At 36.7% G+C, this 123,786-nt stretch overlaps 13 protein-coding genes, 3 long non-coding RNA genes and 2 pseudogenes across 24 annotated transcripts; 10 read left to right on the top strand and 8 right to left on the bottom strand.

The window, feature by feature from the left end:
- Window positions 1-4,937: 4,937 nt before the first annotated feature.
- LOC147490831 (uncharacterized) lies at window positions 4,938-8,654 on the bottom strand. Its single transcript, XR_015200282.1, has 3 exons — window positions 8,401-8,654; window positions 7,372-7,545; window positions 4,938-5,741 (listed from the first exon to the last, which is right to left on the bottom strand). It is a non-coding gene; the product is annotated as an uncharacterized LOC147490831 (long non-coding RNA).
- A 2,029-nt stretch (window positions 8,655-10,683) lies between these two features.
- On the top strand, window positions 10,684-16,138 carry LOC147490830 (multiple organellar RNA editing factor 5, chloroplastic/mitochondrial-like). Of its 4 annotated transcripts, none has more exons than XM_086569381.1 (6): window positions 10,684-10,998; window positions 11,898-11,954; window positions 12,176-12,377; window positions 14,918-15,015; window positions 15,103-15,173; window positions 15,670-16,138. In XM_086569381.1, the coding sequence occupies exons 1-6, from the start codon at window positions 10,971-10,973 to the stop codon at window positions 15,694-15,696; spliced, it is 483 nt and encodes a 160-aa protein (XP_086425507.1). In that variant the 5' UTR covers window positions 10,684-10,970; the 3' UTR covers window positions 15,697-16,138. The 4 variants fall into 4 exon arrangements, with proteins under 4 accessions (XP_086425507.1, XP_086425508.1, XP_086425510.1 ...); XM_086569382.1 differs by having other exon boundaries at window positions 10,684-11,813; XM_086569384.1 differs by lacking the exon at window positions 10,684-10,998 and adding an exon at window positions 11,776-11,828 and having other exon boundaries at window positions 11,869-11,954.
- A 5,108-nt stretch (window positions 16,139-21,246) lies between these two features.
- On the top strand, window positions 21,247-22,499 carry LOC147490829 (subtilisin-like protease SBT1.3 pseudogene; annotated as a pseudogene).
- Window positions 22,500-23,853: 1,354 nt separating this feature from the next.
- LOC147490828 (agamous-like MADS-box protein AGL82) lies at window positions 23,854-24,540 on the top strand. Its single transcript, XM_086567119.1, has one exon. It carries the CDS (start codon window positions 23,854-23,856, stop codon window positions 24,538-24,540), a length of 687 nt encoding a protein of 228 aa, XP_086423245.1.
- Window positions 24,541-24,930: 390 nt separating this feature from the next.
- Window positions 24,931-33,111, bottom strand: LOC147490827 (disease resistance protein RGA2-like). Of its 4 annotated transcripts, none has more exons than XM_086564886.1 (5): window positions 29,608-33,111; window positions 28,834-29,011; window positions 28,584-28,748; window positions 27,850-28,024; window positions 24,931-25,965 (listed from the first exon to the last, which is right to left on the bottom strand). In XM_086564886.1, exon 1 carries the CDS (start codon window positions 32,997-32,999, stop codon window positions 29,631-29,633), a length of 3,369 nt encoding a protein of 1,122 aa, XP_086421012.1. In that variant the 5' UTR covers window positions 33,000-33,111; the 3' UTR covers window positions 24,931-25,965; window positions 27,850-28,024; window positions 28,584-28,748; window positions 28,834-29,011; window positions 29,608-29,630. The 4 variants fall into 4 exon arrangements, with proteins under 4 accessions (XP_086421012.1, XP_086421011.1, XP_086421014.1 ...); XM_086564885.1 differs by having other exon boundaries at window positions 28,834-28,973; XM_086564888.1 differs by having other exon boundaries at window positions 27,850-27,988; window positions 28,834-28,973.
- A 5,245-nt stretch (window positions 33,112-38,356) lies between these two features.
- On the top strand, window positions 38,357-46,392 carry NADK2 (NAD kinase 2). The gene is made up of 8 exons (XM_086569543.1): window positions 38,357-38,734; window positions 39,181-41,088; window positions 44,024-44,145; window positions 44,224-44,365; window positions 44,462-44,686; window positions 44,819-44,893; window positions 45,644-45,745; window positions 45,957-46,392. Exons 1-8 carry the CDS (start codon window positions 38,543-38,545, stop codon window positions 46,158-46,160), a joined length of 2,970 nt encoding a protein of 989 aa, XP_086425669.1. The 5' UTR covers window positions 38,357-38,542; the 3' UTR covers window positions 46,161-46,392.
- A 44-nt stretch (window positions 46,393-46,436) lies between these two features.
- LOC147490825 (uncharacterized) lies at window positions 46,437-46,888 on the top strand. Its single transcript, XR_015200408.1, has 2 exons — window positions 46,437-46,573; window positions 46,674-46,888. It is a non-coding gene; the product is annotated as an uncharacterized LOC147490825 (long non-coding RNA).
- Window positions 46,889-47,033: 145 nt separating this feature from the next.
- Window positions 47,034-49,843, bottom strand: LOC147490824 (Mitochondrial substrate carrier family protein). The gene is made up of 7 exons (XM_086569547.1): window positions 49,540-49,843; window positions 48,874-48,959; window positions 48,543-48,750; window positions 48,290-48,416; window positions 47,881-48,065; window positions 47,655-47,777; window positions 47,034-47,538 (listed from the first exon to the last, which is right to left on the bottom strand). The coding sequence occupies exons 1-7, from the start codon at window positions 49,693-49,695 to the stop codon at window positions 47,401-47,403; spliced, it is 1,023 nt and encodes a 340-aa protein (XP_086425673.1). The 5' UTR covers window positions 49,696-49,843; the 3' UTR covers window positions 47,034-47,400.
- Window positions 49,844-55,633: 5,790 nt separating this feature from the next.
- Window positions 55,634-60,933, top strand: EMB1968 (ATPase family associated with various cellular activities (AAA)). The gene is made up of 12 exons (XM_086569546.1): window positions 55,634-55,783; window positions 55,877-55,955; window positions 56,038-56,117; window positions 58,048-58,170; window positions 58,281-58,350; window positions 58,458-58,531; window positions 58,670-58,790; window positions 58,898-58,960; window positions 59,113-59,172; window positions 59,548-59,673; window positions 59,752-59,835; window positions 60,315-60,933. Exons 1-12 carry the CDS (start codon window positions 55,740-55,742, stop codon window positions 60,414-60,416), a joined length of 1,026 nt encoding a protein of 341 aa, XP_086425672.1. The 5' UTR covers window positions 55,634-55,739; the 3' UTR covers window positions 60,417-60,933.
- A 3,865-nt stretch (window positions 60,934-64,798) lies between these two features.
- Window positions 64,799-67,361, top strand: LOC147490822 (L-type lectin-domain containing receptor kinase IX.1 pseudogene; annotated as a pseudogene). Its single transcript, XR_015200407.1, has one exon. The product of XR_015200407.1 is annotated as an L-type lectin-domain containing receptor kinase IX.1 pseudogene (transcript).
- Window positions 67,362-67,808: 447 nt separating this feature from the next.
- On the top strand, window positions 67,809-68,417 carry LOC147490821 (uncharacterized). The gene has a single exon (XM_086569549.1). It carries the CDS (start codon window positions 67,815-67,817, stop codon window positions 68,301-68,303), a length of 489 nt encoding a protein of 162 aa, XP_086425675.1. The 5' UTR covers window positions 67,809-67,814; the 3' UTR covers window positions 68,304-68,417.
- Window positions 68,418-70,248: 1,831 nt separating this feature from the next.
- ELF8 (binding protein) lies at window positions 70,249-81,863 on the top strand. Its single transcript, XM_086569542.1, has 24 exons — window positions 70,249-70,467; window positions 70,584-70,650; window positions 70,727-70,921; window positions 71,339-71,439; window positions 71,820-71,873; window positions 71,966-72,082; window positions 72,192-72,255; window positions 72,339-72,553; window positions 73,280-73,364; window positions 73,965-74,065; window positions 74,159-74,251; window positions 74,804-74,872; window positions 75,039-75,131; window positions 75,399-75,653; window positions 76,279-76,359; window positions 76,471-76,629; window positions 76,770-76,865; window positions 77,470-77,571; window positions 77,675-77,782; window positions 77,887-78,111; window positions 79,438-79,704; window positions 79,885-79,956; window positions 80,769-81,095; window positions 81,408-81,863. Exons 1-24 carry the CDS (start codon window positions 70,327-70,329, stop codon window positions 81,591-81,593), a joined length of 3,273 nt encoding a protein of 1,090 aa, XP_086425668.1. The 5' UTR covers window positions 70,249-70,326; the 3' UTR covers window positions 81,594-81,863.
- An 864-nt stretch (window positions 81,864-82,727) lies between these two features.
- On the bottom strand, window positions 82,728-87,711 carry LOC147490818 (putative receptor-like protein kinase At1g11050). 2 transcript variants are annotated; one of them, XM_086569544.1, is made up of 2 exons: window positions 85,645-87,711; window positions 82,728-82,942 (listed from the first exon to the last, which is right to left on the bottom strand). In XM_086569544.1, the coding sequence occupies exons 1-2, from the start codon at window positions 87,564-87,566 to the stop codon at window positions 82,882-82,884; spliced, it is 1,983 nt and encodes a 660-aa protein (XP_086425670.1). In that variant the 5' UTR covers window positions 87,567-87,711; the 3' UTR covers window positions 82,728-82,881. The 2 variants fall into 2 exon arrangements, with proteins under 2 accessions (XP_086425670.1, XP_086425671.1); XM_086569545.1 differs by lacking the exon at window positions 82,728-82,942 and adding an exon at window positions 84,729-84,852.
- On the top strand, window positions 82,949-84,865 carry LOC147490819 (RNA polymerase II transcriptional coactivator KIWI-like). The gene is made up of 4 exons (XM_086569548.1): window positions 82,949-83,111; window positions 83,206-83,311; window positions 84,617-84,639; window positions 84,729-84,865. Exons 1-4 carry the CDS (start codon window positions 82,956-82,958, stop codon window positions 84,786-84,788), a joined length of 345 nt encoding a protein of 114 aa, XP_086425674.1. The 5' UTR covers window positions 82,949-82,955; the 3' UTR covers window positions 84,789-84,865.
- A 2,962-nt stretch (window positions 87,712-90,673) lies between the features above and the next one.
- LOC147490817 (F-box protein At4g35733-like) lies at window positions 90,674-92,439 on the bottom strand. Its single transcript, XM_086569005.1, has one exon. The coding sequence runs from the start codon at window positions 92,112-92,114 to the stop codon at window positions 90,855-90,857; it is 1,260 nt and encodes a 419-aa protein (XP_086425131.1). The 5' UTR covers window positions 92,115-92,439; the 3' UTR covers window positions 90,674-90,854.
- Window positions 92,440-93,654: 1,215 nt separating this feature from the next.
- LOC147490816 (uncharacterized) lies at window positions 93,655-95,188 on the bottom strand. Its single transcript, XR_015199985.1, has 2 exons — window positions 94,734-95,188; window positions 93,655-94,115 (listed from the first exon to the last, which is right to left on the bottom strand). It is a non-coding gene; the product is annotated as an uncharacterized LOC147490816 (long non-coding RNA).
- Window positions 95,189-99,602: 4,414 nt separating this feature from the next.
- LOC147490815 (F-box protein SKIP23-like) lies at window positions 99,603-100,847 on the bottom strand. Its single transcript, XM_086567118.1, has one exon. It carries the CDS (start codon window positions 100,845-100,847, stop codon window positions 99,603-99,605), a length of 1,245 nt encoding a protein of 414 aa, XP_086423244.1.
- A 5,462-nt stretch (window positions 100,848-106,309) lies between these two features.
- LOC147490814 (auxilin-related protein 2-like) lies at window positions 106,310-113,999 on the bottom strand. The gene is given in 11 exon segments (XM_086569550.1): window positions 106,310-106,870; window positions 107,794-107,970; window positions 109,038-109,127; window positions 109,340-109,405; window positions 109,588-109,685; window positions 109,800-109,899; window positions 109,901-109,939; window positions 110,032-110,306; window positions 110,309-111,101; window positions 111,236-111,632; window positions 113,288-113,999. Coding segments are annotated over 11 exon segments (2,643 nt in total). The 5' UTR covers window positions 113,857-113,999; the 3' UTR covers window positions 106,310-106,831.
- Window positions 114,000-123,786: the final 9,787 nt, after the last annotated feature.

Here is a 123,786-nt window from a genome sequence, read left to right as displayed (position 1 = left end):
TTACCCAACCTTACATTCCTGTACACTCAAGGAATACAACTAACCCGCAAGGTGAATACCTTAGTTCCTCTCTAGGGTAGTCCAAACAATCTAGTCATTCATGGCACATTCAATGAATACCCGGGTCATTCATGGCACATTCAATGAATACCCATATATAACGCTAACGGGCCATTTATGGCACATTCAATAAATGCACACCTAACCTATGACATCAACAGTCATAAAACTCAATTCCAAAACTTGAGGCGTGGAGAGTTCTAAAAGAGTGCGGTAAATTTATTTACGCATTATTGAACTTTATTTTATATATCATTTTAGAGAACGAATGAGTATCTTGATTCCTGTATTTTTTTATTTACGCGTTATTAATTTCAGGGATGTCTTAGTGTCATAACGTTGCATATCATAAAATACTGCAAAATCACATAGTAGTTAATACACATACACACGTATATATAGAAATCTTAGCCTAAAGTCAAGTTTGCTAATAGCCCTAGACCTATCTTAATAACCCAAATCATAATCCGAGTTAAAAGGTCAAATTGGGTCAACTGGTCAAAGTCAACCCTGGTCAACAGTCAACTCTGGTCAAAATCAACACGTCATGATCAAAGTCAAACTATCGTTTCCATGTTCAACAGGTTCAGGGTTATAGCCCTGGTTCATGGCTAAGGTCAATGTGTATGGCTCATGGCTTAAGGTAACACGGTGCTCGTAATCTAACCGCCAAGCCCAAACCTTAAAACCCGAAAGTCTAAAAGTTGAAAGACCCATGTAGATCTATTTTAAATTATATGGACTGGCCTCAAACAATATTAGAAACTAGCCCAAAAAAACAAGTAAGTGATTCAGCCCAAGAATTGAACCGAAACCGGCCCAAAAACTTTAAATTAAACTGGTCCACAAATAACTTAAAATCGGGCCCAACAAGAAATAGAAATTGGCCCAAAGAATTTAAACATTTCGGCCTAGCTAACAATAAGGGTTCGGCCTAACCGATTAGGGCCCAAGCCCAAAATCGGTTCTTCATCATCTTCTCCACTCCACCAATGACCACCAAAACCGACCACCACCAAGCTCTAATCGACCACCCAATACAACCCCGCGGTTTTGATCCCCATAACAACCCAAACAACATTAACAAAAGCGAAAGCTTCTATTAATTACAACAATTCCTTTCTTCAAAAGTAGATCTACAATTTCGGCCTCCATTAAAGCTTGTTCCAAGCTCCAATCGACAGCCCCCACACCCACGCTACACTACCCTATCATCATCAAACCCAAACAACAACAATATCAACAAAAAAACGTTCAAACTGTGTTACTGCAGTGTTTGGTTTGGGCAAGCCGCCATTAATGGAGCTTCGAGCTTCAACAGCACACTCTAATCTCCATCTCGACGTCCTCACACACTCAACCATAAACCCAATCATCCACAATCAATACCACGAGAGAAATTTAAAACACCCCAAAAGTATAAACGGCACAGGACGATTTCTAAGAGGCTGGCGCCTCCATTGACGACCCCTCCAAGCTTCTACAGAACCCACAAACATCAATTCTCATACCCACACTTTTACAATCACAACCAAACCTTATTCAATCACACCACAACCATCAAAGTTCAACTACAACAGAATAGTTCAACCAAAACAAAAACAGGACGCACCGCCATTATTGTGCCCAATAAGCTTCGACAGTTAAATTCCACTTTCCGAGTTTAACCAGAGTTTAACCAGTTTTAATAACGACAGTTTAACAAGTTTTCACATCAACAAGACGAATAATAATGACAAAAAGAGCAGAAACCATGAGTGGAATCTTTGAACAGTAAAGTTAGACGTGAATAGAAAAACTAATCTACTCACCTGTAGTGCTCTCCGATTATCAACCAGCTACCAGGAAAAACCTTCCTTTCCTTCCTTTAGTAAAACTCTCATTTTTTTTCTAAAACCCTCGTTGTGTTTTTTTTTCCCAAAAACTCTACGTGAGAAAACTCCCTGAAAAACAAGGACAACACTTATCCATTTACCTACGGGCTTTTATCCGTCCGTAACTGCTGGATATTCTATATATGTTTTATCTATTATCTATTTTCATTATTATCTTTATTATTACTAGTAAACGGGCACGTGCCTTGCACGTGCTAGGAAAGAAAATTTAGGGCGGAAAAAATCAAAAGAATGAACGCATGTAAATTAGTAACATATTACATTTGTTTGAATGGATATAATATGTATTATGATTTAGATTAATACAGGTCAAAGTGTGACAGAAAACTTCAATAAGAAAAAACACTTCAATATGCTAGTTGTGTACCTGTGTTCTTTGTCTGCTTTGATTTTTGCTGAGCTGCCATATTGCAAATAAATATATTCGAAAAAGTATTTAATCTCCTGTAACTTAGTCAATATATAATTATTAGTGCATATACCACAAACTAATTTACCAAAAAAATAGGTATTATGTTGATGAAGTTAACATTTGTGCTGCTGGTTGTGTAATTATCTTGTCGAGCATCTATATGTGATTGAAGAACATCGTTGATTCATATCGATGTATTATTACCGTAAGATATAAGAATATTATATCACAGTGTGCAAAATAATTGTTATTCTACATTGGAGAATAAAATAGCTAAAAAAAATGCAAGAAAAATAATATTTTTTTCATCATTGCCTTCAAAATTATCTAGCGAATCCATCAGCTCTTTTTTTTGCCGTTCTAAATATTTTGGTTGGTTTAAATAAGTAGGAGCTTGGACAGAGAAAGAAATTGTAGCTAGCTAACAAAAGTCATTTTCTATTTATTTATTTAGAAACGATTACAATGAGAAACAATTAGAAAAAAGACATTGGACATTGTTAATATTTGTTCTATATATAGATCTATTAAGTCGGATATAATATGTGGAGTGAATTGAATGTGTAAATAAAAGCTTTCTGTAAGATGTCTATGTAGCAAGATTACCATTTAAAAACTTTCAATATAATGTAAATCTTATTTCATGTGTATGGAGATCGAATGATTCAAATGATGGAGTGATGATTTTTTCAAATCATCTGTATGGAGGCGACAAAAGGAAGAAATTATGGATGCTAGTCGCATTGCTGAATTACATCTGTTTAACCATGTCGTTAGTCGCACAATCCTTTGATCAATTTTTGCATTGGTTATTGGTCTCCATTATGAAAATGCTATTATCACCCAACTCCACATGCAGTTTGTTGGCACGTGTCGGGCTTCCACTTGATTAACATAATGCAATAAAATGTTGGTTCTTTGAGAGTCAAATTAAATGTAGTGAGTAGTGAGTAGTTAGCAATAAGTGCAGAGTGCATAGTGAAGAAGTTCAGAGGCATTAAAAGCGTTATCAATTGTGCACACTCACTATGCTATGTGTAGATGATTATAGAAACAATTTTTCAAGCAGCAACAACTTTGATTATAGAAACATCCATAATACAGATTGGTGTATTGGGAAAAAATTTAGTGTTATACAAATGCACTTCAATATAGCTTATTAGCAAAATACAAATGTACTGCTCTTTTGTTTTCAGCCCTGGATTCTGGATCCTTGCAGTGATTAATAGATGTTGACATCATATCCTTTCTAAACTGAAAGCGAATCAGAACAATACTAAACATCTGCTGAAGTTGACGTCATATCCTTATGGTGACCTTTTATTTTGCGTATTATAGTAGCTTTAATTAGCTTATTCCCATGGTGGTATTGCATAATACACGATGCAATTACCCCTTGTTTACCTCGAGATTTGATTAGTGTTGTATGTATTTCTTTGCATAGGAATACATTAACACTTTTTTGTTAGTAGTTAGCTCACTTAGAAAAAAAAGTACCAAATGTAATAATCCATTAATCTGCTAAAAGAATCTGGATTAAATAGAAAAACATTTAAGTTGTTGTGCACTATCACCACCACCCATGACGAACTTTGGCGATGCCATCATGAGGAACTTCGAACCGAAATTGGAAACTCTATCCTCGGTCGATCAGAAGCAACTTCGTCCCGATCATCACTATTGAATTCAGGTCGCATGGGCGAAAACAAAGGAAGTTGGCGAGGTAAACGGTGCATATCCTTTCAATTTCAATAAATACGGATTGCCAAGACATACAAACAGCACCAAACTGGATAAGGTCCTTAACATTGTAGAAAAGCTTCTCTGCTATGACAAATGTAAGATGACTTGGGAGTTCCAGCCACATGTAAACCCATTTAACTAATTTTGTAATCTTCACAACGAGAAAGGTAGGGGGAGAATTTTTGATTTTCCAGCGTAATATAGCTGCATAGTCTATTACTTGATACAATTTAACCCATGCTATAATGAATAATCATATCTTAATCAAGGCATCATGACAGGGGTACTCCTGTTTCTTAGACAATTTCAATTTTTTTTCTGCAGCGATTAAAACAAAATTCGGAGGATGTGCATTATATTAATCTTGGCAGTCCTTTAAATATTAGTTGCCATCCCTAGTTCAAGGATGATGAAATGAGGTTTCCCTCTATACTCCACATCCTGTTTCCATTTAATGGAGGATCGCTTGAGAACATAAGTAAACAAATAACTAAGCAATAACAAATGGAAGATCCAAAAGAAGTACAACAATGAGAGGAATTGAACGTATTCAATATTGACCTTGATGCTCTTGGCTGTAAGTCGTAACACTCGGGCTTCTTCCCTATCCTCTATTATATGTAATTGAGCAACATGCATTGTCGATTGAGATGAATGCAAAGCCTGAAAAATGTAGCCCATTATGTGCCAAGAACAAAAACTACATAATAAACAAACAAATTTATGATGAAACTGTAGAATACACCATATTAAAGTTACTGATGAAATTAAACTCAACATTATACGACAGTTAAATGCATATGAAGAAGTTGACAATCAATTAACACATTCTATGAAGGCTAAAATATATTGTATTAATCTGATTCGCTTTACGCATAACACAATCCTTGGTAAACTCAAATTTAGAATCCTTTCAAGCATTGATTCTACTGAGATACTTTTGTTCCGATCTCTATAATCACACGTTAATACTTCACTTATATTCACTATAGATAACTCATTGTGAGAAAAAATATATCAAATACCCCTATTCATTCATTAGGAAGCAAATGGAAACAAAACCATAAACATCATAGATGTTACACAATCATTGTAAACCCTCATCATCGAATGCGTAGGAAATGACATAATCATTTCATAAATTAGTACATGATAAATAATGAAAAGGGCAAAAAAAAAACCTTAGGAAGCAAGAATTACGAATCTCCATATTTTGATTAGGAAACATTATCAGCGTTCAACTGACAGCTGACTTATAAAAGTATCATTGTCGTTGGAGCAATAATTTCTTCATTACATATCATTTATGTGGGTCAATAAGAAATGCATTGGATAAAAATATCCCTAGATGATGATAATAGTTAAAAAGAAACTATATTATATAATCAATTAAAGGTTGGGAACCAAAACAAATACTATATGCCAGTTATTTGTTTTTTATAAGGGCATAGAAGACTGTACCTTCTAATCTTGAAAGGAAAATTGGGGACAAAAACAATCCTAAAGTACTTGTTCCCACCATAAACTGCATGTAACAAAACACCTAGCACATCTATGAAACCCAGTGCGTATCCTTGTTGGCCTTGTGGATCGAAGCGGTGTTCTTGCACGCGTTTTGAGATTGTTATTATCTAAAAATTGCACAATCAATCAATTAATGTAAAAATGTAACAATGCATTAAAAACCAAGCCTAAATGCTTGTGAGAACTTGTAACCTAAAATTATATGATTGCCAGGCACATCTAAAACTCGATTGCTTGTGTTTCTAGCCTAATGTAGAAATTTTGTAAAGTGCGTTTGTGTTTGATCTATGAGCAAGGGGATAATTTCCTCAAGGATGCTGATAATGTAATAGTAAATGACACATGACACCATTGGCTCCAAAATCTTGGTCCTGTTTTCCACATGACACATCCATGGATGCCCCCTCCCCTGCGCACTTAAAATGGAAAAAAAACGAACAAAAAGCTAAGCATGCATGTCTACTATTAATCCCTGTTTTAGGAAACGCCCATTCACATTATGTTGCAAACAAATACTGATAACTAAGTTTCTTAAAATTAAGTGTAAACAAAATGAATGTGCGACAAGAGTATATAATGAGTTCTTGCAAGAGAGTGCTAAAACACAACAAATTTTAGTCTTGAGGAAATCATATAGTAAGCCGGGTTCACCAACAAAACAATTATTATTGTCACTAAACAATTTGAGCCTCTAATGTGAGCCTATAATGTGCCTATATAATGGGAAAACTTTTATATATTTTCAGTTCTATATATAAGAAGATGAACAAATAAACCATGTTTTCATTGGCTGCCATTTTTGGATAAAAATAAATGACAACCTTATGTAAGGAAACGAAGCATGACAGAATACTATATACAATAAGTTAGAGAACAATTTAGTGTGGACAATATATAAATGTAAAAGTGAATGGGCATAAATGAAGAATAAGTTAAATATGCTACGTACTAAAAGTCAAAGAAGGGGAGAAGTTTTTGGCTATGTTGCATTTAACAATGGTAAAATGAGATAATGTCAAAAGCAATGCATCCAAAGTGCAAGAATAGTTCTTTAAAATGAATGAGATGTCTTATTACATTGTGAGCCAACACGTAAGATGCACAAAGAGCCACAAAAGATTGGTAGCAGACACCCAAGTGAAAATTAATAAAATAATAAACAAATAATCCAGAGACAAAATTTTTATAAAGCACTATGAAATCATTCCCAATAAAAAGAAGAAACTAAAGATGTAATTACTATGAAATCTTGAACTGTGTCACGCCTAGTGCAACTTTACAATGACTGCTATCACTCTAGTGTGTAATGGTGAAAGTTATTCTAAACCATTGGCATAATGATCGTGAAACATAAAATCGTATTGTGTAATCTTTTATGTGGAAATCATTGCCACTAACTTTCTCGTGCCCAACAATTCTACTAATCAACTAATATGTGAATTACATACAAAAGGCCACCTACTAACGACACATTTTATCCAATCCAAATTTCAAGTATATCCTTGGGTGCTCAAAGAGACCCAAGTGGAGAATCTACTAAAATGGTGCGTGTGAAACTCAAAAAGGTATTTACTTAGCATTCTATTGTTTCCAATAGGTGGTAGTGCCATATAGACACAGTTGTTAGAAAATTAAAAGTTCATATCATGATCAAACACGATAAGTATAATCAGTTGGCAAACAAACTATATGACAGAAAAGAATAGAATACATTGATGAGAATGAATATTCAATAACCTTAATAGTTTACTCGTTGGTTTTGAAATAGGTATAAAAACGTTGAAGCAGTGATCAATCCACTTCTTCTTATTGTAGGTTCAGAAGTATCTTCTCTTCAACTTAATTCTTCCCATAATTGATTGAGTTGTAAGGATTTGTTCAACCCATGAATCAGTTACTGGTAGAGGATGTCTTCAACAAAAGAAAACGGGTGAAGGTTCATTCACAAATAAGTTCATTAGCAATTAATAACACATTACGTTCAAGATCTACTCAATTTCCATCATAACAAAGGAAATATAATGAAACATAATGAACCAAGATTAATGAAAACATTATTTACACTTTCCACGGTTCATGAAAATAGATTGGAAGAGAGATGAATCTAAAATGGATAGTATGGTTAATAATATAATACAACATTCATAGTACCATCCTCAAAATGTATACCTAAGACAATGATTTTAGCAGGAAAGACTAAAAATGGAAAAAATAATAAGTAAAACAAATATAACCTGTTATTCAATAAGGTAAGTTATTCAAATGTTTTCTATTGCTTTAGCATCTAAGCAAATGGAGAAAAAAATCCATATCAATGGAAAAGTAGTAGTGGCTTTAAGCGACAAATAAAAGAGGCACTTCGTAGTAATATTATAAACTCCATATTTAATTACACATTGTTAAGTTTGTTCAATACTCATGGAAAAAGATATGTTTACGGAAAGCACAAATGCAAAGTACAGAAAGATCACTCTCTTTTGGTGCCTAGGAGAAACTGGTTCACACACAATCAATTAGAAATCCAGAGACAGCTATAAGCAAAAATACATAAACAATTTTTTTTTTGGATATGCAAAGCCACCAGTAGAATAAAACAATATATAATTGGAAGTCAGAAAATTAATATGAAAGTACCCAGTGAAGTCAAGTCAATGGCAACAACCCAAACAGTGCACTTTCTTACTAAGTAATAGATCAGAGTTGTATATTCGGACAAAACCGTGGTGTTTCCATGATGTATCTAGATATTTGAATACCTAAGCGTACCTTAAATTGGTCCATAATCCCATTTTGAGCGAAACTGTAATGAAGCATTCCTTCACCCACCCTGTGTTTGAAATTAACTCTAACAATACTAAAATGAATTAATAAAATGTTTAGAAAGAAATCCAAGAGTAATATGAATTAAGAAATACTAATGAAAAGAGATTTTAAATTTTTTTTATCTGTCAATCAATTCAACTTTTTTCTAAACTCTACTTGATAACAAACTAAACAGTGGAAAACAATAAAAGTGCAGTACACGCAATTCCACGTAATGAGAAAATTAGGAACATAGTGCTATTAGTATTATACTATCAAAATGCATTGGAAAGAATCGAAAGTGATTATAGAGTGAAGCATGTAATGGAAACAACAGAGCAACATGTAACAGAATTAACAATACCAACTATAAAATGAAGAACATAAGCAACAATAGTATGACAATCTATTAGTATAAAGAAACAAAGAATGCACATCCAATCTAGTTCACACATAGTACGTCTTAGTAACAAATAATGCATTAAACTCTCGGGATAATCACCAAGGACGAAAATTGAAATGAACACACCTGAAAAATGGGAGTTGCGAAACACACACCATTGGATTAACTGTTGATACTGCTATTGTAATCTGAAAGTACAATAAAATCACTCTAAATACAAATCTGATCTAAACAAAAGATAAATGCAAAAAATGAAATTGGGAAATAAATTATGGGCTAAAGAAGAAGAATATATGGGTGAGAGAAAACAAACATTTTTGGTGGTTGTTCCATTTTGATTTAGAAAATGAAAGACACGAAGTGAAAGAACCTTGATTGTTTGAGAGTCCATTCATTTTTCTTATACATAAAGAAATCAATTCCATCAAACTAATGCACATGAACGTGCCTCGATGCTATGCAAATGCATGAAAGGGAAATGGCAAAAGAAAAATACTATGTGGACTTTTATTAAACTACAAACTATGTAACAATTAAGAGAAGAAAAAAGAAGACAGAGACACTACTTACCACGAATTAGCAAAGACGAAGGCGAGGCAGAAGCAAAAGAGTAAGAGGATCACATCATTACTATAAATTTATGATCGATCCTTAATCCCATTTTGAACAACACTATTGTTAGTAGTCCTTCTAAGTTGTAACAGCGACCTGTGTTTGACAAAAATACGAAAGCCTCAAACAGATTTTGGGAAGCGCTAATTGATTAATATTAAACAATCCAATAGTAGCAAAATTCAAGTGAAGAAAAATGAGGAAGAAGAATAAGAGAACGAGACGGGAAGAAAATGCAATCAAACCTGTTTCTGAAGATCGCCATGGAACATTGTACGCATCATTTTTTAATCTGGAAACGAGGTCTAAATGGTGAGAACAAAAGAAGGAATTAATGAATTTGAGAAAGATAAGTGATGGAGTTTCGTTATTTTGCTGGAGAAAGAAGTTTTTTTTTTTCTTGATGTTAATTTTTATACCTGTAGATAAACTGGTAAAGTACTCGAAACGGTGCGTCTGTTTCGGTTTATTATTCGGCAAAAAGAGAGTGATTGCAAACCGGGGAACGGGAACTAATTGGAAAATCGGAAATACCCTTGCACTTAAAGCCTTCCGAGAATTTCGCGGGTGAAACTTTTGGGTACCCTTTAGATTAAAAAGTTTAGTCTAAAAAATAGAATACGGGAACTAATAAATGGCGGCTAGTTTTCCCATTATATATAAGATATAAGATTATTATTAGGAAAACAAAGAATAAAAACACGGGGTGTTATAAACTGAATACGCAATCTAGCAAACCACTTATTTATATCTGGGCCACCCCCATGAACGAGAATGGGACGAATACCAACGAGCGAGAGAGCAACAAGGTCTTGGACGATTGAATCTTGATGAGATTCCGATTTCATTGTGGCGGTGCCACTGTACTTAACAATGATGGTCTTCTCCTTAAACTCAGCGATGTATGGATTGGCTTCTGAGACGATTTTATCTCGGGTTTGATCTGGTGTTCTTGGTATCATTGCTAGTGATGGTCTAGGTTTTGTTGTTGTTATAGGTGGTGGTGGTGGTGGTTGTGGTGGTGCTGTTGTTTGTGGCGACGGCAGTGGTGGTAGTGGTTTACATGTGATCATCCTTTTAACTTTTTTCCGCCCTTTTTTTGTCCTGGTCATGCTGTGCGCTCCGGAGGAAATCAAATGGATGAATCTGAACTGAAGTGCAACTAGTACACATATTGCAATGAGGCACATACTGGCAAACAAAGGGGACAGATCCATAGCTATGCACTGTGGTACCTGATAGAAAATGGTAATAAAAAATCAAATGACCAAGTGTGTCCAACATCCTAATAATAATCCAATAGCAATATGATAGAAATCCAGCAAAGTTAAACTCACAGTTAACAAACAAACAAAATAACAACCATGAAGCACAATTAGTTATAAATTTGGTTTTGGACTCATCCAAGTAAATAATTCAACAAAGCAACCGATTTAACAAAAGCAACAGAGTAAACGCAAAAAAACAAGAAAGTTACCGGAATATAGAAGATGTCGGAGAGAGCAACTTTGAGAGTCAAATGGCTGGCTGGGTAAATGAAGATGCACGTACGTAGTGGTATCATCACCCAAAGGTTTTACCGACTTTGCTAGTCGGCACCTGCGACAACTTTCTTTTTGTTCACTGACTTTGCCAGTTTTTTTGATTTGGTGACTCTACTTTTTACTTTTTGCAATGGAATGATTCTTTCAAAGTTGTGTGGCTCTAGGTATTGAGTCATTAGGGTTATTCATTCTCCTGTCACAAACAATTTTTTGCTTGTTCATGTCACAATTCGTTACTTCCACTCACATTTTCTCACCAATATTCTCTTCACCCCTAGAAATAGTAGTCAATACCTCCCAATCATAAAGACTCCTCAAATCTGCCAAAGCTTCTGATACCATCCCATTTCCACACCCAAATCTGCCCGTCTTCCTCACCAAGCTTCTCTCCTTGATAAACAGTAGCCAACAAGTTGTTTGAGATGTGACAAGAACTTGTGTTGTACCTGTCATCAGCTTATGAAGGACAAACAAACGTCATTAGGATTTTTTGATGCTAGCGTATTGGTTGGTACTTGGTAGTCTGTTTTTTGAGTTATGATCATCAAAGAGATTTGTCCTTAATAGATTGATGGAGCTATGTCTACGTAGGTTTATATCATACTCGGAACAAAATACTCGGAAGCACTCAAAGCCCAAGTTTTTTAGTTTAAAAAATTGGTTTTCTTTCTTTTAATTTTATGTCGTTCATATTGTATCATGTATCAGAATTTTCTTTTTAAATTGTTGTATAGAAGAAGCAAAGAAGAAAATTTATAGGATTGTGTGTGAGAATCACTTTGTTGGTTTTGGTGCTGAAATTTCAAATAAGCTTAAAGGTTGGTGTGTTCTTTATTCAGTAATCAGTACTATAGGTTATTGGATGGGTTCTTTCTGTAGCTGTTTACCAAATTTCTCTACAGGAATGCCCGGGGTTCTAGCCGTTCTTCCAGATTGCTTAATAAATAATAGCCGACAAGGTAAATTTTTTGTGTTCTGCTGTAAGCGTATTTTGACAACCCAACCCTCTATATTGTCTTTTTTCTGAAATTGAGTGGGTTTGCTCTAAAGTTTTGATGTAATTTTATTATTTTAACTATTTCATCAATCTTATATCTTTTATCGATAAAAAAAAAAGGGGGATGGTTGCTTACTATGCAGACTTGACTTTCTTTTTTTCATTTTATTTCTTCTCATGCAGTCCAGTCAATTGCTCGCTTCAGTCCAACGAACCGGAACTACCACCTTAATGATGTATTCAGTTATTATCATCTGTCTGAACGTAATTTGGAGACAATATCAGATAATTGGTGTGTTGTTATAAGGAAGCCCGACGGTAAATTTGGTACTGAAGAACAAACATTTGATTTTTGTATTCAAATGTTAACTAAAGTTCTCGGAAGGTAAAACAAGTTTCTCAAAATTTTCGACTTTTCGTTTGTTTTATCAATTTTTTTATGCTGTTTTGGTGTATTTAATTCTTACTGTTTCTTTGATTTAGTTCTTTTTCTATAGTTATTTCTACTTCTTGTAGTTTTACTAAGTGCATCATAGTGTTTTACTGGATATTTGCTTTAAGGTCGAGGTTTTTTCTTGTATATGAGCACTTTGGTTTGACCTTATGCCAATATCCAAATCCTTGATGTAGTTTTCGACTCAGTAAGTCACATTAGGGATGTAATTGTTATGGACTGTTGGATTTAGCTTATTGAAGATTTGCAGTTTCTTGAGATGGTTATTTCAACACTCAAGTTAGGTATTTCCTTTTAAATTAGTTCTTGTTATTTATTGTTACTGACTGTTGCGGTTCTAGTTACATGGACGCTACAGATTTAGATAAGTTTGTACCGTTGCCAACTGTGATAGCCTGGATTGAATTTAATCCCAATTCCCACATCGTGTAGTAAGTCGTCTTGGATCGTAGATATATTATAATGCTCCAAACATACTAGCGTTGTGGCCTTTTGAGAAAACCCCACACATTTGATGGGCATGCTATAGACTTGGCTTTTGGGTGGCTAAGAGGGACAGTATTAACTGTTGGTATGTGGTGAGTCGTTACAAAGTGCTACTATTAATGTGGTGGGGATGTGATACCCTGGATTGGGTTTAATCCCACATTGGAATATTGGATACATAGCCGTCTTGGATCTAGAATATATTGTAGTGCTTCAAACTTACTAGTGTCACCTTTGGAGGAAAACCCACACCCATGATGGACAGACTTTGGACTTGTGCCTTTGGGTGTGCTGCATAAGTGGAGCCAATATCGACTGTTGGTAGTTGTTTTTTTTCCCTCAAAGATTGGCATATTATTATACTAAACGTGGCGTTGACATGCCAATACTGTCGGAATAGAGATCTTTACAGATGATATCAGGTGGCCTGGCATGCCAGCTCATGTAACGAGCTAAAGTAATTCCATTCTGTGCTAGAGTATCAGCTGTGGCGTTAGCCTCCCTGTAGATGTGAGTTAGGGATAGATTGGTGAAGGAGGAGAATAGTTGTCGGATATCCTCTATGATTCCAGCCGCCGCCCATGGACTGTCCCTGTCATTTCCTTTAATACAGCTGATCAACGCCTCTGAGTCGCTTTGGATGTGTAGCTGTGGGATGTTGTATGAGGCAGCCAGAGAGAGACCGAGTCTCATTGCCAAAGCTTCTGCAATGAAGGATGTGGAGATAGGGACAAAAACAACTGTTGGTAGTTGTTGGGTCGTTCACCATCGTTGACAAGGACAGGGATGTCTGGTACATTTATAATAACAGGGGGTGGGTACATTGACTTGAAATTTCTGATTTGTTGATCTATTGTCAAGATATTTTCTGACATCGGTTTATATTGAAAGAAGGTGACAATTTGGGGAGAGACCACAAGAAGATCAGACTTGGTATGGTGTTACCCTCATGTCTAAGAACCTAGAATAAAAAGACCAAGACATTTAAAATAGTGGGGAATGAGAACGAGATTTTGCCATCCCAGATAAATACTTCCATTGTGTAAACACGGGGATCGGCGCTAACCTAGTTGGAATCTAAGTTACATTGACGCGGATAGGTGTGTCCATTATCTGACACAGATATGAAGTGTCTGACACGGCGAAATACAAAAAATGGGGCTACACCTCATACCATATGTCTGATATGTGTCCGACACAAACACGTGGCTACGTATCTGACATGGAATATTTTTGAAATATGGCGTGTCCATGTTACATAGGTTGGAATGTGTTAGTACCAGCCTATCAGGTATTACACGACAATTAGAGGAACACTATACAGATTACCTAGAGGGCCCTAATTGGAACGAAAGACTTTGTGTGTGTGTGTCTCTTTGTGTCTGTCTTTGTCTGTGTGTGTATGTCTGTGTCTGCGTTTGTCTGTCTTTGAGTAGATAGAAATGCCTCGCTAAGGCATTATCATTTCACAACTGTTTGAGATATTGTCCACACTGTGAATTTAAAGCCTTTCATCATAATAGTTTTGGATACTCCAATTTCAAGATTGAATCACAGCATTCTACTGTGTTAAGCTGATGCAGGAGCATCAAAATGGACCCACTAATCAGCAGGCCTTGCCACTAGTTTATTTTGGTGTTCTTTATTTTGTTTTATTAATGTGAAAGTCTATTAGTATGTGCCTAGTCTTTTGAAGAAGTCATATGACTAGCTCATGACTTTTGAAACAATAGAGGGCTGAGATTTAAAGATTATTAAACTTATTACAATATTATGGGTAGGATGTTAGGGTTGTTTGTCCACATTATATATTGTCGTATGGAGACCTCGTAAGCAGCTTTTATTCACTTTATCAAGAATTCTGATAATAAGAACTTTAGGTATTCCTGCCATTCATATCAGTTCATGTTAGAATCCTTATTATTATTATTATTATTATTACTATGATTATTTTCTGTTTTTTGAATTTCTCGACAAATTTTTAGTGAAGAAGATGCAAAAAAGAGAATTTACATTGTTTGGGGTAATGCTCCATTTGGTTTTTGTGCTGAAATTTCTGTGGAGATGTTAAATAAGCTCAACGGTTAGTGCATTATCAGTTTGGAAATGAGTCTTTAATTACTTTGTGAGAGGGAGTCTTGCTGAAGCTACTTGTGTAATTTTTCTGCAGGTCTGCCGAATGTTATAGCGCTGCTTCCTGATTGTACGTTTCATTTCATGATAAGAACAAGAATTGTGGTGGTAAGTCTTTTTATGTCATGGATTACTTTGTTAAAAATTGTTGAATGTGTAAATTAGGGAGGGAAAGAGCCACTCCCTTGTTTACACTCCCATGTACATTCCCATGTAAACAGTGTACCTACAACTTAAGTGAAGTACTGATTTTTGGTGGAGATGATGTCCCCCGCCATCAAGATCATCCTCAGAGATAAGTCACCTTATTTGAATGTCTAACCTTGTCAAAAGAGTTGACAGAACTGTGTGCGTTTGATGAAATACTAGAGTCCATCAGAAGATACAGTTGTTGCACTATTCTCGCTAGTAACTTGAGCTCAAATGTTTTCAAGTTTTGTAACATAATTTCTTGCTCTTGATTCTGTACATTTTTTAGCTGAGAATATCGAGATCTTATGATCTTCGACATTTTTCTTTTCGTTGATATACTCTAGCTGCATCTTATAAGGTGGATATATTATTAGTCTTGTTTTAACTCATTCTTTATTCCTTTTTCATGCAGTCCTTGTTATTTCCCTTTGCCCTTTGAGACCCGATCGGGGTCATTTTTATGAGACTTGGGATGAACATTATGCAGATCCTGAGAATTCTGGGGAACGTATTTGGTGAATCTCAAGTTCCAGCTGACTTTACGAAATGGGTGAAAACTGAAGAGTTTGGTAAAAGTGATAACCCATTTACTCTACTGTTCAGATACACCACACTTTGCATATCGCAATGGGGTCATCCCGTTTACCATTACCACCTACACTGAAGAAGCGGATCCTTATGATGATGTGGTGTGTCAGCAAGGTGCGCATACCATCCCTAGTTGAGCGTGTGACGAACCTATCTCGATAGTCATCGTTGGTTGTTTGTACCTAGTACTGGTGCTTATATAAGATAATCAGAAATAAGCAAGTATTTGCGAAAAGAATTAGTCCATGAGACCATTTTTTCAATCTACTACCATTGTCCTGGAACTTTCATTATATGCTCTTTTTGAATCTATGAATGACTTGTAACATTCATTATGGGTATCCTTAGAAAAGAAGGTAACATTGAATATCAAATTCTGCAAACCGCACCTATGTTGTTTTAAAAGACACTTTATGGAATAATTGACATTCTTCTATCTGTGTAAATGCCTAGTGCACACAGCTGATCGTACATTAAGCTGCGTACTCAAATTTACTTGGGATCCTGTATTTTGAGGTGAGAGAGTGCAAGTATACATGAATGGATGGGGTTTGAGCTATAATATAGGAAGGATGCACAGAAAATTTCGATACCGTGGCAAACAAAAACTTCTTCCCCTTCTCCTCTCTCGTGATTACCACTTTTTGAGATGGCAGTCAGCAAATACTCAGCAATTAGTTTAACTAGCCATTTGGCCCGGCCTATGGCCGGACTTGCTACATAGATAGCTAATGACTCAAAAACCTAAAATCCACTTAAATAAATAATATATGTATATTGATAGCATTCACTGCTTATAAATATATATATACTTTGTTTGATGGCTTTATGTTTTTCTAATTTTTTTTGAAGTATTATTGTCCTAAATAGCACAATGAAATGAAGAAAATAAGGGCCACATTTTAACATATACTTTATAGGGAATTGAAGAGATGAAGAAAACCTGGGAATTTGATTCCATAATAAGAACAAATTAAACCAAATAAGAGGAGCTCTACTAATTGGAAGACCTCGTGAGTCATGACAGACGTAAACCTTGGGTAACAAATCTTTAACAATTCTGATATATTTGGAAAACGCGTTATATAACCACCCAACAAAGTGATTATCTTTAAAAGCACAGATCTTAAGAGTTGTAAAAGCGATAATAATATATCTCGAAGCAAAGTGATTATCTTACCGTGAGGAAGAAACTTACCATGGGGAAGAACTTTATTTGGTGGGTGGTGAGGTTGAAGATCGAATGACACCGTCGAATAGGCATTGAGAGAGTGGGTAAGGCTAAGTTCAAATTAAATGGTGGCACGTCCACGTGACATGAAACAATAATCATCTTGTTGGAATAGTTGTATTTTCCGAAATTATAAGGTAATGAAAATTTTCATGGAAATTCATTTGGAAATAGAATATTACATTTTGTCGTCAGGGGAGTTGCATACATCACTAAATGAAATGAAAAACACAATCTAAGGAGGAACCTTTGAATCACTGCTAGACATGAAAATATCCAAGTTCAAACTTAGTCGGGGTGCCATCCACATGACCTGAAACAGTAATTTATGTTAGAATAGCTATATTTGCCTTGGAAATGAGAAGTCGTCTAAAAATTTTACTTCAACTTCACTTGAAAATAGAAAATTAAATAATGTTGGACAGGGGTTCCATACATTTCTAAATGAGATGAAAAGCGTAATCTAAGGAGGAACCTTGAACCCCTTTATATCCTGAAATTATTTTTTAAACAAATGGAGTAACATAGAATTATGTCTCTTTTGTTCTACCAATCCACAATTCAAAATTAAAAAAAAAAAATGTAATTCCTCAAATTCACGCAAATTCTCCATTTATCTTCATCAAGACCACTGATATATTTATAGCTATCATATTTTATGATCTCAAGCAATACCGTATACTATTGATATAGGGAGTTGTAGTCTATCCTTTTAAGATGCTAATAAATCAGTTTCACTTAAAGGATAAAAATGCCATTCTTACATCAATATGTTAATACCTTATGAGAAATTAGAATCATATGGTAATGGGAATACTAATTAGGAACATCCAGTAGATGGCACTCTAATTTATAATTACAAAGAACCTGATTATCAGCAATGTTCAATACTCCCTCAATCCAATTAAACTAACCATCAGCTGAGTATATCTCATCGTGGTTCCAGCCTACACCCATAATTGTTTCCAGCTCTCTTTCTAAGAATTTAGGCATGGTTGAGAAGAGTAGCACTTGGTAGCGATCCATTATAAAAAAAACTGAATAAAACAATCAATCTAAATGCACCGTTATATACCCCATTTGAAGCCTCATAATATATTACAAACACTAATTGCTTATTATGTAATTTTTTTTTACTTTTTTGAAAGCCATGCTAATAATGTGGCCTATGAGTGTCAAAGAAATTAAACAATCTACTAAAACTTGAGTCCAAATACCAAAGTTTAACTATAAAAAAATCGCTAGAATTACATCTCTAGCATGGTCAAGTGCACCAACTTTTTAATATCATCCCACCATGTCATAAGCATTATGGAGTGCACCAACCCGATACATAACACATCTCTAATGTACTAAAAAATGAAACTAAAATTTAAAAATAAAAATAAAAATAAATGTATTTAACTACTAAAATTAACTACAACTACTGCTAATATATAAAATTAAAATACATACATTTTAAATTGCATAGAAATAAAATTCTAAAAGCTTCTAAGCAATAAGAACAATATGCTAAAACGTAATACCTTCTATCAAATCAACTAATCCAACCGAGAAGATTAACAATTATCTTTATCTAACACCCACATAGATCTAAGAACCAAATAAAGTGTGGTGTCTTCCTTAATATTGTAGTCGTCCAAACTAGAGTCAAGCTATCATCGACCGTAGATGAGCCTTTGCACCTTATATGTATTCCCTCCTGCTCTTCAATCATTTCTTGCACATTTTGAACGGTATAAGATCCATCCACTCTGCAATTAATCAATTTACCTAAAGGCACCCTAATGAATATTTGCATGCTATCACTCCTCAAATTCAATGTCTGTCCTTCAAAAAAAATAAGTCTGCTAAAGTCATATCATTCTCCAAACCTTGTCAAGCCAGAGTTTCTGTTTGCCAATTGGGATCTCCAACATGCTTACAATCAGGAACTTGACATTCAAAACCGTAAACCATCTTTTCACTTTAAGACTAAAAGTTCTATTTTTTTCAGTAGTAACCGATATTAGCATTGTATCTCCCAAACGAAAAGATCGCATAAATTGTTGACCCTCCCTCAATGTTATAACTTGCAATCGTTCGACCATCATCCACTTCTTCTCCTAAGTAGAAAAGCTCTTGTTGGCCAACAGAGATACCCTCCTTGTTCTCAGATCCCGCGACTTGATAGTAAGGATGTGTCCCTCATATCCACATCAAGTGTTATTGGCTTCCCAATCTGCAACATCTTTATATGTATTTTTGTTCTAATCCTCAATCCGTAAAGACACTAATGATTGAGCCATTCTTTATGTCATAATCAACAACCATTTGCTCATTCTCAAGCCAATCTCCCGCAAATGACTCTTGATTTACCATAGATATACCTTCCAGGTTTGAAAATTCAGTTCTCCGCGTTTTGGATTGTGTTAGACTTCTTCACCTCTCTATGCGGTTTTAACCACAATACCTTTAATAACCATGCCGAAATCAAAATACAATAAAATCGGATTTGCTTAAAAAGTCGTCCACACAAAATTTATAGAGTTGATCAAAGTTGAGGCTTGCAGTACAGAACCCCCCTGAAAGAGTAGTAGTTACTGAGCTACTCCTGTGCGGTATCTTAAAGATTCTGGTGTATCTTGTGATTCCTACTCCCAGCCTCATTAACGCCCTCTTTTATTTAATTTTACCCTGATCAACAACATTTATACGTTTTGCTAATAAATTCAAGAAGGACAACCCATAAACCAAAGAGAGATCCTCCATTCAAAAAACGGAAAGTTGAGCCAACTCAAGGTATGGGCATATGTCAGATTTTAATCTCTTGTAGAAAGTTGATATTATTGTCATGAAAGTAGATCTTCGATATATAGCTTAAATAGTTGATAATGATGTTGTTACTTACTTGATGTCTTTGCTTTTTCCTTCTCCACCCATTGCCACCCCATCATCTTGGCTTAACAGGGAGTCTACCTAAGTCGTGTTTAAGTCGTGATGTCTTCAACACATCTTGGCAAGGGCGATTCTCGATCTCACCTACCATCTCCGAGAAAGTCAAGGCCTTGGATTTTCCTTCAAAGGGTCGATAAAGCGGAATAGGAATAGGAATAGGGTTTACATGAAAGGTTATTCTTTGGTTCTTGAGTTTACAAATTGCATCAACGCAGTGCGGATCTTTTTAGGAGGAGGATCCGGAACATATTTGGGATAACAACACCGATTTTCAATTTCAATGTATTAGAATATTTGTATGACTTGTCCAAGTACGGGGCAAAAAGACTACTTGGAGGGAGCAGTCCCTTATACCTGAGTGCTTGTCCCTAACCACCGAAGCAAAGAAAGGTGGAGGGGGTCAGCCCCAACTTGTTTCTCTAGCTCACATTGGCTCCATCGTTTGAAGCGAAATGAAATCCTACGATTATCATTAAGCAAACGCCACAATCTTAACAAGATAAGAAAAATATGTGTCCTGCATTTAGATTTTAACTATGAACTATTCCGATAGCAATGCACTTGAGACATAAAATTCACCAAACCAGGAATCTTAGTATTGGAGCAAAGGCTTGAGGTAGCAATGCAGCGAGTTTCCTTCTCTGCATTGCGTTTTCATTTACATCAATGTTGGTACCGAGAAGAAGCTTTACAACTTCTTCATCGCACACCTTAAACAATAGTTCAAATTGTTACTATCTCATCCAGACATTCACATTGCTCCTCATAATTTTGCCACCAAAATGCCATGTTTGATTTGTCTTCTCATTCTTAGTACCATTATTTTATGCTCCTTTGCTTAATTATTAAAATTCAGATAATACCTTAGGCCATTTTTCACTTCAAATGAATAAGTTAGGTGTCCCTCATCTCATGTCATTTACCACTTCTAAATTCCCAGATTAATTGTTAAATGAATAGGATAATCTTTGTTTATGACAATCTAACATTAAGGTAATTGTCAAAATGACTTTTAATAATTACAACCTTCCTATGTATATTTATATTTTACCTGAACAGCAAGAATAAAAGGTGAGGTGACTCGGCGGTCAGGCCTTTGCAAGAATGAAGCATCGAATAACTGCAGCAACTCAATCTCAATGAGCAGTAAATTTCTTTTCTGAGTTCTACTCATCAATCTAGTTCAGACATTTTATCTGCTGTCGATCAAGCAGTACTTGATATCATGGCGCCACCTCTTACAGCCATGATAGCTTAGCAGTGGCGACTTTTGGAGCAATGGAAAATGGTGTATTCGTTTCCTGTTCAGCTGGAAATGGAGGGCCAGATCCGATTACTCTCATGAATGTGTCTCCATGGATCACCACAGTCGGACCAGCACAATGGATAGAGATTTCCCATCTGTTGTGAAGCTAGGGAGTAGAAGAACATTGTCGGGTGTTTCACTCTACAGAGGCCGGATCAATCTATCAACACAGAGGTAATACCCGTTAGTGTATTCGTTAGTGTATTTGGGTACCAACTCGAGCAGCCCTGACCCAACCTCCATGTGTCTTGAGGGAGCCATGGATCCAGCTGTTGTGACTGGGAAGATTGTGATATGTGACAGAGGCATCAGTCCGAGAGTACATAAAGGGCAGGTAGTGAAGGATGCAGGGGAGGGGCATGATATTGGCCAACACTGCTGAAAATGGAGAGGAGCTGGTTGCAGATAGCCATCTTGTACCAGCAATAGCAGTTGGAGCAACGGCAGGAAAAATGATTAAGCAGTACGCCCTGACCAACCCACGACCAACAGCAACTCTAGCTTTCTTGGGGACGAAGTTGGGCATTCGGCCTTCGCCTATAGTAGCAGCATTCTCATCGAGAGGACCCAACTTCCTGACGTTAGAAATTCTGAAGCCCGATCTTGTTGCACCTGGTGTGATGTGTGAACATCCTTGCTGCTTAGACGGAGAAAATAGGGCCATCCGTTCTGCTAACAGATCACAGGAAAGTGAAGTTTAACATCTTGTCAGGAACGTCTATGTCATGTCCTCATGTTAGTGGTGTTGCAGCTTTGCTCAAGGCAAGACACCCAGAATGGAGTCCTGCTACAATCAAATCAGCATTGATGACTACAGCTTATATCCATGATAATACCTTTGACCCATTGAAAGATGCTTCAACAACAAACGCCTTCAAATCCATTCGACCATGGAGCTGGCCATATAAACCCGTCAAGAGCTCTTCACCCTGGCCTAATTTATGATATTGGGTCAGACGATTACTTGAACTTCCTGTGCACACAAAAGCTAACCCCGACGCAACTGAGAGCCTTTACCAAATCATCCAATCGATCTTGCCGACGTTCATTCGCTAACCCAGGAGATCTAAATTATCCATCCATTTCTGCTGTATTCCCAGAGCCGTGAGGCGGTTTTATTCCCCTACTTGACTTGACAAACTTGAACAGAGTTCTGAACGGAGCGGAGAATTCAATGAGCTCTGTAGACAACCAAATCGACAAACAGTAAATTTGACACTATTATCTTAGAACGTGTTCTAATTTAATAGTTGTAATAATCATAAAACAGTAATGAAAGATTTTCACCAAGGGGGTTTGGAGTTGATAGTTATACCTTGTTCAGAAGCGTCGGTCTCAAATCAAGTGCCAAGCTATAAAGTACGGCTCCACTCCAAATCGTGTACCGTTATTTTGGGCCTCTAAAGCGTTTTGCCTCCACCAATGACGTTGCCGAGAAACTTGATCTCCTTTTGAGTGAGCAAAAGAGCACTTTTCCCTCTTGACATATAGCTGATTTTCCCTGAGGATCACAAAAAACTTACACGGGGCTCTCACTTTTCGGGTTTTCTTTTGTTTAAGAATGGAGATAAGATTTAAATCCGGAGTAAGAATGGAGATAAAATTTAAGAATGGAGATAAGATTTAAGAAAGAGGTTTTTATCTACTTGTCTATTTTGGGTTTTTATGTATTTTGGGCTACGAACAATTGAAATCGCAAAAAAAATGGCGTAAAAAAGGGCGTAGAATTCATTTTTTTAGGTAAAATCTGATGTGTCAGTCTAAGAGAAAAAAGGGGGGCTGACGTGGGTCACTGGGAGCATTCTCAACTACTCAGTATTAATGATCTTTGATAGCCACAAGTAGTACTAAAGAAGCCAACTACCTGGCTTATAACTGGGTGACTATATTAAAGTACTAGGCAAGCATCCATATGTACACATTATAACATTTGCTTCCCGCCAATTTGTTAAACTTCAATTCATTTTGTAAATTAGTGTACTGAACAATTGTCACAGGTAACAGGGCTCTCTTCAGTCTATACGAAAGTTTTTAGGATACTTACAAGCTTAGACTAACTGACTAACCAAACATAGCATATGCATATGGATGCTTTGGATAGCACAACTTGGCCTGTACTAACTCCTTCAACAGACTCAGTTAGGTGATTTTTATAAGTTTTGCATGATAACCATTGTTAGGTGTCAATTTCAAATTTTTATCTAAAACCAGTCAACTATTCACTTGGTAAAAGATCACAAAATAAAAGTATGTATAACAGTTTTGACTCCAACTGGCAATTGAGTTCGAGTTGAATTGTTTCAATCTCAATTCTCAAGTGACCGTCACAACAAAGTGTGTTATAGCTGTCTTCTATTTCTAAAAATAAAACCAAGCTCATTGCTTATTCCTTAACACCCAAGAAAACCTCCGTTTTCATCATTACTGATCTCACTCTCTCGTTTTTAGTAACTTGTTATTGAACTTTCTTCTATATATAGATTTCATTACTATACTCTCACATTCTCAGAAAAGTAGTAATAATAATATTGGTCATGGGTGGTCGTAATGTAGGAAAGATTTCCATGCAACCAATTGCAAACAACAAGGCACGAAGAGTTACTTTTGTTAAGAGAAAGAATGGCTTAAAGAAGAAACTACACGAGTTAACAACTTTGTGCGATATTGAAGCTTGTATGATTTGCTTTGATGGTGATGACGGCACTGTTGAAACATGGCCTGAAGACCAAAGGAAATCTAATGGGGTCATTCAGAAATACAAACGAGTTGGAAGGATAGAAAGAGAGAAGAATTGTGCCGACGTCGAGAGCCAATTGGAAGCAAGGAAGAAGAAGTTGGAAGATAGTTGTGGTTGGGATCAACGGCTTGATGATTTGTCAAAGGAGAGTTTGAGTGAGTTGGGGTGTTCACTGGATTGTCAATTGGAGAAAGTGAGGGAAAGGGTTCATCAGTTGAACAATGTGAGTCATGAAAATAGTAATTCTGTGCTTGTTGGTGAATCCCATCCACCTTATTTTGGCGACAATTCAGTGATGATAGGAAGCCCATCCAATTATTACTATGACAATCAACAATTTACGATGGCAGAGTGCTACGGGACTGACAATGATCATCAAACTGATTTTTCTGGGGTGGCTCAACCAATAATTATTCAACCCCCACCACTTCAGCAGGCCATGCCATGGTCGCAACATGCCACTATGTACTTGTACTCTCTCTAATCGATAGTTTACCACTATTTAATTTCTCTATAAGATTTGTATTGTTTTTTTTTTTTTTTTACGTAATCTTTAAATTTACTCTATTTGTTTTACTCACTCCTTTTCTCTAGATTTCACTATATGAAATTGGACTTCTTGGAGGTTCACTGTTGATTTATGGATTCGTCAAGTTAACTAATTAGGATTATTAAGCCAAATTCTCTTCGAATTTTGTTGTGAGGTTACAAATACTCTCATGAGTTTCACTGACAAGAAAAACTACAATTCAAGCTCACTTATAAAAGCTAGCTATCACTGTGCTGTTCTACTATGAAGTATCCAACATATATGGCTTGTCGCAAAAAGGTCTTAAAGCCTGGACAAACAACGTGGAAATAATTTTCAACAGAGTACCTGAAAACTACTAGTGAGGTTGTTACTGATTAATATCATAAATATATTTACACTTAAAACCGAGACAAAGTGTCCTTTTTGTGTAGTAGTTAACTAAGATGAATGTATGCCCTTTTCTGAGTTTCCGTGTTGGCGATAATCCTATTGTCAAAATGGGTGCAATGCTAAATCCCTGTGCTGGAAGGACATGGACTGGAGGTTCACCCACACCACACCCATAGATCCCCAGATGACCACAATCTGTGATGCTAAGTGTGGTGTGGGTGGGGGGATAGGATATATATCTCATATAAACACTCGCCAGTCACCACTCTGTCAGGTCACAACTCATCAATCTTCCACCAGTTGTGTAAACATGGATGGAATTATTTCCCCGGCATCTTTCATGAGTTCAACCTCTGCATTTGAGGTCTCTATAAGCCATCCACTCGAGCTTGTCACTGTCATAGGACATGAGCAGCTAGTTTCCATAGCACATAGCAGCCATCTGGGCAGTCGAGGGTCAGGCAAGTGCGGTGGACAGTCGTTTTTTCCACCTTCATCACCAGAGCCAAAACAAATGCGAAAAAATTTCTCCATACTCAAGACTTCCCAATCCTCAAAACCCAAACTTTCCTATTCATCCACTTTTTTCCTCAAACCCCTTTTTCAGACATGGATGATAGTTGTGCCATCTGTGGTCTGTGCTGAATCTCTTGAATGGGTCGCTTACAGTGCATGTGGCCATTGTGAAGTCTGTTCGACCTGTGTCTCTCGTCTTCACTTCATCTGTGGTGATCTCAAATGTTGCGTGTGCAAAACTGAATCACAATCTGTTTTTGTCACCAAGGTTCGGGTTTGTTGCAAATGTTGCTTCCATGACATATATATTAACTTGTTAAAGGTCAAAATTTGTTGCAACAGCCAAGTCCACACTGTGGTAGACATAATCTGATCTATTTAATATGTCATGGAAGCAAGCACACATAAAGCATCGTCAGCTGTAACCTTCTCTAAATTTTGAAACTATGTGGTACTACTTTCACCACCCATCTGCATAAAGCAGCGCACATCGTAAATAAAGATAGAGACCAGCTGTAAAGTGAGTTCAAATGTGCCAGCTAATCACGTCAAAGATTAAATTGAACAGAGCTTGCGGTTGTAAACAAAATATTTGCAAAAGAACATCATTTCATCACTCAAGTATGCCCATTATATTCTAAACATTGGATGTAGTGCATTTTACACTAACTATAGTTCCAGATTACTATCTTCAGCAAATTTGTGGACTATATATGTACAAACAAGTCAGTTTTGCATACACTACAAGAAAGACATGATGATACAAGTCTGACAAACTATGACTGAATAGAGATCAACCAGTGGTACGGTTACCTATTGTGGTTTCAATTTTCACTGATAAAGATACTGTAATAAAAAAACCAAAATTAAAAAAGAAGGTATGAATCGTCTGGTGAAAATAATAAAGTATCACATGTAGTCTAATGAAAATTGTCATTAATCTGATAAATAAAGAAGCAAAAACTGATCAGGTTCATCATACACCTATTAAGGAAAACAGTCCAGGTGCTATTCTTGTGTAGACATGGTACCATCACAATGCATTCAAGAGGTATAAAAGGTGACTCATTTCCCATAGCAAGATTATATGGCACTAAAAATCTGTCAGTAGTAGTTTTAGGTATGTAATTTGGTTAATGCATTTGATGCTCTATAGCACAATTTGGTCAATTACACTAAACTGCATACACATATACACATACGTATTGAAATAGTGCTTAGAGATACAGGGATGCAGAACGCAGTTTCAACGGTATAAAGCATAGAATGCCAATCCAAATCGGGTCTGACAGAGTTTCTCTTCTAGACGCCAGGCTAGATTGCATATAAGGAGGATACTAAACACTTGTTTTTGCAATGTGGAGCTCATAATAGGTGTGACGTGTGAGTCAGTGGCGCCTGGTGCCAGATGCCAGTTCGAGTGTCATCTCAAGGTTGCTACATTCTGAATATATAGCAACATATATGCACAAAAATATGAGGGACAGAGAAAGATGAATGTGATATGAACATATAGAGAATCAGTGAAACTTAAATATAATGTGTGGTGTAAAGAGAAAAAGTAAAAACACAACCAATAAGAGATTGTTGATCAGTTGTAACATCAGCACACGGACACGGAGTACACTACATGCACGGATGCACCCTTGTCAATGTAACTAAGAGTACAACTAGGGAGAATTCAAACAAAAAAACAGGGGAGAGCAAAACCATAGGACTAAAGGATCATATCACACGTATTCCACCTCAGATACTGATTAAAATTGCCAAAACAAAATGTGAAATCTACGTCAGGTAGCCATTTATGTGAAGAAACAATATGAAACTATCATTATTAACCAACAAAAGAGATAAAACACATTCAAACACATTCTACTCTTGTATGCCATCTCGGCCTCATCTTACTTTCTAAATTTTTCTCCATATATCAATGCAAATACTAGTATATTGAGCTAAAACTACATTCTCGTCCAACTGAATCAATGGTATGCAACAGTAAGTCAGTAACACTATTTCAAATATTTCACTCGCCACCAATAAAATGATGTCATGTCATACACATTTGAGTGTTTGACACTGCCAAATACACGTTAATATGGTTGTCTATGTACTATGTGCGACAAGAAATGCATATTCCATTGCTTTACAATCAGTAAAGTTCTGATTTCTTTCACTAGCTCGAAATCAGCTACATCAATTGCAAAACATACATTGATATACTGGACATGATAGCATAGCTGATTACTCATGGCACTGCTACTGGGTAAACAAATAAACCCACAGACTGAGTAATTAGGGACGGCATGCAATAGACCATCATAGTTGTCTTCCACAATTTGAAATGAGATTACGTACCTTATACACGCAAATGAATAAGAATAAGATCACAAGTATTTTGAGTGCACTTGTGCTTCTTGCTTTCCAAAATTCTTTAGTTCACTTCCTAAGAAAATAAGTCATACTTCATCAACTGGGTCCAGTGCTAGCTTTCCACCTTTCACATATGAATATTGTCTGATTATTTCCAACTCTGGACAAATAATAGGTTTAACAAGTTAAATTGGCAATACAAATTTTTTACTACATAGAAAAGGCTTCCAAAGGGTTTTATACTTTGGCAAATTATCTTATATGAAATTAGAGCAAATCCGTGAGATGGATGAAAAATCAACATGCTCACAAATGTGATAGGAACATATAGAGAATTAGTGAAACGTAGATATAATGTGTGGTGTAAAGAGGAAACATAAAAACACAACCAAATATCAGAACCTATGTAACATCGACACATGGACACGGAGTACAGATACCCTTGACAATGTAACTAAGAGTAGAACTAGGTAGAATTCAAACAAAAAACAGGGGAGAGAAAAACCATAGGACTAAAGGATCATATCACACGTATTCCTCCTCAAATATGAAGAGCTTGAGTTTTGGTAACATAATATATAACATAGTTTATTACTCATGGCACTGCAACTGGGTAAACAAAAAAACATACAGACTGAGTACTAATTAGGGACGCCATGCAATAGACCATCATAGAACTACGTACATAGTGACTTACATAATTTCAAATGATGATTTACCTTATACATGCACATCAATAAGAACAAGTTTTGAGTGCACTTGTGTTTCTTGCTTGTCAAAATTCTTTAGTTCACATCCTAAGAAAATTAGTTATACTTCATCAACTGGTCCCAATGCTAGCTTTCCACCTTTCACATGTGAATATTCTCTGATTATTTCCAACTCTGGACAAATAAAAAGTTTACCATGTTAAATTGGCAATAAAAAAATTTCACATAGTGTCTTACATAATTTCAATTGGTGATTTACCTTATAGATGCACATCAATATGAATAAGCTCGCAAGTATTTTGAGTGGACTTCAGCTTCTTGCTCGCCAAAATTCTTTAGTTCACTTCCAAAGATAATTTGTCATATTTCATCAACTGGGACCCAGTGCTAGCTTTCCACCTTTCACATATGAATATGGTCTGATTATTTATTTCCAACTAAATATGTACAAAAAAAAATATTATTTCCACCTCTAGGTTTTATTTCCAACTAATTATCTACAGAGAAAAAATATTATTTCCAACTAATTATCACATATGAATATTGTCTACAACTAATTATCACGTATGAATATTGTCTGATTATTTATTTCCAACTAATTATCTACAAAGAAAAAAATATTATTTCCACCTCTGGGTTTTACACGTTAAATTGGCAATACAAAGTTTTCACTACAAAGAAAAAACTTCCAAGGGTTTTATACTTCGGCAAATTATCTCATATGAAATTAGAGCAAATCTGTGAGATGAATGGAAAATATCAACATGCTCGCATGGACACAGAGTATAGGCACCCGTGTAAATGTAACAAGTGGGGGAAAAAAAAGGCGATGGGGGAGAGGGATACAGATTAAATTGCCAAAAGAAAATATGTGAAGAAACAATATGAAACTATCAATAAGTTGAAAATTAACTGTTATTGTTAGAACATCCATACTCCCATGGTTGATTCCTAACATATAAGTAATTTTGGTGACAAAATTAACAATAAAGTCAAGAGAACATTATGCAGTTAATGAAAGTTTAGAAAATACCCTAATCATTGGTGTTGATGGTTTCATAATTCAACACGATTCTCGACTCGAAGGAGGGGAATCCGGTTCCAGTCCTCGCATCTTCTATGTAGCTCTGGACGACAATTGATGACGCGAAGCGAAGTTAATGCTGGAAGCTCTAGCAGCCACTCTGGTAAATTTCTCAAATTCTCGCAACCGTCAATTTCAAGAGTTTGAAGTCTACGGGCATGCTTTATTTCCTCTGGTAAAGACGTCAACTGAGGCAACCAACGCAACCATAAATATTGAAGGGAAATGAGGTGCTGAAAATCCACCGACATGATTTCCAATTCTGGACAATTCCAAATATCCAACTTCTGGAGGGCAGTTAGATGTTGCAGCGATGATTCAGATAGAGATTTTAGACTCCCACAATTAGCAATCCGCAATCTCTCGAGAGAAGTCAGGTTTCGTAATCCCTCTGTCAGAGATTCCAAACCTCCACATCTCCAAATACACAATTTCGTAAGTGTCGAAAGATTTTCAAGTTCCGTAGGAAGCCTTTTCAGTTTGTTGCAATCGTAGATCTCCAATTCTTGCAGACGCGTAAGGTTTCGTAGAGGTGCTTCTGGAAGAGTTTCCACTTGATCAAATCCCGTAATCCGAAGGTAAGAAAGATTGTGTAGATTTTCCACCGACTCGAGCGAAGGATCATTGCCTTTCCCCACAGATAAGTGTGTAATAGAAGATGGCAGTGGCGTGGGTAATTTCAATTTGGGGCACTTATAAAGATGCAAACTTCGGAGGCAAGAAGGGAGTAGGAGACATTCTGAAGACCATCCTTCCACGTTAGGCATGTTATAAAGTTCGAGGCGAATCAGTTCTCGGAGTGCGGTAGAAGACCCTACCCAACCAGGCAACATCACACCGGGGTACCCATAAATACGCAAATGTTCGACAGAGTGAGGCTGGAGTGCTTCTAACACCTCTTTGCTGTTGTTGCATTCAATTTCAACGTCAGACCAACCACCCGGCCACCGTAGGTGTAGGCATGAAAGGTTCTCCTTACTCCTTAAGTTGGCTTTGTAAGCATCCCTTGGATCAAGCACATACTGAAGCCCATCTATGGTTAATTCTCCTTCAAGATGGTCTAGCTTTTCCAACTCCTGGATACCAGCAGAGTCACTAAGTTGACTTACCACAAACGTACTTAGCTGCTTGAAGCAAGTCAATTCACCAATTCCCATTGGCATGTGAGTCAACTTTGGATCCTCATAGTTAATGCCAATGTAATTGTCAGTGCCAATCACTAGTTTTCTGAGCTTCCTCATTTTGCTCAAGTTCTTCGGCAACATTTTAAGATTGCAACATTTCTGTAGGTTAAGGGTCTGTAAATTTGTTAGGCAGCAAATAGATTCAGGTAAAACACTGATTCCAACTTGATAAAGATCAAGGCACCTCAACTGCTTCAAGTTTCCAATTGATTGTGGTAAAGTTGTTAATTTTAAGTTGGAGCTTAGCACTAGTATCTGCAGGTTTCTTAGGTTACAGATGGATTTGGGTAGTGATGCAATGTTCATGTTACTGAGGTTGAGATACCTCAAGTGCTTTAAACGACCGAAAATAGGTGGTAGACTACTGAAGGTCCATAAATTGCTGAGATCTAGCACTCTTAAGTACTCAAGTTGTGAAAGCCTTGATACAAAGAGCTCTAAAAGGGAACTGGTTGCACAGTGCTGGAAAAGGATTGTGCGGCAGAATGATTGAGATTTAAAAATTGTGTTTAGAGTTGCTTGTGATGGTGCCGAATCATATGTCACCGATACATGTCGTGCCTTCTGAGGAACATCCCTTATCTCACCAATTTTCAGAGACAAACAATCATTGACCATAACTGAGCATGCAAGATCGTGCATGAGATCGTGCATCTTAAACGTAACTTTTTGCAGAGTTACATCTTCACACATATCTTGGAAGAAAGAGCACCTCAGTAACTCGTTAAAAACTTCACCACCGATGTCTTCCACCTCTATCCCTCCACTCGATTGGATAAAACCATTTGCCATCCATTGATGGATCAATTTTTCCTTCTCCATCGTATAATCTTTTGGATATATGGAGCAAAATGCAAAACACTGCCTCCAAATTGGAGGCAAATGGTTGTAACTCAATCTCAATGCAGGTAAGATGGTATTCTCCCCAGGAAGAGTCCAAATTTCGCTGTCTCTTACACATCTCCAAAATTTATCATTTCTGGAGTGTAACAAGCTTCCTAGTGCCTTTACAGCAAGTGGTACACCTCCACACTTGCTTATAATCTCCTCACCCATTTTTCTCAAGTTTGGAGTGATCTCATCGTTCTCCATACCAAACGCATATTGCTTGAATAGAAGCCAACAATCATGCTTTGGTAGAAAACTGAGTTCATGTGTTGGATTAATGATGCATGTGGTAGAGTCTACAAATGTTTGGAAACGTATAGATTCTACCACTGTCGGGAGACGAGTTGTTACAATGACTGAACTTCCTTTATCTCCACATGTGAGAAGATGAATTATTTTATTCCACTTCTCCCGATCATGGTCCCATACATCATCCAATACCAGCAAAAACTTATTGTTCTTTAATAATTTCCTGAGGTAGTCCTGCATAGGATCTAAGTCGGCAAGATAACATGCTTCTGGAGAGAGAGAATCTATCATCATTTTTGTAACTCTTTTGAGACTGAAATCATCGGAGACACAAATCCAAATTTTTTTGTGGAAATAACCATAAACCCACTCATCATTATAGATCAATTGAGCAAGGGTAGTCTTCCCTAAACCACCAATTCCTAGTATGGGACATATGGAAAGACAATTCTGACTGCGCGCATTGTCTTGCAGTATCTTCACGATACTTTCTCGGTCCTCAACTCTCCCATAGATTACCGGTTCAGTTAGAAAAGAGCTAGTTTCTCGGTCTTGAGGGGAATCTTCAACTCTAACTCCAGAACTCAAAAGAAAAATGTGTCGCTCAGCAGCAATTTCATCAAATTTTTGTATAAGCTCTTTAATTTCTTTTCCCAGTTTGTGACGAAACACAAGTTGTTTGAAATGAAAACAAGTTGAGAGGGAGTTACTTACTTGGTTACCGCAACTCGGCTCCCCAACCTCTGACTCAATGCGTTGAAATTCTAATGCGCAATCATCCATAATGTCTTCGGCTTCATAAGCAGCATCTTTGAGCTTTCTTAGCCAACCTCTAATCGACTTGTCTTTGATCTGTTTCGTCTCGGCGTCGTCAAGAACAGATAGAACAGTGGCCAAAGTGCTGGATAGTTTCTCCAAGTCCTTCTTCACACCATATAGTGAACCAAACTCGGTGCTGATCAGACAAGTTAAATTGGAAAAAAGTAGTTCAACAATGGGAGAAACAAGTACATCGGCCATATCGTAGTGAAGGGGTGATGATAAATTTTTTGTTATAAGAATGAGAGAAAGATATCGCACAAACACTTGTATAAATAACTGGTTGGACACTGAAACAATGGAGAAAAAGTCTCCGTGTTGACAATTTTCCACCGCTCATTTCGCTGCTACGTGCGTCACAGAAATGGATGAAATTATGTCGGCTACTCGTTTTACATTTGAACAATTTTCTCTCTCAACAACTCTCAAGTCTCAACAACTCTCAAGGCTGTGAAGCAATCAAAGAGAATAACCGCGCCTTCCTTATTTGAAAACTAGCATCATGCACGTGTTCGCGCACGTTGTATTAGACAGACAGATTCTAACATTCATTACCTCAGCTTAACCTGTACATGTTTCAATTATTGTATTTCGAAGGGAAAAGATTTAGACTTGAGAACCGCATGGTTTGGAGAGAATGCAGAGATAAACCTGGGAAGCTTCTTGTAGTACCGCCCAATAGAGTAAAAGTACTGATTGAGAACAATCACATAGTTGATCATGCACCATGCACTAATTGACTAAATAGCATATTCTCGTTATTCCATTTAAACAGTGTTTTAGTATAAAGCTGCACATTTATTGCAGAAAAGAAGGGAAAGAAAAATAGTTCTCACACAGTTCAATTAGTAGCACTTATTGTATTCACTGAGGTAGGGGGCAACAAATTAAAAGATGCATACTTCACGGACAAAGTATTGCTTCAATAGCACTTAGATGCACTTAAATTTTGCACGGCTTACAAAGGCACCAAAGAGTACCAAAGAAACCAAATCAGCAAATCAGTAATGATTCTAGTAGCATCAAGAGTATCAGTTCTCTCTCGGATAAGGTGGCTCTTGCCAACCACATCAGCAATGGTGAAAATCAAAATAATGACAGATTTGTATCCCAATGCAAGGCCTAAAATAATGTTAGTAGCAGTTCCAATTCTGCAGGAATCAACATCTAGCACGGGGCTGCAACAGAAAAACAGAAAATAAGAGTTGATATAGGATGGATAAAGAAATAATAAAGAATATAGAAAAACTTATTAGAATAGAAAACCTGTATGCATTTCTAGTAGAGTATTCAATCACAAAGTCAATGACTGAGGTTACCCATTGACCAAATGGCAACACAAAAAAATAGTTCCCTGCAAAGAAGATCAATTTAGTGCACCATGCCTAATCTTCGACATACCACGTGATATGTAAAGTAACTTACCAATTTTTCACAAATTTTTGCTCTCCAAAATAAAAAATTGTAAAGGATGATGATAGCGCATGCCAGGTAACAATTGTAATTCCAATAGTGATAAAAAACAATTGATATAATGAGTTGCTTCTTCAATGCAGGCTCAATTTCCTTGACAACATTGATTTCAAATATATCGGTTGCAAAAAAAGGTGGTGTCAGACTGGCAATAGTACCCATGGAGCTGATGAGTAATGGATACATCATGACAGTGAACTGATGGTTGAATCCATAGGAAAAGATGGAGGCAACAACCAAAGTAGCAAAGGAGGCCTCAACATATGAGCCAAAAAGGTCGGAACCCATCCTAGTAATATCACCAACATTGTCAGCAATCACCTGAGCAAAAGAAAAATGAACTACACATCAAACAAATAGGAGCATCAAAAAATGTAAAACACAAATGGTCAAGAATGATTTTCTCAAAGCAGGCCCCAAAGCACCACTAATTGACTATTCAAAAAAACTAAAATTGGTAGCTCTAAAAAATGGTTTTTAACCATAAATGAATCACAATATTAAGCAATAACCAATTCATATCACATGAAATATATATATAATTTCAGATTGGATGGAAACATAATGAAATTCTTAGTTGAATAGTCCAATCACATGATTCATCATAAAAACCACCAACAAATGTTACTAAAAGATTAGGCAAATGCTTAAAAAATCATTTATTCAATTTTAGAATCTTACTTGATTATCAATGGATTTCAAACTATTTTCATTGTCTATTCAAGAGCTATGGCTATGTCCCCGCTGGCAATCTTACTTCAGCTATTATATCAAAAACACATTAATATCAATAATAATTTAATAACAATAATAATTTGACAATAATAATATCATAAATTAATAAACAAACAAAATAAAATATATCTGTAAAACATTACATACCAATATTTACCCAAAACGTGTGACCATTGACATCCAGTGTGATTGGCAAATAACTACCAGTGAATCTACTTCTGAATCAATATGTTACTTTAGTAGAGAGAGCAAATGTTTTGCATCTACGTCATACCCAACAACAGTGACACCTGAAGTAAAAAATTTAATGTGCATAAGTAACAAAAGCTAACAATACAGAACTAAATATATCAAAGTCTAAATAGATATGTTTAATCAAATACATATGCAGTAGAAATCAAATAATTAATTACCTGAAGGATGTAAACGTTGAGTGTCAGCTTGGATAGATTTTTCCTGGGGCTGAATTTGGTTCAATTCTTCAACATTATATATAGGAAAATCTAAATAGACAATTATACAAATGCAAATGGTATTTATAAATAATCAAATACAGCTGAACCTAAGTAATCAATTACCTGAATGCTTGCTAAAAACGACTATCTTGGGAATGTAGTTGGCTCGGTACTTTAACGTTGGTAGGTCCTTCCGTGGTGTACCATGACCATGTTGAACTTCGGTCAACAAATAAGCATTCTTTCGACGTTTATAGTATTCACGATACCGTTGCCATTCAACAAATCATTGTTCATCAGTCATTCGTCGTCTTCTCTCTTGCTGACGCAGACATTCACGTTCGCGTTCTCTGTCGCGGAAAGTTGTTCTTCAGCCATGTTTTGTCGACGGTTTTTTTGCCTCAGTCTTTGTCGCTCTCGACGATCATTAATCGTGTTAAGTACCAATGAGTTTTCTTGGGAAAAGTTATCCATATATTCAGAGCACAACTGAATTAAACTGTGTCCAGAATAACACGCCCAACAATTCTGAAACAGTTTATTCTGTTTGGGCCGCAAAATGGGTGAGAATGCAAGAACAATGTCTTGAGACACAGAGAAGTGAAAAAAGTAAGTTTATATGATGCGGAAACAGAGAAAAGAGAGTAGATAAGTAGGATAAGGAAGCAAGAAAAAGGAGACAAATGCATGAGATAAGACTACAAACTGCAAAAACTAAGATTGGTTGGTTCAATCTAGTCGTGAATGGAATAACAGTCTTGACGATATTTGATTGAATGCTACAAACCGATAATAATGAGTCATTAGTCGAACGCACCAATTTGACAAAGGTAGTTCAGGAAATTTTCATGTCTAGTTTGCCCTTTCACAGGTTTTTTTCAAATATGACTTATAATAGAACTTGTACATAACAATCATATAATAGAAAGAATGTAAAACCAAAAGATTAAAGAATTTAGTCAATGATATATCTGGTGGGGCGAAACAAAACTCCTCGACTATAATCCAATAGCTACAACCATTGTGGCATAAGTGCCTAGGCGTTTGTGGGCAGTTCACCGCTCTTCAATTGTGTTTTTATGTGTGTGCCCAATTCTATTCCTAGGTGTACTGACACAAACAAACAAACAAACACTTGCCTGAGAATGCAATGACTAAACCTTTAACCTCTGAAGTCCATTTAAAGCTGCGAATCGCCTCATGAACCCAGCATAGTTCCTCACCCAAAGCTCCTGTCCTATTTTCCGTGAAAAAACTGTTCATCATACCCCAGATTTTTTCTAATAAAGACTTAGGCGAAGAGATTGAGAAGAGAGAGACCGAGAGCAGAGATAGAAAATTCGAGAGTCTGGGAGAAAATACCATTAGACAGGAAAAAGACTAAAATACCCCTGTGACGTACGTGAAAAAACTATTCATCGTACCCCAGATTTTTCTAATATAGTAAGATATATGACAGCTTGACGGATTTTAGTGGAAGAAAAATATTTTAAACCAAAGACTTTGGTCAATGGAACAGTTGACTTCTTCATCTGCTAATTTACGCAGCAGCAGGCGCAAATTAGAAAAATTTCACTCTCAAAACACTCTTCCATCTCACACTTCACCAAGACCAAGAATGGTTACTCTTTATCTCAAGCTTCTTTACAACCAGGTTTGTTCATTTTTCTAAAATAAAACTTCATTTCTTTATTTAATTTGAATTATTCAAATTTTTTTTGAAGCTCTCTGGAAAATTTACATTGTTTGGTACGCATCGCCTCTCGGATTTGGACTTAAAATTGATAAGCTTAGAGGTATGTGTGTTCTTATTTCAAAAATGAGTAATTAACTATTTTACAAGATAGAGTCTTACTGAAGTTATATAATCATTTCTCTGCATGGCATTCATATGTTCTGAAAGCCTTTCGGTTTCTATAATTTATTTGTGTGTTTATCTCATCAACCTACCGGGACGGCTAAAGCCATTTGGGGCCTAAGCGAAATTGGAAAAGCAGTCTTCTACTATTGATTACACTCATTTTTCTATTGTTTATACATCTAATATTTTGTTCATAAATCTAGTGTGTGGACATCCTAATAATGTAGGATAAATAATTGCTACAAACAGAGCCAAAATGAATAAAGAAATTGTTTCTTTTTCGGTTTATTGGCGAAGAACTATTTATTACTTTAGTGTTTTTATATTACCTAGGGAAATAAAAAAAAAATTGTTGGAAAAGCGAGGGGAACAAGGGGTTTGTATTGAAAATGTAATTGTAATTTATTGTATTCAATGCATTAATGTCTCTTTTTCTGGGTTTAACTATTATAAAATAATTAAAAAATAATAAGAAAAAAACTAAAATCCAAATAAATTATTAGTGGGCTGAACTGGGGGCCCTTTTGACTGCTGAGGCCCTAAGCAGCTGCCTATTCTGCTGTAGGGTAGAGCCGGCCCTGCGTACATATATAGCCATTTAAATAACGTCTTGAACAATATTTTGGTTAATGAGATCACTCCCATTGCTTCCCACACGTTAGTCCCACACAGTATACATGTTATAATATCAAACTTGTTCCCTGACTTCCCTGCTTCTTCATAGAAAAGCCGCTGGTTGACTTTGCACACATGACACAGACAAAAAGTTTCAACACATATCACAAAATATCACGATATGTTGTGGCCAATTTATACTCACAAGTGTAACCTCTTATTATTTACAGGTGCAACACACATGGTGTGTCCGTGGAAAACAATGACATGGCCCCCATGGGGAACATATAGGGGGTTAAAGAAGATGGTGTCCTCTTTCTTTTCTTCTTCATCTTCTTTGCATGATGGGGGATGAAAGTCACCATCAATCTCATATCTAGTGGACCTACAAATAGTATAAATTCCACACAACTTATCTTCTAAAAATGTGGTGCACAAAAAAAGATGAAAAAATAAAAAAACAGATAATAACTAAACAAAAAAATAGTAAGTCTCATTTAGCTGTTATCAGTTATCACCACAGCTTCCATTATTATTATCCACTTTTCTTTCTTGATTATTATGAAAGATAGTGTTCATATTACAAGAAACAAACTTTGAAGAGAATGGGATGTCATATGAATCTAGTTCATTCTACAACTGGGTTTTTCCAGTCTTTAAGACTTGTTCCTATCACACACAATATATCCTTTGGGGTTGGAGTTTCTTCAAATAGAAATTATCATATTGGGGTTAAATTGGTAACTGGAGCTGGGCTTTCTAGTTTCTTTTCTTCTCAGATTGGTTTAGAGACTCAGGTGAGTTAAATATTCGTTTTTTAAAGTAATTGTCTTTATTTTAATGCATGGCCCATCTTTCATTTTGTTGTAAATTTGATTTATTTCACTAGTATAGAATTGTTTTCAAGTGGGCAATTGTCAGTTCCCATTTTCATGGAGAAATTATTAGTGTAGTGGAGATGTCTTAACATTGATTTGTACTGAAGTAAATGATGTCATTTTGTTTACGGTTATGCGATTTTGGCCCCATACTTGAAAAAATAGGTTGCTGTTATTGATCTTGCTAGAATTTTTAGAATCATAGTTAAAGATACAGTCTAAAATTGTGCATATCACGATTGTCTATGTTTTTTAGTGTGATAGTTTGGGTGTTAACAGTTTCATTTGGTTAAACGATGATGAATACGATTGATTGAGGCACTGTACTGTTTGAGACTGACTTAAGTTGTTGTTGTGATTTTAAGACTTTCCATTCACAAGATGTTTCCCAATTGTCTTGGGTTGGTCCAGTTCCTGGGGACATTGCAGAAGTTGAGGCATATTGCAGAATTTTTAGATCCGCTGAGCATCTTCAGACTGCCTTGATGAACACATTATGCAATCCGTTGACTGGAGAGTGTACTGTTTCATATGATTCACCATCGGAGGATGAAGAATTTCTAGAAGAGAGAGTTGTTGCAGTGCTTGGTTGCCTGGTTGCTCTTTTGAATAAAGGAAGGGAGGATGTTATTTCTGGTAGATCATCCTTTATGAACTCCTACCATTCTGCAGATGTCAATTCCCTGGATGATAAGCTTCCACCACTTGCTACTTTTAGGACTGAGATGAAAAGGTGTTGTGAAAGTCTACACATTGCACTGGAAAACTATTTGAGACCAACTGATGAGCGAAGCACTGATATCTGGAGAAAATTGCAGAGGCTCAAGAATGTGTGCTATGATTCTGGCTTTCCTCGTGGGGATGGTTGTCCTTGCCATACACTTTTTGCTAATTGGAGTCCTGTATATTTATCCAGTAGGACTGATGAGAAAAGATTGAAGGACTGCGAAATAGACTTCTGGAGTGGTGGGCAGGTAACAGATGAAGGTTTGGAGTGGCTTATTGGAAAAGGGTATAAAACTATCATAGATCTAAGAGAAGAGACTGTCAATGACGAGTTCTATGATTTGGCCCTTGCAAAAGCGGTTTCGTCTGGGAAAGTTGAAGTGATAAGAATACCAATTGAAGTAAGAACTGCACCTTCAGTGGAGCAGGTTGAGATGTTTGCAAGTTTGGTATCCAATTCTGACAAAAACCCAATTTACGTCCATAGCCAGGAAGGAATTTGGAGAACATCAGCGATGGTCTCAAGATGGAGACAATACGTGGCTCGTGCTGCATCGCAACTTGTTCCTCGTTCTCCAACAAAGCCCAAGGAAACTCTGTCGGAAATCAAAAGAAGTAATGGGAAGCTTCAAGTAGGTACATTCTTAAATGATGAAAAAAATTCACAGACGAATGGCTTGAGTACTCATGTGCCTGGTCTCACGGAAGTCTCTTTAATCACGGATAACAAGGATCAGAGCGAAAATGGGGCAATCAATGACCTCGGTTTCCAAGATTCTACACAACAAGGAACTAGAGTTGCTGAGGTAGGATATCTTGCAGATTTCTGTAGAGAAGTCGAGCCTCTAAAGTCTCAGTTTCCTGCTTGTGATATTTTCTCCAAAAGAGCAATGTCTAGCTTTTACAAAAATAAAAAGATAGCACCTACCACTTTCTTCAATTTTGAAAAGAATAGATTAAAGGCGACACTAATCTCAAGGGACAGACGCAAATCAAAGGCTCGGAACATTGAAGTTCTTGGGGATGACTCGCTTTCAGAACTGGTGAAGGAAGGAAGTTCAAATGCGATCTTTACTCAGAGCAATATGTTATCAGAATCATTGAGTTTTTCTAGCAATACCAAATATCTTAAAGGTAATAATCATGTTTCTTTTGGTAAGACTGTGAATGGAAGTGCAGCAAAAACTTATGTGGGTACTTCAACCAAGATCTCCCCTTCTCTTGGGGAGAAGAAGTCAGAAAAGAATGTTACATATGGAGGCAATGGTAAAGCCCCCATGGCTACAGTTAACAGTGGTGTGGATCTCGTTGAGGGAGATATGTGTGCTTCCGCAACTGGTGTTGTAAGGGTGCAGTCAAGGAAGAAAGCAGAGATGTTCTTAGTTAGGACCGATGGGTTCTCTTGTAACAGGGAAAAAGTAACAGAATCTTCCTTGGCCTTCACCCATCCCAGCACCCAGCAGCAAATGCTCATGTGGAAATCACCGCCAAAGACTGTTTTGCTGCTTAAGAAGCTTGGGCAAGAACTAATGGAGGAAGCTAAAGAGGTACATTGTCCATGGTCTTTTATTTTATACAATAAGTCAGTTTTGGTGAAAATTATATTGATCTAATCTAATGGATAGGTTCATGAAGGTGGATATTAGTTTAGTACTGTAATACTATCTTTCAAAGTCTTCATTGAAAAAAATACAAAACAAAAAATGGTCTTCATAAATGTTAATCTTGCATTGTTTGAAAACATAAACGTTTATAAAACACACTTGAACTTGTTGTTTTACTTAATAATTGAAAAAGTTAAATATAGAAACATTTTAATCAAATCAAGGTGTTATCTGCTTAATGCACTGAGGAACATTGTTGCAGTAGTTTATTAATAAAAGTTAGAGACTCTTGAGATGAATACATAAATACAGGGACTATTGAGATCAATGGTGAAACTCTTTTCCAGCTCAATGGGATTGGTTAGGTTCCCTTCTAAGATGACACAGACAGCATAACACATTTTATTTTTATTTATTTTTTTGAAAAGTTAAGTTGGGGTTAAGGCAGACCCCCACCTGTATATTAAAACCAAAGCTTGAAGCTTACATTCCTCCCTAAGAGTATATTCATTAGAGGGAGGTACAAGTGTACAACACGACACACGAGTACATAGCCCGAAGGCACAATTCCTACAAGCTATTGTACTTACAAGAAAGTACAACTCAAAACATGATGTGTGTCCTTTTGCCACTTCCTTTCATGAAAGTAGTCATAGGGATGCTCTCATTCTGCTATTTTCTAGTCATGAGTTGCTTTACTATCTTAGGATGATCATTCCTAAGATGAAGCTGCGCCTTTTCATAGGTGCAAAAGAAACACCCGCAACAACAACACACATAGGTGAGTCCCAAAATGTCATCCCAAAACTCTTTGGTACATTCTTCAAGATTCTTCATCTTTTTGTTTTTCATTAATGACTTTACTTTCTTCATCATTGCGAGGGTAGGCTCTATCTCTCCTGAAGAACGTTCTTGGATCTTTTGCTTCTTTTTGGCTTCACCGCAATCTAATCCTCCAAAGTAGCTTCATGCCTTTCTTTGCTCTTAGGCAATGCAAGTGTTTGGGCCACTATAGAATCCCTAAACAACTCAGGTTCATTTTCCGAGAGATCATCATCGATGTCATCATTTTCAGCAACTAACTCTTCATACATGTTTCTTTCTCTACTATTGGGTAGTTGGTCAAGAGGAGTATCAATATGCTTGTGACTATGGATAGGTGTAGTCATATTACTCTCACCATGTCTTGGTGTTATCGTCATCTCTTGATCCTGGTTCTGAACTTGTAACTGAGTTGGTGTAGTCCCTTGGTCATTGTTTCCATTTCCAGAGCTAGTATCTTTGTTTACTTTTTCATCTTGGACATTGTCATCCTCTTGCGCCTCAAGAACTTGGAATGGGAATGCATTGGTAAAAACTGCTAGTTGAAGTCCCTCTTGACTTGCTGGTGGTGCTTCATTCGCCATTTGTTGTGGTACTTCATGGTTATCTCCAGTGTTATCTGGTACCATAACCACTTTCAAAACTGCTTCAGTTTTCTTCTGCTTGGCCATGTTAAAATCATTTGTTTGGTCCTTGATCTTAACAGCCCACACTTTCTTAACCTTGTCCTTATTTGGACACTTCTCATCCTTGTGACCAAACCTAATACAGTTGGTACAAGCAACAGGTATCCATGGATATTCCAAGTCAAGAGTGACCTCTTTTTCCCCCATTTTAAACTTCACAGAATCTTTATATTCATGGTTTACTTCAACCTCAATACAAGCTTTGGCAAGTGACAACCTTTGCTTAAGTTTTGTAGCTTCATCAGTACAAATAAGATTACCAATCAAACTGGATGCAAAACTAATGCCCTCTTTAGTCCGCAATTGCTTTGGTAAGTTCCAAAACTTAACCCACACAGGCAAAGTTTTGATTCCTGCTTTTTGTTCTTCCACCTCAGGCGTCCATTGCCTTACGACAAACAACTTACCAGCTATGTACATGGGGTCAGCTTCCAAGATTAACTTCATGACTTCATCACAATTAAACTTAAAATAAAGAAATAAAAAATCTTTATCAGTTGTGATGGAGTATCCACCTTTGATTTTCCAACTCTTCTGCAAGAAGTCCCTAACAAAGGGAAAAAGCTGTCCCACCACATAAAAGTCCCACTACATATTCCCTCCATTCACAAAGACCCTTATTCACTATATCCATAGGAATTTCTGCTACTCCATTAACATAATTAATGTTCATTTTCTGTAAATTAGCAGAGGTGTTTGAGTTTGTGCCTTTGAAAAGTGAACTCCAAGGACTTGCACGCACCTGTGTTTCATCCCTCGCTGTTTCCAGTTGTGTTCCAACTCGAGCCAGAGGATGGAAGTGGTGGAAAGTCACCAGCTTGTTGTGAAGAACTCACCATTTAAGCTTGCAGTGGTTGTAGAATGATGATTTCGATGAAAGCGAGTAGAAAGGCAGCCTTCTTCTTCTTCCTTTGTGGTCTGTGTTTCTATACCCGAAATAGTAAAAGAGGAGGGAAGCAGAAGGATAAGAATGCCCTCACCAACTTTTTAAATCTAAAAGTAGTAAAGTTGGAGCACCAGATCAGAGAGGCAGGGCAACACTAAGTTACTTCCTCACATAAGAAAATCGCCTCACTCACGGACCCCATTTAAGTTATGTATATACTTTAATTTTGAAGATACAATGTTTTTTGTCAACAAACATTCATCAAAATTATGTATCTACACTACAACAGTAACACTCATAATCCAGCATAAAAAATAATAATAATAAAATAAATGAGTTGATTTTCATCTATTTTCTGTATCATAATAAAGTGTTTCTATGATTTGCTTTGTTTTTACAATCCTTCACTTATTTATGTTTCCTTTACGTATTTGTCTTTCTGTCCTATTAACATTTCAGCTTCTTCTCTGTATATGTCTTGTAGGTTGCCTCTTTCCTGTATTATCAAGAAAACATGAATGTTCTTGTTGAACCAGACGTACATGACATATTTGCAAGAATTCCAGGCTTTGGATTTGTTCAAACTTTCTATAATCACGATACCAGGTAGTAATTTAGGGATCGGAAATAACTTACTATGGTGCTCGAGGGCGTTTTATTAGTGTTTTTTTATGCTAAATGCAGTGATCTTCATGAGAGAGTTGACTTTGTGGCATGCTTAGGAGGAGATGGGGTTATACTCCATGGGTCAAATCTATTTAGAGGCGCTGTTCCTCCTGTTGTCTCGTTTAATCTTGGTTCACTTGGGTTTCTCACATCCCATACTGTACATATCTTAACTCTGCTTTTAAGATCTGAGTTATGCCTAAGCTCTCATATACATTTGTTTTTGCCCTTTTAATGACACCTTATTTTGCTACAGTTTGAACACTACAGGCAGGACCTGCGACAAGTAATCCACGGAAACAACACAACAGATGGAGTTTACATAACTCTCAGAATGCGTCTCCGTTGTGAAATTTTTCGAAATGGAAAGGCAATGCCTGGAAAAGTATTTGATGTCTTGAACGAGATTGTTGTTGATCGTGGTTCTAATCCTTACCTTTCTAAAATTGAGTGTTATGAGCATAACCGACTCATAACAAAAGTAAGAAATGAAGTTCTTATATAGCTTAAATACTTTATTTATTTGCATATAATGCATCTTATATGCATATAATCTTAAATACCTTGAATATTTGTTTACTGGCCTCTACTCTTATCCTTATTTGCATTTCAGGTACAAGCTGATGGAGTCATAGTCGCTACACCTACTGGGAGTACAGCTTACTCTACAGCGGCAGGAGGTTCTATGGTCAGCTTACGTTCTCCTTCACCTTAGTTGAAAGTGTTTTTTTTTTCTTCTTTTTCCTGATTTCGTTACTTTACTTTGTAATGTTCTGACTTCTAAAATCGAAAAATCAGAGTGTTTCTCTAAATAGCGGGTAAAATTTTTGTCGCTTTCAGTGCATGCTCTTTTCACCATCAATATGAATTGGGAATGACCGTTTTCTCATAAAACTAAGTTGTGTTTTTTTCCCTTTGTCCATAGTTAGGAAAGACGTGTTTTCTTATAACTTCATGATTTGATAAATCGCTTATATTAACTGATTGTTAACTATTTTGATATTCCCTCTACATGTAGACTTGGATTATGTCTTTTATTCTGTTATTTCTGCAAGTAAAATGGATATAGTTGCATTCATATCCGGATATCCCTAATGAACATAAATTTAATGTCTATCGATGTAAATATATTCTTCGAATGATTGACGTGTTTTGGAGATCTACTTTGCAAATAACAATGTTAAACTTAAAGAAAATAACTATATGCTTCTGCTTTGATTTTCCAAACCTGATGACTCATAGTCTCATAGGCTTCCTCATTTACTCGCTGCTATTTTTGCTTGGTATCATTTTAAGACAAGAGGTGATTTGTTGCAGGTTCCATCTATAGACCATAGTTTACTTTGATGATGTGCCTTTTTTGCTTATTGATTTAGATAAATCATTTCACCTACTTGATATATGTGATGTATCTAATCACGCTTACTTTTAAATTCAGGTGCATCCAAATGTTCCGTGTATGCTGTTTACGCCAATCTGCCCACACTCTTTATCATTTAGACCTGTTATACTTCCTGATTCTGCCCAGCTTGAACTAAAGGTGAATTTGATCATTTCTGTGACTCATCAAAAGAAAAAGTATAAAATTTTCATTGCATGATCCAGTAGTGAAGTGATATTACTGAAGTCTCTCTTGAATATTGAGAGTTGAGACGATGTTCTTACGCTTGACCAAGTATAATGTTATTGTTAGAGAAAACCTTTTTACTCTCGACTCTTATATCAATTGTCTCGTACAATAATTTCAACAGGTACCAGGGGACTCCAGAAGTAATGCATGGGTATCATTTGATGGGAAAAGAAGACAACAACTCTCAAGAGGAGACTCCGTTAAGATCTCTATGAGCCAGCACCCACTGCCAACGGTAAACAAATCTGACCAAACTGGCGATTGGTTCCACAGTTTAATCCGCTGCCTAAATTGGAATGAAAGGCTTGATCAGAAAGCTCTGTGAACATCGTGTAATATACAGCCAATTTGGCCGTCGGTTATTGTAAGTGTAAATACCTGTACAGATTATAGAATATATGTCATGTGAGTAACAAAAAATTTAAACAGTATTCTTTTTGACATTTGCTCCCAAGATAAGAAGGGTTAGCTAGATACTCGACATACCAGAAAATGTATCTTATACTTCCAATATTATATACCTTAACAAAATTCCAATCTTATATTTCTGAGAAAAAGACACTGAATTGTGATGTTAATGGGGCTTCAAGTTTGCATTTGATAGTGATGGTCCATGAGTACATGGTCATCTTCATTACTCAGGAATGTGACACTGATCAGATTTGGTTGTCAGTTTACAATGAACAATTGAGGCTGCATAATGTGAGAGAACCGTTCAGAGGGAATAGTTGATTGCAGGTTAGGTAAGGCCGTCAGGGTAGGTAACACCGTTACCACTCAGCGGGTTGTATGTAATATACCTAACTTTCGTGAAGAATCTTTTTTTCTGCTGTCACAGGAAGTGCAAAAAGCAAAATCTTGCGTGGACAGCAAAATCTTAAGTGCGGGGACAGTGGATTGTCCAAACACATCAGTACCCGAATTCATCGTATTCTACATTATTTGTATATATATCCATTAATCCATACAATTTACGACCAACTTGCCATTGAATTATAGGTCGAATTATTCTGGAAAAGGATAGCTATCAGCTTATGATTTTTTTGTATTTGTTTCCTGATTGTACCATTGCAGTGCTGAAAAGCAATCAAGTAATGGCTGAATGCCTAAGTAACAGAATACCATCTTTGACTTTTGAAATCGGAATTCATTATAAAACGTAGAACCACACACGGTACTCGACCAGCAGAGAGAAATATTTAGCTTCAGTTGATCAGAAAAACTCTGAAAATTTCAAATAAATATCATTAATTCTTCGTGTGATGTATGCTCATACAATTACAAAATATTTACTTTATCCATGATCCAACCCCGAATCTGATTACTGGAAGGGAGAATCATTTTTCTCTCAATGTATCCTTCTGAAGGATGTAAAGCTGATTGACTTGTCATGGTTTGAATGGAATCAATGATTTAGGAAGGAAGCGGGAGATACGCTCCTTACAGCTGAATGGAAACAGCATGATATGAAGCAGAATGAGCACTGAACTGCACAGGTTGAGTATTTTTATCTGGGAAAGCGCTTGTTCGAAAAGGTTAGGGAAAGGTTAAATATAGGAATATTCTCAGGAGTGGTGAGACGTGGAGCGAGGATTTATTCCTTCTAACGCTTTCTTGCCAGTGTTGTCCTCTCTTGATGGAACTCTCAGCCACAACTTCATCGTGTCATACACTGTGAATCCAATTGCTACTGATGGAACAACCTAATCCACATCGAGAAACAATTAGAAACCCTTCATTAAATTATAAGAGAAGAGGAAAAGAGTGAGATTGATGATTGACTAAATTATAAATGCATATGTCAAATGATCGTATGTACCTTTAGGTAATTGATGCTAAGCCCTGAAAATAGTTGCTTCCACCCTTCGTTTTGGACAATAGTAACAAGGGTCTGCATTGTTCCTTTCATCTCCACGCTATTAGATGCTGAAATCCTTTGTACCTAGTAAGATGGTCAGTCCTTCTCTATTATATTTCTGGAGCTATGCGTGCATCAAAGTTGTAGATCTTAAATGAAAGTTACAAGTTGAAGTGTGAAAGACCACCTGCATTTGCCGTCTAACAACATCAAGAGGGTAAGTAAATGTCTGCCCTAGTAAACCGGCAACGGATCCACAAAACAACTTCACCGTGATGTCTTTCTTGTGCTTCTCAGGAACATAGCTTTTCATCTCCTCGTAGAAGTAGAACTTCAAACCAGAATACGGGAAGATCCCGTAAAGAGATGGAGCTGATCACACAGATTATACATTATGCAAAAGAAATTCCCTAAGTATTTAGTGGAATGCAAAATCTTACTACAAATGAAACCCAAGTTGCTGAAAATCTCGTGGATATTTGTGACTTCCCAAATTTTAAAAGCTGCTGCACCATATCCAGTGTGAAGCAGACTATTATAGCTCATCCTTGAACTTTAAGCAATATCAATTTCTAGTAAGATAGGTTACCACGTACCTACACCACGATACAGGCCCCTTATCCCACTTTCTTTGTGGATCTTCTTGAAGCAATCAAAAATTCCTTTATAGAATTGTTCAGCATGAGGCATCCGTTTAATATTCAACTTAGATGGTTCAAAAACCTTCACAGATGAAATATAAAACAGTCATGCTTCTTTGTAAGTTAATTAAGAGACCATTACCTCAATAAATGGAAGAGCAAAGAATAAGAACAGAGGAGAAGAAAAGTAGGACCTAGAGTCATTCACCTGATAAGCCAATTTTGTGCGGACTAAATCAAGAGGGTAAGTGAAAAGAACTGCAGTCCCTCCCGAAAATGATCCAGCCATAAGATCAAGACCAGGTCCTCTTCCAATGTCGGGAAAGCCTAGAATTATCCAGCGACGGTATTGCTCGTACATCATATAATGTAAAGCTGCATAAGGAACAATTCGAGCAACACTAGCTCCATTGCCTCTGAAGCATTATTCCAGAAAAAAAGGTATCTAAACAGCTGAAAATATATACACATATAGGAAAGTAACTCACGATGACTGCGACTACAGTAAGGAATAAAAAATAATCAATAAAATCGTCTACCTGTAAAAACCTAGTATTCCTTCAGTGTTTGCGATCTTTTTGAAAGATCCCAACAACCCAATACTGTGGAAGTCTGCTCTTCTGGTCTGCGAAATCATATGTTGGGTTAACTAAGCAAATCTAGATGCATTGTCAAACTTCTAATATAGTTCAAACTTGTGGTAACTAGGTGTACTGTTGCCTACAGGCTCTAAATACTTCTGAAGTCCCATTAGTTTTTCTAGACCATCTCAACTTCACTTCATATAGAGAATTACATACAAGTTAAGATTCCCCGACTTCAACCACTTAACCATCTCTAAAACCAATCAAGTCCAGTGAAGGTGATCAGTGGCACACCGCACATGTCCAACCAATTAACAAAACAAACAACTAAATAGCTATGAATTGTAGCATAAAGAAAATGACATTCACATGTATCACCAGTAACATTACAAATTGAAGAGGGAAAACAAGATCTCAAAGAAGATGAATCCAAATAAAATTCAAGTACCCAGTTAAATATCAAAGATATCAAGAAACTAGAGTAGCTCAATCACCCAAAAACATCACCACGTCCAACACAAACAAAAAACTTAAAAATCCCACACACACCCAAGTCCCAACAACATTAAACAAGTGATCATAACATCTTAACAAGAAGTAAGTTGTATTAAAAGAACATACTTGGAACAAAATCTTGACACGTTCAAGTGGGGCTACAACAGTTTTAGCAAAACCACCAGCTACACCACCAGCAACTAACTCTTTAGCAAACACAGGCATGCTTTCTATCATTCCATCTGTTACAGAAACTACTTCTCTCTCTTCCCTCTTCTCCATTGAAGTAAAGAGAGAGAGAGAGAGTTGTGAAAGAAGGATCGAGTTTGCTTGCGTTCCTTGTTCGATAATTATTCTTTGTTTTGTTTTTGGTTTGGAGTTGATGGTAAAAATAGGACGAGGCCAGTTGTGTTCAACCGCGGAGACTATAATAACTGTAATAACTGTACAAGTCTTATTGGTGTGCTATCCAATCCCGTGGTGTGCTGGGAAATGCTTAGTAACACCCCTTTTCTATAATAGCTGCCCAGGTGCAACCATGCACACGTGGTCAGAGAGCTACACACGTGGAAAGAGACAAAAAGTGCAGACACCATGACAGCTTATCCGGCTGGCTCGGCAAAGCCTCTTTATTAGGTAGTAAATATATTTTAGAAAGTCCATTTTCTAGGTTGTCCATTCCGCTTGATCAAACATCCTAGGTAGTAATTTATTTGTAATCACCGGGAGAAATCTAATTGTGTGTGTATTATTCTCCACTGATGGTCGATTTTGGGGGAAGGTCCCCTATATAACTTTGTGTGTTCTCTTTTGTACTATGTTGTAATCTCTTCACATTATTTTGTATCTGTTTTGTGATTGCTTATTCACAAATCTTGTGCGAGCTTGACCCAATGGTTTTTGCTGATTTGAGCGATGACAAACTGTTCTGTTAAGGATGAGTCCAGTGGTATGTCATTCTCTATATATTTCTATCCCTCAAAAAATCAGTGTTATACGGATAGAGAACAGTGTTATACGGATAGAGTAAGTTTTGTTGAATCAATATTCTGAACAATCCTACGCCATTTGAACTCGCCCGGTTTAAAACCCAAGTTTTTTTCAACGCCACTTCGACCAGCGCGCAATGAAAACAAAAAATAAAATAATTTAAACCATTCGCCGCCTCTTCAAATAGTGTAGAATAGAAACCCAAATTTCACAAAAGACGAAACTACTCTTGCGCCTTCTTAAGCATAACTAGCAAAAGACGATACATCCTTAATAAAATAGAAGTAGTGGGAATAGTGTAGTAATTCGTTGTTCTCATAATTAACATGTGATTTGGTGGGGACACTTCGCAAACCACTCCACTTCAAATGGCGCCGTATGAAATTGTATTTTACATTCTACGCCACTTCAAGTGGCGTCGTTTGGATTTTTACAAACTACGTCATTTCAACTCGTATGGAATACACTCTTCATTCCTCAATAATACTCTTTATATATAGAGATAGGGGTAGAAAACCACTGCAACTCCCACTAATTTTAAGGGAATGCTATAACACCCCGTGTTTTTTTATATACGTATTTTTCTATTTAGTTAATTAATTTAATTGTTTATTTTAAAAATTCGTCGGATTGGACTCGGGATACGTGGGCTTGGTTTTGGGCCCGAGTCGGTGTTGGGTTTGGGTTTCGGACCCAAGTATATAAACACATTGTTCTAGAGAATAGGGTTTTGAAGATAATAAAATATAAAAAATGGAGGCGAGAAAGAAAGTTTCTTTTGTCGGAGAGGTGGAGCACGACGATTCGGCTAGGAAAATTCGTCGAAATTAGTTAGTTAAGGTGAGTAGCTATTTTGCTATTTCACCGAATTTATGGTTTTCTCGTGGTATTGATAATCGCTTCATTATCCGTGGTATTGGAATTCGAAGTCATCTGTTTTATTAAACTTTATTGAAATTTCGGTTTTGAAGTTAATCTGTTGAACTGCTGATGCCCTTCATTAAAACCGCTGAAGCAGTTCAAGCTTGAACTCTGTTAATGGAGGCGCCGAGCTCCATGAACTATCTTGCCTTTTATTATAGTTGTTGTTTTGAACTGTTGTAGCTCGCTCACGCTCAACAGCAGCTAGTGGCGCTTAATGGCGTCGCGAGGAAGCGCCAGCTTCGTTTTAAAACCGTCTTGATGGTGGTTGTGAAACCGCATCGAGGGCGGCGGGTTCAACTTCGTTTTGTGTTGTGATTTGGTTGTATCGTGTCTTTGTGGGATGATGAGGGTCGAGGGGGGGCGATGAAGCCTTGAGGGGGCGTTAATGGCGCACTTGCCATTACCGGGACTTAGGGTTTTTGCATTTTTAAAATCGTTTGAACCATTTTGTTTTGGATTTCGTTGGTTGGTTAATAATGGTTTGAAGTGGGGTAGTGTAGGGTGTGTTGGGGGCAGTCGATTAGAGCTCGGAGAGAAGCCATTAATGGCGGCGAAAATTTTAGATCTAGGTCGAGGGATAATCGGAATTGAATGATTGAGAGTTATTGGCTTTGTGAAAGTTGTAGGGTTTGTGTAGAGGAGTAAAACCGATTTGATGAATTTGGGGAGTGGTGGCTGCAGAGAGAGGAGCGGGTGGTGGAATTAAATTAATCTTCTTGGGTGAGAGGGGAAATCGGGTGTTGTTGGTATTGGAAGGTTGGGTTTGTCTTGGGGTTTAAAACCGAGCTATTTCTATTAGTTTGGAGGGCTGGTGGTGGCCGGCGTGCGAACTGGCGGTGGCAGAAATTTGGTGAAGAATATGACACTGTTCATCTTAGTTGGGCCTTGGGCCTTGGTTGGTTATTTTGGGCCGGTTTGTTTTGTTTTGGTTTAGGCCCGATTCTATTTTAGTTGTTGGGCCCGATTTTATTTGGTTTAGTTTGGTTGGGCCGGACCATATCAGTTTTTGGGTTGGACCAGATTCATTTCTATTTTCCGATTTGTGGACCAGTTCAATTTAACATTTTCGGGCCGAACTCAGTTATGTTTTGGGCCAGTTCAGTATAAGTTTTTGGGCCCGTTTCAAATATTGCTTGGGGCCAGTCCATTGGACTTAAAATAGATCTGTTTGGGTTTTCCAATGTTTAGTCTTTCGGGTTCTAAGGTTTGGGCTTGGCCAGTTGGGTCCGAACCATAGCTTTAACCATGAGCCCATGGGCCATGCACCTTTGACCTTAGCCATGAACCATGGCTATGACCATGAACCTGTCGAACATGGAAACGACAGTTTGACTTCGACCATGATGGTTGACTTTGACCAGGGTTGACTTTGACCAAGGTTGACTTTGACCAGGGTTGACTTTGACAAGTTGACCCAATTTGACCTTTTAACTCGGATTATGATTTGGGTTATTAAGATAGGTCTAGGGCTATTAGCATACTTGACTTTAGGCTAAGACCTCTATATATACGTGTGTATGTGTATTAACTACTATGTGATTTTGCTGTATTTTATGATATGCAACGTTATGACACTAAGACATCCCTGAAATTAATAACGCGTAAATAAAAAATACAGGAATCAAGATACGCATTCGTTATCTTAAATGATATATAAAATAAAGTTCAATAATCGTAAATAAATTTCTTCGCACTCTTTTAGAATTCTCCACGCCTAAAATTTCATAATTGACTTTTATGATTTGTTGATGTCATATGTTAGGTGGGCATTTATTGAATGTGTCATAAATGGCCCGTTAGGCGTTATATAGGGGTATTCATTGAATGTGCCATGAATGACCCGGTATTCATTGAATGTGCCATGAATGACCGGATTGTTTGGACTACCCTGTAGAGGAACTAAGGTATATCGCTTGCGGGTTAGTCAGATTCCTTGAGTGTCTGAGAATGTAAGGTTAGGTATTCCTTGAATGTGGCGGGAATGACCTAAGGTACATAGGTACTAAAGGGTGGGTGTATAAGAAAAGTAATTGATTAAGTGATAAGAGAAATTTATTTGATGATGCAAGTGTCTTTGGGCTTACTTTTGAATACATATAGGATATGTACATATGTTCTATACAAGTTTTAACTTTCTTTTGCAGGAGGGTAGGACTTAATAATATTTTGTGCAGGGACGCGGTCCTACCCTTATACAGCGGCGGATATCGGTAAGTGTAATTCAATTATTTAGATATTAAAACGAGTGATTTGAATGAGTTAAGATAATATAAGTTTTGCTTGGGAAGAACTATGCCGGTTGAGATGACGGAACTACCTGTCTTCCAAGCTGATAATGATTAGGTTATGATAGAGGAAAAGTGTTGTTTGGATAATTAAAGTATGATAATGTTTATATGTAGTTAGTCTACTCATACCAGCAAATTCAATTTGTTGACCCATGTTTGCTTTGTTTTGCAAACGCGTGGGTGTGTTCTTAGGAACATAGGTGGAAGGCGATGGAATCGCTGGGCGTGTGATTGGGATTAGTGCACGGAGCGATCCGTTAGTTTTCTTTTAGGTCCGATTCTTTATGGGAATGATGTAATAACGTAGGTTACATTTTTATATGACATGAGAATACAATGTTGGAAATTTTTATTCTTAAAGTTTGTTTATGTTTGTATTGGGATGGAAGAAAGTTCTGAATAAAGTGATAGTTGAGGAATTTGGAGATTTGTGTTGTTAAGTTGATCCTGTTGTGATGTGGGTTTTAGGTTTTGACATGTGTTGTATCACCCCGTCATAGCCTGGGTTTTTAGACAATTGAATATAATGATGTTTGAGATATTTGTATTTCAAATATTCATTATTTTTAATTGTTTAGAAAATCGGACTGTGACAAATGCGGAGCCATTGCACCCTGCATGAAATTGTATTTTACATTCTACGCCACTTCAAGTGGCGTCATTTGGGTTTTTACAAACTACGTTATTTCAACTCGTGTGGAATGCACTCTTCATTCCTCAATAATACTCTTTATATATAGAGAGTTATATAGAGATAGGGGTAGAAAACCACTGCAACTCCCACTAATTTTAAAGGAATGCGGAGCCATTGCACCCAGCCTAAGTATTATCAAGGTTGCTAGCAATTAACATTACTATAAATTATTCACATGCTTTGCACTACATTTGCCTGACTTTTTCTAATGTTGCTTTAGCGGTAAGGCCGAAACAAAAAATTATGTTAGAAAGTCATACGCTATCACACTAAAAACATAATTGAACAAACTTTTGTCCAAAAAAACACATCAAAGTTCCGGCTCAGACGGCTAACATTATACACGTGTTTATAAAGTAGCACTGGTTAGAACCAAGTTACAGCTTAAACGGCTGACTCGCCCAGGCCACTTATAAGTAGTAGAGATGCCATGCGATTTGGCTTTTGTTCTCCACTAAAGGAATGCATTTCACATACTATTGTTTCGATGACAATTGTATTATATCGGTAGTTAAGAATATTATCAAAATAAAAATATCAATAGAGAAAGTTAAAAAGTTTTTAATTTTGATCGTTAACAAAAACATTTTATTCGCCATCTGTGAGGGACATATATTGTTATCAATATATCTGCGACATGTGTCATTGTCATTGATTATATCTTGATACTAACTTATTGGATCATTACAATTAGTTAACTCAAGAGTCATGAGTTACCAAATGGTTACAAAATGAACATGAATATATGCATAGAGTAATAATAGCTATCAATGCAATACTAAATGTCATTAACTAATGGAGCACCAAAGGGGAAAGAAAATTTTATATATTTCATCTTCACTCTCTAACAAAGGGAGGAGAATTCGATGCTTCTTCTCCATTCTCTATCTTCTCCGTTCGCCATCAATCATTCGATTATAAAACCCAAACAATGAACTACGTTAAACTTCATTCCGGTTCGTTAGATAATTGGATACGTAAGCAGTTCGATCTTTCAAACTCAGTCACAACATCATTCTCCCCAAATTTCCTACACACACGTAAGGTTCGCCCAATTAGAATCTTTACACCACCCATACAGAATGCCAGTTCGCCTTGTATATTAATTTTATTTGCAAACCAAAATTTTACACTTTATTTGGATAATTGCGGGTCCAAAATGCAAAGCTTGCAATGTAAAAATATCTGAAAAACCCGACACGATACATCAAAGTGTCCGTATTTCATATTTTCAATGAGTCAGTTTTGACGACTTTTCGAGTGTATATCAGCACTCAGCAATTCGGTATATGACGACATATCGCGGGATGGAATAATTCGGTATCGGCATTTTGCATATAGGCGCCAAATTTTCGCAGCCTTCTGCAAGTAAAAAAACTGGTTTTTTAGGTGTAGACTGCAAAACTGTACAGAAGAAGAGAAGGAGAAAAATGGCGCCTGTAATACCAAGCACTCAACCATGGGTCGAGAAATAGTACTCCCTCTTCTCTCTCTCACACTCAATATACCAAATGTCATTTTTTTTCCTGTTAATTTCTATCTAATAATCTCTTTGTTTCATTAACAGTCGACCAAAGCAAGTGAAAGATGTTGCACACCAAGACGAAGTAATCCGTGTTCTAACCAACACACTTGAAACCACAAACGTAATTCTCTTTGCCCCAATGAATTTTGTCTCTATTTTAATGCTGTAATATACTAAAGTTTTGATTTTTATTTTATTTACAGTGTCCTCATATGCTATTCTATGGTCCTCCTGGTACTGGAAAGACTACTACCGCCCTCGCTATCGCTCATCAGCTGTTCGGGTAATTAGTTTTGATTTATAATTGTTATGCACAATGTAGTATGGTTATTGGGGTTTTGTAATTGCAATGTAGAATGTTTAAGACTCAAATTAGTAAAGGAAAAGACGAGGCAACCCCAAATGTGGCCTTACATAGATTAGCCTTAGCCTAGGTTATGAGACTGATGGCATTAATCTTTATGTAATTGGAATGGGGCCTTTTCAGATACAAAACAGGGAAGTTATAATAGAAATACGTCGAATACAAATGATCGTTTGCTATGTGTTAAAGTACTTACTCCCTAAAGTTGTTTATCATGTATAAAGTATGACAAGATCTTTAATTGTTCTTGATTTGAGTAATGTTACACCCACATTTTTCATATTGATATAATTGTTAAAATAAAATACATATTGTTGTAATAGGTTTAAAAACCGGTATTTTTAGTCCACATTAGTGACTAGTAGTGGTTTCTGTAGCACTGAGTAGTATTGTAGCACTGTTCTACAGATTGTTATATAAAATGGGGGTTGTGTAATTCTTTTGCATTGGATAAAAATTTATTGTTTATGAGGAAGTTTGATATAAGTATGAGGTTGTACATATATTTCTAAAGCGAGGTTGTTGGCTATGGGGTGCTAAAGGTGATGCGGTGTTGTTTTGGCTTATTTTATATATGTTCGTAGTATGAACAGGTAATTGGAATAGTTGGTTCCCGATAATTATGCATCCTTTTATAAAGGGGTTTATTTAGGTGTGAAAAGTTACGATAAGTTTGTATGATTAATTACTTTGGATGTGGTTATATATATTTGCTCAAGTATTGTTTGTGATTGATTCTTTCTATTTAATTAGAAATTCGTATTTGCTACTATGTTTTGATAAACCTTAGAGTTGGGTTTATTAATGAAATCGAAGTCGTGTATATTATATTGTCTGTAGAGTTGTGGTATTGGATAATTTAAGAGCTACATAAGACTTGATTCCAAACCTTAAAGGATTTGGATATGTAGGCAGCTTTGTAGTACAGTGCAACTTTTATATTAGATATTATGTAATTAGTGTATTTATTGGTGTAACTAATGCTTATGATAGTTAGACATTTACAGATATGATGTAAAGTGTTATGCTTACGTGGCAAGAAACTATATGTATCTACTTAAGCGAGAAACTATCTAGTGAGTCTCGAAAGGTAAGAGGAACTACATGTCTTGATGCACGTGAGTGGTTCAATAGCATTAATGACTTCTTTTGTTGAAATTAAATTGGGACCATGTTGTGTTATTTATGTTGAAATGGTACTGAATGTTTATTTATTGCTAGTGGTGGTGATACCCAGAGAAACTACGGGTTTCCAAAGTGGACATGGAGAATGAAATTGGAGAAAGTTATATTCTGTTTGAATAATGGTTTATTGTTTTCATGATTCTATTTGTATTATATAAGACATGTATTAGGGTATCTGGGATGTTGTTCGTATATAAATCGTTTTCTTTTGATTTGAGGATTGACTTCTTGATTTAACTGGCATTTGTCGAGATAGTTAAGTAGCCGGTTCCACGAATCAGTATATCTTTTAGTAGTTGGGTTTACAGATGAGGTTTTAATATATTAAATGGAAGTATATTATTTGATTTTCATGTTATGACAGATTTTAAATTTATGAAATGTTGGAAATACAAAGGAAACTTTGCCGATTTTTTTTAGAATGCGATGTTCAGAGGTTTTATATTTTAGTTTTAGTTTGGACTCGTGTGAGTCAAACCCGCTCACGTCTTGGTTTATTAGATTGTTGAATATTCGGATCGAGCTCTTTTATCTGAATATTCAATTGTCTGAAAAATTGGGGCGTGACAAGTAATAGAACTATAAAGAAGCATTCCCTTTGCGACTGCAAGATATGATATGCCTATATAGTTTTTATGAAGAGGATGTATAAAATCTTTTGCAGACCTGAGCTGTACAAGTCTAGGGTACTAGAGCTGAATGCGAGTGATGATCGAGGGATTAACGTAGTGCGAACTAAGATCAAGGATTTTGCAGCAGTGGCTGTTGGTACTCGTGGTCGTCAGGGGTATGCAAATTTATTTTGTCAAATTTGTGTTATTGTATATAAGCTGCTTGCTTTACCTTCTATTGATTCTTTTTTTTATTTTCATGTGTGCTTTTCCTCATCAATTTAAGGGGATATCCATGTCCGCCATACAAGATTATTATCCTAGATGAAGCTGATTCAATGACTGAAGATGCTCAGGTATTTCGAGTATATAATTATTCTTTTCTGACTAAGGCCTCATTTTTGAATCAGTGTTTTATATGGTGTGACTGCTGCCGCTTCAATATATCTATATTCCCATGTAGAATGCCTTGCGACGTACCATGGAAACTTACTCAAAAGTGACGAGATTCTTCTACATTTGCAATTACATCAGCAGGTAAGAGAAACTAATTTCTATAAATGTCTTTTGTCACCTTTTTTTTTTTTTAAAAATTTATATATATTTTTTCTTCTATATGTGCTCCTTTCGACATGATCTTTACATTTCTCAGTTACCTTTTCTTGCTCTATATAGGATCATCGAGCCACTTGCTTCTAGATGCGCAAAATTTAGGTTCAAGCCACTTTCAGAAGATATCATGACCAGTCGTATATTGCACATATGCAAAGAAGAAGGCCTCAATCTGGACCCAGAGGTGCTAAAGGAATAAATGGAACACTTCCTTTAAAAAATTAGTATTGCATTTTAATGTTTCTCCATGTTTTAGCATTGACACCCTTACACATCGATGTATGAATGCAGGCTCTCTCAACATTAAGCTCTATCTCTCAAGGGGATCTTCGTCGGGCTATAACATATTTGCAGGTGTCAAACAGTTCTGAGTTATGTTTAGCTATATTATAGTAGAAAAAATGTTGTTTGCAAAATCATTGTTAATTAATCTTAATCTTCTAACAAGTGCACTAAGTTTAGCATCTCTCAAAATGATTTTGATCATGTATTTGGAATTATTTCAGGGTGCTGCTCGCTTATTTGGATCCACCGTATCTGCTAAAGAACTAATTAGCGTCTCTGGGGTAAGACGGCTGATCTTTCATCTTTTTCTCTTGGGCATTTTGTTGGATAAAATTGAAGCAGAACCTAATGTGTAACACAAAAGATGTTTGAGGGGTTCTTGACTTCTTGTGTACCCTTTTGCATGTGAGCTATAACCTGCATCTGTTGCAAGCTTGTTCTGAATTGTGGGAACTGGGAACACGGAAAAGTTATTTTGTTGCCTTTCCCAATCTAATAGTTGAAAATATTGTCAAACTAGGTCCTAATGTGATTCTATACGCATCACAAAAACAGTTTTTTGTCAAATTAGAGGTCCTTGCATTTTGGTTGTCTTTTTCATCTTCCTTTGCAGTTTACGAAAAAACTTCCTGAATCTTGGTTTCTCAATATACCAGGTTATTCCCCAGGAAGTTGTTCAAACCCTCTTTTCAGCATGTAAGAGTGGTGAGTTTGAATCGGCAAACAAGGAGGTTACTAATGTGATTGCAGAGGGGTATCCAGTTTCACAAATGTTTTCTCAGGTCCTATTACTCGAACTTTCATCCTTCCCACCTGAATATGTTTGGATTTAACTGGCATTAACATCATATCTCTTACAGTTATTTGAAGTGGTTGTTGAATCAAATGATATATTGGATGAACAAAAGGCAAGAATCTGCAGGAAATTGGGTGAAGCGGATAAGGTACTTCTATTAGAATAAGATTCTGCATTACTCAAGAAACTACACCTATGTCCATCATAAAGATTTGTCCTATTTCCCACATAGCTGTATTTCCCAAATGCTTGTCTATCATACAGATTTGTCCCATTTCCCACATCACTTTATTTCCCAAATTTTTGACATCGCCTTAACCATTCTCTTTCTCATTCCATATCTATAAAAGCTATAGATTCTTTTAACTTTAGTATCTTCAGAAACAATAAAAGGTGTACCTGTCCAATTCACTTTTTGGCCAATGATAAGCATCACTACCCCCCCAGTAAAATAAATAAATAATAAATAATAATAAAAATAAATAATAATGATAATACTAATACTAATACTAATGCTAATAATAAATAGACTTGAATTACATGATTATCCTTTAGTCTATATTCAGAGTGTAATTCCATAATGAAGAAGTTTATGAGTCCTTTGTGTTATTCTTTGTCAACTTTCAGTGTCTGATTGATGGAGCAGACGAGTATTTACAGCTGATGGATGTGGCCAGCACCACAATGAAAGCTCTATGTAACATGCCAGAGGAATTCTCCTACAATTAGTTGGGTGAATGGAGAGCAAACAATTCATTTATCGTCTGGGGAACAATTGGGAGCTTGTACACGAAGAAAGCTTCTCTTTTCTCATTCTTTTCTAACTGAAACCCCTTTGTAATTTTGAGGCAGTATGGAATACAGTAACATATGGTTAGAATGTTTGTTGAAACTCTGAAGCTGTTGACCTGAAAACAATGCTCATTTTGTCAGGACTCAGGATCATATACTGCACATATTGGTTGTCTTTTGGTAAACATTATAAGGGATTTTTAGGTTGGATAATTAGGCTTTGCTCCAGACTTTCTTGAAAATTAGACTTCAGTATATGTTCCTTATAGCAATCAGAGGTGCGAGTTTAGTATGTGTTCCATTTTAAGTTTAAGTTTGTAATGCAATCTAGTTTTCTTGTCTAGCATAAACTTATTATAGGACACGAAGATTTCATTGTACTTCTAGCTATTGTATCCTCCAAAGCTATCGTATGCTGGAAATGTATTTCAAACAAGTTGTGAGTTTATTCTTTTAGATTCTGGTATTTATCTTTGTATTATCAGGAAGACAAAATCCCTTAGGCTGAGTCCAATGGCTCCCTATCCCTTTAAAAGTAGTGTTAAAGTCAATAAAGTAGAGCTAAAGTCAACAAAATAGAGCTAAAGTCAACATATTTTACTCTATCATTATTTTACTCTCTATATAGAGAGTAAAATAGAGATAGAGAGTAGAATTCTTTGTATATATAAAGAGGAAATTAATGATAGAGAGTAAAATCTATTGACTTTAGCTCTACTTTTAAAGGGATAGGGAGCCATTGGACTCAGCCTTAGCAAGAATCCGACTCCAAACTTGCACCTGTGATAGATATTGAAATGTTGCTACCACTTATTATTTATAATCGTTATTCTTTGACTTCTCGAATAATACTTCAAATGATATTGTCCATTCTTGATACTGTTCTACTGTTCCTATATATGGTGGATGCTAACCCAGTATCACCAGATGGTAGTTTTTTTCTCAGGACAATGCATAGAAATTGGCAGTATTGTGCCGTCAACCTCGTCCCTTCTTCTTGGTATTTCTTCTCCTAAGAAGTCGGTCCTAAGATGTTCGTGTGTGGCGTGATAAGGAATCCTAGATTAGTGAGTATGTGGAGCTCTCTTCTGTAAGTCTTGTGAAACAAGATTTGCAAACATGTCATTCTACAACTCATTGAACTTCTTCCTTCACCTTCAGCTCTTCAATTTATCCCTACTTCCCTCTGCTTACATGCCAAAATTCCATATAATAGCTTTGATCCTGACGATTCTCAAATTGTCTACAGAGGACAGAGAGTAAACATTTGTATCACATTTACAACTAAGAATTTGACAGTGGTCTGGTATTTTGGAGGAGGTAATTTTATCAAGTGAGCTGAGTGAACGTTCTAGGCAGAAAGGGGGGTTTAGCGGACAAAAATGTGTTTGGTTGGTTTCTGTCTGTACTCATCTCTTCGTCCCTCTCCACGCAATCTCAATCTCCACTCCTCCCTCTCCGCTCACGCCACCACTGCTTAGCAGTATACTAGTAAATAATAATTCTCTTTCTTACCAGGTTGATATGAAACAGGTCTTACCAGAGTGGGTCACTATTGATTTTACGGCAGCTACTAGATGACAGAGAGAGACACACATTCTTCATTCATGGGAGTTCAAGTCAAGTTTGGAGACTAAGAGTACTGCAGACAAAAATCGACTAGGGAAGATCAAATTAATTGCGACCGTGGTAGTTGTTCCTACTGTGTTTTTGGTAGTACTGGTGGTTATAACATATGCTGTTCGTTAAGAGAGAAAAAACTTGAAAGCAGATGAAAAAGCCAACCGAACTTCCCCATATTTTGAAGCAGATGTTGTGCTGCCTAAAAGTTTTGTGTATAAAGAATTGGCTTCAGCTGCTAACAATCTGGTACAGCTCCTCGGATAGTGTCATGACCGAGGTTAGTTCAATGCCAAGCTTGGCGACTTTGGGTTGGCTGGACTAATGGACCACAATTTGAGTCTCAAGACCACACGGTTGGCTGGAACCATTGGTTATATGGCACCTGAGTATGTTCGTACCGGCAAGGCTAGTAAGAAATGAGATGTATTTAGCTATGGGGTGGTGGCCTTGGACATTGCATGTGGAAGAAAGTCAACTGATATCCTTGAGGAGGAATCTCCAGTGGGATTGGTTGAATGGGTCTGGATGCTTTACAGAACGGGAAAACTTCAAAAGGCGGTGTACAGAATTTGATGAGCAACAAATGGAGCGTTTGATAACTGTTGATTTGTGGTGTGCTCATCCCAATCACAATTTAAGACCTTTGATAAAGCAAGCAATTCAAGTTCTTAATTTTGAGGTTTCAGTGCCAGATCTTTCAATAAAGATGCCTGCTCTCATGTATAATGAGCCGGAGAGCCATTGCTAAATTCTCGTGAGCCTTCCATAACTTATACCAGCCTTGAAATGGGTCGTTAATGGTTTGGGAATGGTAGTGATGGGATACGGTTGCAAGCTGTAAACTAACCTTGTAATCGATAGCTCTTTTTTTTGCAGGCAAAATGTGAATTTTTTATTTTATTTTATTTTATTTTTTATTTTTTATTTTTTATTTTTGGTAAGTTTGAATTCATTAAAACTGTAACAGCTTAAGTAGCTTTACATAATTTTCTATGTAAGGTTACAATAATATTCTAAGTAGCTGTAAACTGAATTCATTAAAAATGTGAATATTATATATAATAATAAGGTTACAATATAGGGATTAAACACCACTTTGAAACCAAAAAAATATATTCTATGAAGTTGATAAAGCCTTCATTCTAATTTCTAAACCATATGTGTTTCCAGTAAGGGTGTGTTTGGCAACCAGGATTTTATGATGGAATTCAAAATATATTTCCGAAAATTATGAATCACCTTGTTTGGCAACCTTTTCTGCACTGGAATGGAAACCTCAAATCTCCAAAATAAAGGAATTGTAAGTTTCTATAGGGGGCAGAAACTTGAAATTTCCATATATTCAGGAATTTTAACTACTTAAAATTGTAAGTCTTGGAATTATATTTTCAATTCCAATTCCAAAGGAAAACTTCCAAACAGACCCTAAGAGTAATTCATTTATATCTTGTTGGAGCCCTGGGTGGACGAGGAGTCGGATCGACATCTTTCCCCTTTGTCTTGCTTCCTTCCTTCTTCTGAATCTGCCATGGTTCCTCACCATCCTTTGAGTTATCCTCTTCATCAGCATGCTCCTGCACCATCCCAATTAATCGATCTTAGCAGTGAATTTGTCTCATTCAATAGTTTGAGCCTATTTCCCTCTCCAGTAGTGGAAGAAGAATTGGACTCACCCATTCTCACCGTTGAAGAGGAATCGGCCTCTAAAGCTCCACTCTTCATAGTCCTCGCAATGGGAGAATAGGAATCAGCTGCTCGACTATTCTATTGCGGCACAATTGTATCTTCAGCCATAGTAACTCTGAGTGGAGTTACAATGTAGTGTGTAAGGCTACACATAGTTGGAGAAACAGAATTTTCGACAGCTAGAGAGCAGTTAGTAGCTGTAACATCAGCTTGAGATGCACTGATTGCATTTCCACAGCTAGTGGAAGCAATGCAACAACATCAATAACTATATTTTCTGCTACCCCAACTTGTGGTATTGCATCAACGTGATTAGTTCCAGCTTCTTGTGTTTGTGCATCTCTGGCCTCTAGACCCACCACATTTTCTGGTAATGTAACACCAGTACCAGTACAAATTGGGGTAGGAATGGGAACACCCTGTGAGTCTTTGTCCCCACTAGTTCTAGCTTCCCGGTTATTATTTTGCCGATTTCTATTACGCCTCCTTCGATGATTTGCAGCTTCAGTAGCATGCTGATTTTCTTGCCTCGGTTCCTTTTCCAGGTTTGTGTCCTCATTTCTTATCTCTTTCTGTAGAGATTTACAATCGCTCATCAAGTGTCCAATTGACTTGCAATGGGAGCAAAATTTTGGAAGCCTTGAGAGTTCAATTTCTTGGATAAAGTCTTGTCCATCTGGAACTTCTACTATAATCTGGCTTGGAATTGGTTTAGAAAGATATAAATTAAATCAACCAGTACACTTGCATAAAACCTGAAATCTCTAGCCGCAGTTGTTTTATCAATTCCGATGGGGTAACCAATACATCTGCCCATAGCCATGAGTATTTCATAGTCCCAAAATTGTTGTTTTGGTTAGCTCTCTTTTTGTAAAGATAAACTACACACATTTACGAAATTTATTTCTGATCTGTTGTTTTCTTGGCTGTTGCTGTATGGACATCCTTAGGTTCTTATGCTAATATCACTCACCTGCTATTAAAGTATTAATTATGTCATCGTCTCTCTTGAAATATTGTAATATATGGGATAACTGGGAGCCTAACTTTTACATAAGTTCAAGAACTTAGCTTTAATCATTGGATTATCAGGAAGACTAAAACCTACCCTTGGCAAGACTCCAAACTCCCACATATGATAAGATACTGTGTCTGTGACTGTGAGCCAGGGTCTATTGTCCTATGGTGGATACTAAGATAGTAACATCCGATGGCCGGCCTGTAGTATTATTTTCAGGATGATACATGCTTTAATATTGGTAGTGTTGCGCTGGCTGTGGTTCTTTAACCGCGTCTCTTCTTCTCAGTCTTTCTTATCTATTGTGAGAATGTGGAGCTCTCTTCATTAAGTCATGTCAACCAAGTTGTGCCAACATGTCATTCCACAATTCGTTGAACATCTTCCTTCACCTTGTGCTCCTCACTTTATTCCTACTCCCCTCTGCTTATCCGCTTTACTTCAATATATCTAGCTTTGATCCTGAAGATTCTCAAATTATCTATGGAGGCGATGCCCAACCTTCACAGGGAAGCGACAATAATTATTTCATTGAATTCAATACAGTAAAATTTTCGAACCAGGTTGGTCGATCCACTTATAGCAAGCCAATGCACCTCTGGGACTCTTCAACCGGAGAATTGTCGGATTTCACCACTAATTTCTCCTTCCTCATTGACACCCTGAACGCTTCAATATACGGTCATGGCTTTGCTTTCTTTCTTGCTCCTCTCGATTTTCCTATACCAATCAATTCTGCTGGAGGATTTCTTGGTCTATTCAACCAGACAACTAGTGATGCTATAGACAAAAACCAAATAATATTTGTTGAATTCGACACATATTCCAATCCACAATGGGATCCGCCAATGGAACATGTTGGAATCAACAAAAACTCCATTACTTCTTCCGTATATACTGGTTGGAATGCTAGCATGCATAGTGGAGAGAGTATAAACACTTGTATCACGTATAATTCAGCTAATAATAATTTGACAGTGGTCTGGCATTTCGGAGAAACTCCTAGTTTTCAAAACAATTATTCTCTTTCTTACCAGGTCGATATGAAACAGGTTTTACCTGATTGGGTCACTATTGGTTTTACGGCAGCCACAGGAACATATAGAGAGAGACACATTCTTCATTCATGGGAGTTCAGTTCAAGTTTGGAGACTAATGCAGACAATAAGAATCAACTAGGAAAGATCAAATTAATTGCGATCGTGGTAGTTCCTGCAGTATTTTTAATAGTACTGGTGGTAATAATATATGCTGTTTTTCGGCGAAAAAGACTGGCGAAGGAGAAAGCCGATCAGACCTCTATAAATTTCGAAATAGGTGTGCCTAGAAGATTTTCGTATAAGGAGTTGGCTTCAGCTACTAGCAACTTCTCAATTGAAAGGAAGTTGGGGGAAGGTGGATTTGGAGGGGTTTATAGAGGAACCCTTGCTAACTCAAGTTTGGATGTCGCTATAAAGAAAATATCCAAGGAGTCTAAACAAGGGAAGAAGGAATATATGGCGGAAGTGAAAATCATTAGCCAGCTGAGACATCGAAATCTGGTACAGCTCCTTGGTTGGTGTCATGAAAGAGGTGAGTTCCTTCTTGTTTACGATTTTATGCCACAGGGGAGCCTTGATTTTCATCTTTTCGGCAATACCAGTCCTCTCAGTTGGTCAGTAAGGTATAACATAGCACTTGGACTAGCTTCTGCTTTGCTCTACCTTCATGAAGAAAGAGAGCAATGTGTGGTGCATCGAGATATCAAATCTAGCAATGTGATGTTGGATTCAGACTTCAATGCCAAGCTTGGTGACTTTGGGCTGGCTAGACTCATGGAGCATAATTTGAGTCTCCCGACCACACAGTTTGCTGGAACCATTGGCTATATCGCACCTGAGTGTTTTAGTACAGGCAAGACTAGTAAGGAAACAGATGTTTATAGCTATGGGGTGGTGGCCTTGGAGATTGCATGTGGAAGAAAGTCAACTGATATCATTGAGGATGGATCTCCACTGAGATTGGTTGGATGGGTTTGGACGCTTTACGGGATGGGAAAACTTCAAGAAGCGGTTGACGAGACACTGTGTATGGAAATTGATTTGAAACACATTGAGTGTTTGATAACAGTTGGCTTGTGGTGTGCTCATCCTAATCACCATCTGAGACCTACGATACGGCAAGCACTACAAGTTCTCAATTTTGAGGCTGCACTGCCAGATCTTCCCAAAAAGCTGCCTGTACCCAGGTTTCCAGAGCCGGTTCCATAGCTCAATTCTCGTGATCCATCGATGATGTACACTAGCCTTGAAATTGGTCACATCCATTTAAGAAATTCTCTTTGTTGTTTGTCAGTTTCTTTGGTCTACTTGTGTATACACAGACCATTAGACACTTGAAATCACTTCACAGTACTGCACCAAGGCAACTGATGAAGTGTACTGTTTGATACTGTGGTAAATATGGTTTTGAGCTACATAGAAGTTTATCATGTTCTAATTTGGTCAAGTATGTACTATTCGCTGTAAAAATTCTGGATGAAGCCGATGTAATGTCACAGGAAATGTCAACAGAGATCCACATGCGAACATACTCAGAGCGTTATATGCAGTGTTGACAAAATGAAGATAACGTGCCGCACATCGCTTGATTTTCGTCCGGGGTAATGGCGTTTTCTGCAAAATCCTTATTAATATTTTTATAATGATATCTAACATTCTAACTAGCTAGTGCAATTTTTGTCTTTAAACTTTTTTGTCAAGAAGTAATGAATTCATCATCCCTCCACTAGACATCAAACTTCAAAGCCGGTACACATGACTTTAGTGCATTCAGTCCAAATCCACAAAGAAAAATGAACATAAATCCACATCACACAGCACCCTCAAAATTTCTTCCATTGTCCCCACATTTGCTTATCACCCCCCACCAATTTCGCCTATAACGAACAACCATTGAGTGCATATAAAATGCCTTTAACATATAGAAAAATAACTTACAATTGGTTTGTGAAAAATAGATAACTAAAGATGGTCATCGATGAATCCTTCAAGAGATCAGGGTCAATACCATTCAAGTGGGAAGTTCAGCCCGGAATTCCCAAGGCATCTCCAAATGGTACATCACATGCCCCGCCACTAAAGCTTAGACCTCCACCTTCTGAATTCTACTACTCTGACTCCACACATCAATCCATAACTCCAACTCGCTCCGGTCGTAGGCTCTTCCATCGGTTCAACTCACAACGATCCATATCCACAACCTCTAGTGTTGTATCCTCAGGCTGCTTCCCGAGTCCTTCGGTTAAAGTTAAACATAAAGTTGGCAAGAAGAACATTAATAAGGCTGGTTCTGAATTGGAGTTGGGTTATGTGTCAGATTTAGAGACACTCGCTCGATGGTCTGTTTCAACTGAGAAGTCTCTCTCACCGTCGGACGAGTCCCCTTCTTTCTTATCTGAACGATCACCTCCACCACCAGCCATGAATTCCGAGTGGGCAGCATTCGGCCTTTTTTAAGACCATCGTCCATGGCCAATCATATCAATGCTATACACTATGTCTTATGCTCTTACATACTCGAAACTGTTTATTCGAAATGGTGAGAATACGAGAGGGTACCCATGCTAAATAGCACAGAGGTCCCCGTAGGAAAATATGGCGTGGCTATCACAAAATTGTATTTTTCAGCACAAGGCCGTGTTATAGGCCGGATAGTGCACTGCACTAGGTAATATATATTTGACGGCAGTGTTTACCAATAAATTTCTGTGTGGATCCATTATCAATCTAGAATTCTAGATACTTGAAGATGTATGCCGTGGATCAAATACAGATGTATGATTACCGAAAAATAAAATAAAAATGCAGATGTATATATCCACCAATCCATGTATACATGTACTGGTTATTAATCAAAGATATTTCTTATATAATCTCACTAGTCACTTCCATGACCAATACACAGTACATTTAAAACTCATACGTCATACCACGATAAGTAAAGAAGGACCAAGACTTAAAAAACATGAACTGGCTAGTGTGGCATCATTCTTCTTTTTCGATGCAAGCATCATTCTTCTGAGATGGTAAAAATTCATTTGGTTTTGCTGTCCCAAAATTGTGTCCAACCATCCCGTCGATTTGCATTGAAATACATGTCCGTATAATCTCCAAGCACAACATCAACGGTTGTAACTGTTTTGGGCAGAAATTCTCTTAAATGGATTATCCCTTTACGGACATATTATATAGTGTCTTGAACAACTTATTATATTTAGGGGCCATTTGTTTTTGCCTCTTATAAGACCCTCTTATAAGATGTGGCCCAGTGATTTTGGACATTTTTTTGGTTTGTTTTTTGCCTCTTATAAGAGGCATTCTACTAGAAATATCTTTTAAGGGGTTCCAATTACATAAGTCACCAAAATTAGATCTACTTCATTCTATAAGTCTTTATAACTCAAAAAATGACTCAAACACCCCCATCCATATACCTCTAGCCTCATTTCTCTCTTCTTTCTTTTTCATTATCTTATTTTTCAAATAACTCTATTACCCTAGCCACCACTGCCGCCACCACCACCACCACCACCACCACCACCGACACTACCACCACCACCACTACCACCACCATCACCACCACCATCATTACCTCCACCACCACTACCATCATGCTATTAAAATCACCACCACCACTGTGCTATTAAAATCACCACCACCACCACTACCACCGTATTATTAAGACCAATATCATCACCTCTACTACCACCACCACCGTACTATTAAGACTATCACCACCGTGCTATTAAGACATCAACCACTTCTACTACCACCACCATCACCGTGCTATTAAAACCAATATCATCACCACTTCTACCACTACCACCGTGCTATTAAGACCACTACCACTACCACCGCCAATTAAGGTAGTTTTCTAAAATCGATATTCTAATTATCAAAATTGATTTGAAACCGAAAATCAAACTATACGTTTATTTCAAATTAATATATTCAAGTTAAATGTGATGTAAAATAGGGTTATATTTGTCAAATAATCATCTATAAGATGTCATATATTTGTTTTTTCTATTTTTAAAAGTGCTTATAAGAGGAACTTAAAATGAAAAACAAACCACTTTATAAGACCATCTTATAAGACCCTCTTATAACACATGGTCTTATAAGACCCTCTTATAACTTAACCCAAAAAAACAAATAGCCCCTTAGTGTCTTGCCACAACCATTAGTAACCGTAAATGAAAGCTGTTCAAGACACTAAATAAGCTGTTCAAAATACCATGTCCGTTAACTGATAATCCGTTTAAGAGAAGACATGCTGTTTTGGCATTTGATATTTATGATAAGTCGATATTTATGATATTTCGATATATGGGATTTATTTCAAGTAAATATCAGAGATTTTTAATTTTAGAAGTCCGATATATCAGCGTTCATATATATGAAATTTGAGGTCTGTCCACTTCATCTTCTTCAACTTTCTTCAAAACGAGAGCAGAGAATTGTAAACTAGTAATCAAGAATGGGTTGTGTTTATATACCAGTACAACATTCAGATGAAGAAGTAAGAGTAGTTTTAAATCAACTTCCTCTTGATGCTAATGATATTCTTGATATTCTTAAAGCTGAACAAGCTTCTCTTGATCTCTGGCTCATCATTGCGGTAAAAGATTCTATCTTTACTACTTTTTTTTAACAATTGATTGTTTATTTTTACTGTTTTGATTGATAAAGTCGATTTTGTTAACCCGTTTGTTATGGTTATGGATAATGATACAGAGGGAATACTTCAAACAAGGATACGTTGAACAATTCCAACAAATTTTGGAGGAAGGATCGAGTCCTGGTAATGTATTTCTTCTTACCTATCAAATTAGTAACATGAGTTTGTTTTGTTACCCACTATCTTCTGTATATTTCAGAAATTGATGAGTACTATGCTGATGTAAAATATGACCGGATAGCCATTTTAAATGCTCTTGGGGCCTATCATAGTTACCTTGGAAAGTGTGAGAGCAAGGGTGCGAAAAAGGATGACCATTTTATTTCTGCAACAAAGTACTATAACAAAGCATCCAGGATCGACATTCACGAGCCGTCTACTTGGGTTGGCAAAGGTGTTGTTAATCAACTTATGCTCTGAATTTATATTTACAAGCCTGGTTACCGTAGTCTCTTGCATCAACTTATGCTAAATTTATATTTATATTCACATTGAGAGCCACAGTAACTCAGTAAGCATCACTTACATTGATTTGTTGAATTGACACAGTAAACTGATTTAATGATGATGTCACTTAGAACCCCAAATAATAGGATTCATTTGAGTTCCTTGATGTTTGGTTTGGAAGCAGTTAACTAGTGAGGATGTGGCTTCTAATGGGATATAAATGGTATAGGATTGTTGATTTGTACTCAAGCAAGGCATAAAATGCGGCTATAATTATTTTATCCATCCTTACTTTGTACTACTACTTTTGAATAAAGGAAATAAATGAATAATAATAATAATAATAATCACTTTATGTACACAGGTCAGCTTTTACTAGCCAAGGGTGACTTGGAACAGGCATCCGGTGCATTTAAAATCGTACTGGATGGAAATAAGGATAATGTTCCTGCTCTTCTGGGTCAGGTGCATGAATTGATTAGCCCTTTTTGTTTTCCATTTTTTAAGGGGATAAATAGGCATTTAAGTTTTGCAAGCACCATTTTCGGGCATGTGATAGAAGAGCAAGTCCCTTGCAGACTTCCTCCTCACAGATTCCAAGTATGTGTTTGCATTTAGAAGTATGAGGGAGAAATAAACTCAGATTTTAACCGATTTGATAATATTCACCAATTATGCGGCTAAGAACCAAATTATTTGACGGCTACCACATTATTTTCCTCTTATTTTCTTCTAGACATATTCTATGAATGTGTCTTATATGGAGGGAATTTTGCATACTTAATTGTTGTTTTTTCTGATATTTTGATGTAAGTTGTTTTCATAGTTTCATATATTTATTGTAGGCATGTGTACAGTTTAGTCGGGGACGCTACTCAGATTCTTTAGAGCTGTACAAGGTGTGTTCCTTCACCTATTATGCAACTAACCTGACACCTCCTCTAGTATGGGAAAACCATATTTGACGTGATTTTGTGTGAACTTTTTTAAGAGGGCATTGAAGGTGTATCCTAGTTGTCCTGGAGCTGTAAGGCTTGGAATAGGTCTTTGTCGCTACAAGCTAGGTCAGTTTGATAAAGCTCGCCAGGCCTTTCAGCGTGTTCTTCAGGCAAGTGAAGTAAATTGTTAATGTAGTTGAGTGGTACATGTATGTGAATAGATCTTTATCACCAAATTTTCAATTAACAGCGCCTAGTTTTCAAATTTTCTTTTTGTAGTTAGACCCCGACAATGTAGAGGCCCTTGTGGCACTTGGATTGATGGATTTGCAAATAAATAAAGGTATGTATATATCCTTTTTGATTTTTACTAGACCGGAATACTTTCTTTGTAAAAGTTCTCATGGTATATCACATTTTTGGTAGGTGATGAAATTCAAAAGGGAATGGAGAAAATGCAAGCAGCTTTTGAGATATACCCATACTGTGCAGTGGCATTAATTTATTTAGCTAACCACTTCTTTTTCACGGGTCGACATCATGCGGTTGAGAGACTCACCGATACTGCACTAGCAGTAAGCGAGCCCGGTCTTCAGAAGTCACACTCGTTCTACAACTTGGCAAGATCATACCATACCAAGGTCTGGAAATGATTAGTTTATTGCTTGTTTCTCTCTTCCCTTTGAGTGATGTAGATAAAGATGGGACGAGGAGCTTAAAGTTTTTTTCCTCTTATTAATAATACTGATCGGACTAGGAGGTGTCAAATTTACGAGATAATCTTACCAGCTTTACATAAATGATGAGTGAAAAGTGAAAATTTTGTTCTGTTAGTCTGTTAGTGGCTTCTCATGCAAGACTCCTTTATCCAGTTCTACAAGATCTCTTTTCAGTTGGCACTACCTCTTGAGAGTCTTTTGTAGCGTTTCTGTTTTTTCTGGCATTCTTTTGTGTTTTCTTGTTTCCTACAATGTTTTGTAGGATATCCCATCCTAATTTGTCTTATTTATATATACGAAATATAAATAAATGTTACTATATTGATGTGATTCTGTCTTTTTGTAAAACTGCTATCTAAATATCCAGTCCTGAGATGGCCCAGTAAAGGAAATACCAGTGTCCTTTGATAAACCATTGTAGTCATATGTAAACTTCTTGGATATCTCGGAATGTTACTAGAACGATAAGTCCATTTTGACCCTTCCCCCAACCCCCTAAAAGTAAATGAAGTAATAATAGTAAGACATGGTGGAAAATATCAAACTCTGTTCTCAGAAGCTTGTGAATGTGTCAAGCTTCTTCCTTGTGCGCACATCTTTTACCTCTTTCCTGGGTTGTCAATAACAATGCCATTTTTATGCTTGTAGGGTGATTATGAGAAAGCTGGATTCTATTACATGGCATCTGTCAAGGAAATTAGTAGGCCTCATGACTTTGTGTTGCCTTACTACGGTGGGTGTTCATTTCAGATTGTTGAAATTTATGTATCTTAACATTTATAAATATGATGTGTTTCTGCTCTTTGACAGTTTGATTGCTTTTAGTTTCTTTTATTATTTGCGATCAGGTCGTACCTACAAATCTGATTATCATTTTTTTTTCTCTTTTAAAAATTGATAAGATTCGTTATTTAAATTTTACTTTTGAATTTTAGGTTCAACCACCTCTTTCCTCTTAATCATTGTTATAGAGAGAAAAACATATTTTCTGGCTTGAAGCTGTGTGAAAAGCATAAAGTATTAGTATATATTGTTAGGGTGGGGCAAGTTCCACGTTTCATCAATATTTTAGTTCCTTCTATATCGGTATGTGTACCTTGCCTGATTGGTGCGTGCTCTTAGTCACTATTTCTCACCTCCATATGCCTTGGAAACATTATTTGGTGGTCAATTGTCATTATAATTTTCAAATATTCTCATCAATACTTTCTCACTGTATTGTACAGTACTATTAAGTCCAAATTTGCTCAGTCAATATTTTAATTTTATCAGTTGCATGGCGTTTACTACTTTTCTCATTGTAATCGATTTTCGCTTAAACATTTATTAATAGGGTTGGGACAAGTCCAACTGAAGTTGGGGGATTTCAGAGGTTCTCTTTCAAACTTTGAGAAGGTCTTGGAGGTTTATCCTGAAAATGGTGAAAGTTTGAGAGTGAGTCATAATGAAAGGATGCTTCAATTATTTCAGTTATTAATCAATTTCAATGTCCTTCAGTTAGTCAGCAAAACTTAATTGTTATGATAGGTTGTTGGGCATATCTATGTTCAACTTGGCCAAACTGAGAAGGCCTTAGATGTACTTCGGAAGGCAACAAGAATTGATCCCCGTGATGCACAGGTAGTGTTTTCTCATTGTATGCTTTGGTTTTATATGTTTGGGTAGCTGCACAGTAGATGCATATGCTTAGAAGGGATCGTAAATCTAGATCCCTTGCATGGTTATGTCATTCTGTGCTTGATACCCTGCATCATGATGTTTTGTTATATGCTTATTAAAGTTCCATATCCTTGTTGCTATTGGTAAATAGAGCTCGTACCTTAGTTTTGAAGGAAGATATGTCTCCACGGTGGTTTGTTTAGTTTTTAGGCCATGGTGGATAACTGTTATTGGGATATGGTAATTCAAATTCTTGTTTCTGCTCTAGCATGTTGGGTTGCCACATGATTTTTGCATGTTAGCTAGTTTGATATTTCAAGTATTTGTTTCATAGGTAACTGAGATTTGTATGTTGAAAATCTGATGACCAGTGAGGAGGATGATATTTAGTTTCTTGCCAGATCATTCACATCTTTATGGCTTTTGTGCAGTTATCATACCTATCATACTTTTGAATGTGGCACTGAAGAGAAAACCTTGTTTACTAAGCAAATATGTTTGCTCATACTGCAGGCATTTCTAGAGCTGGGTGAATTGCTAATATCGTCTGATGCAGGAGCTGCACTAGATGCCTTTAAAACTGTAAGTTGTATCTTTGTTATACTTGCCAGATTGCTTGGTTCTGCTTCATCATTTTGGAACATCTTCTGGTTGCATCTTATAGACTTCATTGCTAAAGTTGCACTTCACCTACGCTCGTCATGAGTCTCATCTTCTAGCCTCTGGTAATCATTTTATGGTCTCACAGGCACGGAGTCTTCTTAAAAAGAGTGGTGGGAAAGCACCAATTGAACTGCTCAACAATATTGGAGTTCTTCACTTTGATAAAGGAGATTTTGAGGTGAAAGAATGGTTTTCTTCTCATGTCCTATGTTTGATCACAACTTGATTCTGCAGAACATTTTTATTCTTTTTTCCTATTTTGTTCCTCTTCTTTTTCAATTGAAACTTTGTGGTCATCCCTTTTAGCCTTCATTCTGTACTTCTTGTGTGGGCTTTTAAGCGATGCATTGATCATTAAACTGCATGTAATTTCAAGCGGAAAAAGATTTAAAGTGAATGTACTTTACTTTTATTACCCAATTAATAGTCATTTGTTCTCTCACAGTTGGCTAAGCAAACATTCAAGGAGGCACTGGGAAATGGTGTTTGGCTTGATCTAGTGGATGGAAAATTTTGCAGTTCTGCTGTTGATTCTGATCAATTTTGTGACATGCAATTATTTCAACGACTTCAAGAACGAGGGGATCCTGTTGAGCTACAATGGGATAAAGTCACCACCCTATTCAATTATGCAAGATTACTTGAGCAATTGCATGACGCTGAAAAAGCAAGTATCTTATACCGGTTGATACTGTTCAAGGTCCTTTTCTCTCTCAATATTTTATCAACTTTTGTAGGATGCTTATGTGATATCACACTAGAAAAAAAGATAGGCATGGAGAAGATTATTGTAAACTAGAACAATAAGAATTATTTCCGAAACCAATAAATAAAAGTATGAATATGATCTAAAACAGAGTGTGGAGTATTAAATCTATTTCTGAGAATACTATAGCATGAATGTCTAATGATACTTCATACTTGCAGTAAAGAGTAGAAACACTTAAAAGTTTTATCCACTAATGAATTTGATCCTGTGAGATATGTTGCTCTAAGTTCAAATCATTTAACTATGTAAGCATTAGCTAATGTCTAGTTTGTCAATTATAATATGCTTTTGTGTACTGTTAGTTTAAAGTATATAAGTAGTAAGTACAAGTATTCCCTTATAACGAGCTTCAGTGCTTCACAGAAGAGATGTGCAAGTCTTTCCAGTAAATTTATATACACTAACTGTTGCATGCAGTTAGAACCTTAAGTTAAGGATTTTGGTAATTTGTTTGTACTACCATGTTAAGTTCAAGCCTTTTGTGGATGAAAAGGAGCTGAATAAATTTTAAAACTATGCTTTCCTTATTAACGACTAGTTATGTGTTTCCTTTCAGTATCCAGACTATCAAGATGCTTATCTGAGGCTTGCTGCAATTGCAAAATCTCGGAATAACATTCAACTAAGCATTGAATTGGTATTTATAGTGTTTACAAATGATTTTTTCTTTTACGATTTAAAAAGATGAAAAAGAGAAGCTCTGAATTATCCCATGTGTTCATATTCTTCTTCTTTTAATTACCGATAGATTGGCGAGGCAATTAAGGTGAATGAGAAGTGTCCAGATGCTCTGTCAATGCTTGGTGCTTTGGAGCTTAAGAATGATGATTGGCTCAAGGCAAAAGAGACATTCCGTGCTGCTAGAGAGGCAACTGATGGGAAGGATTCTTATTCTGCTCTTTCTCTGGTGGGTGTAGTTTATGGCAAGTACTGTTTCTTTTTCTTCTTTAATGTCATTATAGTCTTAGTTATTCATAAATTAAACAGTTGAATTTTTTTTACGTATGATGTCTCTGACTGATTTATGATCATATTTTAACTTTGCAGGGAAACTGGAACTACTTTGCTGCCGCCCGTTCGGAGAAAAAAGGTGCTAAACTGGAAGCAACCCATCTGGAAAAGGCCAAGGAACTATACACTAAAGTATGATGTTCTTGTTTGCCCCTTCCTCTTTTGAATTCCAAAGTGTCATTATCCTTTTATGAAATCTTCAATATATATTTGCCTTGCTTTACCTAGCTAAGAGCTTCTGTTGTTTATGGAGTTTGCTCTGTTTTTAATTTTTTATTTAATATTTCTGTATCATTGTTGGAATATGTGAAGCGCGTTACTTTTTAAGGATAGTCTTGAAGTTCTTTAGTAGTAGTCTTCAAACACCTCGATTGAATTGGTACATGAACTCAGAATAATTTTGGTCTCCCCAAAGCTTGAAATATTTTAGCCAAGGCATATCCAGTAAAACGTGGAGTTTCAAAAGCTCTAGCTTTATTATGTATACATCATTTGAACCCATTTTCCAAAAAAGAAACAAAAACGTATCAAGATTATATTGTTTTCTTAGGAGCTCAAGTTTGTAAAACAGTAGGTCACTTCTTCTAATCATATGTTATTTTTCGCCTTACCACTTGCAAGGTTTTTATTATTGGTAACTAATTTGTATTCACTTTTCTCATTCATTCTGAAGAAATTGCTGAGGTATTTAAAAATCAACAAAGATCCTCAAATATCACTTAATGCTATGATGTAGGTTCTGGTTCAACATCCTGCAAATTTATATGCTGCCAATGGCGCTGCAGTGGTTCTCGCAGAAAAAGGACAGTTTGACGTTTCCAAAGAGATTTTTACGCAGGTTGGCTGAGTCGACTTTTCCCAGTTCTCAAGATCCTGATAGAAGTCTGAACATTCATGTCTAATTGAACTTTTGAGATCTGATTTAATCTTTGTTAATTTAGGTTCAAGAAGCTGCTAGTGGAAGCATTTTTGTACAAATGCCAGACGTTTGGATAAATTTAGCACATGTTTATTTTGCTCAGGGACAATTTACCTCAGCTGTCAAAATGGCAAGTCAACCTTATGATTCCTTCTTTTCATTTATTATGTATATTTTATTCATCATTTATTGCTATTTGGCATACACTTATTATTTGCTTTTCGCCTTTTACAGTATCAAAATTGTTTGCGGAAATTTTACTATAACACCGACACTCAAGTACTTCTTTATCTTGCTCGTACACATTATGAGGCTGAGCAATGGCAAGATTGCAAGAAGACGTTGCTTAGAGCCATCCATTTGGCACCTTCAAATTATACGCTCCGGTTCGATGCAGGTGTTGCATTGCAAAAGTTCTCAGCATCTACACTACAGAAGACAAAGAGGACTGCAGATGAGGTCAGTGACCCAATTTCTTTCTTCTCGCCATTTGTAAGTGCACCTGAGAGCTCATTGTGTGTGCATTCCTTCCAGTTGGAGCCCTATTCTGAACCCGACCTGAATTCAATTGTTTTTAGTTTTTTTCTATATCATCCATTGAAGTAAATGTTGGTAGTGTCATGAACACAGTTATTCCTTTATTGGTCATCCTTGTGTGAAGACAGGAAGAGTTTGAGTTTTAGAGGATCTTGTGGTCGTCCAGCGGCCTACTGATCAAGACTCAAAACTTGGGAAGTTTGGCCCGTGGTCTTGGGTTCCCTTCACCAGTGAGAAAAGGGGATTGGGTAATACTTAAAAAGAAAAGGGGGAAAAAGAAGAAGAAAAAATTAGAGGTTCTTGTGGTGAACTAGAGGGCTGTTATTTTGCAGTGTTGATTTAAATTGTTGCATTTCCCTTGTTTTTTGAAGTAGCCGAGTGAAACCCTCCCTGGACTCTTGGGTGTCACATTATGAGTGGTTCCAGGGGTACCCACCTAGTGGGGATGTCTTGGGTTCATGCAGGTGGCGTACTCACCCCTTTCTTATGTATTGCTATGTGATTTACCTTTCATAAAATATTAGTACAACTCCTTGTTTTTGTAGTAGCCGAGTGAGTGGTGTCACATTCTGAGTGGTCCCACGGGCCTGGGCTACCTACCAAGTGGGATGTCTTAGGTTCATGCAGATGGCTTATTATGTATTGCTTGAAATTTACCTTTCATAAATTACTAGTATACTGCGTGGCAGTGGGGAGTGAGCGGAGCTGCGGCGGAGGGAGAGAGTTGGGTAATGCGGGGGGAGAGAGAGAGGTGGGCGAAGGAGAAAGGTATTTGGGCAAAAAAAAAATAAGAGAGAAGATGAGGACAGACAGACAGAAACCAACCAAGTTGGTTTTTGTCTCGCATAGCCCCCCTTCTCCCAAAATCGTTCGCTTCGCTCACTCGATTAATACAACTCCTTGTCCCCAAACCTCCTCACCTCCTAATTCTCCCAACAAGGGAATGAAATGAGAAAAGAAGTCTGATTTAGAGGCACATTTCCAACATACAACAAGTTTGCTTCAAGAGTAGCCCAATGCATGGTTGCATAGGAACACTGGAGAGAGTAATTTCTCAATGTATTCACAAGGTTGTTTCATATTCAAGCTGATTTGAACTCGAATGTTTTAGACAATATATTAGTTCAGTTAATTGTCTAAATTATGCTAGTAATCTCTACTATTGTTATGCTGATCATGCACAATCTTTTTCACTTTCTTATTTCTGTCAAATTGCATTTCATTGAGCTTATTTTCTAACATTTGCAGGTACGCTCCACAGTGGCAGAGTTGAAGAATGCTGTTCGTGTCTTTAGCCAATTGTCTGCAGCATCGAACCACCACATTCATGGATTTGATGAAAAAAAGATAGAGACTCATGTTGGATATTGCAAGCATTTGCTTGATGCTGCAAAGGTTCATTGTGAGGCAGCTGAGCGCGAAGAGCTGCAGAATAGGCAGAGACTTGAGGTTGCTCGTCAAGTAGCCTTGGCTGAGGAAGCTCGTCGTAAAGCTGAAGAGCAGAGGAAATATCAGGTTTTTTTTTTTTTTGCTGTTGCATTTATGCCATTGATATCTATTAACGTAGTAGCAAGGTAGCAACCAAGATTTGGATAATTTGATTTATATGCTGTTATCTGGTCCTTAGAGTTCAGATTAACCTTCATATATTTCTATTGTAATATTGCTAATTTATCGTGTGGGGCGGGGGAGCAGTTGGAAAAAAGAAAACAGGAGGACGAGATAAAGCAAGTGCGGCAACAAGAAGAACAATTTGAGCGTAAAAAGGTAAGACACTTGTCCTTTCCCACTAGTCTGCCAAAATTTTGGCCTTTGGTAGCTACTCTTTTGTAAGTAAATTCATTCATTGTGAATTTCTGTAAGTTTTATGTAGGCGTAGTGTCAAGTGTCAACCCTTGGAGAATACATATCCATGGATGTGTGCATATGTAACATTTGCATGGGGCGTCAAAGGCCAGAAATAATTTGTTTGTTATAGTAAAATGGGTTAACCAATATTACCCCCCCCCCCCACTAGATGAGCCAATTAGGATTTCCCCCCCACTAGATGGGTAATTAGGGTCTCCCCCCTAAATACACACAAAAAAAAAGTCAAAGTGGGTTGACTGAATTTTTGTTGTGTGTATTTAGGGGGGAGACCCTAATTTCCCATCTAGTGGGGGGGGAATCCTAATTGGCTCATCTAGTAGGGGGGTAACACTAGTTCACCCTAGTAAAATTAGATATTGTTTGGCCTCATATCACTTCACTATATATAAGAAAACAACAGGGTTTTACATAATAGAAACTTCCTAAAAAATTCAGGTCCTGGGCTGCCCCCGTACCCCCAACGAACCACCTGCACATAATGAAAGAAGCAATGTGGGGCAAGACCTCTTGCCTTGTTGTTGGTCACATAATGAAAATTTAGAACTTCTTCGTATTGTTTGTCATAATGGTGGTATGAATGATAGCATTTGAATTAGCATTAGCTTTAGTAGTTTAGACCTGATATTGCCACTAGTGCTAATTTATTCCTATTGTTTTTCGGTTTACCATCGTTTACCGATGAATATGTATGTCAATAAATTTGATTGCAGGAACAATGGAAAAGTAGCACTCCTGCTTCTAAGAGAAAGGACAGATCCCATGCAGACGATGAGGAGGGCGGGCATAGTGAGAATAGAAGAAGAAAAGGAGGAAAGAGGAGAAAGCGGGACAAGAAACCGCAATATGAAATGGATGAAGTTGAACCTAACACCATGTATGAGGACGACGACGACATGGATGATATTGATACAAACTTGGTTAACAATCACGAGAAAGACAAAGACCAGATGAACAGACAAGAGAATGATGGTGAAGAGAATACACAGGATCTTCTTGCTGCAGCGGGGCTTGAAGACTCCGATGTTGAAGATGATATGGTAATGTTTTCTTCTTTCTATTTTTCTTTTAGCTAAAAAAACATCATTATCATCCTAAACTCTATTAACACGACGTCAACATCGCACACTACTGACTGTTATTAACACAAACTTGAAGCTAAAAATGTTAATGATGCAACTTCTTGTTATTGTTTATCTTCTTATGGATAAAAAAGTGGTTGTTGGAAAAGGTTGATCAATAGTTGGCACATAAATTGTTGAATGGTGCTAACAATTAATACTTGTATATAAAGTACTACTACTTCAGAGAGCAAGAAGTTCATTTTCTCTATCTTGCCTGTGTTGCTGCAGAATGATCCTCCATCCACTAAATACCGGCGCAAACGTGCACTTTCAGATTCTGATGAAGATGAGCCATCTGATAGGAAGGCAGAGTCTGGTCAAAATAGAGAAAGTTTAGCAGAGCCTGAAAGTGATGGAGAATTTAGGGAGAAGGAAGAGTTGCACAGAGACACTTACGAAGAAGATGAGGATTGAGATTTGCACGTAGGTGGACAGCTAACTAATGTGAACTGCTTTAGCCTTTCTATCAGATTTGGTCTTTGAAGCCTTAGTCTTCAGGTCGAGTCAAAGAATCCCATTAAGTTCTAGAATTCACTAATTCTTAAAAGTTTCGGAATTCTGTAAATAGCAATAGCAATTATCTGTTGAATCCTGACAAGTGTCCCTTCTTGTAACTATTACCATATTCAAATTGGCTAATCATTAATCACTTAATCAGAGTTTCTGTATAGTGAGGTTGCATTACCCTCTATTTCCTTACACTGCATATCCACCTCAATCTTCCAACCTTTCCCAAGTTCATAATTGTCAGAGTTGGTATCTATAGTGTAAAATTCTTTTTGTATCTGTTCTGCTTTACTAATTGAGAGGCCACATTTCTCTCGCCTGATTGCCACACTCACCAGTAGTCATTGTTTCGGTTAATTGATTATCCAAATGACTGCATGTGATTTGAGATGGCAAGTAGCTGGTTCCAGGGTCGTAGGATTTTTATACAATGGCACCCTATACAACTATTAAGGGTCAAGCAGGAATTGTAATCTTGAATGCAATGTGTCTCAGCTGGCCTTGAAAATTGCAAGAGCTGCATGTCCCCAGGCTATTTATTTGGCTCGTAATATGAAATCTGGACAAAGTCTCTTGCACTGCCCAAGCTTGAAATGATTTTACAAAATTCCCCGATATATACCAATTTGCCTCAAGACAACTGCAAATCTGGCACAGAGACGAGACTGATATTTTGAACCTTGACATATGGTCAAGTAACAAAGGACATAAAAAAATAAAAAAATAAAAGATTGACATTTCGGCATGCTGATGTCTTGGTGACTTTGAGGTAGGATTGTAGGAGAAGTTGCTAAGATGGTAGCAGCATGGAAGATAGAGAAGTTTATAAGGCTAATCAGCATTGTTTTATTTCGTTTAATTTCAACACTTTTGGGTTTTTGGAACAATAGCGTATTGAGTTTCGGCTGTTTCGCAAAAGACTTCAGAAACTTATGAACAGTTACATAATCACAGCTGGTTATAACGAATTTGTTTTTGGAATGATATAGAATTTGTTATTCGGAAATGACTTGTCTTAATTATTTGTAAAAATTGTTATCATTATTAATAAAATTTAGACTTTGATTAAAAATAAATAAAATATGTTAGTACAAGTGAATAATTGTTAAGTTTTGGAGGGAATGAAAACAGGCGGGAAAAAAACTGTCAGCTGAACCGTCTCTGCACCTGTACTCCACCACCTACTAGTGTACAGCTAATAACTATAAAAGCAATGCCTCTTCATCTTCATCTTCTTCATCCTCATTTTTTTGTTTCTGCAGAAAAGAGATGGTGAGAAAAGGAAAGAGAGAGGAATATGAAAACGACTTTATATGTGATGAAGAACAACTTCCACTCAAGAAAAGGAAGAACATGAGCTCGAAGAAGAAGAAGAAAGATGACGTTGCTGAAACTGATGATTCTAATGACATTCTCGTCTACGAAGTATATATCTTTCTCTCTTTTCTTCTTCTTATTCAAATGTTTAGTTCTTTCTTTGTGTTTTTAATGTTGTGGGTTTTTTTTTTGACATGTGAAGTTATCGGATAAGAGGAAAGTATCGGTAAGAAGTTGGAAAGGAGAAGTGAGGGTTGACATTCGTGAGTTTTATGAAAGAGATGGCAAGAAACTCCCTGGCAAGAAAGGTTATATATTTTCTTCCAACACTTGTTCTTCTTTAAATTTTGAGGATTTGTAACTTGTAAGTAAAAAATTTCAAGGTCAATCTTTTCTAGTTTTGAGATAATGACAAAGTTTCGATTGCATTTTGCATTTTATTACATAGAGATTTTTTTTTTTTTTTTTTTTTTTTGAAATATTTAGAGGGTTAAGGCAGACATTGAAAGACCCTAGCCCGAAGGCTCTCGCCGATCGTAGCAGCATCTTGTCTCTAGCCCAAAGGCCCATCACATAATTACACAAGAAAGAAATTCCAACCAATATTTGGTGGGATTCGAACTTGTAACCTCTCCCATGAGGAGAGGAGTACACAACCAATTGAGCTAGCATCTTGTCTCTAGCCCAAAGGCTCACTTGGCCTAAAGGCCCATCACATAATTACACAAGAAAGAAATTCCAACCAATATTTGGTGGGATTCGAACTTGCAACCTCCCCCATGAAGAGAGGAGTACACAACCAATTGAGCTAGAAGCTCTTGTGTTATTACATAGAGATTTTATTTGTTTGCGAGACCTCCTTCCCAAGGTAACCAAAGCCCTCATTTCATGATCTTGTCTATAGGTTTTTGGTCTAGTGTTTGGCCTCTCTTGTAACATAGACACATAGTTTAAGGGAACAATCTGATAGAAGTTAAGCAATAAAACCTAGGGTGTGTTTGTTAAATTTTAACTCATGGAAAAGAAAGGAAATAAAATGGGTGGTCCACTATGGAATGGAATGGAATGGAAAGGAAATAATTTTAAATGGTATGTGTTTGGTAAACTGAGGAAAGGAAAGTAAAAACTGGGGAAATGAATAATCATGTTTGTTTGCAAAAGCTATGGAAAGGAATAATTGTATTGTTGGGTCATGGGTGTATTAGTAGTAAGCCCTATCTATCTATTTCCTTTCCTTTCCTTTCCACAAAAATTTCAGGGGTTAGCTAAGGACACAAAACCTTTTCCATTTCTATGATTTTGTTTCCATATGGAAAATCCCATTTCCTTTCCATGAGTAAACAAACGCCTTAAAAACTATGGAAAAGGTGGACCACTCTTATTTTCCTTTCCTTTCCATAGTGTTTCCATCATAACAAACACACCCCTAAAAAGATTGCAATTCTGTGAGGCGCATTATTATCGTTTCCTACATTTTAATGGAGTGTGGACACAATGGTCTGTCCACTTGTTTTACATTATAATATGTGCATAGTTTCTGCTCTGTGAATTGACTGGCTAATTTGAGCATTCAAATACTTCAAGCACTGATAGTTACATTTTCTTTCTTTTAGGTATTTCATTAAGCATGGATCAGGTTTGTTTATTATCTTTTTGTAATGCATCCTCCTTGCAGTTGTCTCTTGAAATTTTTGCTCACCTATTTTTGTTCATTTTGTTGTAAAGTGGAAGAATCTCCGGAAACATATGGATGCAATTGACAAAGCATTAGCTGAGAACTCTTAGGCAGTTGGTATGTCATTCCTTGAAGCAGCATTTTGTAAGAAGCGCTAGTGTTTATGTTTTTACCCTGCATACAGAAATGGCAGTTACTCTACTAACTGATTAGTGTAAGCATCCTTTTGAGTATACATTAAGTGTTTGAACTCGACAGCGTAATATGAAATATGTCGTCCATTGTGATTAGAATGCTTTCTTTTTTCGATGTATGAGCAGCCTTTTTACTCTTATAGTCATCTTCAGTTTACTGCAAGTATGTCTTTTAGTGATAAGGCCATTATTGTTTTAATGTTGTATGAGACTATGAGCTGCCTTTTTCGTATTCTAGGAATTCAACTTTATTGGGCTATAGTAGGTGTTTAATCCTGTTTTCCGGGAGCAGAGGGTTTCCGAACTATGCATTATTCTCAAGTAGATTACATTCAAATTCACCTTAGCTGCCCCTACCCTGTGGTTAGTTTAGTTAAGTGATAGGCTGCTTTTGTTGCACTAATGAGTATAATAAGTGTACTATTAATTTTATTGGATTTAATAAACTGGCAGTCTGCCAAACGCCCAAACCCTCCTATGTGGAGGTTTGTTGGAAAACAGAAAATAAAATTTGGAAGTATAGCTTGCTAAACTTGTAACTTCGAACTGTTAACATGCTCTCCTGTATGATGTATTTTAATGAATGCTAAATCTAGTGACTTTGACTGACTAAAACAAAAATCTCCCGTGGTTTGTTTTGACGTATAGCAGATAAGAACACATACATTTCTACCAATAGGTTGTTGCTACAATATAATACAAATGATCATTATCATCGTGAGCTTTAGCTTGTAAATGGAAACTTTGAACTATATGAGGTGTCTTTTATTACCTTAGCAAGCCTCCTGTATTTAGTTGGGCTTCACTTAAGAATGGTGGCAAGCTGAATGTGTTGTCTCTGCTGCGAAATGAATCGTCACCGAGAGGCAATGGTCTATCAGGTATGATAGGAATTTCTCTGTCTCCTTCCAACATCTTCAGCGCATCTGTAATGGTGGGTCTTAAAGCCACCATTACATGAGCACATAAGATCCCAACTAATACAAATCTCTCCATGATCACCTTAGGGTTAGGGTTATTAGGATCATCATCTTTTAGTAGCGATGTGTCCAGCACTCTTTCTAGCTGTCCTGATTTCACAAGCATCCAAGCCCAATCAGTTATTAGAACTGCTTGTGGTGCTAACTCTGAGGATGATAAGTCAAGTGCTCTTCTACCACTCATTGTCTCTAGAACAACCACCCCAAAGCTGTAAACATCACTCTTCTCAGTGAGCTGCCCATAAAGGGCATACTCTGGTGCTAAGTAACCATGTGTACCCGCAACTCTAGTGGTTAAATGAGACTGCCCTTCTTGGATTTGCTTGACTAACCCAAAGTCTGCTACTCTTGCCTTCATTTCTGCATCCAAGAGTATGTTGGTAGCCTTTATATCTCTGTGATAGATTGATGGTTTCACTCCATAGTGAAGGTAGGCAAGTCCCTTAGCCACATCTATAATTATACTCTTCCTTTGAGACCAATTCAAGGCTTTTGTATTGCCACTACTGCTAATACTGCTCCTTGAGAAGAAGAGGTGATCGTCGAGATTCCCATTGGGCATGTAGTCATAGACGAGGTACCTCTGTTTTCCTTGCTCTTCATCATACTTCTCATCGGACACGCAACAGCCTCTTAATGGCACAAGATTACGGTGCTTCAAGTTACTAATGATCTCTACCTCATTGCAGAACTCTGTGTTTCCTTCACTATCAGGTTCTATCATCTTCTTCACTGCAACTAGTGTTCCATCTGATAATATCCCCTTATAAACAACCCCAAAGCCCCCACGCCCAATTAGATTATTGTCCGAAAAGTTATCTGTAGCTCTGTCAAGCTCCTCAAACTTGAACCAGATAGACCCAGTATTCAATCGCAAATGAAGCTTTAAGCTTTTCTCCTCCGAATCAGGTGTACCAAAACTTGTCATTTTTTTTCTCTTTTGACGATTATCCCAAAAGACATACCAGGGCAATGCACATAATAAAAGTAGAACAACGACTGCAATACCTATTAAAGTGTTGATAAGATCTCTGTGTGCTTTACCCTTTGAATTTGATATAGAGGAAAGTGGCAGACCAAATATACAAGCAGCAGTACCTGCGCTCTCCGCTCCATATTCATTTACCACACCACCAGCATATAGAATTGTGAAATAAAAGCATTCAGTAGAATGAGACGCATTGCCATCAATAGAAGTCAATCTAGCCTGAACCTTAAAGCCGGCTTTGACACAAGCATCACAGGATGAGGAATCTGAGAGGTCAGCTTGACACGCTGTATCAATCTGCGTGGTTGGTCCCAACCTGTCAATCCAATCCTGCTTAGTCACAATACCAGCACAAATATGTGGACCTGTCTGGAAGCGCTCAGGGCTGCCGAAACATGTGGAGGCAATATCAGGAGGAAGAGACAGAGACTTGAGTTTAGATTGGAAGTCTAAGACGCAGGCAGAGGCGGATGGAAGATCAGGAAGTTGAAAGAGGGAGGTTTCTTTCAAGTGTTGTGCAAGACCAATGCCGAAGAGGCTCAGAAGAGCCTGGCAGCAAATCTGGTTTGCTGTGTTAGAGTTAGTGGGTGATTGACATACTGAGGTATTCCATGGGATTGTATGGATATAGTTTAGATCAATAGGACATGAAGACATGTTAGTTGACAAAACTGAAGCAACTAAGGAGAGAAAGGCTATAGTAAGCAGCATCATTGGAGTACTCATATCTCTCTATATCTATGTTTCATTGGTTTTGTATCTGAGGGGGAGAGAGACATGGGTCATATGCTGACATGCTGTTGCAAGAGCTGACAGATAAGATAATAGAATAATGTCAACTGTTCTGCTTTTCCAATCTCAAATGGCCAAAAGCAACCGACAACTACTGTAATTATACATTTATACCCCAATTCGGCAATACCTCAGTGCCCATTTGAAACGAGTTCAAGAAAATACTGAATAACCAGAACTGGGACTGAAGTTTATAGTTTATACGCAATGTTGCATAGTAACTTTGAACCAAAACTAGAATTTTTTGTCCGCTAATATACTGTTATAATACCTATTGCTCCAATATAATGTTAAGTTATTTAAAAATCCGGGTTAAAATTAAAACGATCTAACATGTAATCTAAATTTTTTTACCAAAAGAAAAATGTAATCTAAATTTGGATGCTGAATCATGTGAACCTAGTGCCACTTTTTTCTGAAATTCCAATTTTTCCGAATTTCAATCTGAATTTTATTCGGCCATTAATATTAATCGTCCGATTTCCAAAAATCCGATTTATATTCGGATCGGCTTCGGGTGATTTTTTAAATTCTGATTTTCCGATTTTTTCCGATCCGAATCCGTCGAAGATATGCATATCTGTCCGATTTTGTCAAATTATTATTTAGAATTACATACAATATATCTAAAATTCTAATGTAATTAAAATTGTTTTAATATGATCCAACTTTTTTTTGCTAAATTATAGTGAATTAACTTACATTAATCAATATATAGTATAAACAAACAAAAAACCCTAGAATTAGTATTTATTGTACAAGTTATAAAATAGATTTAATATTAAAATATTTGAATTTTAAATAATTTCCGATTTTTATCCAAATTATCCGATTTTTCATCCAAAAAATCCAAATTCTATCCGATTGCCAAATTTTTTGAATTTAGCCGAAATTTAGAATTCTAAAAAAAATCGGCGATCCGATCCGAAACACACACACCCCTATGTGAAACATAACAAAAAACACACGGCATATTTTATCCACCCATTTCAATGCTCCTTTATCTAACATACGTATTTCCTTTTTATCGACCATGGATATGTTTCATATGTTGGTAGATATTTTCAATATACAGTATCACATTTTATTTTATTTTTCCGTAAACACTCCCCGAATGTACATTTAGTACCTTACAAAAGGGGGTTTAAAAAAAATGAAAATAGAGAATACAAAAAGATTGGATTAAAAAAAGAAAAATAGAAAAAATTCCCAAAGTAAATACAAATTTACCTAAATCGATAATTAGAGAGATCATTCATATCATGAATAATCTCCCTTCACATGAAATACGGTGCTGACAGTATCACATTATCGCTTACAATCCTTACATTGACATTGGAATTTTTCAGGGCCCGTATTGTTGCAAAACAACAATATGGAGAAGTTTCGGCCATGGTGGCACAGAAACTCACACCTATCATTCCAAAGATTTTGTGACATTCAAAAAATAAAAGGGTGAACTAGTGTTACTCCCACTAGATGAGCCAATTAGGATTTTCTCCTACTAGATGGGAAATTAGTTCTCTCTAAACACACGGTCAATTTGGTTTGACTGTTAATTTTCAAGTCAAACAACTGAAAATAATATAAATGCCCCTACCTAATTAAAATTGAATATTTTCTTTTAAAAAAAAATGAAGACATTTGTGTAATTTTCAATTGTTTGACTTGAAAGTTAACGGTCAAACCAAATTGACCATGTGTTTAGGGAGGAAACCCTAGGAAATCCTAATTGGCTCATCTAGTGGAGGGTAATACTAGTTAACCCAAAATGAAAAGCAATACAATTTAGAGAAAAAAAACGCGATTCTGTGGTTCAGCAAGTCAGTACGGCAACTTAGATAGCAAGAAAATATAATACATACTGATACACATAAACACACAACAAGGAATCTTGTTTCATCTTAAAATAATTTATATATATTCTTATTCTTATAATAGGTCTCCTATCCAAAATCAGGAATAAGTGCATAAACTTGGCCAAGCTAGGATAGTCAGGTGCTAAAGATGGAGCTTGCACGAAATGCTGGGTAATAGTTCATATACTGAGCAGTTCGATATCTTCATGCAACTGAGGAGAAAGATAAACTAGCACATAAGATAAGTTCCATTGTCAGAATCTGGAACTCGGAAGATCACAAGTCAGAACTATTATTTCAGTTAGATACACAAAAGATATGTAACACTCCGTAGAGCTTTACTTTGAGCCAAACCAACACCAAAGCTGCTTTCATTTGTGGAAATGTTCAACTTTCAAGTTTGTAGGATTGGAAGTTAAATGCAATTTGTTTGATGCTACAACTCTCCTATACACCAAGTATAAATTCATAGTACCATATGGCACTATGGCAGAACCTTAAAGATCCAACTCATATGACTATACTGCGCAACCTTAATAATGAATGTTAAACTGCCTTTTTTCTCAGTACTAGATTTCTCGCAGAACAAATTCACCTTACTGTATTCCTAGCAGAAGAGCCAAAAGTCATGGGAAAATGAGTAACAAGTGTTGAACTAGACAATGGTTAAAGCTGAGACATAATTTTCTCAACGTACTACTAGTGCCATTGATTTCAGATCCTTATCTAAAAAAAACAGCACGAACTGAGAAATGTTTTTTCATCGAAAACATTACACCAGAAAGATGTAATAACACTTCTTCTATAGTACATGTGGCCTAGTAATGAAATTTCGACCAATCAGATGCACTCAGTATCCAGGGGCATTGGAATCTGTAAAATTGCCCATCAACCTGGTAGCTTATTCTGTATTCAAGTATGCTCTAGCCTCTAGCTAGTTTAGTTAGTTCGACAGGAGCATCAGTTACATTACTTTCCCTTCTTTATTATGGATAAACGTTTGACCTCTCAGACATATAGATGTAAAAAAACTCATGAGACTTTAACCTAAATGGTGATTAGTTAGACAGTGTGACGTTTATATCTGTCCATAACCATAAAGGAAGCAGAAGTTGCAGGGTATGACATTAAACATAACTCTGTAGAACATATATATACCATTAATAGCTAAGAACTTGAGACAAGCAGAATACTAGTTGCATAATTGAGAGATCACTGAAGCAGAGAATCCTGAAAAGTAATTGTTTATACTAACACATCCACTGAATAAAAGAAACCATACCCAATGAGTTTGAGCTTAGAAGTAAACTTTCAGCAACCTATATGAACTAAAATGCGCAGTCTTGCCCTCAAATGTGATCCCTTATGGACTGAGAGTAACCCAAACCGGTGGAGGAAGTATGCACCTGATATCATTTGGATTTGGAATTGGGCAAGGTAACGGATCAGTAATTCCTTTGTCTATGCTGAAAACACCAAAATCATAACCTCTGACACGACCATTCATGAATCTAAAATATCCATCTTCAAATACGTTGAAAACACCCAAAAATTGCGCCGTAACATAAGGATACAAGCCTCGACAGTCACCAAAACCAGGAAGACGGTGCCTCATATCATCGGTAAAATAAACTGAGTTTTCTATGCAACTACGATATTCTCGAACTGAAACAGAGTACGAGCAATTTGTACCTAAAAACAACCCTTTATCTCCTAGGTCAACTACTCTGGACCATTTTGCTTCACTTAAATCTAATTTACTAAGAGTAAAATAGTACGTCAAATCATAAGGGGTTTTGGGTAACTGGTACCTATAAAGCATTAACAGTTCTTTTCCAGATTCCACCAAATACCTCTGCTGAGGTTCATCGCAAGGGAGTCCTCCTGAAGGGTCTGCAACTTTAACAACATTTGGTGAAGCACCTATGTTGCAAATATAAACATTTCCTTTACTATCAGCAGCATAGAATTGCCCTTTGAAACAAACAATATCTTGGAAAATGATATCTTCTGTGTCTGTAATCAGGATCCAAGCCACAGTACCGGATTTATAGAAAGCCAAACCACAAGGCCCTTCTTCCAATATTACCATAACTACAAAATCAGTACTCTCAGATGGATTTGCAAATAGAACAGCCTTTACAACACAACAATTACGAAGGTAACCGACATAATCCCAGGGCAGGACAATATTACCAATCGGTGATGTTGAAGGGGAAAGATACAATGAAGGGAGGTGAATTTGAGCTCTGGTTAACGGGTTCAATAGACTGAATGATGGACCTTCTTCACGAAGGACCACCAGCCATCCATGAGGGGATCCCCAACACTTCTTACCCTTTCCCAGGACCTCTGGAAGCTCCAAACGATAAGTTTTATTATCAACAAGGTTGAAGAAACTGCAGTAGGTCTCAGAGATGGTGTTGGTGTTGAATTGAGGGAGCAACAACCATGGAAGTTGAGTAAGAAGATGGAAGGGTTTTTTCGGTAAGTTTGATCTCCATGAAGGACAAACAGCTCGTACTCGAACATAATCAACATAGTTGGTTAGTTTTTTTGAAATAAAATCCAGTAACTCTGGTGCGAGTTCAGACCAGCGGCTAAGAACCATTTGTTGATTCATTGGAGTTGATCGGAGATTCGGAGTAGTTAAGATTCAGACGTTTCAGCAAATAGCAAAGGCAGCAACACAGCCAACACTATAAATTGTGCTCAAAACTCTCTAGCTTAAGACTAAAATGGTAAAAAAATCCTTAGCAGGCAAAAGTGGATAGAAACTAAATGAAAATGATCTGGCAGTGTAATCTGAAATGATAATGCATTAAAATTGGACCGAAATTACAGTAAAAGTTGATTTGTGAAGAAAGAAAATCAGAATCAAATAGACCGCAATCATAATCTCCAATGCCAATTAAGAGAGATCAAGGAAATTCAAACTTACTAAATCTGGTGAGCATGTTTTGGCCACATGACCCCCGTTAATGACGTGTGTTACCAATCGTTGGTAAGCGTTTAGACTAAGCACCAAGCCACTACATTCTTCTGGGGAGCTTTGAAATTTAGTTTAAGAAACACAAGTACAGTGCTTTAATCAATATTAAAAAAAGTATTTACCATTAAACCTACACATGGAACGAAAGATTACAAACTAGATCAAAAGGAAAATATGTATTTACAGTATATACAAACCACTTTAGTGTATATATATATATCTTGATATTAAAGCTCCCACAAGGGGTATTTTTCGAGCTCTATTAAAATTCCATGTCATCTTCTATTAAAACAGAAATTTCTCTCCTATTTGAAAACGGAAATCTTTTTTTACAACGGGAATTTCTCTCAGGAATCCTTCTCCTATTAAAACAAAATCTCTCTCCCAATTGAAAAAACGGGTTTTTAAAACTTAATTAAAACTTCATTAAAAACAATTTGTTAGAAAATTAAAACAGGCCGGGTTAGAGACTAAAACAGTAGTCCCAATTTTCTAAAAAAAATCTAAAACAAGGGGTATATTTCAAGCTCTATTAAAATTCCACGTCATCTCCTTTTAAAACGAGAATTTCTCTCCTATTAAAACGGGAATTCCTCTTCTATTTGAAAAACGGGAATCCTTTTTTACAACAGAAATTCCTCTCCTATTAAAACAAATTCTAGCACTTTTAATTAAAGCGGGAATCATTCTCCTATTAAAATGGGAATTTCTCTCCTATTAAAAAGGGAAAATCTAGCATATCTAATTAAAACGGAAATTATTCTCCTATTAAAACATGATCTCTCTCCCAATTGAAAAAAAATGGATTTTTAAAACTTAATTAAAACAATTTGTTAGAAAATTAAAACGGGTTAACGACTAAAACGGTAGTCCCAATTTTCTAAAAAAAATCTAAATATTTTCAAAAGAGCTGGTGCGTATGCACGGGCCTACAAGCTAGTGTGTGTGTGTGTATATATATATATAGATAGATATTTTTAGATATTTCAGTAAAAATTCTTAGGGAATTCTTGCTTATTCTTAGTAAAGATAGAGAAAAGCATTTATTTTGGCCTATTTAGGGCAGCTATAAAAAGTTAAAAAAATTATGATAGGAGTTTATATAGGATTAGGAATATATATACGTATATATCTCCCTAGGAAAAAAAAGAAGAGAAACGTGTATCTTTCCTAATGATAAAGAGAATCTTTATAGCAAGAAATAAGACTACAGGCCTACAGCCCTGCAACAAAATTTACTGGAGGTTCTACAGCCATACGATAAGCCCATCCGAGAAGTGAATGGGCTATGACTTTGAACTCTAGGAATCCATACTACATCAACAACAATTTTAGTACTTATACAAGAAGAAAGGGAATATATATATATACCAAACTTAGTAACTTACTACATAAGATTGGTCTATATGCCCAGATAGCATCAGAAGAGATCGACAATGATAGCCTCCATCACATTCTAGACATCAGCTAGCACAAACTCATTAAGACCTCACAGCCTAGCCACTCACTTGCCGCTTCAGCTTGCTTCAACACATCTTCAGGGCCGTTAGCTTTCTACCCCCTATTTCCTGCCTTAAGACCACCTGACAAAAGATCTTTCCAGTAAACACCAGGTGTACCTCGACAAGAACTCTGTGATAAGAAGAATCAGAAAAATATAAGAATTAGCTACATTTCGATGAAAGTAGACCAGGTTGATCCAGCATAAACGACAGTTGTATCATAAGAAGCCCGAGATTTCCCACAAACAAACTGGCCAACACAGCCATAACTGACTACTCCAAAAGGAATAACACGGAGTCACTTAACAAAGACGCAAACCATATATAATCCCTGAGTGACAGGATAGATCTTCTCTAAACATCCTTTCTTCTGGAACATGTCTAGTGGGGAGACCTTCCATAGAAACTGATTCCTAAAAGGAGTTTTCATTTTCGAATTATTCTAAGATTAACTTGACTAAAATCAGCACTACTAAAACCTGCAATCTCAGAATTTGTCAATAAACTGATAAACAAACTTAAATGTGAAATTGCCTTTTGAAGAAGCAATACATATTACGATCATATTGATCTCAACTGAAAACAAAATTATCATGAGCTAGAGGCACTGGGAAAAACAAGATTTGCACAAATTTCAAATAATACAAAGTTCAAAATCTTCAATTATAAACAATGAGAACCTTGAATTTGTCTCCATTGGTAACTGACTGTTTGATATAAGCCCATTAAAAAGAATAGAGCAGATTACCTGCATCAGCAATGGGGATATGCGTTGCAAAATAATACACTCCTTCTTTTAAGTGATAAGATCATTATGCTTTCCACTGTCCGTGGAATTCTCAAACAGAAATGCGTCGCCCATAAGAGGTTTTGAAAAGTTGAATACAGCGGTCATGTGTGTAGTTATGAACTTATCCCAAATAGAGCAGAACCCCCTCCATTCACCTCATTTTTCTTTACATTCAGTATTGCACTAAAAACTTCTTAGCTCTAAAGCACGGACGCACTTACCAAAGGGCTGTGTCTGAGTCGGATGCGGTATGGACACGCATCCGGCGCGGTCAACACAGTCAAGATGCGGTCAACAGGGTCAGGACGCAGATTTTGACTCAAAAAAATAAATAATAAATCAAAATAATGTTAAAAAACTCAATTTTTCCAGTTTTTGTTTTGTTAAGACTTCTGACATGTTTTAGAAATATTAAACTTAATCTTGTGGTTATTTATCTTGAATAGTTTTGAATTTATGAATGTTGATACATTTAATTTAGTTTTCAATGTAAAATTTATATAAAATAAAATTATAAATATTAATTAATTTCCGCGTCCTTTGCCTCGCCCGCGTCCTTTTTTGAGATATAACCAAGTCGCTACGTCAGTGTCCGCATCCGCGTCCGTGCAACATAGCTTCTTAGTGTAGGAAATTATATGGAAAATGGTTTTTTTGATAGATTGTTTCCAAGTAGGAATTGAGGTCAAAGAAGATCAACCTTGAAAAGGAGAAAGATTGAAAGAAAAATATTTGGAAACCAAGGAGGAACTTCAATGACACCACTGTAGAAATCCATAGTCATTGGAAACTTAAAATAAATTGAAGGGTAAATTGATGCTTATGAAGACCCTTGGTGAAGATATTAGCAGTTTGATCACCTGATGAAACAAACTGATCTTGGTGAGTTCTAAAGGCAACACGTTTTTGCACAAAATGGCAGTCGAGCTAAATATGGTTGGTACGACCATGGAAAACCGGATTCGCGCACCACGTGACACCTTCTTCGTTATCTGAATTGTGCCTTTAGTGCAGTTCACCACGGGCTAATTTATAAAAAGGAAAAAGCACCCAAACAAAACAACTTAGACTACATGAACGACTTAAAGATGACAAATGCCATGATTTTTCTCTCAAATTCAGTTCTACATCCAGTTGGTATCTTAGGAGGCCAAAATCTTCCAAACGAGACTAACGAAGCAAATTAAATTTCTAAAATAAAAAAGGAAACTACTTTTCAATATCTAAATGCATGCAGCATAAATGCTATCCAGGCACAAAAATATTTGTCAGTACATACGGGTGCCAAAAGAATATTACAACTCTAAATTGGAATAAATTATATTCCAGTCTTAGAGTTCAAACATACATGAGACATAAATTGAATAGTAGGCACCAAAATAGTCGATTAAAACGTAGATGTATTAAGAGGACAACACGCTTGCAAGATGCACACTGACGTGTTGTCAAAACTTGGTTGGAAGATGTGTCATAGGCCAGGTGTTAGTAATGTGCAGACCAACTCTTTACGAAATTCATGATCTCTCCCGAATTTGGTGAAAAGGGTCATTCGCACAGAAACTACTGATATTTATAGGAATGGAGATTCCTCAATGAAAAAGTTATTAAGTCTAAAAAAAATGTGTTTCAGACACGAGGAACGACCAAATACCTATTTATTCAGTATAAAATTTCTGTTCACCATTTCTCAAAATGTGTGAAGCTAACAAACTCTTCTGAAATATGCTATAGTTGTCATTGAAAGTTTGTTCCCTAATTTGGCTCTCACAGTAGAAATCTTCCTAATGCAAGAATCAAGGACATAACAGAACATAGAATTAGCCATGCACAATATAAAGGCCAAAATGACACTTATTGAAGGCAAATAACCAAGTGTGTTAAAGTAAATCGTGCTGTGGCCTGTCCAAGGCCTCAATAAAATAACCAGAGAAGAGAATGGGGGTCGGTTTCTAGAAGCCACATAGAAAAGTATGACTGATATAGCAAACCACTAAACACACAATAATACAACGAAATACTTTCACGGAAGACCTCTATAGAACAAGAAAAAAGCTCACACAACAATAACAAGGATACCAACTGAACCGCATCAACAGAGAAAATAGAAAAAATCAAACACGATAATGATGAAACTTAAAGCAAACTTAATAACAAATCAATTTATGTATGCTCTCACAGTCCCACCCGAGCAGGTCTGCAGAGAGTAATATCTCCACAGCCTTATCCGCACAAGAAGAGAGACTTTTTCGGCAAGTCGAACCTGCAACCTCCAAGTCAGTATATGGCAACTACATATCGCTGAGGCTCACCCTCAATAAGAAATCAAACTTTTGTACACTTATGCAGGTTAAACCTTATTCCATCAACAGATTTTTCCTCTAAGACACTGCTGATCTTTTGTAGAAAACATATTTTAAATCTTCTTGACATAGGTGACAAGTAAATTTTCTTGCGTCCCTAAATCCGTTTAAGTCATATTGTCAGTGATAAGCAAAGTTACCATATGTGCATTATACTGAGAGATGATGGTGATGGGCCATGTCAAAAGGGTCAAATATTAGAATAAATGAGTATTCCACCGGGGACTTTCCTAAGTTAATGAAAGAGAGCAACAGCCCCTGCAAAACATCCCTATCTATTCTAACCCCCTTCCCAGCTAATATAACTCGTCCACAAGTAGGGTCAAGTTGCTTGGAGGTGTAGGCAGTACGGACACATAATTTATCATGGGTCTTGTTTGCAAGTGTGTTGATAAAAAAACTGTTCCACAATGTGGACTGACACTTTTACGAGCATGTACGGGGTTACCAAAGCTGATTTTTGCTCTACACACCTGCCCACCATCCTATTTCATGGAAGCAGCTAGATTTTTTTATCACGTCCTTTGTTCTGCCATTCAAAGCATTGTAGTCTCCGTTGGCCCTGGTTTCAGTAATCTCAAATGGTGTCCCACTCCGTCTTGGTGGCCTTGGCATATGTTGTGGGCTGATGTTATTAGTTTTTTATTTGAAGCTTCATGGATTCAGACCAAGGTGCTCCAAAACCACATTTTTAGATACCGTAACACTACGCCAACAGGGGTGTGTGTGTGTGTGTGTGTGTCTTTGACAGCGTCACTGCTGAACTACTTATGCATCTTCCCGATTTTGAACTCAGTACTCTAGCCTCAGAGACTGCCGCCCCCTATAAACCACAACTTGTCTTAGCAGAAGCTTACTATGACAAGATTATTACAAGGCTTGAGAGGAAATTTGAGTTGTCAGCTCGTCTGAAAGCTGTCATTGGTTGTCTATAATCTGGACACGATAATAATTTTCTTCTCACTATTCATATGGAAGGTACTGGGCTGCGTTCACCAGCTGAGTACTGTGTCATTCTTAGTTGTTGCCTTATGATCATATGGTGTCCTCCGCAGAGGTGGACTGCGCACCTAAGGCAGAGCTAAAAAGGGTTATACCCCCACCCCACAAGTTTCTATATAAAAAAAGTACTAATATATAAATCATGTATAATATGAACATATATTCTGTATATAGTACTATATATACTAGTTAATATACATCTACCTAAAACAAAACCCAAACATCTAAGTTTCCTAAAAAAAACCTTTGTACAATGTGGTTTGGCAGGTAACACTTCGACCAGCAAAAATCTTAATCTATTGTTGGTATGAAGGTAAGCATGCATGTGTGGACATTACAGGATTGTCTCTGATAGTCGGATTTGGTAATGGTGTCTTTGAGGTAGGACAAGCACTCATTAGCACAACGACAACAAAAGTGGAGAAACATGATAGGTGGAGAAACATGAGAGAGCATGGCAGCCTAACCAACACATCTTCACAACTTTTGTTTTTGATACTTTTGAATTTTTAGCTCCAGAATCAGTTGAGCTCCTAAGGAAGAGGATGTAATGACAGCTGGTTCCAATGAATATGTATTCAGGAAGATAGGATCTGTTGTTCAGAACGGGCTGGGCGCCTGGCTGTGCAACTTGTGTGTTTGTCCCCACTACCTTTGTATGATTCTTCTTTGGATATTCAATAAGATATATTTTTCTCAAAAAAAAACTTAACATTGTGCACGAGTATGTAATCAAGTGGAGTAAATAAGGTAAAGGAGTTTTTCTCCGTTTGTAGAAACCAACGATAAGAGATATTTCCTTCCAAACTTTTCACCCAACAGATTGTTGCATTAATCATTATGAAGACAGGTCATGTATAAATCCAAAATTTACATAAGCAGGGAACCTAAATGTTTGCATATCCATTATAACTTCGTTCAACTTTCTGGTCTTAAAGAGACTTTGGGCGTAGCAGGTAACGACTCCCAACGGTTTGCACCATTTTAAGGAAGTAAATCCTCATTCTTTAATGTGTATTCCTCTTAGCCTTACACGTCTTTAAATTAAAACCATTCGCTCTCCACTACAAAAAAACAAAATCCATGTTATATATCCCATGCAGGATATTAGGGTTGATGTGCCATTTTTCTGTCCACTACCTTAGTAGGGAACAGCATGGGAAAGACCATGTTACTATGTGTTTTAGTGCTCGGTTGGTAATGCTCTCAGAAATATAATGTAATGAATATACATTAAAGTCATTGGTGAAACTTAGACCAATCTACTCTAACGTCAGTTTATGCGGTGACTTAATTCATGACGAGCGTGATATTAATCTGGATGGAATATGAACCCTAACAAGGGAACATAACTTGCAGAAATGAACAATAATCAAAATTGAATAAATGACTTAGTACCAAAGCAGAATATTAGCTTCATAAATGGGAAAACAACATGGTGCAATCCTCACCTCGATGTGATTTCTCACAGACTGAGTGTAACCCAAACTGGTGGAGGTAGCATATATTCAATAGTATCTGGATCTGGAACAGGACAATTAGGTATCGGTTCAGCAACTCCATGATGTATGTTGAAGACACCCAAATCATGGCCCCTGACAGGACCAACCTTAAACTTATCGAGATCGGGCTCATCGACAGGGATCCTCATATCATCAGTAAAATAAACACTGTTCTCTTGGCAAAATGGATAGTCTTGAACAGAAAGAGAGAAAGAGCCATTTGCACCCAAGAACAACACTTGATCTCCTAAATTTTCGAACAGGCACCATGTCAACTCATTCCAATCTAATTTGTAAAGAATAAACCAGTATGTCGGTTCAAAGGGACCATCGTAATCATGTTCAAGGTATCGATAAACCATAAACAATTCATTTGAAGATTCCACCAAGTACTTCTGTTCGGGGTCATCATCTGGGAGTGGTTCTGGAGCATCTATAACTCTAGCCACATTTGGTGAAACACCCAAATGGCAGTGATAAACATGTCCATCCAAATCTACACCGTAGTACTCCCCTTTGAAACAAATGACATCTCCAAATGATATTTCTTCTGTGTCTGTAAAAAGAGACCAAGCCTCAGTTCCAGAACGATAATAAGCCAAACTACAAATCCCACCTTCCATCAAAGCCATAATTGAGAAATCACTACTCAAAGATGGATTTCCAAATAGAACAGCTTTTACAATGGTACAATCAGCGAGGTAACCGATCAGATCCCATGGGAGAACAATGTTATATTCATTCGGTGAAGTCGAAGGGTAATAAAACAAGGAGGGCAGTTGAATTTGAGCTCTAGTTAATGGATTCAATAGACTAATCAAAGGACCACCTTCTTGCCCATAAACTAACCATCCATAAGGTGAACCCCAACACTGTTTTTTATCACCAATAACCTCTGGAAGCTCAAGAGAATAAGTTCTCCTCTCAGCTAGATTGTAAAAACAGCAATGGGTATCACATAAAGTGTTGTCATTGTTATAACGAGAAAGCAATAACCATGGACTTTGAGTGAGTCTGGCAAGACGATTGTCGGGTTTTCGCGGTAAGATTGCTCGCCATGTTGGACATACTGAGCGAACTCGAAGGTAATCAACATAGCTTGTCAGCTTAGTTGTGATGACATCTAGTAATTCTGGAGGAATTTCAGACCATTGACTATTAAGTGAGAGTTTCTTTTTTGATTCTAACAACAACATGGATTGAGACATTTTTGCAAAAACAAGGTTGATAGCAAGAAACACACGAACAAAAACAACAACAAACAGTAATATCAGAAAGATAACAATCATAACAAAGTTCTTAAAAGCATGCAAACCACACAGTTTTCTGCTACAATAGGTATGCAAGTTATGACAGGAAATAGATGAAATCTTAGAAATCTGAAAGTTGAAGCAAATTTGGACAGTATCTCTTACTCTAGTTGGCCTGAGTAAATCACTCAAGTTCTTTCCACTTTTTCTTGTGTGTTGCCTTGTGGAGTAGCTTTATCAAGTTGTTCCACTCACCAAAGTCCATGCATGCTCAGTATGGCCTGTACATTTGTTCAAGAGTTAAGGAAGATCAAACATCTGTACATTGTTAGTGATATAGTGTTGTGCATTACCCAATTTGTTCTAGCTGTTTATTGGGAAACCAACAAATAAGTTACCTACTGTTGAAACCACATTAAAGGGCTACACAAGTAGGTGTTTCAACTTTCGAGGACACATCTTTGTTCTTTTCTTTTTTATTTGTTTAAATTTTGAAATGAAAATATTTCAAGGAACAAATCAAAAAATTCAAAAGTCAAAACTAGCAATTCATTAACTATTTTATCTTTTTGTCCTAATTAAGCAAAGCTAATACATTACCGAAAAGGAACATAATTTTGCATTTATTATGATACCAGAAATAATACAAAATGATTAATAATGCATTAACTATTTTATCTTTAGAAAGCTCATAATATTTTGAGTCTTGCTCTTAACATTTTTCGTGAATTTTATTCTAAATACACGATACCGTCGATACCTACACTTGAGTTTATACGCTTTTGGTAGAGATTAGAACTTTAGTTAATGGCCGACTCACGTTTCTAGTATGCAAATTTTGTATACATTTTTGAAAAATATCGACTACACCATGGGTGATTTATGGTCATTAGATTAGTTCAAAATATTCGACCAGCAAATTTTGATAAATGCCAAGCAAAGTTTCCACTAATCGAAATGAGTAGTTCTAATTAGACTATCTCAATAACGAGTAATGTTACACGGACCTACTTTTTAGACCTATTATTGAGACTCACTATATAGATTTTGGATAACGTTGGTTTGTATTGCAATACACACGGACACGTATTTTTATGTAAGTCAATAATTATGACTTTTGATACATTAGTAGGTCCAAATAGTATGTCAAATAAGTGGGTTGGTTTAGCATTGCTACTCTGAGCAAGTCCAATGGGGGCTATATAGGCTGCTAAAGGCAAATATAGCACCCCAGCCACAAAAATGTCATTCTAATGAGACTGCTAAAATGGTCTTAAATTTAGGAGTCAAAAACTCAGCCAAAATTAAGACTTTCGCTAGCAACTACTATAATAAGTTCGGGAGACGGACAGTATAGTTTTTGCCGTCCGTGTGTTAAATTTCGACGTACAGCAGAAATTGTGTCGTCCAAAAATTTCAAAAAATAATTGACGGACGGTAGAAACTATGTCGTCCGAATCATTTAACACTTCAAAATAGAAAACACAATTAGATTGGTTTTTTTTATTTTGGGGAGCCAAATTTGGCTGGATAAACTAAAAGGCCTATGTAGCACTTTTAGCAGCCTAATTTAGTAGCTCTCCATTGGATTTGCTCTCAATAACTCTTTTAGGACTCCATTTCTTACGTGGTATCAAAATCTTATTTTATTTCCAAAATTCGAAAAGTAAATATAGAAATAAATTAATGTCAAATAATATATCTAATTAAATGACTAAAACCAAAATAACAAATAAAAAAATAAAAAAATTGTATATATGTTCTACAAACAATTCAACCAAAGAAAGAAATAAAATAAAGAAAAATAAACATTAACTCCCAAAAAAAGATTTTTTGATATAAAAGTGATAAAAAAATATAATTTTGTAACAAGAAAGAGAGTGAGGGGATTGAGAATGACGAAAATGAATTTTTTGGGTGCTCAACTTTTTTTTAGGGCGTTGGGTTTTATTTTTTACTTTTCTTTAGCTTTTTTTTTTTTTTGTTTAATATGTTTGTAGAAATATATGCAAAAAATTTGTTATTTATTTGTTACTATTTCGGGTGTTAGTTATTTAATTGGATAAGTTATTAGTTATTTTTTTTGTTTCTATTTTTGTTTTTTTATTATTAGAAAGATAAATATAATTTGGATGCCACGTAAGATATGGAATCTCTATGGAGTTATTAAGAGAGTCTAAAGTGTGTTTGTTTATCAGGAATTGGACTTGAAGAGTGGAAATAACTATAATTTTTAGTGGACCACTCACTTTTGACTTGTTTGGAGGCATGGAATCCAATAGAATTGGATTTTAAACGGACTCCAATTTTTTGTATTAAGTCTTTGATAGACTCCTGTTATTCCAAAGGAATCCTAGACTATAGGAATCGGTTTCTTATTTCTAATCCAAAAAATGAGGAAAAATATAAAATGAAATGAAATAAACTAAAAGTTTGAGTATGTTAGAAAATTCTATACGACAACCAAATACATTAATTTAATTAGGAATTGAATTCCGATGATTTTTTAACACATTTTGTAAGTTATAATCAAATTATATTATAGTAGATTCCATTCTAATGGTTTCCAACTCTAATTCTATTCCTAATAGTTTTCAGTCTCAGTTGCCAAACTCACCCTAAATAGATTTTTGAATTGAAATTGGTTTAATAGACTTGTAAAAAATTGGCTCAATTTTCACCCGTTTAATGTTCTCGTGATCATATAGAGACCACCCGTCAGTTCGCCAAAACAAAATATAGACCACCTAGCAAGTTTAATCATCTATTTAACTGTGAAGACACAATTAATCCCCACCATCAGAAGCGTGAAGAAAGCTATTGGACTCAGTGTTGCTCTAACAATCACCTCCTACATACGTGTTGTGTGGCTGCGTCGGCTATGCTGCATTTGGCGACTGGTCACCTGGAAACCTTCTTATGTTGTAGGCTTGTATCTATAAATCATGCTTTTCAAACTATTTTCATAGATGAAAACATAAAGGCAAGACCCAAACAATACATTGTAACATAATACAAAATATCTCGATATATCCCGATATTTGGGGATATCTATCCATATTTCAGAAAAAGATATTTAAATATCACGATATGTTTAGAGACATATACGACTGCAAATATCAGTTATATTTCAATAATATTTGCGATATTTGTAATATTTATGGGTATTTGGCGATATTTTGTATATATAACAATTTTATTTAATATTTACCATTATATTTCAAATAAATATAAATAATGTATCATGATATATCAATAAATATCCACAATATCTACGATATTTATTGATATTTTGGATATATCCACGATATTTACATGTGAAACAATGTCAAATATCCCCAAAGAGAGAGATATATCCACAATACATATCCAGAAATTGAATATCGATAAATACACATACCTGATATTTTGTACTATGCATTATAAGAGACCATGCGCAACAGATTTTTATTTTTATTTTTTATCTTATAATTATTGTCATTTTTTTCAAAGCATACCACGCAACTGGAGCTCAAGTAATGCTCAAACGCCTTATCCTAAAAAAGAAAAACATATTTTATTTTCTGCAGTTGTTTGAATGAGTCCATTAAAGGTTGCTGCTAAATGTTTTTTTTTTTTTTTTTTTTTGAAAACTTACCAAAAATGGTAACGAACTTTGCTCCAAATATCTTTTTTATTGGTATGCATGCCATTTTTTGTCAACACAATGAACATAAAGACTTTATTTAAGACTGTGAAAGTATTAGTATCCAAAGAGTAGTAGTAATAATAATATTGATGATGATGTAATTACGATTTGCTACATATAGGGCTTAAAACTTGAAAGTACAGTGTTGATTGTAAGTCCAACGATGCACCATTTCACAACAAAAATGACAAAAATCACATTCAATTGTACGCCATTTCAAAAATAATAATAATAATAAATGTATACCATTTGATTAAACACAACAACCTCATCCTCATTTTACACTAAATTTGAGAAGTAATTTGATGGATGAGCGTGTAGCCTCGACGCCACCCAAACAGGCATATAAACCAACTCTGCAGGAAAAAGGTAACTAAAGGTATATACAGGTGAGTGGACAGGCTCATGCTAACTTCCTTAGGATAAGTCCAATGGCTATTTATCTCCATAAAAGTGGAGGCTTTCACTCTTTATATGCAATTTACTCTATATATTGAGTATTATTGAGATACAGAGTACATTCCGCGTCAGTTTAAATGGAGTGGTATGACTTACTTCATTATTTTTTTCTTTATTTGCCAGATGAAGTGTTCCTTTATTGTCACCAAGTTCAAAAAAACGCGTTTAAAACCCGAGATATTGGCAAGGCGTCTGGTTCTAGTTTAAAACCCGGGTTTTTAAAAAAAAACCCGTTTTAAACGTTTTAAACGCGTTTTAAACTTAAAAACGTTTAAAACCCGAGATTTTAAAAATCTCCCGTTTAAATTATTATTATTATTATTATTATTATTATTATTATTATTATTTTAATCTAAAAGAAAACACGAAGAAGAAAAAGGGGATTTGGAGTTTACCTTTTTGAAGACTGGACATTAGATTGACTTATTGAGACAGTTTTATTTTGTTTTGGACTATTAATAATTAATTATAAATTTTAAAGTTATTAACTTATTTGTAGAACTTGATTATGTCATTATGGTTGGTAATTAGTAGTATCTTATTTAGAGTCGTGTTTTGGTACTGAATCTAAAACTTCTAGTATTTGGATGAGTAATGATAATTTGATACTTTCATGTATTTGAATTTTCTTTCATTTGTATTATTTTTATTTTTATTTTATGTGTCAATTCTTTTTTCCACTCTTATAAAAAAAATCAAATTATTTATCTGTTATATTATTTATCATCGGTTTTTACCGTTTCTTTTATGTATTATACGTTTTAAACCCGTTTTTATGCCCCACGTTTTTTTACGCTTTTTTTTTTCCGTTTTTTTTCCGAAACGTTCCGTTTAAAACACGAACTATTTTTTTTTCAAATACACCGTTTTAAACCCCGTACCGTACTTGGTGACAATTTCCTTATCTATATCTGTAAAATACTATTAAATTGAAGAATAAAGATAAAGAGTCCAAAACCATTGGACTCAGCCTTAGAGACACTAGAGAAGTGGATCCATACTTGCAAATCTTTGATGGTACTCAACGCCTCCGAGGAGGTTGTATTTAAATTCGCAGAACTGGTGTTATCTTCCTCCGTATCCTCCTGTATTTAAACTTAGTCTTCTTTATCAATAGCAATTAGTTTGGGGGTGTTGTTGAACATCCTACTCTTAATTCTTAACAAGATTATGCATTGCAAAGAAAATCAAGTTACAACGTTCAGACTTTCAAAAACAACTTCAGAGAAAGAAGTGCCAGACCATTTTGGCAAAAGAACACAGAAGTCGGTAGTCAGTACAACAGAAAGTAATCTCATTTTAAAAGTAACATATTCGTGGGCATCCCACTTTCAAATAGTAATACCAGAAGCATGTTGACAACCGTTTAATTGATCAACCTCTCACAAGGAAACCAACAAAGAAATGAGACAAAAAAATAAAAAAATATTGACACAAAAATACGCGAGTGGTATGGCCAAAGAAGTTCACAACTGGGTGAGAACAAACTGGCGTGAAGAAATGCTACTCTACATTTCAGCCATTCCGTATACAGACTGAACATTTAACCCATACATCTCCAGAGCACCAACAATTTACAAACATAAACAAAATGCATCTTTTGGGAGGAACAGCAACTTTTGGGAAATATTTGGAATTTCCATGACTATGTATAGCGCAACACCAAGCAGCAGGAACGATGGCGGGAACACAGAATTACTCCGCCATTGCCATTATCGATTTTAATTTTTCATCCCCAATAAATTAGCCTTTTCCAGTTAAAGTGGCTAGGAATATGAGAAAATTTGACAAGTCTTCAAAAGAGCTCCTCCGAATTGAACTTGTTCCAAGCTTCCTGTTTTCATTTTTCCAAGTAAAAGTGAAGCAATGCTCATACCATAACATTAACGTAAAACATCAAAGTTGTCACACTTTATCTTCACATGCAACAATGGTTAGTGACATCATGGTGATACTCCAACATGACTTTTAATATAAGCACTGCACAAATCAATTTAGAATGGACGAAAACGTAAGTACCATATCTTCTAGCCAAATGGTTAACTAAACCACCATACCAGAGGGTTCAATATTTTCACTTCTTTTTTGAGTAGAAACCTATATTTTTCTTATATGTTTCTTCCCCACTTGAAGTGAGGATCATTATGCACCCATTTTTACCCCTGGTGGAGGAACCACGCATATGCAGAGAGGTGCACTCAAGCTGGTACGAGAAGAAGTGGAAGGCCTAATTAATTCTTTTATGTGGAATGGATATATTAAACCTTGCTACTACCAAATAATAACTGAAATAAATAAGAAATGACAGGAACCTACCAAGAGCTATAGTTAGGTTGATGTAGCAATGGAAAACAATAAATTAGGAAGAACTTTATCACTTTATTGAAAATTAAATTCATGAGATTTCGAATCACACTCTAAAAAGTTAAAACTCGTGAATGGATTGCTACTGACTCACTTGCCCAGTGAATTAATATACTCCAACAAACTCAACATTTCTTCTTAATCAAATTGGATCAAGCAAGTATCCAGAATATTAATTCCAGGTGGGGGAGGGCGACTGTAAAATATTATACTGGAACTTCCACTGAACAAAAAACAAAGCTCCGATGAGAATACACAAGATGACATTAGGGTTCTCGTATGGTTTCTAATTCAAATTTATCTGGATGAACACCTGAGAGAAGTAGCAAACTGGAAAGGAAGAATCTGATTGCATTGGTTTTGACAAAAAATTAAATAACCAAATAATGTTACCTTGAGGAGATCAAACACCTTCTCTGCTATATACTTCTGTTGAAGATTAGCTCCTTTCTGTTGCACCTTATCAGGATGGACGCACAAGGTTGCCTTTCTATAAAACTTCTTCACTGAAGCACCAGTAATCAAATCAGTCAGAGAAACTGTCTCCCAGCCACACTCAGGCCAGAGTACCTGCTCAAAGGATGAAGGAGATAAGATGGTATCCAGAAATTTCAGGAAAGAAAAGGAAAAAGGGAACTCCTAATCAAAGTACAAAATCGGGATATGGGTATTTATCGATACTCAATTTCTTGATATGTATCGTGGATATATCCTTCTCTTTGGGGATATTTTACATTGTTTCACATGCAAATATCGTGGATATATCCAAAACATCAACAAATATCGTGGATATTATGGATATTTCTTGATATATCATGATATATATTTTGTATTTATTTGAAATATAATAGTAAATATTAAATAAAATTATTACCTACACAAAATATCTCCAAATATCGCAATATATCTCCAAATATCATAAATATTATTGAAATCGTCGAAATATCACCGATATTTGCAGTCTCATATATCTCTACACATATCGTCATATATCGCGATATTTTGTACTATGCTCCTAATTACTTTAGCCATAATAACCAACATTATCCAGAGAGATATTTGGTTAATTCAAGAAGGACCACCATTGGCATGTGCTCTTATCATAAAGGACCCTAATGAACCACAAACACATAGGATGAAGCACCATATGACGGCGCAATAAATAAGGCAACTCTAGTGATTCATACTAGAAAATGTGCTTCTGGAAGATTATAAAACGAAAAACAAATATTAAGTCTAATCTTATTATCCCCGCTATAACACGCAAAAAAAAAAGCTAGCCCAGTGACCTGACAACCCTTCACTATCTCAAAGAAGATTGAGGCACTCTCACATGAACTCAAACCTAAGGGCAGAAAGCATCATTGTAAAAAGTGGAGTCTTCGTCTCCAAGATAACAGGTCTGTAACATTATGGTGACATTCTTTGGTCGTAATGGTCAACTGTTAAACAAAGCTCAATAATAAGTCCTTTTAGCTATTTATTTTGAAATAATTTAAACAGCTAGTAGTTTGTAAATCGTATTTTCTATTTACTTAGAAACAAAAAGTTCAATGATTAATATATGGATAACCTAGCAGAGCAGCATGTGCCAAAATATAAGCACAATAATGTATCTTATATATTCAAGAACGCACATATTGCAATGTTGAGAGTAGAGCCCGCAAATTCCCTTGTTTCCCTGCAGACCACCGCTTTATCTCAACATCCAGTGTCTCCGCAATCCTCTGTAACAAACAACAAAGCAAGATTTGAGAAGTGATGTTTATTTCAAGTGCTCGATAGAAGGCGTACATGAGAAACACAACTCCTTTATAAGTGCTAAGCATCTAAAAAAACTGATTGGATGGAAGTGTTAATATCTACAGCAGAGGCATTTTTAGATATAAACTCATAACAGCAGGAGCAAACTGTAACAGTGTTGATCTGCAAAACTTACATGTCTCTCTGTCTGATCTCTCTGAGTTTGACGGTCACGCTCATTCTTTTCTGCCAATGCTTTTGCCTGAGGACAGAGACTCAATCAAAAACTTCACAACAATTTTCATAAAAACAGAGAAATAATATTGATGAATAATTTAGTATGAAACTAGTCAATGCACTTAAATAGGTTTTCTACGTTTACAAGATGACAAGTAAAGATAATCATAAACACAAACAAGTAGGGAAAAGCTAATCTCCACAGACCGCGCGCTCCTGTGTACGTTGGTGGCGATCCAGTCTCGCTCTTCGTCTTTCTTCAGTTTCCCCCTCAACGTCCTGGAATTCTCCAGATGACGAAGCACCTTTAACAAAGTAGAATTTAAGCAATTAGCATACTTTCTGGGAGCTCTCTTGATTACTATTGCCAGGAAGGCTTCTTACTGGCACAAGAGAAAGTGTAAAATCAACAAGATTACCTCCAAAGATTGAAGTGAGATCATCAACAATATTTGTAGTTGAGGATGCCTTCCGCATGGTCGACGAGGTTCCAGAAGATGTCCGACGGGCTGTTTCAGGTGCTGGTTTTTTTTTTAAATTGGGACTCAAAAGTAGACTCCTGATGCAGAAAGCAAAGACGAAAATAATAGTCTGCTAATATTTCAGAAAAAAAAAAAGAACTTGCTTCTAATCTTATTCCCCTAAGCGTACCGAAGTTGTGGTTCTGTTAGGCCTTGGTGCACTGCTAGCTCTACCGCCGAAGAAAGACTCCAGATCATTCTCATTCTTTTGTTGACTCTCTCTCGCAGCAGCCCTCTCACGAGCCTCTGTAGCAGCCCTCTCACGAGCCTCTGCAGTTGCCCTCTCAGCAGAAGCTTGCTCTGCTCTTTGCCGTGCGTCTGCTTCAGCTCTTGCAACAGCAGCTCTCTCTTTTGCTTCTGCAGCTACCTTCTCTGCTCTTTCCTTAGCGTCGGCTGCTGCCCTTCACGTGCCTGAGCTTGTATTCTCTGCACAGCAGCACGTTCGGCACGCTCACGTGCCTCAGCATTGACCTTATCAACAGCAGCCTTTTACACCCTTAGGCGAGCATCAGCAGCTGCTCTCTCACGTGCCTCCCTTGTAGCTCTTTCAACAGCCAGTCGCTCCCGCTCCCTCTCTTTCTCCAGCCTCCTTCGCTCTCTCTCTTTCTCCTCCCTTTCTCTCTGCTCCCGTTCACGGTCTAATCTCTCCTGTTTTTCTCTTATTTCTTGCTCTCGAGCCTCGTGCAAAGCTTTCTCATCCTTCTCTTGCTGGGTAGATTCCCTGCTTCTACCAGTCCTTACATTCTCTCTCTCTCTCTGCTTGAATGTTGCCTCGGCTTTATCCATAGCCACCTTCAAAGCAGCAGCGGATGCTACAGCACTTGAATTTGTGTCTATCTCCTCTTCACTGGAAAGAACATCTGCACGATCATCAATATGATCTCGAGACCTACCCTTTGCAAAATCTTCAAGCTCTTCAATTGAAGATACACCAATGTTCCTCCCTGATGAAGGCATGGTTGAGGGACTCTGAAAATTTGGAGAGAAATGCTGGAAAGAAGAGAACTCATTAATATTCTCTTTTGCTTTTCTTGCAAAAGAGCCTTTATCTGCATTTGAGATGTGTACAGGCCTAGGAGGAGGAGGCCTTGAAGGTGGTGGAGCACTTGTAGGTTGTGTGAAAAGAGGAACCTCAGAGACGGTGATCCATATATCATCCGCTGAATCCATGTTTATCTCAAACTTGGGAGACACCTCTACCTGCATTGACACTACTCAGTAGTGCAGCTAAAAGAAGGGAAATTTTGACTGAGAAATAAATGGAAAAAACTACAAGAAAAAAAGAGCACATCATACTGGGATTGATGACATTCCCAGTAATTATATACAGAGACCTTTGGAGAAGCATCTTTAGAGGTTTTAAAGGAAGGCTCTTCGGTCGCTTCTCCACAAGCAGCTTTATGCATTGAGGGTGCATCTACCCTTGTCTTTAAAGGACTCTTTTCCTTCACTCTGTTTTTAGTGCCAGATGAAAATGAAGGCACAGATGTCGCTAGGTCATCAAGGGAATTCAAGCCATCGAATACTCCATTACTAGATGAGCTTTTAACATTTGTGTGGTCAGACTTATGCGCCTTATTTATTTGCTCCAGTGGGTCACTGAAGATCTCCGAGGATTCATATGCTGGGACTGAACCTGGTTCTATAATTACAAATGGATCATCCAACGCACCAGTTGATTTACTTAAAGGAACAGTTGACCGTTGTGGCTGACTGGATACTGAAGTTTCCCTGAGCATAAATTATTATGTTGGAGAATTCAAACATCATGTGATATTTGTAGCACTCAAAACACGACATAACTAAATAAAGAAATACATAATAAGCTTTGATCTCATTGCAAAAGTCAAAACAGTATCAAATGAAGAAACATATGGCTAAATCCAACAGCACGAGTTTGAAAAAATAAATCAATCAATAGCAGTCATGATTGTTGTGCAACAAACTTAGCGATATCCTTCTAAAAAAATTAGGTTTTGCCATTCGGAAGGGACTTGCAGCGCAATGTGTTGCATGCTTGACCTCGAAATCCCTTTTATCGTTAATTTTGAATATCAACTAAAATATGTTTGAGGAAGTAAAAAAAAAATGGATTATAGTTTAGAACGACAAAACTATTTAATCACGGCAACATGATACTGAGCAACAAACGAAATTATAGTTGAGAGCGATGAAGCTATATAATTCATTTGCAGAACTAAACTGGCTTAACATGTTCCCCTACCTTTTGATGGTAAAATATATTTATGGGAGTATTCATGATTACAAACTTATTAGCAGAGTATCGAATATGACAATCCACCTCATCCTTCCTTTGCAAGGCGGTAAGGAAAGCACAAACCTAAGACCACTATGGCTACTTTACATCAAGTTTCCAATGCAATGGCGAACCAAACACACACAAAGTCATGAAAACTCATCCATCTAAAACTTAACTTCCCCGAAGCCCAATCAAACAAAACTTCTATAAGGTGAAGTATAATCATTTGAAGCTTCGTCTCCTCATGCTAGAATATTTTCATATTCCTTCGCTTCCATAGCTTTTTGGAATGTTTAGCAAGTTACTAGGTAACAGAAGGTAGTGGGCGAACAATGGTATCCTCGCCAAAAGCTTCATTCACGTTGTCTGCTGGACCCAAGGCTTGATAAAGAAAAAAGTTAAAAAGACCTCCCCCCACACATACATCTAGAGAACGGACAAGAGATAAGCAAATGATCAACATCCTCTTCCTCATCCTTGCAAAGAGGACACGCGTTGAGAATAACCAAAAACTCATATCAATCATTTGTATCCTATTTAGATAGACCCAACTAAATAATGCATCCTAGAGGGAATTATTTATCTGACAATATCCTCTTAATATTAATAATAAAAAATAATTTCTGTGAAGCACATATTGTTTGGCTAAGACTTCACAATAGGATTTTTCTGTGATTTTCTCCAGAAAGTGCTTATTGAGAAGTGATGAACTCCAAAAGTAACAGCACGGAAGTTGCATGTATCTGAAAGAGTGTCAGGTGCCCTAACCAGGTCCTCTATATCTTTTAAAAACATATGATGCACACAATTATAGTCACGTGATAAGATTAAAATGTACTACTCGCATCCCTAGGTCTTACCAATTAAGACCAAAGGAAGAACATCATCTTCACCTTCCAGAACAATGTTTCCTTTTAACCATTAAAGACATACCTCAATGCTAGAATATAGGACCTTATGAAAGAGTACTGCAAACACACTCTATCAAGAATAGATCAAATCATTCACTTGCCACCATCCTAACTATCAAGTAAACCAAATGACATTTGGTAATTTAAAGTGAATCATAGAACAGCAATAACTAAATATAAACATAAGTAAAACAGTGGTTAATAATAAGGCGTACCTGGTAATTGGAGGACTGGTACCGCCAAACCCAGGAATCAAATCATCGAAATCAGACACATCTTTCTCCGATCTCCTACTAACCGATTCACTCCTCTCATTTCTACCCAAACTCCCAAGCAAATCATCAAAATGATCCTTAGGCGGTGGTGGTGAAGCAAACGGCGCGAAAACATTATCATGGTCATTAACTGAAGTCGTGGCACTTTTCATACCGGGTAAATTATGAAATATATCCCCACCACCACCACCACCACCATCATCATCATAAACAGGCTTATCGAAAACAGGTAAAGACGGAGACTTTAATCCAGATGAATAAAAATTATTATTATTATTACTTGACCCACTTTGAAATATCGATTCCATATCGAAATGATTATTATCAAAATCATGGGTTTTTGAAGATGATCTAAATAACAAATTAGTGTCGTCAAGAATTGAAGGTGGTTTGTTTCTTACCCCTGATGAAAAAGAGGAAGATCTGTTGCTATTGTTATTACTATTCATTGGAGCAGCTTTACCTTGGGGACGAATACCGAAATCTTTCAAACCTGGAAAATCGTCCATTTCGAGATCTAGGAATGGTGGTTTTCTGGTGGTGATAGATCGTGTGGAGATTGAATGGGAGGAGGAATTTTGATTCTTTTTATTTCTCCGCTCTCGTTCTGTCTGCTTTTGAATCTGGGTCTTGTTTTTTTTTTTTTTTTTATCAACTTTCTTTGGTGAAAATATATAAATTTTATTTACTAAATTGATCAAGAATTTTAATTACCGGTTAAACCATTATTAGTTTATTTGCTTAATTTAAAACAACTGTTGAGGTATTAGAGTCCATCACAGTGACTTCTCATTTCTCAACCTACCGTAGGATGAAATCTTAACTGCTAAATGTAAAACAGTATGGAAGATTGGATAGAGTTATTAAACTCTTTTTTATGGTCTTGTTTGTTTTGGAATAATTCGTGAGCTTAATTATTGCAATTTTATGAATTTCATTTCTCACAAACTAACTCGTTACACATGAGCTTCTACTTATACATTCATTAATTCAATACATATTAGAATGAGAATGAGGGAAATAAGAGGAGAAAGTCTTCAATTAAGAGCATCATCATTTTTATTTATTTTTAAATAAAAAAATTTAGCAGAGTCTCTTTTGTATTTTCAATATTTTGAAAATCTAAATCTTGTCATAATATGAAAATCAAACAATACAATTCTCATAGATCAGCCATACCAAAATATATAACTTCATATTTATACATAACACAAATTACTTCTAAAACTAAAAGACAACTCATTAAACATTAAATAATACTTTGCATAATTTTTCACCGATGCCTAATTATAGTAATAAAATGGAAAAATAAAATAAAATAAATACTCCACGCCCACTGATTGAGCTCCTCGTTTATCTCATTCTCCCCTTTATGCATACTGTTCACATCATTCTGCTACCATATGGATAAATGTGTCATGGAGCAATGACTGCAATCATGTCACTGAAAAGTTATGGCAATTTAACTTAGTACCTGTAAGCAAACCACATACACATGATTTTTTTAGACTTTATACATTTAGCATTTTGTTTACAAAATGAATGGTTCTAGACAAGTCATTAAACATTAAAGAAGATTTTGCATAATTTTTCACCTAGGGCTAATTCTAGTAATAAAAGGAAAAAATAAAATAAAATAAATACTCCACGCCCACTGATTGAGCTCCTCGTTTCTCTCATTCTCCCCTCTATGCATACTGTTCACATCATTCTGCTACCATATGGATAAATGTGTCATGGAGCAATGACTGCAATCATGTCACTGAAAAGTTATGGCAATTTAACTTGGTACCTGCAAACAAACCACATACACATGATTTTTTTAGAATTTATACAGTTAGCATTTCGTTTACAAAAGGGATGGTTCTAGACAAGTCATTAAATATTAAAGAAGACTTTGCATAATTTTTCACCTAGGGCTAATTCTAGTAATGAAATGGAATAATAAAATAAAATAAATACTCCACGTCCACTGATTGAGCTCCTCATTTATCTCATTCTCCCCTCTATGCATATTGTTCACATCATTCTGCTACCATGTGGATAAATGTGCCATGGAGTAACGACTGCAATCATGTCACTGAAAAATTATGGCAATTTAACTTGGTACCTGCAAGCAAACCACGTACACATGATTTTTTTAGACTTGATACATTTAGCATTTTGTTTACAAAAGAGATGGTTCTCGAATTTTCATTATTTTGGTGTCAGCTTATTCATATTAGATATTGAAATTATAACAAATTGGCAAGAGTTTGAGTTGTTGAGTTTTTTTTTTACTACTCTAGATATATATAGGAATTAACAAAAAATTCTAATTCTAATTAAGTATACTTTTTTAGTTTTTGTCATTCTATTTACATTATCTACTATCGATGGTTTCTAGTCTGAACTAAATAAGTGTACTTTTTAGCTTATGTAATTTTATTTACATTCTCCACTATCGATGGTTTCTAGTATGAACTAAATAAGTATATTTTTTAGCTTATGTCATTTTATTTACACTATCCAGTAACGACACCAGCACAAAGTTAAAAAAAAATGGTACACATTTCTTTGATACCCATTTCTTAATTCAAAAAGGAAAAACAAATAAGCTAGAGGGTTTAATAAATTTCACCTTGAACGGCTTTAAATCTCTTAGAACAACAAAATACTTATTTGAAATCTGGGGTGACTGCGGAACAGCAACGATGCCAGCTTCGATCTCTCGGAAGTTGTCTCCACCTCCATGACGCCAGCACGAAGCTAAAAAATGGTACACATTTCTTTGATACCAATTTTTTAATTCGAAAAGAAAAAACAAATAAGCTAGAGGGCTCAATAAAATTCATCTTAAACGGTTTTAGATCATCGAACCAAACAATAACAATAGATTGTGGAAGTGGAGCAAGACCTGTAAAGGTTGAAAGGAGATTATTATTATTATTATTTTCTGTCCAGCCTACTCAAGTGGTGGAGACTCCGGAGTGGAGGGTAAGTAGTAGAGGCTAGTGTGTTTTTAAGAAGATTTGAATAAAAAAAAACCCAAACTCGTATTTCTCTAGGCTCGAACCCGCAACTTGGTGTGCGAAAAGCCCAAAAAAATCCAAGTAGGATCCGTTCCTATCAGTGTCCCGTTTCAAAATTCTAATTGGAACTCTTATCTCGAGGTTGATCGGCCACTCAGTAATCGTTAGATCATGCTAGAAATGATTCATACTGTCTTTTATTATAATTTTGTCCTGTAGTGTGGAAAAAAAAAACCCTATCTTATTAGACAGATGGATTATTCTTTGGGATATCAAACTTTCTTAAGCATTCTCCATTTGTAACACACGTTCGATAAGTATAGAGCCGTAGCTAGACATTGAGAGATAAAAGGAAATTATCGAAAAATTATAAACGATAGATATTTATGAATCGAAAATCAACTCACTTGGAGGAACAAGAGAATGTAGAGTCAAGCACTGGTGAACGGTGATGATAATTGGTCCGCTTGCAACAGGTGACAACGACAACAACCTTGTCGATTGATATATGACCCAAAAATCGCAATACAACCAATTTTGAAATTAATTTAAGAACACCCCAAAACATTTGACTGGATTGCGTGATTCTGCATTGGAAACTTTCGACATTTCATGATTGTCATCACATATAACTTTTGGAGACACGAGATGAAATATAAAATATACCAACATTGAAGTGCTCTTGGAGATGTTAAATGACAAAATTTTAGCAAAAGGATCTAACTAGCTTTAGGGGAACCTCGTAAAAAATAGTCATTTTATTCTTTTAGATTTAACATTGGTAAAATATGTATTCAACCATTTTCTCGATGAATATTTCCATTTTTTAAAGAAATCGAAATAACAATATTAGAGTTGAAAAATGCAAATTATAATTTTTTGAACTGTCCGAAGGAATTCCGAGATCGACTTATATATTAAGTCAAATGACTTGACAATCCTTTAGTTTCCCTACTTAAGGCATGTAATTGTATGTCAACAATTATTTGATCGTGTTTGTCTTTCTCTTTACTGGAAAATAAATATTCAGTGATGGAGATATGGAGAACCTAGTAGGGACATTCTCATATATAAGTACTCTTCGCACCAACAATGTAACTATCATCCAATCCTGCGGCCCAATATTGATATTGTTCCTAGTTTGCTATTGCGAATCACCATCAATATGAGGTTTTTATCCCAACAGAATTTCTCAAAAAGTTACCCATCTTGAACCTACTTCCACGCTTAACTAGAGAGTTTTTATTAACTCCACTGTATATTGCACTTGAAAAGGTAGAATTTTACGAACACAATAAGTGGTGGCAAATCCGAGCAGTTTTTACTCCCTATATATAAAGAGTAATTTGAGGGATAGAGAGTTCATTCAGCGCTAGTTGAAGTTGCTCAATATGGCATGTGTTTCCACCACATCTTGTTTTCTCTGTTTTTTTTTTAAGTAATTTTATTCTATGCCAGACAAAGTGGCACAAGATGTGGGTTTGCAGTGTGTGCCATTGCCTCTCTCTCTCTCTCTCTCTCTCTCTCTCTCTCTCTCTCTCTCTCTCTCTCTCTCTCTCTCTCTCTCTCTCTCTCTCTCTCTCAATGCAAATCATACTACCATATATTAGACAAACCATCAAACGAACATAGGAGAGCAGTTTGAAGCTACCATACAACTTGGAAGAACAAAGATTCCTAGTTGGTGATATGTCCATGCAGCTAGGGAGTCTGCATCCCCATTATAAATCCTACTAATCCATTTAAACTCAAAAGAAGTAAAACTTGACACCAAGGAGGTTATGTGAGTTTTTACAGCTTCCCATTCCCAACGACATGGATGCCCTTGTAGCGCTTTAATCACCTCCTCATTGTCTCTTATACACACAAAATGTTGTTTCCTAAGACTCTCTGCCAGCAAGACTATGACTTCAGCTGCCTCCAGTTCAGCCTCAGCTGCTTTAATGGCCCTGAATCTTCTAACAGCTGCTCCCATGATACATCCTTCACTGTCAGATGCTCTTGCACCAGCTCCCGTCCAACCAGTTTGCTTGTGAAAAGACACATCAAAGCTTATTATAATGCTATCATTTGGGATAATTTGGAACACTTCCTCAAAACTATTTTTAACTGGAATTGAAAGAGGGTTAGGAGTGAGATGTTCTTCTCTGAGAGTTTGATAGCAAATATCTACTTGTCTGCTGCTTTCCCTGAGTATCCTTTCTCTGTTAGGCCTTCGATTATCAAATTTAAGTTCATTTCTGGATTTTCAGATCTGATGGAGTAAGAATGCCATATGAATCCTAGCCAACTCTTGGTCTTTGTCTTTACTACAACTCCAAGATATCATCATGTCCATTATTTCCCTTAGAGAAAGTTGTTGTGCCTTGTGAATCCTTATTCCTATGTTGGAGCTAAACCACACAGCTATTGTCCAGTCACAAGTGAAGAACAAATGATCAATTGATTCTAGCTCCCTTAGATAATAAGGGCAGGAGAAGTCCCCCTTTATCTTTCTCTCAGCTAGCATGTTTCCCATGGGTAACAGCTGCATATACAGCTTCCATAGAAACAGTTGAATGTAGGCTGGTAGCGAAGCCTTCCAAACATGTTTAAGAGTGATGGGATTGCAGCTTGAGCTTTGGCCCATTCCTTCCTCTGGTTTAAGGAACTTGTATGTTGACTTGACTGTTAAAGTCCCATACTTGTCCTCATTCTATTTTATCTTGTCAGCTGAGGCATTCTCAGGCCTAACCTTAATCTCCAAAATATTCTTACAGATGAGAGGTTCAAAATGGAGCCTTATCTTAGCTTCATCCCACCCACTCTTATTTGGCAAAAATAAATCAGAGACAACCAGATTTTGCATAACATGAGCAACCACCTCCAGTTCTACCAAGGTCATTGGCTTGTTATTACATTTGAGTCATGGATCTTTTAGAACTGATGTGGCTTCCCCATTACCAATTCCCCAAATTAAACCCCCACTTATAGCATTAAATGTTTTATGTATACCTTTCCAAAAGTAGGAGACTTCATCAGGGGGTTTGTCCACATCACCTATCCAGTGTTTCCCATATATACTGAACATTGTTATAGTTCAAAGGGATAGAACACCTGTGGCAGCTTTCCATGGTAACTTAGCAAGCATAGCCACATTAATATCTCGAGCCTTCTTTAGCCCCAATCCTCCAGATTGTTTGGGTTGACATATGTAGTCCCACCCTTTGGTATGGACACATTTAGTTTGTTCCTTTCTAGACCACCAGAAGTCTCTACATGTCTTATCAATCTTATTGCAAGTAGCCACAGGAAGCAAGTAAGTTAACATGGCATATAGAGGGGTGGCCTGAACAACAGCTTGTATAAGGGTGGTTCTCCCATCTTGGGATAACACCTTTGCTTTCTAGCCTTTGATCTTATTGTGTATCTTGTCAACCAAGTAATCAAAGTCCTCAGACTTTTTCCTTGATAACATTATAAGCACTCCAAGGTACTTCTCTTTAGGAGAAAAATTCCTTATCTTCCAGAACCTCTTGAGTCTCATACTCTGTCTATAATTGACATTCCTACTGAAGAACACACTGGATTTCTCATAGTTTATCTTTTGGCCTGAGGCCCCGCAGTAGTCATCCAATATCTTCTTCAGAATCCCACTTTCAACCACATTTGCTTTAGTGAATAAAATCAAATCATCTGCATATAGCAGATGTGTGAGAGCAGGGGAATGTCTTTTAATTTTTATCCCATGTACCTTCTCCTATTGCTCAGCTCTTGCCACCATTCTAGACAAGGCCTCAGAGACCAAAATGAACAAGTAAGGGGATAGAGGATCCCCTTGTCTAATCCCTCTTTCAGGAAAGAATTTCTCAATAGGAGACCCATTAAGCATGACTTGAAAAGAGACAGTAGATACACACTGGTGTATCATTTGTCTCCACTTGTCACTAAACCCAAGTTTTTCCAAGATATTATCCAAAAAGAACCATTCGACCCTATCATAAGCCTTGGCCATGTCCAGCTTAAGGGCAATCCAGCCCTCATTCTTAGTTTTCATGTTCTTTATGTTGTGAAAGACTTCACAAGTCAGGCCAACATTATCCTCTATGCTTCTGCCCTTAATAAAATCCCCTTTGAATGGGGATATAATTTTATTAATCAGACCTTTGAGTATGTTGGCCAGAATTTTAGAGATAATCTTATAGCCAAAGTTACATAAGCTGATTGGCCTAAACTTAGAAGCATGATCAGGGTTAGCAATCTTTGGTATCAAAGCTATATAGGTTTCATTAAACACAGGATTCAGGAACCCAAAGTTGAAGAAATCCTGAACAAAATCAGTCACAGCTGGGCCAATAATGTCCCAGCACTTCTGATAGAAAATTCCCTGGAAACCATCTGGTCCAGGGGACTTTAAGCTCCCCATCTTCTTGACCACCGCCCATACTTCTTCTTTAGTTGGCATAGTATTGAGAATCTCATTCTCTCTGGGAGTCACACAAGATTGGAACAGGTCCAGAATCTCCTCATTTCTCTCAGGTTGATCTGAGGTGAAGATCTCCTTAAAATATTGATTAAGGGAGACTCCCACCTCAGTTCTACCCTCCTTCCAATCTCCCTCATTGTTCTTATCTTATCTATGGTATTTTTTCTCCTTCTGTATATAGTAGACAAGTGGAATAATTTGGTATTTTTACCTCCATCTTTCAGCCAAGCATTGGAAGATAGATACCAAAAATCCTCCTCTTTGATGAACCAATCCTGCAGCTCATCTTTTAACCTCTTTGCATTGTTATAATTAACAACGCTGAAAGGTTTAGATAGAACAGAATCAAGCTTGGCTTGGGTGGCCTTAATATTGGTGAAAATGTTCCCAAACACATGTTTATTCCACAGACTGAGGTATTTCTTTGTTTTTTCCAGCTTTTTTTTATAAAGTTGCTATCAGGGAGGTCATCAGTGATCGAATTCCAAGCTTTTTCAATAACCTCTATGTAAGATTCATGCTTAAACCACATGTCAAAGAATTTAAAGGGTCTAGGCAACTTTTCCTTTTTCTTAGCTAGATTAATAAACAGAGATATGTGATCAGAAGTGGCATTGGCCCAAGTCATGATCTGAGCATTGGGGAAGGCAGCTAGCCAATCAGGCGTGGCCAAGGCTCTATCAAGCCTTTCCAAAATGTGGTCGTGAGACCTCCTGTTATTACTCCAGGTGTATTTAGGGCCTTTAAAACCCAAATCCACCAACCCCATATCAGTTATCAATCTATTAAACTCATCCATGCTTTTAGTGATTTTACTTCTGCCTCATACCTTTTCATCTAAACTAGCAATGACATTAAAATTACCAAACAAAATCCAAGGCCCAGGAACCAAAGGGGCTATTCCCCTCAGTTCATTCCAAACTTTATTTCTGTTATGTGCAACAGGTTCACCATAAATAAAGGAAAAAAACCATGGTTCCTTATGAAAATAATTTGTTGTTTTACCTGTAACTTGGTTTCGTGAAGCTCCAAGAATCTCCATTTCCACCCCTTCCTTCCATAAAATAGCCAACCCCCCACTCCAGCCTACCGCTGGAACAACAAAATACCCATTAAGCTTCAATTGTTTACTTAGCTTTTCTATTCCTTCTTGACTCGCCTTGGTTTCAGACAGACACATCACACATACTTCAAATTTTCCCAACAGGTCCTTTAGTTGTTGAACTGCCGTGGTGGTACTTATCCCCCGATAATTCCAAGCTTGTATTGTCATGGAGACAAATGTGGCTGTAAGGGGACATCCACCGCGAACCCTGGGGGAGAAGATAACAGACCCCCACTGTTTGTATCATCATCACCGACTTCCTTACTATTGACATGCTTTGGGCAACTTTCCCCCTTATCTTCTTGCTCATTTCCACCTTGGCTTGATTCTATACCAGCTTCATACTGTAATTTCCTAACTACTATAAAGATCCATAGCTAGGGGTATTGGTTGAGACTTATACCCATCACTATCATCCTCTAACCCAGCCATGTCATGAGCCTCATAGTTGATCACTTCTTGTTCAGGATGCTCATCATCTATTTGTATCTCTTCCTCCATATCGTCAGAGTCATCTATGTCTCCCTCCTCATCAGATTCTGTTCCCAGCTCATCTGACTCCGTTGTTGATGGTTCTGCGGAGGTAGCTGTTTCAGCAGTAAATTGCTTCAACACAACGAGAGCAATGGTAAATAACACACTAAGAAACAGATGAATTTGATGTTGGGGGAGATGAAACTGAACCAAATAATGGCTGCCTACGTACCCAAGATTTATTCTCTAGGGATCAAGTTTCCACGTAGTTCCTTATAAAAAATAATGTGGTATTTATATAGGTAGAGTAGAGAGTCCTTGTAGCTCAAGTAATCTTGTTGCTTGAGTAATTGTGATAGAATATAACTCTCAACTGATAATTATCTCTTTGATAAGAAATGAATCTGGACATAAATCAATGTACATTAGTGGCAAGCCATGTGGCTAAGGTTCAGCCTTAGACACATGAGTTAATGGGCCTGTACATTGATCCATGATATTGCGAATTGGGCTTTAGCCCTGTTGATTAAATGAATAAAATAGAGACCCCTACTAATGGACGTTTGCCACGTAGGTGGGGGTCGAAATAGTAGCCATACTATCTTCTTCAGACCCCCCCTTGGGCTCCTTGTGATTCATTCGACCCACTTGATACTAGAATTATTTGTGCTTCTGTTGGTATGAGCATGTGCCCTTCCCCTCTGCTTCTCATTTCATCAGTTTGTATTTTTGCTCTTTTGGGCCTTTTCACTGCCCCTCGGATGCTTCTTCGTAGCTATCTATATTCCCCATCATCTGCCATAGTTCGTATTATACCGACTTCTAGACACCCCTTCCTTTTATTGCCTATTCTACTCACTCCATTTGACAACTTTTCCTTTTCTTCAATGCGCACCAACTCATTTGATATGCCTTGATTTTTGTTCTTTTACTTTTTACCTCGGGATACCGTTGTCTTAAACCCTCGCCCACGCGTCGCCTTGCTTTGAAATCGAAATCCTTTATCTGGATTTTGCGGGCTTGGTATCCCCTATGTGTTAGGCTGGATTTTCTCGACTTTAGAGTCATTTTCCTTCGAAAATAGCTGTGAGTAGGTTTTGAGGGCGGCGTGCCCTACTTCCTTCATCATACTTGATTTGACTCTGTTGTATTCCAGGTTCTTGATTTCGATTCCTGGTCCCGACTATTTCTTTATTTTTCACCAGTACTATCTCCCTTGCGCTTTTTGGTATTTCTTGTGGATCCACCCAGCCTATTTGAATTTCCTTTCTCTGACCCAGCTGTCTTGCCTGCTTCCCATGTTCCATTTCCTAGCTTGTTGTGTTGTCTGGCCCAAGACCAAAAATCCTTGTACCCTCTTTTTCTGGCCCATACCGCTCAGGCC

This window comes from Coptis chinensis, chromosome 6, assembly GCF_015680905.1.
Source record: "Coptis chinensis isolate HL-2020 chromosome 6, ASM1568090v1, whole genome shotgun sequence".
Taxonomy (NCBI): domain Eukaryota; kingdom Viridiplantae; phylum Streptophyta; class Magnoliopsida; order Ranunculales; family Ranunculaceae; genus Coptis; species Coptis chinensis.
Note: the sequence above shows the minus strand (reverse complement) of the source record. Positions and strands in the feature narration are given on the sequence as shown.

What these genes read in the sequence shown, in the direction of transcription:
- LOC147490830 (XM_086569380.1), top strand. Translation starts at nt 11,858, where the DNA reads ATGGGTTCTTTCTGTAGCTGTTTACCAAATTTCTCTACAGGAATGCCC. An exon ending in AATAAATAATAGCCGACAAG is followed by an intron (nt 11,955 to 12,175) that starts GTAAATTTTTTG and finishes CTTCTCATGCAG; the next exon opens with TCCAGTCAATTGCTCGCTTC. An exon ending in TAAGAACAAGAATTGTGGTG is followed by an intron (nt 15,174 to 15,669) that starts GTAAGTCTTTTT and finishes TTTTTCATGCAG; the next exon opens with TCCTTGTTATTTCCCTTTGC.
- LOC147490828 (XM_086567119.1), top strand. Translation starts at nt 23,854, where the DNA reads ATGGGTGGTCGTAATGTAGGAAAGATTTCCATGCAACCAATTGCAAAC.
- LOC147490827 (XM_086564886.1), bottom strand. Translation starts at nt 32,999, where the DNA reads ATGGCCGATGTACTTGTTTCTCCCATTGTTGAACTACTTTTTTCCAAT.
- NADK2 (XM_086569543.1), top strand. Translation starts at nt 38,543, where the DNA reads ATGGGATGTCATATGAATCTAGTTCATTCTACAACTGGGTTTTTCCAG. An exon ending in TAATGGAGGAAGCTAAAGAG is followed by an intron (nt 41,089 to 44,023) that starts GTACATTGTCCA and finishes TATGTCTTGTAG; the next exon opens with GTTGCCTCTTTCCTGTATTA. An exon ending in GGTTTCTCACATCCCATACT is followed by an intron (nt 44,366 to 44,461) that starts GTACATATCTTA and finishes ATTTTGCTACAG; the next exon opens with TTTGAACACTACAGGCAGGA.
- LOC147490824 (XM_086569547.1), bottom strand. Translation starts at nt 49,695, where the DNA reads ATGGAGAAGAGGGAAGAGAGAGAAGTAGTTTCTGTAACAGATGGAATG. An exon ending in GCACAAAATTGGCTTATCAG is followed by an intron (nt 48,417 to 48,542) that starts GTGAATGACTCT and finishes TCATCTGTGAAG; the next exon opens with GTTTTTGAACCATCTAAGTT. An exon ending in GGGCCTGTATCGTGGTGTAG is followed by an intron (nt 48,066 to 48,289) that starts GTACGTGGTAAC and finishes CTGTGTGATCAG; the next exon opens with CTCCATCTCTTTACGGGATC.
- EMB1968 (XM_086569546.1), top strand. Translation starts at nt 55,740, where the DNA reads ATGGCGCCTGTAATACCAAGCACTCAACCATGGGTCGAGAAATA. An exon ending in CAACCATGGGTCGAGAAATA is followed by an intron (nt 55,784 to 55,876) that starts GTACTCCCTCTT and finishes TTTCATTAACAG; the next exon opens with TCGACCAAAGCAAGTGAAAG. An exon ending in GGGCTATAACATATTTGCAG is followed by an intron (nt 58,961 to 59,112) that starts GTGTCAAACAGT and finishes GAATTATTTCAG; the next exon opens with GGTGCTGCTCGCTTATTTGG.
- LOC147490821 (XM_086569549.1), top strand. Translation starts at nt 67,815, where the DNA reads ATGGTCATCGATGAATCCTTCAAGAGATCAGGGTCAATACCATTCAAG.
- ELF8 (XM_086569542.1), top strand. Translation starts at nt 70,327, where the DNA reads ATGGGTTGTGTTTATATACCAGTACAACATTCAGATGAAGAAGTAAGA. An exon ending in ATTCTTTAGAGCTGTACAAG is followed by an intron (nt 71,874 to 71,965) that starts GTGTGTTCCTTC and finishes AACTTTTTTAAG; the next exon opens with AGGGCATTGAAGGTGTATCC. An exon ending in GGATTTGCAAATAAATAAAG is followed by an intron (nt 72,256 to 72,338) that starts GTATGTATATAT and finishes CATTTTTGGTAG; the next exon opens with GTGATGAAATTCAAAAGGGA.
- LOC147490819 (XM_086569548.1), top strand. Translation starts at nt 82,956, where the DNA reads ATGGTGAGAAAAGGAAAGAGAGAGGAATATGAAAACGACTTTATATGT. An exon ending in ATGACATTCTCGTCTACGAA is followed by an intron (nt 83,112 to 83,205) that starts GTATATATCTTT and finishes TGACATGTGAAG; the next exon opens with TTATCGGATAAGAGGAAAGT. An exon ending in TTTCATTAAGCATGGATCAG is followed by an intron (nt 84,640 to 84,728) that starts GTTTGTTTATTA and finishes TTTGTTGTAAAG; the next exon opens with TGGAAGAATCTCCGGAAACA.
- LOC147490818 (XM_086569544.1), bottom strand. Translation starts at nt 87,566, where the DNA reads ATGAGTACTCCAATGATGCTGCTTACTATAGCCTTTCTCTCCTTAGTT. An exon ending in AATACAGGAGGCTTGCTAAG is followed by an intron (nt 82,943 to 85,644) that starts GTAATAAAAGAC and finishes TCTTTTCTGCAG; the next exon opens with AAACAAAAAAATGAGGATGA.
- LOC147490817 (XM_086569005.1), bottom strand. Translation starts at nt 92,114, where the DNA reads ATGAATCAACAAATGGTTCTTAGCCGCTGGTCTGAACTCGCACCAGAG.
- LOC147490815 (XM_086567118.1), bottom strand. Translation starts at nt 100,847, where the DNA reads ATGTCTCAATCCATGTTGTTGTTAGAATCAAAAAAGAAACTCTCACTT.